This window comes from Gobio gobio (assembly GCF_949357685.1).
Source record: "Gobio gobio genome assembly, chromosome: 20".
NCBI classification, from domain to species: Eukaryota; Metazoa; Chordata; class Actinopteri; order Cypriniformes; family Gobionidae; genus Gobio; species Gobio gobio.
Window position 1 is genome coordinate 21,890,500 of NC_137113.1, and position 144,179 is coordinate 22,034,678.

The 144,179-nt window shown below is 40.5% G+C and overlaps 5 protein-coding genes across 5 annotated transcripts; 3 read left to right on the forward strand and 2 right to left on the reverse strand.

The window, feature by feature from the left end:
• The first annotated feature begins 2,339 nt into the window (after window positions 1-2,339).
• rhoq (ras homolog family member Q) lies at window positions 2,340-30,555 on the forward strand. Its single transcript, XM_079846292.1, has 5 exons — window positions 2,340-2,847; window positions 3,366-3,424; window positions 26,665-26,829; window positions 29,539-29,634; window positions 29,796-30,555. The coding sequence occupies exons 1-5, from the start codon at window positions 2,706-2,708 to the stop codon at window positions 29,949-29,951; spliced, it is 618 nt and encodes a 205-aa protein (XP_079702418.1). The 5' UTR covers window positions 2,340-2,705; the 3' UTR covers window positions 29,952-30,555.
• On the reverse strand, window positions 30,181-38,811 carry pigf (phosphatidylinositol glycan anchor biosynthesis, class F). Its single transcript, XM_079846291.1, has 7 exons — window positions 38,781-38,811; window positions 38,579-38,677; window positions 38,100-38,349; window positions 37,769-37,860; window positions 37,571-37,687; window positions 33,815-33,923; window positions 30,181-30,836 (listed from the first exon to the last, which is right to left on the reverse strand). The coding sequence occupies exons 3-7, from the start codon at window positions 38,325-38,327 to the stop codon at window positions 30,723-30,725; spliced, it is 660 nt and encodes a 219-aa protein (XP_079702417.1). The 5' UTR covers window positions 38,328-38,349; window positions 38,579-38,677; window positions 38,781-38,811; the 3' UTR covers window positions 30,181-30,722.
• A 225-nt stretch (window positions 38,812-39,036) lies between these two features.
• Window positions 39,037-47,402, forward strand: cript (cysteine-rich PDZ-binding protein). Its single transcript, XM_079801435.1, has 5 exons — window positions 39,037-39,142; window positions 39,425-39,490; window positions 39,595-39,649; window positions 45,905-46,008; window positions 46,100-47,402. The coding sequence occupies exons 1-5, from the start codon at window positions 39,127-39,129 to the stop codon at window positions 46,162-46,164; spliced, it is 306 nt and encodes a 101-aa protein (XP_079657561.1). The 5' UTR covers window positions 39,037-39,126; the 3' UTR covers window positions 46,165-47,402.
• Window positions 47,143-51,528, reverse strand: gch2 (GTP cyclohydrolase 2). The gene is made up of 6 exons (XM_079801434.1): window positions 50,981-51,528; window positions 49,752-49,861; window positions 49,466-49,521; window positions 48,873-48,904; window positions 48,258-48,342; window positions 47,143-47,974 (listed from the first exon to the last, which is right to left on the reverse strand). Exons 1-6 carry the CDS (start codon window positions 51,285-51,287, stop codon window positions 47,842-47,844), a joined length of 723 nt encoding a protein of 240 aa, XP_079657560.1. The 5' UTR covers window positions 51,288-51,528; the 3' UTR covers window positions 47,143-47,841.
• Window positions 51,529-91,110: 39,582 nt separating this feature from the next.
• socs5a (suppressor of cytokine signaling 5a) lies at window positions 91,111-109,520 on the forward strand. Its single transcript, XM_079845925.1, has 2 exons — window positions 91,111-91,351; window positions 107,064-109,520. Exon 2 carries the CDS (start codon window positions 107,083-107,085, stop codon window positions 108,667-108,669), a length of 1,587 nt encoding a protein of 528 aa, XP_079702051.1. The 5' UTR covers window positions 91,111-91,351; window positions 107,064-107,082; the 3' UTR covers window positions 108,670-109,520.
• Window positions 109,521-144,179: the final 34,659 nt, after the last annotated feature.

Consider the following 144,179-nt stretch of genomic DNA (forward strand, 5'->3'; position numbering starts at 1 on the left):
TTGAAGTAGGCTCTGTCAGTTTTTAGAAGAGAGGCTAAAAATCACAAACATCAAAGTTCAGTTTTCAGGTCTTAAAAGTACAAAAAGGCTATTCAATGTTGAAGAGATGTTCACGGTTAAGTGAAAATCGTACCCCTAAAATAGACTTTGTATGATAATATATTCAGATTAGAGAAAACAAAACACTGCTATGTGGAACAAAAATCATGGGTCAGGTGTACATGTTTCAACTGTCTCTCTCTGTTACAATTGTACAGTCTACCCTACTGTACTGTTAGATGTATTATTTATTTATTATAATCAAATATTTATTTTACTCATTTATATGTTTCAATAAGTTGTAATGGTTTAATATATATATATATATATATATATATATATATATATATATATATATATATATATATATATATATATATATATATATATATATATATATATATATATATATATATATATATATATATATATATATATATATATATATATATATATATATGTATATGTACAGTTCTTTTTTCTTTCTAAATTTTTTTACACTGTTTTTGTGTAAGCTTTTCATGAACTCCCTAGAACTCCCTTGCGGCCCCCTGGAACCCCAGTTTGGAAAACCCCCGTGAGAATCTGTCATCCGCACGGAAGTACTTGAACTATCCACAAGAGGGCAATATAATACAAGAGTCTCTCGCTCTCATTGTTGTCAATACAGATCATTGTGCATGATATCTATAGTGGAGGATCTCCAAAACCTCCAGATAAAAAGAAAATCAGTTAAATCAATTTTTAGTTATTTTATCCACGGCATATATCTGCAAAAAATATATACTAGATCATTTATGCCCTATTTTAAGTAATCCAAAACCTACAGACTTATTACACACCTAAAATCAGACTTCTGCTCGGGAACAGGTGTTGTGAACCTAAGCTCTGTAATCAATGGTCAGAATCAGGTGAAATATAAGTAGGCCTAAACCTACATATAATTGTAAATAAATGTTTTTTTTAATACTTTTCATTTTAATGTGTAAAACTTTTTTAATGCTGAAAAATAGTGACTAAGGAATGACACATTGACCCAGTCAATTAAAATATAATCATGATAAACATAACAACCTTCTTATTAGTCCATTCGGAAGCTGTAGGGAATTATAGTGGTTCAGAAAGATTGACATTTCTGTATGAAACGCCATTCAGTCATTACAGCACATCGGAATATTTAGCTACAGCTGGGAATATGATTTTTTATCATTAAATCTAAATACCTAAATGTCTTCCTGAAAATGTCGTTTAAAGTATGAACTACTCAATTACTGTGACATGAATCAGTAAACTCTTTGAACGGCGTGCAACAAATAGCTGAATGGAAGAAATCGTATTTTTTTTATCTACATTTTATCTTCATATTTTATCTTCCTTATTCTGACAAGAGACTCAGCACAGACACTGTGATGTCAAAACGAATGGGCGCGTCTGCACCACACCGTTTTATTAGTGCGCGCCCACACAAATCCATACGCACAGAGACGCACACACTCGTCTCTCTCACAAGGTATGAGGTAATTGTTTGGTCACGTGACTCCTGCAGTAGCTGTCAAAAGTGATACAGCAGCGCATCCTTGACCAGCCTGCCCGCTTCCAGCTGATTGGACTGCGATCAGGTGTTAGGGATCATCGAGAAAGTGCAGGAACGAAAAATATGACTTGTGATAGCAACAACTTATAGCTGAACTTATAAACAGGAATTCCAACTGTTAGCAAATAAAACCCGTTTTATCAAGCGAATTATAGGCTAGTCAAGGGCATATTCATGCATTAGCCTATAAATTGCTGTCAGTATGAATCCAGTGTTAGAACATTACACTGCAAAGAGCTGTGATGGTTATTACAGCTGTTAATAAAAGCAGTTTATTTAATCTTTAGCCTAAATCACAATAATTTAACCCTTAAATTATTGGAAATTAACTTTAATTATTGGAATTTAACTGGAATTTAACCCTTAAATTCTTGATCATGAGAAATAACTGAGACTGGGAGGATATGGGGAGTGAGAGTGGCCTACTATTGAATCCCTACAAATACTGTATTAAATGTATTTGAGCCCACATATCTTTGGAAAATAGCAATACATCATCATTTTCTGAGGTATTTTCTGAAGTGGGCCTACTTTTATGTTTCTGAACTTTTAAAGGGAAATTGGTCTCAGTCTGACTGTCTCAGATCACATGATGCAGACTGGGTAGGCTATTTCTATAATCATGGGTGGCTGATTCAGATATAATAACCAATCTTTATAGTTGATCCCTTGATCCAGAGTTATTACCCCGCCTATGTCGCAAGTCAATCCGCGTTGGGCTCAAGAGTCAGAGGAGGTGATACTGGGGTTGGAAAGTAGGGAAAGTGGGACAGCGGAGAGGGCGTACAGTGGTGTGCACGCGCTTTTCAGGTTGATGTCTTTCCAACGCGAAGTTTGTCGCTTGCTTCCATCTCTCGGGAGCGGCACGCGTTTGGCTTGTGCCGGTATTTAGAGGGGGAACACCTCAGTCAATGCCAAATTTGTGAAGCGGGGTGGAGGAAATGGCATTTCAGCTGTTTTTGCAGACCGAGCGCGGCACTGCTGCTGGTGGTGACGCCTGAAGGGAGCTCTAATAAAGCGGGATATATCTCGAGCAGATGAAGATGGTGAATTCAAGCGTTTTGTTATCGTCATGTCAAACGGAACCGGCAGCATCATGTTGAAATGCGTGGTTGTCGGCGACGGCGCCGTTGGAAAAACTTGTCTGCTGATGAGCTATGCCAACGACGCCTTTCCAGAGGAATATGTGCCCACTGTCTTCGATCATTATGCAGGTAAATATACCAGCGTGTTACTGCGACAAAATTAACATTAATCCAAATTTCAGTGTGTATTTGATGTATAAATGTACTTAACATTTATTTAGTGGTATTTACAAGACCTCGAAGTCACGTGCATTGTGTTGCGCTTGTGTTTAATGGAAACCACCTGTGGGCTGAGGATGCAACTGGTGCACATCTGCATCCTTATGGCACGATTCATCGCATTTTCCCTTGATCAGAAATAAAACCAATTTACTTTCCTCTTTAATCTGATCAGAAGGAAATAAAACAAAAATAAATGCCTATTTCACTTGATTATAAATAAATAAAATATTTTAACTTGAATAGATATAAACCAAATTTGCATCCCTCTTTCACCTTAATAGAAATGAACGTTAATTTGTTCAAAAATAACCTAAACATGACAGACAGCCATTTTCTTAATCAAAACGATAGTGTTTTCAAGTGTCATCCTATTTATAATGATAATAAATGATATTTAAAATAATAATTTATGATTTTGTTTTCAGTGAGTGTGACCGTTGGGGGAAAACAGTACCTGATGGGGCTCTATGACACTGCAGGTCAGGTAGGGTTAAACCATTCTTCTCTCTTTGGCCTGAGGCTTTTTCATTAGCAATAGTACCTCGATCAATACAGGCAAAGTACACGGTGGCCTGTTCAGATCCATTCAGAGTCTTTTTGGCATCATATGCTTCTGATTTAAAGGGATCATTCATCCAGAAATGAAAGTTCTGTCATCATTTACTCACCCTCATGTCGTTCCAACCCCGTATGACTTAATTTCTTTTATGGAACAAAAACGATGATGTCAGGCAGGCTGACAGTCTCAGTCGCCGTTCACTTTCATTATATAGGAAAAAGATGCAATGAAAGGCTGTCGGTTCCTAAAATTCTGTCTTCGTCTCCTTTTGTGTTCCACAGAAGAAAGTCATATGGTTTTGGAACAACATGGTTGTGAGGGTTAGATTACAGAATTACATTTTTTGAGTGAACTGTCCCTTTAATCACCAAGCCTCTGCCAAACTCAACAGGTGAGTACACACTGCAACTCTCAAGAGGAAAGACCAACATGTGAAGCAGTGGGAATGCAACAGCAATCTGAAATCTTTACTTCCTCTGTTTTTGTGTTTTAAACAAGATGTTGAAAGTGATCATGAAAGAAAGTCTTAAAGGGATAGTTGAAAATGATCCCATATTCATTTACTCACCCTCAAGCCATCCTAGGTGTATATGACATTCTTCTTTCAGAAGAATACAATCGGAGTTATATTAAAAAATATCCTGACTCTTCCAAGCTTTATAATGGCAGCCCAAAATTTGAAGACCAAAAAAAGTGCATCCATCCATTGTAAAAGTAATCCACATGGCTCTGGGAGGGTTAATAAAGAGCTTCTGAAGCAAATCAATGGGTTTATTGTGAGAAAAATATCCATATTTAACACGTTACAAGTATCTAGCTTCCGGCAGACCGCCTTCCGTATTTTACTTACGAAGAAAGTGTAGTGCCTCTCGCGGTTAAAAACGGTTACACTACGTCCGATGTCATTGTCGCGCCAGTTGCGCTTTTTTCGTGAGTTGAGTACGGAAGGCGGTCTGCAGGTGTGGATTACTTTTATAATGGATGGATACACATTTTTGCTCTTTAAATTTTGGGCTGCCATTGTAATGCTAGGAAGAGCCAGGACATTTTTTTTAAACTCCGATTGTATTCATCTGAAAGAAGAATGTCATATACAACTATGATGACTTGAGGGTGAGTAAATCATGGGGTAATTTTTATTTTTGGGTGAATTATCCTTTTAAGTTGCCATATGGCCTTTTTACATTGTCCTCCAAGGTGGTCTAGTCTGGACAAATAAGTGTCTGGAGATTTAGCAGTATAAATGGCTACTCTCTGTGTAGGTACTTCTTTTGAATAAGCAATAACTTCACAGAAAGTATGTTTTAGATAGTGTGTCTGGACGTATTACATTCATCATGTTGTCATGTGACCTCCTGCATCAGTTGCATCACTTCACTGCAATTCACAAAGCCTCTTCTGTGGCCTCATGGGGTTCTAAAGTTTCCATTGGATGCACACTTCTCGCCAGAAGTAGTAGGCCACCCGGGTACTTTTTCACTACTATTTTATGAATAATTCTGACACGCTACACTTTTCCCATACTGTTTTTTTGCCTACTAGTAGAGAAGTAGCCATATTTGAATGCAGCCAATGTCCACATCTAGATTGTAACCTTTAAGGTTGTTTCCACAACAGTGCACTGTGTGTCGTTTTGCTACCAAGCACATAGCTGTAAATGTACATTGAATACTGAGCCTGATGCCTTTTCGCCCAGGGCCAATAATTCAGAAGTGGTACGGGCTTGAACTGTTAAAAAAGCCTGAAACCTGAATATCTATCAGCGTTCACAGTCTTTGATCTCTGAATGATTTATTTATCCTATGGATTCCATGTCTAGTGAAACGTTCTATGCTTTTCTACAACCAAATACGCTTCAGACTATTTAGTTTGAACAGTTGAAGCTGGCTGATTTCAATTAACATTCCATGTGGTTACAATAAAGAAATCCGAGTGTTTTTGCCATGTACGATTAGTGTGCGTAGTATTAGTATAGTTTCAGTCATCTGTGATATAGAAAACCAAATCCTCTTTTTTTTTTCCTGCTGTTTTAATGGTGAAACAGACAAAATTATTGCCATCACTTCAGGACATACCAAATCCATGAGATAAAATCATCTTTGAAGCTCTTAGTTCTTAAACATAGTGGAGTTGACACAGTTGGATTTTTTTTCCATTGAGAGTCATCCTTTAAAAAGACTAAAAATGTGAGTGGTGGGCCAGATGTGTAGAAATGTCACTGAGGGCCAAGTGGTGGGGCTTAGTTTTGAAGCAGTTCAAACACAGAAAACCCTCCCTCTCTCTCTCCACAGCTGGCACCAGTTAGTACCGTCTAAACCATGACCGATCACTTGATCAAGAGGATTCATTTAGCTGAAGAACAGGAAAGAGGGTTAAATGTAAAGCTGATGTTCAGTGTGGTAGGACGGATTTAAAGAAGCGGTTCAACCAAAAATGAAAATCATTTAATCACTCTCTTGTCTTTTGAGACCTTTCTGTCGAATGCAAAAGAAAATTGAGTTAATAACTTAAATTTCACTCTGTCCCTCACACAAACCTATCATGGATTTGTAGAGCATGAGTCATATGGACTACTGTTTGTACTTTTAAATGGGTCATGAACGGCGTTTTTTTAATTTATTGTTTTATGTTTCCTGGGTGCACTTATAATGTTTGAAGGCTTTTTGCATCAAAAATTGTCATAATTTATATATAAAAGGCATTTTTCCTACCCTGATTTTAGCCTTCTGCTCTGAACGATCCGTTTTAAGGGGCGTGTCTGCTGGTAGACGTCAGTGTAAACACCCACTGCTGTGATTGGCTAACATCTTTGCATTTGAAATAATATTTTTATGCTCGTTTTTACAATTACAGCTCTCATGGTTAACTAATGGTGAAAAGTGTATTATATTTAGATCGTGGCATGAAAGGTTGCAGTGATGATCATTGTGGCCGATCACACACACGCTGAGCGCATGAAAGCAGCGATCTTGTCATTGAAACTCAGTTTCTGTACACTAACGAATGCTTTCATCTTCACTAACAGTGCAAACATATACCTAAGAGATTCGTTGAAAAAAACGGGAGTCACTGATAAACTCTCCTGTTTGATTGACAGCTCAAGCGCGCGCTGCTCAAACGATTGCAAAGGGAGCATTCTTTGAACACTTTCTTTATAGAATTTAATCACTGTTAAATAACAGATTATTTTCATCCTACTAAGAGAAACAACGCAAGTTGATGTTTAGTCACTGGTCTGATTTACTGACAGACACAGAACATCTGACTACATGAATCATCACATTTCAGATCAGGCATTAGAATGAACACTGTTACTTACATGTTGCATTACTGTTGAGCCCAGGCACTGCACAATAATTGTTAAAAAGGCCCATTGGGACTTGTATTTTGAAAGTTGTGTCTGAGAGACTTGCTCTGGCAATCAGCCAATGTCAGAGCGCACTGTCTGAGCAGCAGACACTTTGCTCCGCCCATCTCCAGCAGGTGGCATTGATTAATGTTAGTGAATAGCTCAGCATGGCATGAGTGTTTCAAACAGACTCTGTGCTTGCTTCACCTTTGATGTGTGCGTATATAGTATGAAGTAAGTTGATTTATGTACTTACTATGAAGTCTATGTTAACTGTTTGATGAACTGAGTTTATTATGTTTGGTTGATATCCCTTGTTTAAATGATACTTTCCATTGAAGTAATGATTCATTTGTGTTCATGTATTCACATGATGGTGCTTTAAATGTTTCTGTTACCTCTCAATACATTTATCTAGTTGATTAATTGTTTCTGTTATGTTATATTGATTATGTATTGTATGCTTTGTTTTAGACCACACACATAGACAAACATATGGAACCAGCAATGTGCTGGAAATAAAGAGCAAAGAAATTGAACCCCTATTGCTTCTTCATGTCTCTAACCGGACATCAGTGGTGAACTAGTCCCCAACTGGCAACCCCAAACTGATTGAAATTAACAGTTTACTATATGGTCCTTCGAGCCGGAGCCAGAGTTTTCCACAGTTATGGAGAAGCAACCATCAGCTGAAGTCCTTGAGCGGCCCAGGAGACAATCATCTCTTCCAGCACACTTGCAGGATTATGACTTGACTGGTTATAACCTACCTGAACCCTTAACACCACCCAGCTATTCCCGAAATTCACCTTGTGCTCCATCAGCCGAAGAGGATGCCAGCATGGAGACCCCACAGGCAGCAGCATATCATGGTGATTATCACAGTCCACAACGATGGTTTACCACAGATCGGTGGGACCAGCATGTGGAAGCACTACGTGAGGAAAATGCTGATTTAAGGAAACTCCATAGTGACCTGATTACCACAGTTCAGCAGCTGAAGGAGGAAAGAGATGATTTCAAGCAGGTCAACAGTAAGTTCACGTCACAGATGTCTCAACTACAAGCAGAGGTAAAACAGTTGTTAAGTTGGCAAACTCAGCAGCCACAACTCCCTCAAAGATTAACTTCACTTCCTGTACCCGGTCCATCAAAGACCCTAGACCGCCCTAAACCAGTACCAGCCCCACGGAGGCCAAAAGTAACGGGCCCGGGGTCGAATCCAAGCGATGCACAAGCCTCTCATGATACATCACAATGTAGTAGCTCAGTGGAAAGTTGGGGAAGCTCTGAGGATTCAAGCAGTCAAGAAAGTATTTTCTCTTCTGTCGATGATGGCATGAGAAACCTGCACCTGAGCTCAACCAGGCAACAAAAGGTTAACCCCGGTCCACCAACTGGAAGAACGATTAGTAGGAGGCAGGATGGGGGACATGAAGCCAACATGGTTCCGAGAAGTCATGTCCGATCTCCGCCTCAACAATCTTCCTCCAGAAAACAGCATAAGCTATCATCTAAGAGTAGGAGAAGGCACCACCACTCTCCAAGTTCATTGGTTGACCAAGAAAGAGTATATCGTGGACCTACTCCTACGATTCCCGACCTGATTCACCCAAACCCCAGAGAGTTTGCAAGGCTTAAGATTGCTTTGGAAAACATTCTGCCAGCTGATACCACAGAGCGCTTCAAATTTCATATTCTGCTAGAACATCTGAAGCTTGAGGAAGCACAGCTAATTGCTGAATCATACAGCAGTTCACGTCATCCTTATACCCACACCATGGATGCCCTCAATAAGCAGTATGGCCAGCCACATCAATTGGCGTTACAGCGCATAGTGGAATTGATGGAGGGACCGAGCATCAACACTGGAGACATCAAAACTTTCCGGATGTTTGCTCTGAGGGTGAGATCCTTGGTGGGAATGTTGCGACAATTAGGTAAACCTGGCAAAGTGGAATTAAGATGTGGATCTCATGTGTCCAGACTACTGAGTAAATTGCCACATGATCTGCGAAGCAGTTTCAGAAGATTCATCTATCCCTTGAATGTGAAGATTCCTAACCTCCTTGACTTCTCAGACTGGTTAGAATATGAAATCCAAGTGCAAGAAGATTCCACAAGATATACAAGCCGCTCCCGTAGAGGGTACTCAACCAGATCATCTTGGGACCCACCAAGGAAGGTAAACCCATTCCACAAAGGGACCGAAGTCCTACTCAGCACTGAGAAATACCCTTCTGCACCTCCATCACCTGTCACAGTTAAGACCACAATGGCAAATCCTTACTGTCCTTACTGTGATAACAACAAACACTCTTTGAATAACTGCGCCAATTTCTCTCAACTCTCCAAATCTCAGGGGCAAAATTGGATAAAGGGGCACAACAGATGCTGGCGCTGTGGACGGGGCCATAGATCATCAGAGTGTAACCTCAAGATGCGCTGCAAATCATGTAATGGCCGCCACTTGCTTGTTCTTCATGAGGTTAATGTAAGGAACAAGGACAAAGTAGTGGAAGGAGAGGATTCATCTGCAAACCCTATCATGGGGGAGGCCGCCAACGATGTATTATTCATTGACAAGCCCCTAGGAAGTCAGAAGGTACTGTTGAAAATGTGTAAAGTCATTCTGAGAAATGGAGATCGATCCATAAATGCTTATGCCATTCTTGATGATGGCTCAGAAAGGAGCATCTTGTTGCACGCTGCAGCTAACCAGCTGAAATTGAAAGGGAAGCCAGAGGACCTGCCCCTGCGCACAGTCAGGCAAGAGTTAAAGGTCCTGCATGGGGCGGCTGTTTCCTTCAACCTTTCACCAGCCTGTCAACCAAACAAGGTATATCCAATCAGTGGAGCTTTCACTGCATCAGAGCTGGGGCTTGGAGTACATTGTCATCCTGTTAAGGCTCTACGGGAAAGGTACCGTCACCTTAAAGGACTTCCCCTCCAAAACATTGAAGCAGCTCATCCAGTTTTGCTCATTGGATCAGACTGCCCTCATTTAATTACCCCAGTTGAACCGGTTCGCTTGGGACCACCAGGTGGTCCTGCTGCAATTAGAACTCTCCTTGGATGGACTTTACAAGGACCAGTTCAAGCTTTGCAACATCGCTTCACAGAGCAGCAATGTCTGTTCACAAGTTTGTCACCTTCTGCTACTTTGCATGAACAAGTCGAAAGACTCTGGCAAATGGATGTCCTTCCATGGAGGGATGCGAAGACGAGTACTAGATCAGTACAAGACCAGCAGTCACTAAAATTGCTGGAACAAAAAACGATCAGAGTTGAAGTCGATGGGATTCAGCGATATGCTACCCCACTGCTCAGAGTTAAAAATATGCCCCCTCTTCATGCACCTAAAGCAGCAGTAATGCCTCATCTTAGAAGCCTAGAGCGTCGCCTCAGTAAGTCTGTTGATCAAGCAGCTATCTACCAGGCTGAAATTAAACGACTGGAGCAGGCGGGTTACATTGCTGAACTACAGTCAGGAGCAGAAGACACTCCAGTGAGTTGGTATATCCCACACCATATGGTTGAACATAACGGGAAACATAGGGTGGTTTTCAATTGTTCATTCCAGTTCCAAGGAAACAATCTTAATGAACTGCTACTTCCAGGACCTACTCTGACTTCCTCGTTACTGGCTATGCTACTAAGATTCAGAGAACATTCAATCGCCATCAGCAGCGACATTAAAGGAATGTTCCACCAGATAAGACTCCTTCCCGAAGATCGACCCCTTCTCCGTTTCTTATGGAGAGATCAAGAAAGAGAAGTGCAGCCCAGAGTCTATGAATGGCAAGTCCTTCCCTTTGGGACCACTAGTAGTCCATGTTGCGCTGTCTTTGCTTTGCAAAAGAATGTCCTGGACAACAGTCAGCCTGGTGAAAAGGTACATGATGCTGTACACAAGGCATTTTATGTCGACAATTACCTGCAAAGTCTGCCCTCTGTAGATGAAGCAAGGCACATGGTAGACCAGTTGCAGAGTGTCTTGGCAAAAGGAGGATTCGAACTTAGGCAATGGGCCAGTAATGCACCTTCCACCATCAGTCACTTACCAGTGGCATCCAGATCTGACAGTGCTGAGCAATGGATCGCCATGGGTAATGTTTCAAATCATGAATCAGTGCTTGGACTCCAGTGGAACTGTCAAAATGATACCTTGTCATATAAGCTCCGTGCTATAGAGTGCCATAAAGTTACGATGCGTAACATCTATAAAATGATCGCCAGCCAATATGATCCTCTTGGGTACATCATCCCATACATCACACGTGCCAAGGTAATAGTGCAGCGACTATGGGACAAAAAGAGAGATTGGGATGATCCCATGTTACCTGAGGATTTAGTGAATGCTTGGAACAGATGGGCAGAGGAGCTCGGTAATCTACAAACGATAGTTTTATCCAGATGCTATTGCAGTGCACCAAAGGATGATGTATCCAGCCAACGAGATATCCATATCTTCTGTGACGCGTCAGAGTCAGCTTATGGGTCGGTCGCTTATCTTCGAACAGAAGACCAGCAGGGAGAAGTGGAAGTCACATTCATTGTGGCCAGATCAAGAGTGGCTCCCAAAAAACGTCTGTCAATCCCTCGTCTAGAACTATCCGCAGCCCTAACAGGTGCCCAGTTGGCCAGGATCCTGCAGAATGAACTGACTTTGCCCATTCGACAAGTTTTCCTTTGGACTGATTCCACCACAGTTTTAACTTGGATTAAATCAGAATCCTGTCGTTTCAAGGTTTTCGTTGGTACACGAGTTACTGAGATTCAGGAGCTTACCAGCCACTGTGAATGGCGCTATGTGGACTCCGATAGTAACCCGGCAGATGATATCACCAGAGGTAAAAGGCTGGCAGAACTAGGGCCACAAAGTCGATGGAATACAGGGCCACCATTCATTCATCTCTCACCTGACCAGTGGCCGGTTACACCCACATCCTCTCTTATTGACAGTGATGAACTAAGAAACTCTACATTCTGTGGTCTGATGAATACTGCACGTCGCTTGTCCATACCAGATCCAAGCAAGTTTCTGACCTTTCAAGAGTTACTGACAGCCACTGCAGAATCTCTCAAGGAAAATGGGGCCAATCTCTCAGCTGAAGACTTTCGACGGGCTGAAATAGCTATCTTTCAGCAAGCTCAATGGGAAAGCTTTCCCTCCGATGTGACACAGCTGACAGCGGGAAAACAACTGCATAACCACAGTCGACTCCTTAGCCTCGCTCCTGAACTTGACTCTGCAAATCAACTCCTTAAGATAGGAGGGCGCCTTCGTCGTTGTGAAGAGATTGAGCCTGAGTTTATGCATCCTATTGTGCTTGACCCCCATCATCCTGTCACTTCGCTTCTCATTAAGGACTATGATGCAAAGCTGCTTCACCCAGGACCTGAGAGAGTACTAGCGGAAATGCGTAGAAAATACTGGATCCTTCGGGGTAGGGAAGCAATCCGACGTTATCAACGCAAAGATTGTCCAGAATGTCAGAAATTTCGTAAAAATCCACAGATACCCAGAATGGCCGATCTGCCTCCAGCCAGGCTACGTCTATTCAAACCGGCCTTTTATTCTACTGGCATTGACTGTTTTGGGCCATACTTGGTAAAGATTGGGCGCAGAAGTGAAAAGCGATGGGGTATTCTGTTCAAGTGCATGACTACACGTGCAGTGTACATTGACCTCCTGCCTAGACTTGATACAGACTCCTTCCTTATGGCCCTCAGGCGTTTTATAGCCCGACGTGGGAGACCTATGGAAATTTTATCTGATCAGGGTACCAATTTTAAAGGAGGGGAAAGGGAGCTGCAACAGACATTTGCTGAACTAGTTCCAGAGCTTCGGGAACAGCTTGCCAGCCAGCAGATTATCTTCCGCTTCAACCCACCTCATGCCCCACATTTTGGTGGGTGCTGGGAAAGGGAGATCCGGTCCCTGAAACAAGCTCTACAGGTCACTCTGGGAACTCAGCCGATACCAGAGGAAACTCTTCTCACTACACTCATTGAGATTGAAGGGATCTTAAATTCTAAACCCCTAGGGTATATCTCCTCTAATGCCTCTGATCCAGATCCTATCACTCCTAATTCGCTCCTTATGGGGCGGCCTGATTCGTCCCTTCCTCAAGTGATATACCCTCAAAGTGAACTATTGAGTCGACGTAGGTGGCGTCATAGCCAAGTCCTAGCAGATCACTTTTGGAAGCGGTTTATCAAGTTTTATTTGCCTGGTCTTCAGACTCGTAGCAAGTGGCAGGTAGAGTCACCCGATATAAAGGTGGGAACTACAGTTATGATTGTGGACCCTCAATTCACCAGGGCCCTGTGGCCCATTGGGCAGATCTCTCAAGTATTCCCTGGGGTGGATAACAGAATCAGGACTGTTGAAGTGAGAATTAAGGACAAGTTTTATGTGCGACCTGTGGCTAAGGTGATACAGCTACCTGAGATTCCAGACTAAAATTGGACTTTGACCTTTTTATAATGGGCAGATTTCCTCAGTCTTTAGAAATCTGGGGGCGGCTGTTAAAAAGGCCCATTGGGACTTGTATTTTGAAAGTTGTGTCTGAGAGACTTGCTCTGGCAATCAGCCAATGTCAGAGCGCACTGTCTGAGCAGCAGACACTTTGCTCCGCCCATCTCCAGCAGGTGGCATTGATTAATGTTAGTGAATAGCTCAGCATGGCATGAGTGTTTCAAACAGACTCTGTGCTTGCTTCACCTTTGATGTGTGCGTATATAGTATGAAGTAAGTTGATTTATGTACTTACTATGAAGTCTATGTTAACTGTTTGATGAACTGAGTTTATTATGTTTGGTTGATATCCCTTGTTTAAATGATACTTTCCATTGAAGTAATGATTCATTTGTGTTCATGTATTCACATGATGGTGCTTTAAATGTTTCTGTTACCTCTCAATACATTTATCTAGTTGATTAATTGTTTCTGTTATGTTATATTGATTATGTATTGTATGCTTTGTTTTAGACCACACACATAGACAAACATATGGAACCAGCAATGTGCTGGAAATAAAGAGCAAAGAAATTGAACCCCTATTGCTTCTTCATGTCTCTAACCGGACATCAGTGGTGAACTAGTCCCCAACTGGCAACCCCAAACTGATTGAAATTAACAGTTTACTATAATAATTGTAATCCTCAACGGCATGTTTATTGCTTTGTAGCTTGATGGTTTAACACTAGGCCTATGTTACATGCGCAAATCGGTGGGCGGGGCTAAACAGGCAGTGATGAAGTAGGCGTTGATATTCTTCTGCTGAGGCGGTGCTTGCCTCCCTTTGACGTCATAGATCCCCACTTTGAAAAACCTGTCGTTTGCTGGGCCTGGTGTCTATAAAAGCTTTTCTTTGACTAATGCTGTGTTCACACCAAACGCGAATAGAGCGTCAAAATCCCGTCTTCCGCGTCTAGTTTCACGCGCGAACATTTTGAATGCATTCGCGCGTCGGCAGCGAGTTGGACGCGCGTAGAAATCGAGCACTGGAAGCGAAATTGACGCGCGTTCAAGGCACTCCAGGAGAAATATGTCAAAAAACACCACTGCCTCTTTTCATTTGCATTAAAAATATATATTAAGCATTAATAGCCACACAAATGTGGTCCAGGCAACTCCTACATTATCTTCACTGCATGTATATTTAAATATCCTTAAAATATAAAGTTATGAAACTTCTCTTTGCCTTAAGTCAAAACGATTTGGCAGACAACAAATTATAGATTCATGAGAGCAAAGATCGGCCGTTAGATCCACACAAGATGAACCACTACAGGACATCAGAGCCAGCGGCAGACGGCAGAAGGACTAGCCGAGGAAAGGTTGCCCTCGCCTGGGTTATGAGCGGTGATTGCCCGGTGATCGCCTGGATCTCACAACTCCAAAAACACAAGATAATTTTTTTAAATAGGTGCTCTCTTTATAAATAAACCACAGATTTGAGCTTTAAACAACTACATTCTCACCTGAAAAAGTCTTAAAACTACATTTTGTGACACAATAGTACTATTTTTAAATTATACAGGGTTTCTCATGACGTCACTTTACCACGTGACTGCAGCGAGCAGGCTCCTGATTGGTTAACGCTGCGTGAATTGACGCCAAAGTTCAAATTTTTCAACTCGGGCGTCAGACGCGAATTCGCTTCAAACGCGTGAATGCACAAAAGCACCATTCGCGTGTAACGCGCGTATCGCGCAAGACGCTCAATTTGCGTCATTCGCGCGAACTGGACGCGCGAATGAGGCGGATTCGCGTCCTTCGCACCACGCGAAACATGCGTTCCGCGTCGCGGGACCTCCAGACGCGCGTCAATGCGCCTTTCCATTGACTTAACATTGAAATCACTCGCGCCAGACGCTCTATTCGCGTTTGGTGTGAACGCAGCATAAAGGCCCTTTTACACTGAATGCGAAACGAAAAAGAGAAGAGGAAAAACGAATATTTCGTGTGCGAATAGTTCGCGTCAAAACCATTCACATCAGCCGCGACGCGAGTTTGCGATGTCTGTGACGTTTCAGAGCTCCAACATTCCAAAACAGTTGCGGCGACAGCTGAGAAAACACGGACACTTCCTCATCCAGTGAAGACAAGCTTCTCATTTTTTTTTTTTAGAAGACCGAAAAGAAAGTATTGGGTGCACCCAGTCTTAAAGAGCAGAGAGTTCGAAGGGGAGAATGCTAATCGCTAAAACTTTATCATGGCCGGTTCTGCACTTACTTTCAAATGTCCGTGGGACAATTTGAGGAGCTCTTCCAGAGACAGTGGCACCGTATCTGACGAGAGATAAACCACACACTTCATGTTTCCAGCTATGTTTCCAGTTGAATCACAATGTAAACATTTAAGTGCCACAGTCGTACTGACGGAAACGCATTCACTTTCATAGTCGCGGACACAATTAGATTAGAAAAAAATCAACGAGTTTTAACTCAAAAAGTTACGATATTGTTGTCTGTAGCCTACAGTGGGCAAACACAGCTGCATCTGTACACCTGTAAGCACAACTACAGCTGTAATCTCATGACAAATGTGATACCTGGCAACGGTTGATGTTGATTGAATAGCTAATAACATCAACTGGACATTTCGTGACCTTTTGTTTTCTTGTATGTGATTGGTTTAAGCCTTTTCTGTCGCTGCGAGTGTTAAAAAAATCGACATTGAAACGGAAAAAAATAAACATATTTTTTTCGCCGCAGCACATTCGCGTTCGGTGTGGAAGCACTCATTACACAAACAGCTGACCACAAAATAAAACCATTGTGCGAATTATTTGCGCGTCAAAAAACGCGTCGTGTGAAAGGACCTTAACAAGGAAGTTTTCAGCTCTGAAACTTACAGGATATTCTTATATTACCATGACCTTTTATATATCAAAAGCTCAAGGGAAAGTTGATTTCTCAATTCATGACCCCTTTAAGACCAATTCACACTGCACCAACAGACACCAGCACTTCGTCAGGTTTTGTCAGATCTGCGTGTTACGCCTATCGCCTTTGTTCAGCTCTCGTTTTCGCCAATTAAACATGTTCAATCGCCTTTTGTCGGGTCTTGGAATTTCTGAAAAGTGACGTATATCTGGTGACTGTCGGGGCAGTGTGAATTGGCCTTTAGACATCTCAAATCTATAATTACATTTTTCCATCAGAATTATTGTGCATTTTATTGCAATATTCTAATTTATATATTCCATAAACATTCCCTTCTGCATTGACTAGATAAAAGACCACATCAAAATTCCCTTTGTATGACAAAGGGTGACTTGCCCTTCACAGACGTGTGTTAATGAGTGTGTGCTCCACAGCCTTGTGATTTTTTTTTTTTAAACCTCACTGAGAGGAGAGAGAGTTTTCTGGCACACATTATGCAGTGTATAAATGGTATCAATATTGGAAGAATAGGCAGGTGTTCATTCTATTTTAGCTGTTAAAAATAGTTTCAAGCCTGTGATTGCTAAGAAAGAGGGTGTCTCTTCTTGGCTCATAAGCAGATACATGTCAGTTTGACGTCTTCACAGGCCCTCCGTCTGATTGGTCCTGACATGCTAATTGCCTCAGGAGGAGTCAGAGTAAGATGGCTAGTGTCAGTAAAGGGGCAAACTCTCAGATGTTGACATCTGTCTCACAGCTCCATCTCAACCATCTAATCCTGACCTTTCGTCCTCTACTCTCAGTCCTTAACCTTATTCTTTATTCACTAAGGTGATGTTTTAACAGGGCTTTGAGTTGACAGGTTCCTGATAAGTCTCAGGAAGGGAACTGGGTCCCAGATGTGAAGCACAGCTGCAGTTTGCATTGCTTTTTCAATCCAGGAAATCCTCCTACCCCAGTGTACCCGACTGCCTTTTGCCCTTTCTGGGGCTCAGTCTACCTCATGACCAGCCAGATAACTAGAAGGGATTTTAAACCATAAGACTTGAAATATTTGTGCTCACATAATATGTTCCTTTTATTCGCAACTGCTTTGAATTCTTACTGGAGTCTATTTCTGGAATGAAAGAAGGACATTGAATTTGAGCCACACACAAACACACACATATTTGTCTTTTATTAGTGGAGACAGGATTTAAAAAGCACACAAATCGCAGACTGAGGGTTTTGTTTACACGACAACAATGTACTAAAAACAGACGACAACGTTGTCAAAATGATTCCCATTCCTTGTACCCCCCCCCCCCCCCCTTGTGAAAATGACAAGAAAAGCCTTATTCTGCATGCCAGGCCAGTAGTTGGCGATGTCACTTTGTCAAGAAACATCCCACAAACACGTAATAAGCATGCATGAACATGTAATACGCATGCACATGACGTTGCCATTTTCACAACTTCATGTTTTTGTTGTTTACATGGAAATGGTAAAGGCATGGGTTTTAAAACCTTGCACTTTGAAACCAAGGCCTCCCAAACGCCATTGTCGTGTCAAAACTGTCAATGGCCAAAACTAATAAAGTTTTCAGTTCAAAACAAGTGTTGTATAAACATACCCTAAATTAAATTTTGGCTTATGATAATTACTTTTATGTTGGGACTGATAACTGGCTATCATTCAGTCTATCCACAAGGAAATACACAAGTAGTTTATTATACAGCAATATTAGCAGTACTGTACTATACTGTTATTTTAATATTATTTATATACTATTATAGTATTTATTCATATTTTGAATTGGGTTTTAATTTAGTTTTAAGTGTAATCTTTGTCTTTAAGTTTGAGTTATTCTATGTTCTTGCATTTCATTTCCAAAATATTTCTATTTACCTAATTTATTTTTATTTTAGTTTTAGCACTTGAAGTTAGTACTCCAACTTAGTGATTCCAGCTAGTTGCAAAAGCAACATTTTTCTTTTAAGTTTTTCCATCTAATATTTTTATTTTATTTCAGATTTATTTTAAAGTACATTTTAGTACATGGATTCATTTAGCAGACGCTTTTATATAAAGTGACTTACAATTGAGGAATACAACAAGCGATTCATCTTAAAGAGGCAATAAACACGAGAAGTGCTAGTAATCCAAAGTTTCAGCCATCTTTCAGGATAGTACAAGCTAGAAAACGGAGGGATTAAAGAATCGCAAGATCAGACAAAAGGACAAGTTTGTTCACGGAAGTGCGTTTTTAGCTGTTCCCTGAAAATTGTCATGGATTCGGCTGTCCGGATAAGGTTTGGGAAGATCATTCCACCAGCAAGGAACAGTGAACTAAAACGTTCTAGAGTGATTTTTATGCCTCTCTGTGGTGGTGCCATGTGCCGGCGCTCACTTTCCTGCTGCAGGGTCCTGGAGGGCATGTAGACTCGTGAGAGAGAGTTGCGGTAGGAAGGTGCGGATCCCATGGGTGTCCTGTAGGCAAGCACCAAAGTCTTGATTCGAGTCGTAACCGGAAGCCAGTGCAGAGAGATAAATAGGGGTGTGATGTGGGCTCTCTAGGGTTTGTTGAAGATTGAGTTTGAGAGTCAACACGCTACTCGTTTCCCATGTTTTCATATCAGGCTACTGCTAACCTCAACATTTAAATACCTTTTAAAACAATTTTCAGCTCAACTTCCTTTCAGACACATTTTCATGAGTGTATGAAATAACTTCTGATTGCGATACGATGGGTATTCTGATCACAGTATGATGCATTTATAGTCGATGCTAAAAGCTACTTATGTTAACCAATTTCATAATATAAATAAATATATACGATTATAGAAAATACCTAAGACTGCTTGAAGACAAAGCATATATAAATTAGTAAATTGGCTGCAATTCGGGGGCGGCAATTTCTTGAATAGTGGGTTGATTATTATTCTTAATGAAAACCACAACTACAAATCAGTACAATGACAAACTCACTTATATTAAACGTAGAACTTTTATTAACAAAACTAATAAGCACACATGAAAGTGTGTGTGTGTAAATTAGAAGTGTTACCTCCGGATGCTGCCACCTTCATCAGGCAAAGTTTACAGATTGCTCCATTAATGTTTGCAGGTTCCGTATTAGCATTGGGTTTAAATCCAAAATATTGCTAAATAGGCATTTTTAAACCAAATTTCCAAATCTTCAGCTATTGTCACATGATAAATGAAATCTGACTCTGGCTATGCTGCGACTATCACAGCAAGCCTAGTATGATTATAATCATGTATTTATTTGATTTCATGTTTCCGTCTCTTCACTGTGCCTTTAATACCGGACTTCTGGGTCCCCATATGTCATAAAGTATTAACTCTTTTCTGTCCATGAGCTCCCTCTCTGGCTGAAGGTATAACAGTATAGTGAGACGGGAGAGATCGCTCAAACATCCTCAGATCACATCATTTTTGGAAATTTAAAAGAAATGCTCATTCTTTATAAAGAAATGTGACAAAATGTGATATTGTAATAGTATTTTTCTAAAATGTGTGCCTGGAGTTGTGTAATGGAGTTGTATTGTGCATTGCTGTGATCACAAATAAATGGGAGCAGGCGCAACTGAATAAGTGTGTGTTCTCTTTTTATGTGAAATAATGATATAGCCTATGCAGTTTGATGTGCACTCCCGATCTAGTTTAGCCTAGAAATCTAGACGCACCCTAGCAGCAGAAAATTTATTTTGCCGTGAATGTAGTCTAGCAACTCTCGGTAGACCTGAGAGCTGGAAAAACCAAACTCTGGTCAGGCCAATCACAGCGTGGGTAAAGTCGGTGGGCGGGCTTAACATAATGACGGCAAGTCACGGCAGAGTTGTGGAGGTTCCGCATGCTACTCGTAAACAAAGAAGCTGACGAACAGCGGTCTTTTGAATCGGCTTTGGCCGCGACTCTGGGAGACTTGGAGTTAAGCTTTTCTTTGAGAAAAGAACAAAGAACGGCACTGAAGTCATTCTTAAGAAAAGAAGATGTTCAAAGTTTTGCCGACCGGATACAGCGAAAGTCTATAAAGTAACGTTGGCTCGGCTTCACCTTTGCTCTGGTTGGTTGTGGCGCTCATTGCGCTATCCAATTGCATGCAGAGGGAATTTGAAAGACAACCGTTTATCCCGCCCCTCGGATTGAGCTCTGTCAATGGTGAGTTTCCAGACCCAACATCTTGATGTGGGTCTGGCCTGCCAGGCTAGATCTAGTTAGTTTTCAGTCTGCTTTAGCTTCCTGTGCTGGTGAATTGTTGGGATTGTGACATTGATCAATGGAGGCATTAAGGGCGAGTTTTAGGGTAGCGCTACGGGGCTACTGGTCCAACAGCGGAAAAGCTTGATTTTGGCCTTGTGAAGCTCAGTCCAAGGCTATTGGCCCTACCCGGCACACTGTTAACCCTGGCCTGACTGTGGAAAAGCGGCTATTAATGCCAGATAAGCGCCTTGAATTTGATGTTGGCAGTTACAGGGAGCCAATGGATTTAGACCTAGCTTTCCGCCACATTCTGGATCGTAGCAGCAGACTAATACCAATATAGGTCACTGATATTTTGTGTATCCCCACAGACATTTTCTCCCACCTCAGGTGTCATTTGTTGGGTGTTTGTGCAGGAAGCCACCTCTAAAGCATCTGCCCAGAGTCTTATTCAACTCCTGAAAGGAAAAACCTCACTGAGCTTCATTTGCGCTGCGTAATCCGCCTGTGTGTGTGTGTTTATTCGCTGTGCCGCACAGCAAGCTTCAATTAATCTGCATCGTCTGAGTAAACACAGCCATGAATTATTCTCTTTAGATATCGGCACAGGAGCCTCTTTTTTCATTTCCTTCCCTTCCTCAAGTCCCCTTTCTGCTGAATATATTCTGAATATAAAAATTTCTGTAGAAAATCAACCGACCATTACATTTCCTCTTCTATTCTTCTTCAACTTGCATAAGTGGGCCTTGTGGGTAATTTTAGCTTGCTGACTTTTCATTCTCTCTCTCTCTCTGATTCCTGTTGTCTTATGTAAGGAATGAGATGCTAACAGAAAAGAGACTATCAACTGCAGATTGACCCACTTATTTCACTGAAAGCAAATCCATACAGATAACCATGACACGCATCCACATACTAATTATACAGAAGATTGACAGACAAGGATGAACCTCAGAATGTATGGTTTGTCACTCACACACGTACACGGTTTAAATCTGATCTGAGTACAGGAAGACATGCATACATGCAGTAAATGGAGAGCAGAGGGGGCTCTGGAGATAAATGTTTCATAGGAACAGTAGTTTAAAAACACTACCATATTGGTCTCACACTCAACTCATCTCTGTGACTGTGGGAATCTTACAGCAGCACTGTACACACAGACAAGCAAGACAAGGGCTGAGGGAAGAGAAAAGGGCAAGGACTCTAAGTGATGGATGGAAAGATGCTTGCTTTATTAACCCAGTGTTGTAAATTGTGTTGCAATAAAACCAGACGCAGTCAACACTGTACGGTTGGAACACAGACCAATGTAGAATATATTACTATAGATGCTGATATTAAACAAATATTATACAATATATACAGTATTAATATACAGGGGTGGGGTGGGGGGGCTGATGTCTGTAGCAAGTAAAGGACAGTGACTAGGCATCTAAGTACAGATAGTACCTCCATCCTATATCAGATATTTGCTTTTGTAAGATGCAAAGAATAGAAAAGGGACCTGGAAACACCCTTCTCTGCTGCCTGTGACGTTGTCATATACAGTATGTGTGAAACACAGAGGAGAAGCTGTGCACAATTGACTCTATTGTCACTGTGTTCATACTCCAGGAGAAATGCTTGCATTCAGAGGCTATCTGTTCTGTTGTCAGTGGTATCAGCTGGAGGGAGCGCTTTATGGTAATGACGGCAGCAGGCAGCAGAGAAGGGTGTTTCCAGGTCTACTGCATTAGACTGCTGTCTCGCTTTATTTTCAATCCATTTCCCTCAGCTCTCGAAAGAGCTGGGCGCCCGCAACACACAGGTGTACACACACACACAAACACACACACGGTTTCCCCAGAAATGTCACACATTTCATTATTAACAAGTCACAGGGCATTTTCAAGGGAATGAAGCACTAATATAAAAACCTATTTAATCAACTGGTTTTCGCAGGTAGCAATCAAAATGTATTTTAGCTGCATTACAAGCCAGCAGCTTGTTTCAGCTCAACTGACTTTTGATACTACAGTAGAAACCAATGTAGTGAAAACTACCCACAATTATGCATAGCTTATAGTTTGCAAGCTACAGTTTCAATATAGTTTTACTACAGTCAAACCTGAGCCACTGATAAAGACAGTTGCGACACTGCCACAGATTTCTAGTGGAATAGGAGAATGCGAATGAAACGTGTATCTTGGGGCAACCGATAGTTCCAGGGCTGAACCCTATTCGCTTCTTAGTTGATGAAATTCTTTCATCAACTTGGGGGGAAGTAGGGGGGAAATGAAAGAAACTGCCATTCTGTCAGTTAATTAGGATGAAGAGAATCAGGGGAGCACCTTCTGCCCAACCCAACGAAGCAAAACGCTGTTGTGTACTAGCAAGAAGACCATTGCCTTAGTATTTTTACCATAATGCTGTTTAAAAAGACAAAGTACGATGCAATTTGAAGTGATACTACTCTTACAATAACTGACCTGACTCTGTGGGCAGGGATACAAAAATGCGGAAGTAGCCCTAGAGCTGCAAAAACTCGTCATTCGGCGGACTTTTGCTGACAAATAAACAGTTTACTTGACCCAAGAAACAAAGAGAAAGCGTAAACAATGTTCATTTACATATACTACTGAAATTGTAACCATACAAAACGGGTTTAAAATCTGAGAACTTTAATGTTTATCATTATAAAAGCTAGTTTGATTCTAACTGTAGTAAGATAACGTGAGTTGTCAGTTGGCTTAAATTTACCTCAAATTAATTGCAGATATTGTCGTGAGCTAGCTACACTACTTAGTACAAGACCGCACTGTATTAATACACTGCATTTTAATGGATGGTATGCCATTCTATGACACTGATTTACCAGTACTGTTTTGTAAAAAGTAGTATAATTTAATTGTTGTCATAAGCATTTCAATGCCTGGTGTACCCTGTGCAAATGACAAACTAACATAGTTTCCTCCTTCTTTACTACTCCCAATTCTCTCCAGTAGCAACAGGCTTTGTACTTGTAAAAATAATGAATTTCCATCCATCTGCCATGGTTTAGACAGCAGGTAGTACCACCCCAACCTCACACCATTGTTTGATCTAGTGTTGTCTTCTTCAACCAGATTGAGCCATTTTGAACAAAAAGATTGTGATTCTGTTTGGTGCTGCTAGTGGCTTGGAAATTACACATTTCCCCTTTAAGTTAGTAGCATCTCTACATTTCATTCGCAACTCCCAACACAGACATAAACTTGCGTTAAATGTGAGTTCTCTGGTGGTAGCAGGAGATGTGGGTGGATGATGTGTTGGCTTATTCTACATTCAGTTTTGGCAAAGGCCAGCTGTAAATAACACCATCCCTCCCACCCTGCCCCCTGTAGAATGTTTGAACAGGCCAGAGGATGGGCAGCGAGTGTATTTATAACGCAGTCGGCCCACAGGCAACACACACTCACACAACAGTCTCACTTACACCACAGATGCACCTGCTCAACTTTGTTTTGTCAGGTTATGTTGCAACAAATCTTGATTTGTCATGTGGCAGGGACAGGACGATCTCCCGACAGCAGAAGCAAATCGTTTCGGCTGTAATTCTTAAGGTTATATATCGCAGGTTCATATCTCAGCCACAGAACGGCACATTTGGCCTTGAAACATTGACAGTTGCAAGTAAAAACAGAAGGTTTATATCACTCGCCAATCTTCTTGATGGATGAGCGACTGTCTGGCTGTGTGTACTGAGTGTTTGGGTATGCCACTAGTGGCAAGTTTTTCCCAGTGTCCTACGGCCTACCCTAAAGGTGAGGTCATAATTTACCAGTGAATTTGCTCAGCGAAATTTTGCAGGTAAAATCCAGTAATTCTAATAGGAATCCATGCGATCTGGGGTTTTGTGTTAAACGTTCCGAATTAGTAATGCAGAACTGAATGTACACATTTTTAAATAGTCAATCAAAATGTCTCCATTGACTTTGTATTGCGTGAAGTGGCCTCCTTGTCATTTCTGACTTAACAAAAAACAGAATGTCTAAAAGCTGATATGTGACAAGGTGTACAGCAAACAAGCTAAAAAACCCAAAAAATTTGCGTTTAAGGACACAAAAGTGGATAAAGGCAATTGAGACAGACCGTGACATGTTATATTACACAGAGAACTACACCCAGGGGAACGTAATCAGCGACAGGAAATATGATATATAAAACTGACATTTGGATATTTGACTTAAAGGTCCCGTTTTTCCTGTTTTTTTGAAGCTTTGATTGTGTTTACAGTGTGCAATATAACGTGTTCATGTTTCGCGTGTAAAAAAACAGTATTTTTCACACAATTTACTTATGTATACCGCTGTTTTCACTGTCCTAAAAACGGCTTGAGGATTTCCCTGTTCTATGAAGTCCCTCCTTCAGAAATACGTAACGAGTTCTGATTGTGCCAGCGGTTCCCGTGTTGTGATTCGACAGCAGCTTTGCTCACGTTGCCCGGAAAGGTCACGCCTCTTACCATAACGGGGAGATGCATGTGCTCAAAGTACAGCGTCCCTGAAGGCCAAACAAAGGTGATTTGACTCCGGGATGAAAATAACAGCGTCTCGACGACTAGCGACAAACACACTACAAACGCAACCGAACGCAACACTTCAAAAGACAAAAGTGGATACAGGCAAAAAGACGTCTTATTGCCTGTATCCACTTTTGTCTTTTGTCGATTTTTGGGGTCGACAGCTTATAAAAACGTAGTTCTGTGTTTTTTAGCTTGTTTGCTATACACCCTGTAAGCAGTTTTTAGACATTGTTCTGTTTTTTGTTATAAGTCATAAATGACAAGGAGGCCACTTCACGCAATACAGCCCCCCCCCCCCCCCACCCACCGGTGTGGGCGTGGCCTAAATGCGCTCTGTCTCTATATATCCAGAGGCAGAACAGTCTAGAATAATGACCGCTGACCTAACTCTGTGGTTGAGTGTATTTGTAAAATCCGTCCCTTTCTCACTTTGGTGATGCTTTGCCCTATCGCCCTAATGAAGAAACCACCCTTGGAATTCACCTCATTGACCAACAGAAAGCTGCTTGGTTTGAAAGTGTCTTCTATGTAAGCTCTGCTTTATCTCTACTCTATTGACAATAGCCTGAACTTTTTTTTTTGCCCACAAAATTTTACCGAAATGTCTCTAATGTGATTAGGCCTTAGTTCAATAGGGCATTTAAGTAGCTTTTATAAACGTACCATATGAAAAAAAAAAAAACTTGGTGTGCATCTTGAGACAAAACAATGGCACTGACATATTTTAGGATATGTTAGTGCAAGTTGTTTTCAGTTAAACAACTCAATATACATTTTAGGCTGAAGCCTTGTCTGTGAAACCGTGGGCAAGTTACAGAAATTTGCAGAAGTACTTTTCACTCGCAGTCTTCAGTTGTTAGTAACATCCCTCGCGGTTCAGATGCAACGGTGCTAGCTGAGAGATGTCACGGTAATTTAAACTCTGAAGCTCAGAGACTCCGGCTCCACATTTCTGAGGTTTCATTTCTGGAAGCCCGGGACTGCTCGTGAGTGGTGCCTGTTGCAAATGAAATGTTTGTACTGCAACGCATGGCCAGCGGCACATGCTGTTATAGTTTAGACACACTCTCATTAGAAAGAATAACCATGGATGATTGCCTACCAACACACACACACACACACACACACACACACACACACACTGTGTGTGGAGACACACAAACACACGTTGGAAAAAAACAAGGTCCCAAAAATATCAGTCACATGTCCCCTGTAAATCCAGGCTTATCTGTTGTAGTTTCTGGTTTCCAGAGGATGTTGATGCATCTGTGCTGTTTTAGAGCATGAATGAGGAGGAGGAAATGCTATTGAGTGAAATATGGATTAATGGGTCACGAGTCATAATCTAAATCATATTAATCTCTGCACGATCATTAGGGTCAGCGTAATTTCTGGTTGCTGCTTAAGTGATTGCTGATAATGTTCCATTGCGGAGCATTTGTGGACTCTGATTCAATACAGTGGTGGATTCTATTAGTTAAGATTTGTGGAGAAGGAAATTACACTTTTTGTATTCAAAGTGAATTCATATAAGGGTACTTTACTAAAGTAAATGTTTCTGAACTATTGAGTGCATTCCTGATGGTTTCTTTCAAACCATTGTTGGCTTATGAACAGTAGAAGGCTCTGTACGTGTTTTTACCTAGTGTCTTCTGGTCTGACAGGAGGACTATGATCGCCTGCGACCCCTGTCCTACCCCATGACAGATGTCTTCCTCATTTGCTTCTCTGTGGTGAATCCGGCCAGCTTCCAGAACGTAAGAGAGGAGTGGGTCCCTGAGCTGCAGGAGTATGCGCCCAACGTCCCTTACCTGCTCATCGGCACTCAGGTTCACACACTTTGCTACACATATGGCACAATATTATTCTGCATACTGCCTTTTTGTAATTGTTTGTGAAAACAACAAATTGGTAACAAAAACATTTGGAACACTGAATCTACTTTAATCTACTTTATTTGCATACTTACTGCACATTTATGTAAAGCAATATACTATATGTATAGCAAGTCTTAAGTGCCTTTTTTTTTTATTTTGTCGCAAGTGTTATACTATATTATCACCGACTCTTCATATACATTTGGATACGTCCAACTTTATTCGCATAAACTGATTGATTGCTTGTATCATTGTAAAATGTAAACTATATTATCGCCCATCTTTAATCTGCTAAATCCACAGGCATAAATATATTATAAACATTAACATCATGATTTTCTGTATTGTGAAAAGAGCTATATAAATTTTGACTTGGCTTGGGAAGATATTTTAGAATGCACTGATAATTGAAACTCTTATCTGATACTGATAAGCCTTCTTATTGGAATTCTTTATTTTAAGGTATTTTGTCGAAATACATGAAAAATACAACACTTAAAAACAAAAATCAATCATTTTAAATAAAAATGCATATATTTTGAGATTTGCTGAAGATTACATTTAACAATGTTATTAGATTATTTGTGTTTTCAAAGATTAACTTTAGGTGAGTGTTTAAATGGATGGTAAAAGATAATCTAAACAAGCATGCACAATTAAATGTTCATTATCTATGTTATATTGTGCATCCCAGTGTACTAATCCAAACATAGCACAAACGCATTAATTATCTGGTTTTGCTCATTTTGTGTTGACTGTCAGAATTAATGATGCTACAGATATTTAGGATCTGTGAGAATGCATTGTGGTTTTAACTGATGTGTGGTTATATTTGTGGTAATATTATGGATTAAACATTTTGAATTGTGTGCTATTGTAAAAGGTTCAATTATCGAGTGTTCATGGCATATGGTCAATTAAATTGTTCAAACGGCTTGTGATTATGGTTTGGTAATTACTATAACCCATGTATGTGTGTAAGAGTGAGGGTTTGTCATCAGCACTAGTCCTGTCAGGTGATGTTTATTGCGGTGTGTATGGTTCCTGTCTTAATCAGACCACAGAAGTGAGATGAATACAGATCAAGCGCAATCGATAAGAAACGAGGCCAGAGAGAGTCACGGGAAAAAAGACCCTGAACTAGGGCTACATGAGTAATTGAAATAAACCTGGAATTGCAGTACGATTTAGTGAGATGTATCAAATCGCAAAGGCTGTGATTTGAATAAATAAATACATGTGCTGCATGTTTCAGAGTGGGCACATGGGCAGCTCATTATGCAACATGCACCAACTATCTTCTCAAAATGAGAGGCACTTATTAATAAAAGGGAAGCTTTAAGACTTTTCCGTCAAAAATAAAGTTGGATGGTTTCATGTTTGAAAATGAAGAAATTATAATTTTACAGTTAAAACTCATCTTTGATCACAAATGGCATATTTAATTATATTTTCTTGTGGGGAAAAAATTAATTCATGCTTTAAAATAGCTTGAATGTAACTCTTCACCCTTGCTTCATTTAGTATACGTGGAACCATGAATATGCAAATGTGCCCCGCTGCCACTCACTCATACAGGGTCATCTACAAAGTCGATGTATCAGAATGGTAATACGTTTACGTATCTCTCTCTACAATGTCGGACACATAATGGTAATTAATATGATTAGCCTTTTGCCTGAATACGTAATCAAACTGCTGATAATGTGTTATTAATGTTACACAAACCATGTTCCCATTTCCCATCTCGGAGTCAGAATCAGCATTCTTAGAAATGCTTTAAACAACTTAGAATGACAGTGGAGAAAGGCATATAGTTCATCATAACATCGTAATATTCATCATAATTCACCCGCTATATTGCTAAATGTACCGGATTTTTAATAAACAGAAAAACGGTCTGCCTGGTTAAGGTAGTTTGTGACATTAAGTAACACCGGCGATTTGAAACTGCTTTTTTTTTTCTTCTTCACTGCAGTTTTAAGGAGAAAATACTCAGAAATGGTGCTGACTTATGAATATGCACATGGTTTGTCTTAAAGCGTATTAAAAACACCATATATACAAATAAATATTACAAACTTAATTTTCACCACAGGGGGTCTTTAAATGCTTCTTAAATACTTTTTTTGTGAAATAATATTAAATATTTATGTTTGAAGCTTCACTTCTGCTGATAACCAGCCCATAAACATTGACATATTTAAAGGAAACCTAAATTTAATTTTGTACATTTAATTAACCGAAATCTAAATTAGTGTTCCATGTGTCTATTTGGAATATTTGAATGAAGCACAACTCTGTGTAGGGGTTTTGGTAATAAATTACAAAGAAAAAGTGGATGTATGGAGAGTAGGTTTTTTTCTGTGTGCGTGTGGAGAGTTGCTGGCAAAAACTCAAACTTGGATGAAGTGGAATTTTAATTAGAAACAGGGAAGGCGGAGACCCTCCTAGACAACTGCGGTGGTACTTTTTAGGTGAAAGGGGAGTCTGCAGACGCATGCCACCATCTGGTCTTGGGTTGAATTTCCTGGAGCCTTCTGCTCTAAAAACAAACTCTATCGTATGGAATCTCATCCACCGTCCTTGTACAGTTAACCCCTCACGTTGGGCCTGCTTAACCGTGGCTCTCTCTCTCTCCGTCTCCTTTTTTGGCTGTAGATTGACCTGCGGGACGACCCCAAGACTATTGCCAAACTGAACGACGTGAAGGAGAAGCCCATTGTGACAGAACAGGGCCAGAAGCTAGCAAAGGAGGTGAGGGGAAAAGATACTTCCTATTTCTTAAGTTTAAAATAATACTGAAACTTTCTGTATCGAGAGAACTCAGACATGGGCCAAAGGGAAAGCGAAAAAGAAAAGCATATTGTCGTGTTTTGACCTGTGAATCTCTAAAAAGATTTTCAATGCCTTTCCAGATTGGTGCCTGCTGTTATGTTGAATGCTCAGCACTGACACAGAAAGGTCTGAAAACCGTGTTCGACGAGGCCATTATAGCCATTCTGGCTCCTAAGAAAGGCGCGCTCAAGCGAAGACTGGGCCCACGCTGCATCAACTGCTGCCTCATCACATGATACACCAGCTCAGGGGCGTCCAGGTGAAAGAAAGCAAGGACGGATGGTGGCCAATTGACAACAAACCAGATTACAATCTGACCTCTGAACTAAAGGAAGGAGAACCATTGGACGCAATCACCTTGAAATGAAATGTGAACAATGGTGCTGTCCAAGCTATGGGCTAATGACAAGAACTGACAAAAAGACACATTCTTCAGGGAGAAATGACACAAGAACACTAATCTTTGAGAAGGAATACAAGGAAAACAACGAAATGATTTACTGAACATACAAGCACAGAGAAAAGACATTGAAAGAGATGTAAAGATGTCTGAGACACCCTTTCTAATGACTTAGAACAATCGAACTGTATTTCTGTGTCTGGCTCAGCGAGCACGAGTACGAAACCCAGACAAGCCTAAACAGCACAACCAAACCCATCGGTCATTTACAGAAGTAAGACTTTATTTAACTTGAAAAAGGGAAACTCAGCATCTCTATTTGGGTTGCAAAACAGTGGCTTTTTTACAAAATGTCAGTACTGGCTTTATTTACAAGGAAGAGAGGAATTAGCAAATTAATATACTGCCATTATGAGCATACAACAAATTAAATATCTATTAAAAAAAAAAAAAAAAAAACGAAAATTTAATGTGAATGTGTAAATGTGACCTCAGAGTCATTTCTTTGATTTGGAGCACGCACTGGGATGGACAGTCGTTTTTGACTCTCGCCTGGATGTTTTTCTCTGTCAGTTTCTGGTGGCTTGTGACCGTGTCCTTCATTTCCTCACTTGAGCTTGTAGGTGAGCTGTTTGCGATGCCAGTGGATCCAGACAGGGGCAGCGACAAGGCCAGTCAGAAATCCAGTTGTTGCCCCGAGGGTACAGGAAATGGGCCAAACCTGCACATAGGAGCCACAATATGAAGAGATCAAAAATGTGTCATTATTGCAGGAGCACAAGTGACTGACTGCAAAATCTACAGAATCACTGTGGTGTTTTACCAACCAAATTTTGTATTTGAGACTGCTTTCTTCCTCTTTCTTTTTTTAACATGGTTTTGAGCGTTATGTATTGGTGGCCTTGCCTCTCAGGTCTGTGCCGACTGCTTTGCATTTTGAATTTTTGCTTCATATGATCAAGGTGATTTCAAATGTTATTGGATCTTCTTTTTAATGAATTTCTTGCAGTCCATGCAAATATGTGGAGTGGTCTTTAAAGCTTCCAGGACATTGTGAGCAACAAAAAAAGCCTTTATAAACAGCAGATATATGAAATGCAAATCTAAAAATCAAAAGGCACAATGGTTTTATGAGCGAACCCAATTCAAGATTTAAAAACTTGCTGTTGATGTCCATTGTGCAGTGGATATACAAAATGTAAATTTAATGACTTGCCTCAAAATGCTTACTGACTATAAAAATGTTTTTCTAATATTTTCTTTTTTTTGTCTTGTTTCTTATAGATTTGAATGCCTTATTTCAGTCTTGCACAAAACATATTTTTAAATCATGCAATTAACTACTAGAAAAATAACTATTATACTAATTAAGTGAGAAAAAAGTTATACACTGCCATTCAAATATTTTTAAAAGAAGTCGCTTATACTCACCAATATGGTAAAACCATAATATTGTGAAATATTACCATTTAGTATTTTAAACAACCTGTTTCTATTTTATTACATTTTAAAATGTAATTTATTCCTGTGATGCAAAGCTGAATTTTCAGAATCATTACTCCAGTCTTTAGTCATATGATCCTTCAGAAATCATTATAATATGCTGATTTATTATCAATGTTGGAAACAGATGTGCTTAATTTTTTTTTTATAACCTGTGATACTTTTTTCAGGAATCGTTAATGAATAAAAAGTTTAAATAGTAAAGATTTATATTGTTAGAAAATATTTATATCATTTTTTAATCAATTTTAAATAAACGCTTTTTTTAAAACGTTTTACTCATCAAAGAATCCTGGGAAAAAGTATCACAGGTTATAAAAAAATATTAAGCAGCACAACTTTTTCCAACATTGACAATAAATCAGCAGATTAGAATGATTTCTGAAGGGCCATGTGACAATTAAAATAGAAAACCGTTATTTTAAATTGTAATATTTCATAATATTACTGTTTTTATAGTATTTTTGATCAACTAAACATAGGCTTGATTAGCATAAGAGACTTATTTCAAAAACATTAAAATTAGTAATGTTTCCCAACTTTTGACCAGTACTGTAAAATAGCAACAAAATATTTGATAAACACTATCCATCCTTTTCTTGTCCTCTTCTGTCTTTTTAAAGAGAAATAGATTTCTTCCCTTTATACATGGTCTCTAAATGACTGAAGATATGAAGAGTGGCTCAGAATTAAAAAATGTCAGCAAGATTGATTATTCAATTATCTGACGATATGGGATGCAATATATAGTGCCATAGCAATGAGAAGGAGCGAGCCACACTGCTCATTCTTTCTCTAAAGAAAAAGTATAATTCAACCACCACAGGGTTTCTCATTAGCTCACAATCCCATCATCATGTGTTAAGGAATCATCACTGAGTCTACGCCAACCTCACTCCCCTCCCTACAGCTTCCTCACTCCAATAATGAGTCAGTCTCATCTCTCTGGCCTCGTCTAGACATCTGCGTGTAGGGAGTGTCAGAAAGCACACATGGGAGACTTCAGTGTGACATTTTGAGGGCAAAACGAGGGCAAACACTGGCCTCTGATCAATGTCTATACAACACATGAATAATTGAAGCACCAGCGCAGTCCTTCTATGCTTTGAGAACATTAAATTTTTCATGAAGATTGGTTCATTCCCAACAAAACCAGTCTATGGCTGTCCTGCACGATTGGTTGAGGAATGTCTACGTTGTCGAAAAAAAGGCTCTCGAGTGTTAACACATAATTTGATTTCCATTTGACAGTGATCTCTATTATATAATGCAATACTGAGATAAATGTCCGTAATTGATATAGATGTGATTGTGGTATAAAATAAAGCAAGTTTCAGGTGTCTGAATCAAAGAAATGTAATTATGTTTATATGGTTTTGCCCATTTAATCAAAACGAATGGGGTCCAAGGCAACATTTCATTATATAGACAAAAGATTGTTCATAAAAGTGTCTTCTTTTGTGTTCTGCAGAAGCTTTTTCATCCCACTGCACTACTTTTCCATTGTTTTTCAATGTAAACGCGCTAGATGGTCTTCTGCAGCGTCTCGTGCATGACACAGCATTCTAAAAATGTGTCGCTTAAGTTAATAGAAATTCAACTTTTAAAAAAACGTGTCACTAAAACAGAAAAACACGTTCTGTGTGAAGCACCCCTAAATGATGACACGATTTAAATTTTTGGGTGAACTATCCCTTTAAGGCATGTTGGACAAGAATAGACGATTTTTTGCATAAAGAAAATATATAATTTGAAGAGACTGCATAAACATAAGTAAAGCAAAACCAAAATATTTATACAAAGCAAAACGATTTCCTCCTTTCTGAAATTGGATGCAGCATAAGAGCAGAAGCTTTAAAACAAGGAACCCTGTACTGCGATTCTGCTGCCAGGGCAGAAATCTGTTCTCTTCGCTGAGCACAACTATGTATTATAGCATTCATTAAGCGACAAAGTTCAGTGGCTTTTGCTTTACTAGACATATATAATGGGGAGCCACAGGAAATCATAGGCATAAAGAGCGATGCATTGGGATGCATCTGCAATGTGTTTCAGGTTTGAGTCTGGCCTGCATCACTCACTTGAGCACCATGTCTCAATAAACCAGATGCATGTGCATTAATTGCTAAATGACACATTTCTTTTGAAATGTCTGGAATTTCTGAGACCAGTTGCCATAGTCTCATCACAACTAACCTGCCATGGTCTGTCCCAGTCGAGAGGAATAGGGAAAGCTCCCAGCCAGGCCCCAATCACACTACAGCCAGTAGTAATCTGAAGAGAGGTGTCCCACACTGACATAGCCCTGAAAATGACATTCATAATAATCATTACGTTGCTGCTATTGCTAACAAATTAACATGAATAAAGCACAAATGTTATTTGTGAATACAGAAAACTAACCATATATCAAAAGAAGCAGTGTTCATATGAATATACACTACATCAGTACGTTTTTTAAAGAAATTAATACTTTTATTCAGCAAGCATGCATTAAATTGATCAAAAGTGACAGTAAAGACTTCTACTTCAAATAAACGCTGTTCTTTTGAACTTTCTACTCATCAAAGAATCTTGGGGGGGAAACATATCAGGGTTTCCAGAAAGAATTTAGGTAGTATTACACCGGTTTTCAACATTGTAAGAATAATAATAAGAAATGTTTCTTGAGCACCAAATCAGCATATTAGAAAGATTTCTGAAGGATCATGTGACATTAAAAAACTGAGCTTTGCCTACCTACCTACCTACCTATCTACCTATCTACCTATCTATCTATCTATCTATCTATCTATCTATCTATCTATCTATCTATCTATCTATCTATCTATCTATCTATCTATCTATCTATCTATCTATCTAGGCTTTTTCAAGGCAACTTCAAAGTTTGTCTGCTGAGTTTTTTAATCTAGTTTTAAATTGTCATAGTATTTCAGAATAGTACAGTTTTACTGTATTTTTGATGAAATAAATGCAGCCTTGGTGAGCATAAGAGACTTCAAAAACATTAAATCTTGCCAAACCTAAACTTTTTTTGACTGGCTTTTTGTCTAGTATACAGTGTAGCGATGTTGGATACAAGAGGACTGTGAATGTTCAATGAAAACAGACTGTGCACAACTGTGTATTTACATATGAGAGATAAATTTCCTGCAGTGCTTAAGCAGAGATACTGCAGCTGTATAAACACACACGTCTCTCTGACGTTCATACCATTGGAACCATCACTAAATGATAGCACAAGGATTTTGTGGTCTTGTTACAAAACATTTCAGTCATTGTGAAGCTATAGTTAATTTAAGCTAAAATGTTACATACAAAGATGCTTTAATGGTTTTATTAAAGGGTTAGTTCACCCAAAAAGGAACATTCTGTCATCATTTACTCAGCCTCATGTCGTTCCAAACCTGTAAGGCTTTCGTTCATCTCCGGAATACAAATGAAGCTTTCTGTCCCTCCATTGACAATCTCCGCAACTACCACTTTTAAGCTTCAAAAAGTTTATAAAGAGATCGTAAAACGAATCCATATGGATCAAGCGGTTCAGTCCAAATTTTCTGAAGAGACTCGATCGCTTTATATGATGAACAGAATTGAATTTAGGCTTTTTCTCACATGTAAACATTGATCAGCAAACATAAACAGAAGCTCAACCGAACCTGCCTGACACACAAGAACAAACCTCTTGCGGAAGCTCAAACGCGCTGCTTATCACAAGAATGAACCTCATTGGTTCTCGCACGTCAAGCAAACATGCTTGAGCTTCCATTTGTTCACCACAACTGGTGTGTGAGTTCATGAATGTTTCTGTGAATAATAGCCTAAATTTAATCTGCTCATCACAAAGCGATCAAGACTCGTCAAAGTGGTAGATGCGTCGCTGCCAATGGAGGGACAGAAAGTTCTCAGATTTCATCAAAAAGATCTTCAATTGTGTTCCGAAGATGAACTAAAGTCTTGCGGGTTTGGAACGACATGAGGGTGAGTAATTAATGACAGAAATTTCATTTTTGGGTGAACTATTCCTTTAATTAAACATTAATACAGTGAGGAAAATAAGTATTTGAACACCCTGCTATTTTGCAAGTTCTCCCACTTCATGGAGGAAATCATGGAGGGGTCTGAAATTGTCATCGTAGGTGCATGTCCACTGTGAGAGACATAATGTAAAAAAAAAAATCCAGAAATCACAATGTATGATTTTTTGTTTGCAATTACAGAAGTCAAACGTTTTACACCAGGTTTGCACACACTGCAGGAGGGATTTTGGCCCACTCCTCCACATATCTTCTCTAGATCAGTCTGGTTTCTGGCCTGTCTCTGAGAAACACGGAGTTCGAGCTCCCTCCAAAGATTCTCTATTGAGTTTAGGTCTAGAGACTGGCTAGGCCACACCAGAACCTTGTTATGCTTCTTACAGAGCCACTCCTTGGTTATCCTGGCTGTGTGCTTCGGGTCATTGTCATGTTGGAAGACCCAGCCTCAACCCATTTTCAATGCTCTAACTGAGGGAAGGAGATTGTTCCCCAAAATCTTGCAATACATGGCCCCGGTCATCCTCTCCTTAATACAGTGTAGTCGCCCTGTCCCATGTGCAGGAAAACACCCCCAAAGCATGATGCTACCACCCCCATGCTTCACAGTAGGGATGGTGTTCTTGGGATGGTACTCATCATTCTTCTTTCTCCAAACACGTTTAGTGGAATTATGACCAAAAAGTTCTATTTTGGTCTCATCTGACCACATGACGTTCTCCCATGACTCCTCTGGATCATCCAAATGGTCATTGGCAAACTTAAGACGGGGCTGGACATGTGCTGGTTTAAGCAGGGGAACCTTCCGTGCCATGCATGATTTCAAACCATGACGTCTTAGTGTATTACCAACAGTAACCTTGGAAACGGTGGTCCCGGCTCTTTTCAGGTCATTGACCAGCTCCTCCCGTGTAGTTCTGGGCTGATTTCTCACCTTTCTTAGGATCATTGAGACCCCACGAGGTGAGATCTTGCATGGAGCCCCAGTCCGAGGGAGATTGACAGTCATGTTTAGCTTCTTCCATTTTCTAATGATTGCTCCAACAGTGGACCTTTTTTCACCAAGCTGCTTGGCAATTTCCCCGTAGCCCTTTCCAGCCTTGAGGAGGTGTACAATTTTGTCTCTAGTGTCTTTGGACAGCTCTTTGGTCTTGGCCATGTTAGTAGTTGTATTCTTACTGATTGTATGGGGTGGACAGGTGTCTTTATGCAGCTAACGACCTCAAACAGGTGCATCTAATTTAGGATAATAAATGGAGTGAAGGTGGACATTTTAAAGGCAGACTAACAGGTCTTTGAGGGTCAGAATTCTAGCTGATAGATCGGTGTGTAAATACTTATTTGCAGCTGTATCATACAAATAAATAGTTAAAAAAATCATACATTGTGATTTCTGGATTTTTTTTTTTTAGATTATGTCTCTCACAGTGGACATGCACCTACGATGACAATTTCAGATCCCTCCATGATTTCTAAGTGAGAGAACTTGCAAAATAGCAGGGTGTTCAAATACTTATTTTCCTCACTGTATATACAATTAAAAAATGGGAAAGAACCAGACCCAGCTCATGCCTCACCCTGCAGAAAAGAAAAAAGGATTTCTCTGAGAGAATTAAGCCACACTCAACTCTAGATGCTCATAAATGGGTATTGGGACATTGCGATTGCCATTGCAAAATTGTTTTGTGTCATTTAATTTATATTGAAGGCGTTCATTCTACAATAATCTCTTGTCTGTGAAACTCTATGAGATCTGCTGCACCCATTTGTCAAAGGTGGTCATTGTCTCCATCTAGTGGATTACAGCCACTAAAGGCTGTGTCTGTGAAACAATAACGAAAACTGCTTGGGCTCAGCAAAGCCTCTTCCACAACGTAACCGGAGAAATCCATGATTTATGTAGACATCCTGCATTTACCCATCTCTGCTGAAAACCCGGATCCACGCCTGTACATTAGGGCCCAGTATGCAGAGACATCTCAATGTAGTGAGTGTGGACAGCAGCACGGCCAGAGAAAATGTCTCCAGGGCAGACCTGCAACATGACATGTGACTTATACATCTGGTGTTTCACATTTTCGGACACACAACAAACAAATAAACATGTAATACTTACTCGAGCAGAGGTGCGCCATACATTACCACCACAGTATGAAAAAAGAGGCATGATAGTAGAAAGTACAGACAGGATCTGGACAATCTGTTGATCTGTGAATTAAATCACCATAAAAGTCACCATGAAATCAAAATGGACAACTCTTGTTTTTATGGAATATTGCAGCAATTATTATAAATTATTTGTCCGTACACATCATTTTTTAACTTAAATAACTTCTGCACCACTCTATAGGGAAGAATAGACTATCGTAACTTCTGTTTCATGCTGACTTCTATTTAGTGATTAATTATGTTTGCATATCATTGAAGAATGTTCTGCCCATCTCTACCTTGTAGCTCAGTGTGTTCTTCTTTGTTGGAGGGCTAATGCCAAGAAGCCAAAACACTGCAATGTTGACCACAGCAACAGATCCAGCCACACAATACAGCCAAATCATATGGGTCCCATAAACAGAGAAGTTTTCCATAAACACAGCAGGCATCACAGTTGCCATGAAGATGGAGGAGACAATAATGGCATGAGAGGATGCCATGCCCCTGATCTCAACATCCCACATTATGAAAGTTAAATGGAGGTTCCTGTTAAAGAATAATGAGAGTAAATTAATAATTCCAAAAGAAATGGTAAAGCCAATTGCGTGTCTTTCAAAATATGTCATATAAGGTCAAAGAAAGGACACAAAAGACAGATAAGAGTCCAACGTAAGGCTGGCAATAAAAGCATAATTTCCAGGAAATGTTAGAAAAGCAAGGACACTATTGCACACAACTAAAACGAGGGGTTAATTCAATGATTCATTCAACTTACTTTGAAGTAAAGACTGACCAGTGGAGTGTTGTGCCTGGTTGTAGTTTATATCCAATAAATTAACATCTAAACTAACGGATTACCAGATTCCTCCAGCACCTGAACAATTTAAACAAATTCAAGTTTTACCTTTCTTAACCGAATGCATAAGGCGGCAAATAAATGTAAACAGTGGAACAGTCTATTTACAAAACATGACTACCGTGTAACGTTACTTCCGGGAAAATGAAGTCACCAACAAACAAAAACATACTATTCCAAAACATAATAAAATATTGTATTAATAAAAAGAATTGAACCAATAATAATGTATTAATATTGTTGTTGTTTTAATATTGTTGTTGTTGTTATTATTAGTATTGCTTATCAACATTTAACATTATTTTACTTGCTTCTTGCTACTAAAGCCAACTAGTAGCGTTTGTCGAGACTTTTATTTTGACAATACATCACAAAACGTCACTGGAGGCTAAGCAGTGTGTCTAACTTCATTTTACAACTGAGAAGTATCTTGACGTGATAGCTACGATTTTGTGACACATTTGACGATGGTTTGCGAGAAGTGTAAGTAGTTGCATTGTAAATCAAAAGAACATTTATTTTACACTAATATGTATAAGTCATTAATATTGCCATTCGTATGTATATTCAGTAGCTTTGGGTCGCTAGCAAGAACTCAGTAGCGAGAGAGCTCTCAGAAACAAAACAATCTAACGTTACTGTAATGAACGTCGCCCGTGGTTCGCCTGTTTCTCGACAATGATAACAATTAATATGAGCATACCGACGTCAATTAATTGTGTGGGGTTTAGGACTAAACTATTCATGTTTTGATGTTCCCCGCAGGTGAGAAGAAACTGGGGCGAGTCATCACGCCTGATACCTGGAAAGATGGGGCTAGAAACACAACAGGTAACGTTAAGTTGGATTAAAGCTTGGATAAAGCTACCCATTTGTCTATTTGTATTTATGCCTCATCAACACTGGATACTAACATGATAACTATTATATTACAGAGAGTGGTGGTCGAAAGCTTAATGAAAATAAAATGCTGACATCAAAGAAAGCCAGGTGTGTTGCTTGAAATATATCATGCTTAAACATTATAGTATTGTAATGCATTTAAAGTCACCATGAAAACAAAATAGACTAATCTTATTTTTTTATGGAATATTGCAGTGTTTGTGATTTTTAAATTATACTAACAGTTGACAAGACAATAATAGGTTAAAGGAGTAGTTCATTTTAAAATGAAAATTACCCCGTGATTTACTCACCCTCAAGCCATCCTAGGTGTATATGACATTCTTCTTTCAAACGATTACAATCAAACGATTACAATCGGATGTATTATGAAGCTTGGATTAGCCAGGACATTTATATATATATATATATATAAAATATAAATGTCCTGGCTAATCCAAGCTTTATAATGACAGTGAATGGGAGCCTAAAAATTTAAGTAGGGTTGTGCGATATTTAAGAAAAATGTGATATGCAATACCTTGTTAAATAATGCGATATTCTATATGTGATACGATATTGCTTTAAGTGTGTAAAATCTATCTAAATGATATAAAAAATATATATAAAAAATGGAGAATAATAAAAAATTTTGTGTTTCACATTCTTTCTCTCCTCCATGGACTGCCACCTTAACGTGGTGGAGGGGTTTGAGTACCCGAATGACCCTAGGAGCTATGTTGTCCGGGGCTATATGCCCCTGGTAGGGTCTCCCAAGGCAAACAGGTCCTAGGTGACGGGTCAGACTAAGAGCAGTTCACAAAACCCTTATGATGACAAAAAGAAGGAGGACCGTGACGTCGCCCGGTATGGCGCAGCCGGGGCCCCACCCTGGAGCCAGGCCTGGGGTTGGGGCTCGTATGCGAGCGCCTGGTGGCCGGGCCTTCCCCCACGGGGTCCGGCCGGGCTCAGCCCGAAGGAGCGACGTGGGGACACCTTCCCGTGGGCCCACCACTCACGGGAGGGACCGTAAGGGGCCGGTGCAAAGCGAATCGGGCGGCAGTCGAAGGCGGGGGCCTAGACGACCCGATCCCTGGACACGGAAACTGGCTCTTGGGACATGGAATGTCACCTCGCTGGCGGGGAAAGAGCCTGAGCTTGTGCGTGAGGTTGAGAGGTTCCGACTAGAGATAGTCGGAATCACCTCCACGCATGGCTTGGGCTCTGGAACCACACTCCTCGAGAGGGGATGGACTCTTTACCACTCTGGAGTTGCCCATGGTGAGAGGCGGCGGGCTGGTGTGGGTTTGCTTATAGCCCCCCAGCTCTGCTGCCATGTGTTGGAGTTTACCCCGGTGAACGAGAGGGTCGTTTCCCTGCGGCTTCGGCTCGGGGATAGGTCTCTCACTGTCGTTTGTGCCTATGGGCCGAACGGCAGTGCGGAGTACCCGGCCTTCTTGGTGTCCCTGGGAGGGGTGCTGGAGAGTGCTCCGACTGGGGACTCCCTCGTTCTACTGGGGGACTTCAACGCCCACGTGGGCAATGACAGTGAAACCTGGAGGGGCGTGATTGGGAGGAACGGCCCCCCTGGTCTGAACCCGAGTGGTGTTCAGTTATTGGACTTCTGTGCTAGTTACAGTTTGTCCATAACGAACACCATGTTCAAGCATAAGGGTGTCCATCAGTGCACATGGCACCAGGACACCCTAGGTCGTAGGTCAATGATCGACTTTGTGGTCGTTTCATCTGATCTGCGGCCGTATGTCTTGGACACTCGGGTGAAGAGAGGGGCGGAGCTGTCAACTGATCACCACCTGGTGGTGAGTTGGATCCGATGGCGGGGGAGGAAGCTGGATAGACTCGGTAGACCCAAACGTACTGTGAGGGTCTGCTGGGAACGTTTGGCCGAGTCTCCTGTCAGAGAGATCTTCAACTCCCACCTCCGGCAGAGCTTCGACCGGATCCCGAGGGAGGCTGGAGATATTGAGTCCGAGTGGACCATGTTCTCCACCTCCATTGTCAAAGCGGCTGCTCGGAGCTGTGGACGCAAGGTCTCCGGTGCCTGTCGAGGCGGCAATCCCCGAACCCGGTGGTGGACACCGGAAGTAAGGGATGCCGTCAAGCTGAAGAAGGAGTCCTATCGGGCCTGGCTGGCTTGTGGGACTCCTGAGGCAGCTGACAGGTACCGACAGGCTAAACGGACTGCAGCCCGGGTGGTTGTGGAGGCAAAAACTCGGGCCTGGGAGGAGTTCGGTGAGGCCATGGAAAAAGACTATCGGCTGGCCTCGAAGAGATTCTGGCAAACCGTCCGGCGCCTCAGGAGGGGGAAGCAGTGCCCTACCAACGCTGTTTACAGTGGCGATGGGCGGCTGTTGACCTCGACTGGGGATGTTGTCGGACGGTGGAAGGAATACTTCGAGGATCTCCTCAATCCCGCCGTCACGTCTTCCGTTGAGGAAGCAGAGGCTGGGGGCTCAGAGGAGGACTCGTCCATCACCCAAGCTGAAGTCACCGAGGTGGTCAAGAAACTCCTCGGTGGCAAGGCACCGGGGGTGGATGAGATCCGCCCTGAGTACCTCAAGTCTCTGGATGTTGTGGGGCTGTCTTGGCTGACACGCCTCTGCAGCATCGCGTGGCGGTCGGGGACAGTGCCTCTGGGATGGCAGACCGGGGTGGTGGTCCCTCTTTTCAAGAAGGGGGACCGGAGGGTGTGTTCCAACTATAGGGGGATCACACTTCTCAGCCTCCCCGGGAAAGTCTATGCCAGGGTACTGGAGAGGAGAATCCGGCCGATAGTGGAACCTCGGATTCAGGAGGAACAGTGTGGTTTTCGTCCTGGTCGCGGAACACTGGACCAGCTCTATACCCTCTACAGGGTGCTGGAGGGTTCATGGGAGTTTGCCCAACCAGTCCACATTTGTTTTGTGGATTTGGAGAAGGCATTCGACTGTGTCCCTCGCGGCATCCTGTGGAGGGTGCTGGGGGAATATGGGGTCCGGGGTCCTTTGCTGAGGGCTGTCCGGTCCCTGTATGACCGAAGCAGGAGTTTGGTCCGCATTGCCGGCAGTAAGTCAGACTTGTTCCCGGTGCATGTTGGACTCCGGCAGGGCTGCCCTTTGTCGCCGGTTCTGTTCATAATTTTTATGGACAGAATTTCTAGGCGCAGCCAAGGGCCGGAGGGTGTCAGGTTTGGGGACCACACGGTTTCGTCTCTGCTCTTTGCGGATGACGTTGTCGTGTTGGCCCCTTCTAACCAGGACCTTCAGCATGCATTGGGACGGTTTGCAGCCGAGTGTGAAGCGGCTGGGATGGGGATCAGCACCTCCAAATCCGAGGCCATGGTCCTCAGTCGGAAAAGGGTGGCTTGCCCACTCCAGGTTGGTGGAGAGTTCCTGCCCCAAGTGGAGGAGTTTAAGTATCTAGGGGTCTTGTTCACGAGTGAGGGGAGGATTGAACGGGAGATTGACAGACGGATCGGTGCAGCTTCTGCAGTAATGCGGTCGATGTACCGGTCTGTCGTGGTGAAGAAAGAGCTAAGCCGTAAGGCGAAGCTCTCGATTTACCGGTCAATCTACGTTCCTACTCTCACCTATGGTCATGAGCTTTGGGTCATGACCGAAAGGACAAGATCCCGGATACAGGCGGCCGAAATGAGCTTTCTCCGCAGGGTGGCTGGGCGCTCCCTTAGAGATAGGGTGAGGAGCTCAGTCACTCGGGAGGAACTCGGAGTAGAGCCGCTGCTCCTCCACATCGAGAGGGGTCAGCTGAGGTGGCTCGGGCATCTGTTCCGGATGCCTCCTGAACGCCTTCCCGGGAAGGTGTTTCGGGCATGTCCAACCGGGAGGAGGCCCCGGGGAAGACCGAGGACACGCTGGAGGGACTATGTCTCCCGGCTGGCCTTGGAACGCCTCGGTGTCCCCCCGGAAGAGCTAGAGGAAGTGTCTAGGGAGAGGGAAGTCTGGGCATCTCGGCTTAGACTGCTGCCCCCGCGACCCGGCCCCGGATAAGCGGAAGAAGATGGATGGATGGACATTCTTTCTGGGAAAAGAAAGCATCGCTACAACTTCTGAAAGTGCCCAGCAGTGTTTTAGCAAAAATTGTTACAAATCTGACAATATAATTTTAACATCAATGTAAACAAACCAAAAATGTAATGCCAATATTTAAATACTAAAAACTTTGGTTGACATGGTAATATATAGTTATATCAACCTAAAACTTAACATCAAGAAGCTGTATCAGACAGCAGACAGCGCGAGACTTTAAGGAGTTGTTTTTCGCAAGTTATTGCGTTTAATAACTCTTTTTAACGTAAAGCAAGTCACATAAGTCGTGTGCCAAGTCTATTCTCTGCTATATGCGTCTACGTAAAACGTACACTTTTCACAATGTTGAAGTTAGTCTATTAAAATCATTCAGATATTGCGTGCCGTTGCTATATGCATATTGCGATATGTACATTTGCGATATTTTGATCATTTCGATATATTGTGCAGCCCTAAATTTAAGCCCAAAAAAGTGCAGTCATCCATCATTAAAGTGATCCACGCGGCTCCAGGGGGGTTAATAAATTGCTTCTGAAGGGAAGCAATGCATTTGTGCAGGGCTCGACATTAAGCCTGTTCACACTCTTGTCTGTCATTCACTTGTCCGAGTAAAACATTTGCTTGTCCGGATTTTTTTTGTAAATATAATCTATTTTGAAGCAATATTCTCACCAGTGTTTCTCACCAGCTTTGACATATTTAAATAAGCCTATTTGTCATATTTGTACCTTTTTATAAAAGGCATTTTTCCATAATCTTATTAAATATAGGATATGCTTCAGCTTTCCTTTTATATTCTTAAATTTGATCTATAAATTAAATTAGAATAAGACACTATAGGCTGTTACCAATCAAATTAAATCATTTACACTGAAACATTACAGCTGCATTAAATAATGCTATGAGATTATTTTAAATATTTTTGAATAGCCTATACAAATAAGAAATGTTGGAAAGATGAAACTAAGCCACCAGTAAGTAGCAGCATGTGACCGTCTTAATGAGCGAGTCATTGAGTCGATTCAGTAAAACGGCTGATTCATTCAAGAATTTGGCGGTCGTTTACGAATAGGTCATTGAATCTTTGATTCAACCGATTCATTAAAACGCTGAATCATTCAGTAACACACTGTTGCTGTGAGATGCGTTACGGTTCTGCTGTGATATTTGTTTGGAACTATTTTCGCTGCTGAAATAGAACAAAAACAGTCCATATTGCTTCTAAAATGTAAGTGACAATGTTAAATAATTGTTTATGGAATTGGCGTATGAAATCAGTGTCATGTTCAGTCGTGATGATATTCAGGAAAACACACTCTTGTTAGTGTAATGTTGCTTAACTGTATCATATGTTATAAATATAAAAACTGCACAATTTTAACTGTGTGTTTTAACTGAGTTTCATTTGTTTTCGATTTTCTCCTCGAGAGGCTGCGCGAGCCTCAACAGCACAACCTTGTCTGTTCGTTTTATATTATTATCCACTATCGATCTCCACGTACACTAGTGAATGCAGAATCATTATTGCACTTTGGTGATTCCCTAGTTATTTTTTGTTTTGACGTTTTAACCAGGATACTTGTCCGTCGGGCAAGTACATTTTTTGTTCACTTGCGCCTTCAAAAAATCCACTTGTCCCGGACAAGCGTTAATGTCGAGCCCTGCATTTGTGTAAGTAAAATATCCTTTTTTTTTTTACTTTATGAAGTAATATATATAGACGCCTTTCGTATTCAACTTCGGAAGAAAGTGCAGTGCCTCTCACAGTTTAAAACGCTTACACTACGCTCTACGCCATCGTCGCGCCAGTTAAGTTTTTTTCGTAAGTTGAATACGGAAGGTGGTCTGGCAGAAGCTAGATATTTTACCTTATAAAGTTATAAAAAAGGATATTTTTCTTACACAAGCGCATCGCTTTGCTTTAGAAGGCCTTTACTAACCCCCTGAAGCCGTGTGGATTAATTTTATAATGGATGGATGCACTTTTTTGGGCTGCCATTATAAAGCTTGGAAGAGTCAGGACATTTTTTAATATAACTCCGATTGTAATTGTCTGAAAGAAGAATATCATATACACCTAGGATGGCTTGAGGGTGAGTAAATCATGGGGTATTTTTTTATATAAAACGATCCAATCAATTCTCAATGGTCAAAATCAAGCCCCGCCCTACATTTTTTTTTTCTTGTTCGAGAAGCTGTTCCACTCAGATATACTTTACAATAGGGAAGAAAAGACTATCGCAACTCCCATTCTTCATGTCGACTTTAAATGCGAGTTATGATGAACATAGTAAAAATATGTATGCCATTTTGACAGGTTTGATCCTTATGGGAAAGCTGGATTTGCCACTTGCAGAATATGCAAAAGCTCTGTCCATCAGTCTGGTTCACACTACTGCCAGGGATGTGCTTACAAGAAAGGTGAGATGGTTAGCGGTGAGATGCTTAGATGCTCTTTAGTTTCCGCCACACAGCTATATGTTCTCACCTCCCTTCTCTTTCTACTTTGCAGGAATTTGTGCCATGTGTGGGAAGAAGGTTCTTGACACCAAGAACTACAAACAGACCTCAGTTTGATTTACTGTTGCTGGAGATTTCGTGTTTAGATGAGAATGGGATGTTTGTGGATGATTATGACTCTCCATATGTTAAGGTTGAAGTTCACACAAAAGTTTAATTTGCAGTGTTTTGTGGCAAAGTGCTGCGAAAGGGGTGTGTCGTGGTATTATTCTCTCACTTAACCTTAGAGCAATATATTGGCTTGCACTGTTTGAACAATGTAGATGCCTTCTTTAAGTATATTTGCTGGAGAGTGTGTTTTGTAAATGTCTTTGTTTTTTGTTTTTTTTAGTAAATAATGTATCATTTTTAATATTACCAAAACAAAATCAGTTCTCTTTATGGCCATTTATTGCCTTTTTAGGCTTACTTAGTCATTGGAATTTACCAAACTCTAGACTTTGACTTTTAAATGTCCCCCAATTTTGAAAATATATAGATATCAATTTATTTTTAAGTGCTATTTCTTTTCTACCGTTTCCCAGGCAGTGTCACTACTGCAGAATCTAATGTAAATGTGGAAAAAAACAACAAGTGGACAGTGACACGCCAATATAAGACTGCTACAAGCTCAGTGTACAGTGATGTTTAGCGCCGGTCTCCACTTCTTATTGTCCTGTCATTGGTTAATTTTGTGAACACTGTTGCAGATGTTTTCTGGAAATCTGTTGTTTGTTTCTTTTTTCAGTGATCATTTGATTTTGTATTTCCTTTAGATGTCTCTTGAACCCACACACTTGTATGATAATAGGATTTGTAGACAGTAACTATTGTGGATACTCTTACAGTCTGTTTGTTTTGCCATATTTTAAGTGCAAGAAGGCACAACATAGCAATACTTATAGATACTGTATAATATAATTCCCTTAATAACAATTAAATGAATAATTGACACCTGTATGAGACTGTTTTACCTCTGTAAATACTTGTTACAAAATAAAATTGTGACAACATCTTGCAGAAATCAGGCTTTTGCATAAGAAAGCAGAGACTAATGCATTTCATAATGGTATTTTAATGTTTTAGTTGGCAGAGTTGACATCTGTTTGGTTTTATACAATTCAGACCTATATATTATGTATATAAATAAGGCAATATCCCTGTGGCAATGTTGGTTACTTCTAACCACATACAAATGATTCCCCAGATATATCACACAGAACCTTTCATTGACTTGTATAACTATAAATTATTCATGATGTTGGCTTATGACCCTTTAAATATTATCTAATCAGAGTAAATGACAAAAATGTGACAAGTGTATTTGTTTTTTTTTTTAAGTTATATACAAATTAGTTCTAGTATCTTAATTTTGCAAAAACATTAATAGGTTAGGTATCTGAGGCAATATGTTCATTTAGTAATTGTTAATAACAGAAGTAAGATAATATAAATGACACGTAGTGTTAGTTTTAAGGCAGCTGTGTGAATGATTCAGCGGCAGGTCTTTTTCTCAAAAGAAGTAGTTCATGTAGGAACAGTGATCCTTCAATATTCACATTTTATATTTCAATATATGCAAAAAGTGAGTTTCGGCTGTTGGCAACGCAGCTGTGCGTCAGTAGCGGTTGGACCGATCTACAGTTCTTGCTCCGTGAGATTCTCTTAGCACCATGGAGGGTTTCAAATGTAGAGAATAATCATTGCCCTGTTTGACTGTGAACACACTGATGGAGTTGGCGCAGGTAAGTGTGATCAGTGTCCACTTTTTGTCAGGGCGAGGAACTCCTCTCGGGCCTTCGGGTCCTCTCTGAATACACCCAGCATGGTACTGGTCACAGTACGGCTGTTCATCTTCTGCACTCCACGCATGACCATGCACATGTGACTACAACAACAAACATCCATTCAGGTCACAAATAACATTTGAAATACACATTTTCATGCCCAGTTTATTTTATGAATAATTCATCAACCGTGACAGTCACTGTAAGCAGAAGCTGAATGAAAATACTGTATTCTGAGCTTTGAAGTTACATGAATCTAATTGCATTGAACTTTATTAAGATTTATAAGAAAGAAGGCTAGGAAATATTACAGTATTAGGTATGTGTTGGCATATAGATAATTGTACATAATCTGATCGAATGTTTTGTGTTTCAAATACTTACGCTGCCTCAATGACGACTGCCACGCCAACAGGCTGCAAGGCCTCAGAGATTGCCATTGCTATTTGCTTTGTCAGGCGCTCTTGGACTGCAATAAGCAGAATTAACAGTAAAACACTGAGGAAGCAACACAGATGAGCAGAATGGCTTCAACATTAAAGTCTGAGATTGAGATATTTTTTTATATATTTTTGAAAGTTATTATTACTTTTTTATTTCTTTTTTTGTAAAAATTTAAATTATTCCTGTGATGGCAGCCATTGCTCCAGCCTTTAGTGTCACAGAAGTTCAAAAATCATTCTAATATGCTGCTAATATGTTGGAGATCAATAAACATTTTTTGTTATTATCAATGTTGAAAACAGTTGGGCTGATTTTTGTGGAAACTGTGATGCATTTATTTCAGGATTCTTTGATGAATAGAAAGTTAAAAAGCACAAGAATTATTTGAAGTGGAAATCTTTTGTACCATTACAAATGTCACTAGCTCAATTTCATGCATCCTTGCTGAATAAAAGTATTCATTTCTAAATAGATATCTTACTAAACCAAACCTTTGAATGGTAGTGTAGGTATATCTCCCTTTTGGTAAGTATCTAGATATCTTGTGATAGTTACCTTGAAGTCTGCGACTGTAGATTTCAACGATCCTAAAGAGGGACAAAATTCATAGTCCAGAAGTTAAAACCCCACCAAAAATGTTGCACTTATTATACAGATATTTCCTTAAGAGCAAGAAATGACAATACTGTATGTGTTTTACATATAACTATAGTGTAATTGGTAAATATTCTAGAGAATTTAGTGATAGATATAAATGCAGCTGATGAATAGTGGCTCATGAAGTCTGCGCGTATTATACTCAGGCAAAGGAAGCTGTAAGCTGCACATGATATTTTGTGAGGGCAGCAATGTTAATGGTTCCCACAACCACCGGACAGTGGAGGTGGGAGTTGAGGGGGATTTCCTCAGCGCCAGAGGTCAGCTAGTCTGGCGTTTTTCAGATGGGACAGGATACTGTGCCAGGCTTTGGATTTAAGCTTCAAGTGAATGGGCTGTGATAACAGAAGAACTCAGCCACTTGTAACTAATATGTTCACTTTTTCGCTCCCACTCTGATGTGAGAACAAGGCCCTTTTTCGTCCGTCTGAGACTGGCGCACAGAATGTTGTGAGTGTGTGTGTGTGTGTGTGTGTGTGTTAAATACTCACCTTGCAAGCTTACTGAGGCCAACAACCTTTTTGCTCGGCAGATATCCTATGTGAACCTACAGATTAATTAACATAAAATAGTTTACTCAGTATATTGCTCATGTAATGCAGCTCATTGAAAAGAACCCATTGACCTGCCAGCACTAAACACTCAAATGTATGCATCAGTGATCCCCTCTCAACCCATGAAACCACCTTGTCTAGCACTGCAACATCAAGCATAACTTTAACATGAATAACTGAGTGGCTAAAAGCATTACAGTTACTGAAGGATATTGAGACATACCTTGCCAAAAAATGGTACTAGATGATGTTCACAAAGTGAAAACACGTCAATATCTTTCACAATAACTAGCTCCTCATGGTCCTCATCAAAGATGGCATCATTAAGTATATCTGTAGGATATGAAAAAATTGAAAAGTTAATTGTTTAACACGTAACTTTGATGGAGTTTTGCAACCAGACACACATCATTTCCACATAAAAACCCTCTCATAAATCAGGTCAGTTCAGGAGAGAGGCAAATACTTAGGAACTAAAGTGTGATTAGTTTAAGTAGCCCTTAACACCAGCGGGAAAGCGGGTGCTTTAGCATCTGTTGTTGGCCAATTGAGCAATTCCAGAATGACGTATAAGTAAATTATACAACCCATCATCAAGGTAGTGGAAGTGTCAGACACACCAATGGGTAAAAAGACTGTCCAAACATTGCATACTTAAAAGTAGTTGGATCAGAATGATGAACAATTTTATTTAATTAACGTTATCATAACTTTTGGCTACATTCATATACATAAACAACAAAAACCCTGAGGTAACTGGCATTATGTGGGGCCTAGCACAATCTTAAAGTTGCCATCAAACGGAAGTTGCGATAGTCTTTTCTTCCCTATTGGGACGTATATCTGAGTGAAACAGTTTCTCAAACAAGAAAATTATAAAGCGGGACTTGTTTTTGTCGATTGACTGGATTGTTGTATCGTTGTGGTTGTCTATTGCTGTAATGTCATGTGATTTGCAGGTCCCGCCCCTACACCAGTAAATACATCATCAGAGAAGAGATGTCATTGCAAGAGGGAGGGGAAGTTACTTTGATTAAAGGGCGCATGAAGTGTAAAAAAAGAGAAAGGTTTATAATAATAAATACAAAATTACATAAAAAAACAAGAACTGTCCATTTTGATTTCATGATTACTTCAAAGACATTTTAAACAAGAGGTAGCTATATTAACGTGTAATCTTACATTTGTGATTGCTAAAACGCTATTTGTAATCCCCGTATGCAAAAACGAAATCGTGGAAATCATGTTGTAGCCTATAGGCTAGGGAATTCAGGGTGATTGGGACACTTTTTGCCATTGAGATGACTTGGAAAAAGTGCCTCAATCGTCCTGAATTCACACCTTATGCTATTATTCTCTGAATAAAAATAATACAAAATAATAATAATAATAATAAAGTAAACTAACAGATACAATAGGGGCTACTACTACTACTAATAATAGCCTACTTACCGTAGATGGTCTCGTGGTAGCCTTTGGTTAGGAACTGCATGGCTTTAGCTGCACGCAGTGGGGTTTTGAGGAGCCCCTGCCGGTCAGTGTTCTCTCCCAGTCCTCTCAGTATGGTTGTGTACGCAGCCTCCAGAGCAGGTAACCGCGACTCATCCTCCGCCTCTTTCCGGGATGTCTCGTCTTTGCGCTGGACAGCGACTTTTTTAGTGTCGACCGTCAGCTCGCTAAAGCCATTACGGCAGAGATACTCTGTGACAATTTTGCCATTGCACAAACCGTTCAATTCTGCCGCCTTTTGGTATTCCATTGAATGTACTTTAAATGACTATTTAAAAGAGAATAAATTATTACAATGAATAGGCTATTTAATATAAAATATTTTATAACAGATTTGTTTTCTGATTGTCTTTCAAACAGTAGACGTCGTCGAGTTGAGATGCAGTTGCAGTCTAAAAGTCTCTCCCACTGAGCGTGGCATTTATAGTTGCCCTTCACTATCGCTGTGTCCAATTGAGCACGTCGGTATTTAGTGTGAGCACGCGCTCCATTATGTTTTACACGTCACACCCTTTTTATGGGGCGTAATTGAATAATGCGTTACAGTCATGCAAATGGCGGAAACTGATTCGTGATTTGCTAGTCTGAATGTAAAGACACAAATGAGCGTCAAACATATGAGCATATGACCTCACATGTTCATACATAAGACCCCCATAAGCTGTATTAGACATGTCAAATTCTTTGAGAGGCTACACTGCAGAGCCATTACCTCACTAATTGGATTCTTTGAAAGTTTTAAATAATAGCCTAATAATAATAATAATAATAATAATAATAATAATAGACCTAATATTGTTGTTGGAATAGTGTTGTCTTTGTTGTTGTGAAATAGCTATCATTTTCAATAGCGCACACAAATAGGCCTACACATTATGGGACTTCCAATTGACATCTATTGTGTTTATTACTGAGTTTATTAATGTCCTCTACCCCTAAATCTACCATCACACAAAACTTTTTTGCATATTAAAACATTTCATCATTATTTTGCGTGTTTATTAAGTCATAATTTCCCTCATAGTAGCCTACTATCTAATATAATTTGGTTCCCATAATGCAAAACGTTATCAAAGCGTTCATTCATTGAAGAAGGTTTTAAATGTTGTACTTATTTTTTGATTTGTTGAAATTATATGACTGAAAATATAAAAAAATAGGGTAATTCCTCATAGCAGCATATCCAAGACTAATCTCTGTGACAAAGCTCGTTTTCCCAAAAAAGGTCAGTTTTCTTGGGATTTTTGCTTGAAATTCAATCATGTGAACGTCAGGCGTGGGCTGATAAGGTGCTTTTAAAAAAAAAAGAAAACCTTGGGATAATTTACAGTGGGTTATATAATGACTGAATGCAGCTAGACTTTTTTTATTTCATTAAAACAAATGAAAGAATAAATGAATAAATTATTGAATGCATGAACAATGACTGAATTATATAACTTATGTAATTGTTTTGGAATTATGCAATTATTACTTACAATGTTCCAGTATACTCAAATTAATTTGCTCAGAAAGTACAAAAGAACACAGAATCCAAGATCGTAACCAAAAGGAGATTACTCCTTTATACAATGTACAAATATAACCCAGCAGCTTTATTGCTTTGCATTAATGCAGGGCTCAACATTAAGCCTGTTCACGTGCTTGTCCTTCGGACAAGTAAATCTGTCATTCACTTGTCCGACTAAAAAAATTGCTTGTCCGGAATGTTTTTTTCATGGTTGTAAATATAATTTATTCTAAAGCAATATCCTCACCAGTGTTTAATCAGCTTTGACATATTTAAATCTGCTTAATTGTGATATTTTTACCTTTTATAAAGGACTTTTATTTCCATTAATCTAATAAAATATAGGCTATGCTTCAGCTTTCATTTTATATTCTTAAGTGTTACCAATCAAATTAAATTATTTACACTGAAAAATGACAACTGCATTAAATAATGTTGAGATTGTTTTAAATATTTTTGGAATATACAAATAAGAAATATTGAAAAAGAATATTTAAACATGAATCTAAACTGTAGCGGCAGGTGACCGACCTAATGAGTGAGTTATTGAGTCGTTGAAACGACTGATTCATTCAAGAATCGTTTATGAATAGGTAATTGCATCTTTGATTCAATACTTGTCCGGTCGGTCTAGTAAAAATCTCTTTCACTTGCCCCTTCACAAAATCCACTTGTCCCGGACAAGCGGACAAGCGTTAATGTCAAGCCCTGATTGATATATTGCTTCACCTGATTGCTTGTTTCCCTTTTTTTATCCTTGTGATGATGATGTAGGGCTCTGGTAAGTCTGGCCTTTGAAAGCTGAAACCCAAAAAAGGCCCAGTGTGACATGCACATACAAGACTATTGTAGCAACTAATGTCATAATAAAGCATTATGTAATAACTGCACATAATGTAATAATGTTTTTCATTTTACAGTACATTTAATATTCTCTTTCAACTAAAGCCTAGTGTCTTTAGCTTATATAAATGTATGAAAAAATGTTCAGTAATATAATAATATCAACATTAATAATAGTAGTAGTTGTGGTAATAAAACAATTAAGAATAATAATTACATGGATATTTAAATCTGGTGATTTAAGAGGTGGGTTATGATTTACATTTGAAAAATGTACTGTAAAGGAATACCAATGACTTTAATGTTTAATAATAATAATAGCAAGAATATTTAAATCTGGTGCATTATGTCAGTTGTATGGTAGAATCCAACATGAAGGAGTCAGGAATTCACTCAAATAGACTTTAATCCACAAACAGAATAACAGAGGCAAATCTCAGGAGAATAAACACTTTTACCACACCTAAGCAATAACATTAACCGACAAGGAACAGAACAAAACAGGGAGAACTAATACTGAGTTAACAAGGGTAATATAATGATCAACAGCTGAATGTAAACAGTAACCGAGGAGACAAACTAGGAAACAAACAAGACTAAACTGAAGCACAAGATACAAACACATAGGAATGAAAAGACAACTAAACAAAACATAATTCTGACAGTACTCCCCTACCACAAGGCGCGTGGTGTATGCACAAGTCTATCCGTGGAGGGAGGGGTTTTTAGGGGAGGACGTGGGGAAGCTGGAGAAGGACATGAGGAACCAGCAGTGGGGAATACCACGGCGGAACTGGCGGAGGGAGGAGCCAAGGAAGAACCCTGATGGTCTTCCTGGATAGTTCCTGGGCGTCGATCGCCGGCGAAGCAGAGCGAGGTGGAGATCCAAATGAAACCGTGAGGACGACAGTCCAGGGCGATATCGTAGGCCTGAAGGGCCGAGGTGACGTTGACTGGAGGGAAGGAGGAACCCGGGTGAGCCAAAGGGGTGGAAGACTAAGGTCCAGCCAGAGGTCCAAAAGTCTGCAGCGAAACCTGGAAGATGAGAGGCCAAGGTGAAGCCTGAGGGACGAGGAAGCCTCGTGGAGCCTGAGTGATGGCGGAGCTGAGGGAGCACAGAGCCAAGACGGAGCCAAAGGGGTTGAAGTGGAGCAATGGGCCTGAGGTTTAGCCAGGGGATCCACTTCACAGAGCCATGCCTGTGGTGAGGGAGCCTGAGGTGGAGCCAAAGAGCTTGCAGGAGTCAGGCAAAGGCGAAACCGAGGAGCTGCAAGACACCAGTGGGACAGGCGAGTCCAGAATCATGGCTGGCTTAACCAGATGGATATGGCTCAGCTGTAAAATCAATGAGCCAGTGAACCTCATATGGCCCTAGGGTGGACTGTTTGAATAACACTGTCTCTGTGATGGCTGGTTCTGACTCCATGGTTGGAGGGGGCTCACACTTGTGGTCCATGGCAGGCGTTGACTCAGGCTCTGGTTCTGTGGCTGGTTTGGGCATCGTTATCAGGTCTGTGGCGGAGGTGTTCTCTTGCTGTCCGAGACTCTCTGGGCTGAGATGAGATGAGATGGCTACTGGAGGAGTCGGAGTTGATGCCTTCGTCCTCCACGACTCCCACGGTGAGGGAGGATCTGCAAATCTGGTGCTTGTCCCTCATCAGCAGCATTTGTCCAAGAATGTTGTCCATTCCACTCCAGAAGGACTTTTTAACTCTTTCTCAGCCATTGACGGAAATTTCTGTCTTTCCATGTTTTCATTGTTATACGGTGGGGCTGCAATTAGGCATCTTCTGAAAGAGTACAGAATCTCCTGATAAAAAGACATATGAAGAAGAAGCAGAAACAAGTGATACCATATGTAAGCAGATGCATATGTAAAATAACATCATCAACATTAAACAGCATATAAATCAAAACCGAATGAAATGTCGACCCAGGAAGAGGTATAGGATTGTGCAAGCTTTGGGGCTGTTGATGGACTCGATTTATTGCTGCGTCCCAATTTGCCTACTTATACTACGTCCTAAAAGTATGTACTTTTTTTTGAAGAAAAAGTACTGAAGGTGTACTGGAAAATCCTGAAGGTGTTTTGGCAGAGTGCAGATCAGCTGAGGGGATCTGGATACCCAAAGAAGAGAGTGCAAGCACCATGGAGCAGTTTCGTATAATCTCGCTGCTCTGCGTCGAAGAAAAAATCTTCTTCAAGACTGTGTCGCAACGGCTAATGGAGTTTCTCCTGAAGAACGGGTATATAGACACCTCAGTGCAGAATGGGGGAGTCCCAGGAGTCCTGGTTGCTTAGAACACACAGGAGTGGTGAGCCAGTTGATCCGGGAGGCAAAGGAGACCAGAGGAGACCATGCCGTACTCTGGTTGGATCTTACCAACGCCTACAGGTCCATTCCCCTCAAGCTGGTCAAGGAAGCACTGACAAGACATCACGTGCCAGAGATGATCCGTAACCTCATTCTAGACTACTACAACAGTTTCAGATTGAGAGTTTCATCAAGAATGGTAACATCTGTCTGGCAATGGTTAGAGAAGGGCATCATTACCGGCTGCACAATCTCTGTACCACTCTTCACTCTAGCCATAAACATGATTGTCAAATCAGCAGAGGAGGAATGTAGAGGCCCCGTGTCTAGATATGGTACTCGGCAGCCACCCATAAGAGCCTTTATGGATGACCTAACTGTGACAGCAGCTTCTGTTCCGGGGTGCAGCTGGCTTCTCCAGGGACTCTGTCTCATCCTATGGGCAAGGATAAGTTTTAAGCCAGCCGACCGGTTCCACTTTACTTTGGAGGGGTCACAAATTCCATCAGTAACAGAGAGACCAGTCAAGAGCTCGGGGAAGATCTTTGACAGCTCCCTAAAGGACACAACCGCTTTCCAACAAACCAGGAACAACGTGACGAACTGGCTCACTGCAGTCAACAAGTCGGGGCTTCCAGGAAAGTCCAAAACATGGATGTACCAGCACAGAATCCTGTCAAAGCTTCTCTGGACCCTTCTCGTATATGAGGTACCCATGACAACGGTAGAAGAGAGAACCATCAGTCAGTTCCTCAGGAGGTGGCTAGGGCTCCCACCGTCCCTAAGTAACATCACCTTCTATGGTTTTTCCACCAAGCTGCAGCTTCCCATCAGTGCCCAGGAGGTATTGATGCCAAAGTCTCCTCAGCTGGAATCTGCGTTAATACGGGAAGGAAGCAGTGGACAGAGCGGAGGCACGGCTGAGGCATGGTGTCCTGGTTGGCAACGTGGCGGTAGGACGTGTAGGCCTGTTTTCCTAAGCCACGCTATGATAAAGCAAGAGAAGGGAACGCGAGAAGGGAACTGTGATAAAGCAAGAAAAGCGGCAGTTGGTGCAGGACGAGGTGCGGGCAGAGGGGGAGGAAGATCACCTTACCAAGATGGTTGCAACAGCAAGGTGCCTGGACTAGGTGGGAGAACGGCGAGCAGTGATAGATCAATTGGGCAGAGTTGTGGAACTCTGAACCACTGTGCATTAAGTTCCTCATCAGTTCGGTGTATGGCCTTCTACCTGGCCCATCCAACCTACAGCGCTGGGGCTTGATAGACTTTCCAGCATGCCAACTGTGCCAAAGTAGTGGCACACTGGAGCATATCCTCAGCTGCTCTCCAAAGGCTTTGGGGGATGGGTGGTATTTCGCTGGCACCATGATCAGGTCCTCAGGCCTCTGGCAGATACAATCACCGCAGCAATTCAGAACTGTAAGTGTCAGCATCCCTCCAAGAATAGCATTTCTTTTGACAGACCTGGGGAAAAGGCACAACAGCAGCCACGCTCTCCAGGTGGGCTCCTCTCCAATGCAAAAGACTGGCACTTTCAAGTGGACCTGGGAAGGCAGCTTAAGTTCCCGAAGCACATCACAACAACTTCACTCCGCCCAGACGTGGTAGCCCAGTCGACCAGGCAGGTGGTCATAGTGGCGCTTACTGTCCCCTGGGAAGACAGATTGGAAGAGGCCAATGAGCGCAAGAGATCCAAGTGTGTGGAGCTGGTGGAGGAGTGCAGGAGTGGTGGCTGGAAAGTACGCAGCGAGCCAGTGGAGGTTGGTTGCCTGGGTTTTGCTGGACAGTCGTTGCTCCGAACACTCATATTTCTTTGCAGTTAAAGGACAACTGTGCCTACAAGTCATAAAGAACATCTCCGAGGCTGCCGAAAAAGCCTCACGATGGCTGTGGATCCAGAGGGGGGGTCCATGGAGTAGCATGCCACTTGGACACAGGCTGGGACTGATCACCCCCGGCAGGGTCGCCCGGGCAAGGGTGTCTGTTGATTTAAGACCCGAAACACCTGTTGACCCCGGGTTCATCACTGATGACGTGTCCAAGTAGCACCAGACGGTGTATGTTAGAACCAGAATGATTTCGATTTTAAAAATGTACTGTACAGGAATTAAATTTTTTTTATGTTTAAAAAAGTTATTACAATTATGACAATATGACAAGCTTATGATGTAAAACATTTCACATAATGTAAACATTTTTTTTTTATATTATGAGCTCAAGATTTTTATTACTTTTAGAGAAAATGATAACATTTTATTACATTAATAATGCAATTCTTATTACATTATGCACAGTTATTACATTATGTGCAGTTATTACATTACTATGAAATAAACTGCTAATGCAGCTGTTTTGGATAATTATGTTTTATTTGTTATATGGCACACTTTACTGTGATTTGTTTGCAATGGCATGTGTTTTGGATAGTTACATTTAAATCAAATGTTCAGTAATAATTTATAAATTATGGTATTCTGGAAATTACGTGGTTTAGGACAATTACATTTAAAATTTCTAACCATTTCCAAATTTTTCCAATTTGTAATCAACATTAAGTGCGGATCCATTTGAGTGTCGGCTCTCATAGACGAGCTGAAAAGAAATATCTGTATGGCTCACTAAAAAGAGCAAGGATTCCCATCACAAGTGGCAAGACCTGCTGCGTGCCCTGCTTAATGTAGACCTGCTTTGACATGGTACAAGGGTTACGCTGTTCTGATTTTAACAGGCTTGACGTCATCAGTGTATGACAAGATCAAGATATCAGAGCATGGCATGAATCACAGCATCCATGCAAGTAGATCAAATAAGCCATGTTACTGTGGAGACCAGGTGAACAAAATGCTTGCCCCTCAGGCTGTTCATGACCCATGTGCATGAATAGAGGACAAAAATCATGCATTGGTTGGGTAGATATATGTACAGTAAGTTTTTTGCCAAATTAGTAATTTAATAGATATAATAGATAATATATATAGGTAATAAAACCCTTTTCTTTGTGCATTTTACAAACTGAAATTCTGGTATTTTTAATTCATTCTTAATGAATTTTAATGCTCATATTTAAAAATAAATAAATAAAAGCTCTAATGTGAACACAATAAAACTAGGATATTGTAACGTAACTGATATATTGGTATTATTTTAGTGTTATTGTTTATATATAGTATTTAATTGATTCATATTTTGAATTCGCTTATTTTGTGTGCTATCAAATCGATTAATCACAATTAATCGCATCCGAAATAAAAGTTTGTGTTTACATAATATATGGATGTGTATTGTCATTGTTTATTATTATATATATATATATATATATATATATATATATATATATATATATATATATATATATATATATATATATATATATATATATAAAATTATACACAGTACACACACATATTATGTAAACACAAACTTTTATTTTGGATGCGATTAATCGATTTTACAGCAGCATTTTTTATGTGCTTTTGCCATTTTTAGTAGATTTTTACTATTTATATTTAGCTTTAATATATTTTTATTCCAGTTTTAGTAATTTTAGTACTTCAACTTATTTCAGTTAGTTTCCAAATTCAAGTTTTTCATCCAGTATTTATGTTTTGTTTTATTTCAGCTTTAGCCTACTTTAATTTAAAAAAAGGATTTAGTTTTAGTTAACAATACAAACAATGAATAGGAAAAATTATGGCAAGCCGCAAGGGTCAACTATATATAATAAAGAAACATTCTGAACTTAAACGTTGAAATTATATTTTTCATGAATGTGTCCTCAGTGAGGCCTATCTGTTTTGTAGGCCATAATGGTGGAAATGTTCAAAAGCTAGCCTTATGTAGTGTAACAAGAATGCTAAAGCCTGCAGCGTCTCAGGCTGTAAGCAGGGAAACACCCAGGATGGATAGCAGGTCCATCGCAGGGCAATTATAGATCTTTCTTATACAGTAGGCTATTTACATGTTAGCTCTATGAAACAAACAGGTTTGTGATGTACAAATGAACTGCTATTTACAGACACATGTAAGGCCATACAGGAGATGCTAGAGTGGCAAAAGATATCTGTGCAAATCAGTGTGGAGAATTTCTTCACGCACAGGACTTGTTTCATTTGCTGATGACGAGAGGAACGAAAGCTGTGTCGATCACGCTTGAGATACAGGCCATATGAGAAACCATGTGTTCTGAAACAGACGCTTCCCTTCACAAGAACATGTATTGTATACAGCACCAGTTACGTTCAGCACGTGGTGATACAAGTCAAGAGTAAAACTGTATGAGTTTAATAAGTGAAAAAAATTAATGCAACCATGCCTTTTCAAACCTGCATGACTATTTCTTCTGTGGAACTTAAAAAGGTTCCATGAATACTATCGTTCAAATGTTTGAGGTCAGTTTTTTTAGTCAGTTATACATTTATTGAGCAAGGATATTGATTTGATGAAAAGTGACAGTAAAGACTTTTAATAAGTATTTATTTTGTTAAATACTTTCTATTCATCAAGGAATCCTAAAAGAAAAAGTATCATGGTTCCAACAAAAATGTCAAGCACAACTGTTTTAGCACTGATAATGATAAGAAATCCTTAGCACTAAATCAGCATATTAGAATGATTTCTGAAGGATCACGTGACCCTATAAACTGGAGTAACTTAGTTTTTTCATCAGGAATAAATAACATTTTAAATATACAGTACTGTGCTGAAGTCTTAGGCATGTTGTTTTCACCAAAAAAGGCTTTAAGCCAGTTATTTATTTATTTTGCTGTAGTGTGTCAGTAGGAAAATCCGTAGAGAGAATTAACCCCTTGCTTGTCAGTCCCCATTTTGGCAAATGGGGCATTTTGACATACCCACAGTAAAAAGGCTGCTGCTCACAAGTTATTCTGAATAGACACATAACAAATATATTTCTAGAAAAGCCAACACTTGAGAGTTTACAGCTGAATACCCAGAATTACTCAGACAGTTATTCATATGGAGATATATAGGCTCAAACATAAAAACAAAAATTAACCCTCTATGGCATGACTTTTTATTTTTTGGGGGAAAAAATATTTCACCCCATTTTTTGGGAGCTTGGGGGTCCCTGATAATATATCCATCATAAAAAGTGTCGCCCCCCCACCCCTGAACCAGATTTTGGTTTGTTGCCTCAGGGCAACACTGTGCCATAAGGGTACTAAAACTCCAAGGTTTTCTACATAGATTTTCAATAGGGAAAACAAGCATTATGTGTTATGTGCATTAGATAAAATTATATTTTGAAAAACATCAAACAATACAAAAACACTACTACTAATTACAACTAACACCTCATGTATTATATTCATACACCAATCAGGCATAACATTATGACCATTGACAGGTGAAGTGAATAACACTAATTATCTCTTCATCACGGCTCCTGTTAGTGGGTGGGATATATTGGGCAGCAAGTGAACATTTTGCCCTCAAAGTTAATGTGTTAGAAGCAGGAAAAATGGGCAAGCGTAAGGATTTGAGCGAGTGTGACAAGGGCCAAAATGTGATGGCTAGACGACTGGGTCAGAGTATCTCCAAAATTGCAGCTCTTCTGGGGTGTTCCCGGTCTGCAGTGGTCAGTATCTATCAAAAGTGCTCCAAGGAAGGAACAGTGGTGAACCAGCGACAGGGTCATGAGCGGCTAAGGCTCATTGAGACCAGTCAGGGTGCCCATGCTGACCCCTGTCCACCGCCCAAAGCACCAACAGTGGCACGTGAGCATCAGAACTGGACCACTGAGTAATGGAAGAAGGTGGCCTGGTCTGATGAATCACATGTTCTTTTACATCACGTGGATGGCCGGGTGCATGTGTGTGGCTAACCTGGGGAACACATGGCACCAGGATGCACTATGGGAAGAAGGTGCGGCGGCGGAGGCAGTGATACTTTGGGCAATGTTTTTCTGGGAAACCTTGGGTCCTCCATCCATGTGGATGTAACTTTGATATGCACCACCCACCTAAGCATTGTTGCAGTACATGTGCACCCTTTCATGGAAACAGTGTTCCCTGGTGGCTGTGGCCTCTTTAACTCTTTCACACTTCCACAAAGCACAAATGCTTCAGGAATGGTTTGAGGAGCACAACGAGTTTGAGGTGTTGACTTGGCCTCCAAATTCCCCAGATCTCAATCCAATCGAGCATCTGTGGGATGAGCTGAACAAACAAGTCTAATCCATGGAGGCCCCACCTCACAATTTACAGGATTTAAAGGATCTGCTGCTAACATCTTGGTGCCAGATACCACAGCACACCTTCAGGGGTCTAGTGGAGTCCATGCCTTGATGGCTCAGGGCTGTTTTGGCAGCAAAAGGGGGACCAACACAATATTAGGGAGGTGGTCATAATGTTATGCCTGATCGGTGTTAATAATAATAATAAAAAACATAAATGATACTCATAATGCACATTCTTTGAGTTTTCTGAACGTGTAAAAACAAACTTCCCAGGAAGACTTGAATGCACCATATGGTCCTAACACTATGATATTGCCTGAACAAAAGTGGTCTAACTGCATAGTGTTGCTCTGAGGCAACAAACAAAAAAAACACAGTTTTAGTATATAAATAAAAACAAAATAAATATTTAAACAATCAAACATACTTTTTACATGCTGATCCACATGCATATATTTTTTTAATAAATGTATTTCAATTTAAACATGTTAAAAAGTGATATTTATCCAACCAATTGATGGCACTGTGTCCCATGTGGCTTTGCTTCATGAAAGCACTGCTCCACCCCCAAACAAAAAGTCACACCCACTTCAGCCCCTCATTTTATTGAACAGACATGTCAGGTGATATTATGTATTTAAAAAAAATATTTAAAAAAAGTTAAAGTGTGAGGTCCAAAAAGGTGGTTTGTTGCCTGAGGGCAACACTATGCCATAGAGGGTTAAAAATATTAAGAATATATTTTTAAATGTATAAAAATATTATGTGAATGTAGTATAACAACTTATAACCACAGCTAAAGTGAAGCCACAAGTGTGGTCATGCTTAATTTCAAATCTGAGGCTATGTCCAAAACTATGAATTTTATGAAACATTTTCTAAGACCATGTCAGGATTTTTTTTAGAGAAGATGCTATTGTTGGCCTGCAAACACCCATTTGTAGACTTTTGTCTAATGTCTGGTGAGGAGAACAGCTCAATGCAACAATGTCCTCACTCGACGATCATTTTACACCTCAGTATGAGGTTACAGTATGAGACTTAATCCTCATTCACGAGTTCACACTTACATCAAATTAAATAGTGTAAAGATTATGCGTATTTGGTGTGCTGTCCGGGGGAGGGCTCCGGACTCGGTATTTTGGCCCGAACCCAGGGTATCCACCCGTGATAGAGATAGTCTAGAACTAGACTGTATTTTATTATGGATTGTGTTGACGTCTAATGAGAGTTTAATAAAATCAAAGTGAGGAGATGGGGTGGATGCTAAAATAAAAACGGTCAACGAAAGAAGGTAAATCTGCTGTATATATACACCTCTTATCGTTGATTAAATCGATTAGCTTGATGAGCTCCACACGTGTTTAATTAAGTTTAATTATCTGAGGGTGCTCCACTTGTGTTTAATTAGGTTTAATTATCTGAACGTGCTTCTCCCGAAATTTGTTAATAAAACATCACTTATTGTTTTATCATTATTCTTTTGTTCATATTCAGCAAAAGTTATAGCCTTATGCTGGCACAAATGGCCCATTAATGGCCTATTAAGCACTTTGCAGTAATCCACATATTATCTGAAGTCTTTCTAAAAAAATAATTTAAAAAAATAAAAAATCAAACACATCCTTGGAACCTTATGTGAATTATTGTAACAAAATAGACAAAGCTCCTGGTCCAAAAGGTGCATTAGAGCACTGTAAAAAAATTATAATCTTCCCAACTCAAAATTTTCTAGTGACTGGTCACATCTAAAATTTTCAATTGGCCAAATTGAATTTCTGTGAATTGAATTTTATCCATTGTGGCAACAGCCTGTTAACATGGGCTCAATTAGAAATAATATGTTGAGCCAATGGAAAAATGTAATTTACCAACACTGTAAAAAATGTCAGGCCTCTCCAATTTAAAATTTTCTAGTGACCGATCACATCTAAATTTTTCAATTTGGCCAACTAAAAAATGTAGATGTGATCAGTCACTAGAAAATTTTGACTCGTGGAGGCACACGTCGTGGAGGCACACGCGGAAGGCAATAACAAGTTGGATAAAGGTGTTATTTTGATTTTTTTTTGCGCACAAAAACTATTGTCGTCGCATCGTAAGATTATTGTAGAGTCACTGTGGTGAGATGGACTTTGTAAAAACGTTTTAAGTGCCTTTTATCGGTCTTGGGAGTGAAAATGTACTGAATGCCAATGGAGGCCTATCTGAAGCCTTTCTCAGCCATCAGCTTTCAACAAAAATATCTTCATTTGTGTTCCGAATATGAACGGAGGTCTTACGGGTGTCGAACGACATAAGGGTGAGTAATTAATGACAGAATTTTCATTTTTGGGTGAACTAACCCTTTAAGCCCTGAAAGAGGCCGACGCCAAACGCAATCTCCGGCACCGTGTTCAACAGTCGCATGCCGCACATATCACTGACTTAATTTCCTTATTACCTATTGTTTTAGACATATAAGACATGAGGGAAATAAAACTATTGGCTACAGGGCAGGTTACCATTAGATAATTATGTGGTAAACGAGAACACACGCATGAAACCAATGAATGCATTAACTCGTGATTCTACTAAATGTCTTTCAAACTTCATACCCGGTCATAAAGCAAAACTCTGGAGAATATTTTCAGTGCTAAATACTCACCAACGTCTTTGTGAGATGAATATCTCTATTCTCTTGGGAATGTCTGGTTCGGCTCCGCTCGCGCTGCCGCTCGCGCGCAACCGCTCGCGCGCATCCGCATTTGAAATCTCCACACGAACGGTTTTCTTCAAGTGCATTTTGCGCATGCGTATACCATTTTTCAGACTAGGACTTGTTCAGCCAACATGGATTTTTCACTTCGACTTCATAGATTGACTGAGCACAATTAAATATGTTTGGTGAATATACAATTTTAATTTTGAGTGAAGACCTTAAGCTATGATTAGTACAATGCATCTTATTGCAATTATTTCGAAGTAATTTATTGGGCCAATATGTGATGATCAATTTGCACAATTTTTCCCCCAATTTTTTTTTACAGTGAGCTACAGTTAGCATCATGGTATATAACACAATTTAAAAGATTAAAATTACACTTTCACTCAAAATGTCACTTTAGACCACCATCGAGTGTTTGTATTAGCTTCCTGCCGCGATATAATGGGGATTTCATTCATATGGTGATGTTAAAACATGTACATTTAGCATTTTATATGGAGCTAATCGCTACACCTGCTAGCAGTTATAATGTAAACATCCATTATTGATATAAAATAGCCAAAATCACATGAAAAATCACACAAAAACCGTATGCCATTTGTGCATTTATTAGCTTCTTAGTTCACGTGTAGAAATGTAGGCTATGTCTGAAACCTGGAAAATGCTGCCTTCGGAGGACACATTTCAAGGCAGGAAGGCACCAAGGCACGTCCAAATCTAATGTTAGCTTCACTTCCTGTCTCCAGAGATACCTTCATCTGATCGATTTTTGAAGGCAGCATATTTGTATCCTTCGCTGCCTTTGATATCCCACAATCCTGTTCCTGTGCTTTCCATTCTGTGAGTGTTGAGCTGAAAAAAAAAGATGCCGTCCGAAAGTTGCGTTTGCTGGTCAGTTTGTGTGTAAATGAACATTTTCTACTTCTGATGTCATTTCTAGCGAGAAATTACTAATGTAGTAATTAAATATTTGTTTAGTTCTCACCAAAGCTCTATCTATTTTGCTGTAGATCATTAAACTGTTACACTGCCTAAGAACAAGTCATTGTCTGATAAGGCAGCGAGGCAACGAGTCAGCTGCCTAGGTTTTCGGACGCAGCCCACGAGAGCTGTGTACATTCAGCTTTATGGATATCGGATAATTCAGTAAGAAGTGAATAGAAATATTCTGTAAGACATAATATTTTGCAAACGTGATAATAAATCAATATTTCTCCAAATATGTGCACTTTTGAACTAAGAGCTGAACTAAAATCTGTTATTTGCGAGCTGTGTGGACACAATTTAACCGCGGCAGACGAGAGACAATTCATTTGCGTGTGATATTCCATTCAAAATATTGTTCATTACAGATTGATTATTTTGCACTCCTGACATTAAGAAATTAAGGTCATTGCAACCCAGTTTTATCATAAACAGTGGTCAAATATCGAAGCTGGAGTCTTTAATCTGTCTAATGATACTGAGTTTGTCCATATTAAGTAAGAGTGTGATGTTTTAACGAGCAGTGAAAGTTGAACAACAGTAATCTGGGGCCATCTGGGATCTTTGACTGCAAAGGGGTTAAAGGGCACAATGTGTCAAAATTTGATTGATTGATTACCCTAATAATACCACACCCCTCCTTCCGGACTGAACACCTGTTTTGGAAATCTGTTTGGACACCTGTTTTGGACACCTGTTTGGACACCTGTTTTGGACACCTGTTTTGGACACCTGTTTGGACACCTGTTTTGGACACCTGTTTGGACACCTGTTTTGGACACCTGTTTGGACACCTGTTTTGGACACCTGTTTGGAAACCTGTTTTGGACACCTGTTTGGACACCTGTTTGAACACCTGTTTGGAAACCTGTTTTGGACACCTGTTTGGAAACCTGTTTTGGACACCTGTTTTGGCCATCTGTTTTATTATCCTCCCCTACTATACCCCCTATACTATATATACTATTTATAATATACTATATATTATGACTGTTTTGGTTGTGGGTTTTCGAAAACAATCAAAGAATGTTAAAAACGAATTTGCTTGAAAACGAGACGTTGTGTTGGAATAACAGTGACATGTATAAGATCAAGTTTGTTTTCACATATATTTGAAGTTTTTTTCCTTAAAACATTTAAACATTAAAAACGATGCCATTAAATACAAATCCGTGGCATTCACGCGTTTCAAGACGTCATCAGAAACATGTAAAAACAAGTTTTTTAACATAAAACTTTGTAAAAAGTCAATGTTCAGTCATATAACCCTCAAGAAACCCTTACAAAACAGCCCTTATCCCGCCCTCATGGACACATTTGGGTATGAAGGTCACAAGTGTGATTCCAAATTGAATCGACATCGAAACTAAAAAAATTAAATAAACATTGTTTTTTCGCCGCAGAACATTCGCGTTCGGTGTGGAAGCACTAGTTACACAAACAGCTGGTCAAAAAATAAAACCATTGCGTGAATTTTTCACGCGTCAAAATCGCGTCCCGTGTGAAAGGACCTTTTGGCTGCGTCCGAAAACCTAGGCAGCTGACTCGTTGCCTTGGTGCCTTATCAGACAAGGACTTGTAAGGCAGCGTTTGTGCATGAAGGCACATCATGAAACTAATTTGAACATACTTCTTAGGCAGTGTAACCGTTTAATGATCTACAGCAAAATAGAGATAGCTTTGGTGAGAACTAAACAAATATTTAATTACTACATTAGTAATTTCTCGCTAGAAATGACATCGTAAAAAAACGTACATTTACACACAAACTGACCAGCAAACGCAACTTTCAGACGCCATCTTTTTTTTCTAGCTCAATTGTCTCACTGGGAATGGAAAGCACAGGATTGTAGGATATCAAAGGCAGCGAAGGATACAAATATGCTGCCTTCAAAAATCGATCAGATGAAGGTATCTCTGGAGACAGGAAGTGAAGCCAACATTAGATTTGTACGTGCCTTGGTGCCTTCCTGCCTTGAAATGTGTCCTCCGAAAGCAGCATTTTTCAGGTTTCGGACACAGCCTTAGTCTCCGTGGTTACTCATTAATTAGATCACACCTGTTAGGGTAGAGTGGGGGAACGCCCCCATGGGGTAAAATGTTTGGGCTAAAAGTGTGGTAACGCGAGCGTTACTGAACATGTACAGAGAAAAAAAAAAACTGAAAATTGATTAGTAGTGCCTTACACTACTGCGTTACAGCAAAAAGTAATATGTTACTGTAATGCAGAAAAACTGAGACAGTTTCCAAAATGACAAAACAACCCAATATCACGCAAGGGTTATTAAAGAGTAGACTAGATTTTCATTGCAACATTTGTAAAATACAGACTCTGTTTCCTCTTGGCAGAGAGCATATTGTAAATATTATTATTAAATACTATTACTGTATCCTTACTTTAATGCTGCATTTCATTCTAGTGTCATGCCTTGACTTGGAATTTGTATTTCAGCCAAAGATCTTATGATTTCTAAGTTCATTCACATGAATTCTCAAAGCATATGCAATGACTGTTAACAGCCCTTGATCTAAAATATCCATAGAAAATCTTATTAAAACAACTCAATTACTGTTTTAAAAGTCCTAACTTTGAAAGACTGGTGTAGTCAATGAAAATGAAGGTTTACAAAGCAGCATATAGCAAAACAAACTATTATTTACAGTGCAACTAATCAGATTAAAATGCATTAAAGTACCAATCATTAATCGCACACTAAAACAACAACAAGAAATGTTGCAATGTACAGACACATCATCAATTATTTGTGTTGTGGTCAAAAGGGGGATTTTTTATGTTCTATGATTTTTTTTGTATGTTACATCAGTAGAGGGCAGTATATCACATAAGGAATTATTCCATAAAGGTCAGTTTAAACAACTTTGCATGAAATATGATGGGGGGGGGGGGGGGGGGGGGGGGGGCAAATGCACTAAACTGGAAGCATGAAAAGTGCATGACATTCACATGCATGTTTCTATACCTCCATTCTTAAGGTTTGGATAATAAAGCTTAGTGTGACCTTTAAAGGATATTTTGTCAGTTCCTTTCTAATGTTTCCAAATATCTGGCAATGAACAGAAATACTGAGGACTGTTGTATTACTGCTACAAGTAATAAAGTGGAAAGTGTTTTTTTTTTTGTTTTTGTTTTTTGCCTAATCTTGCTCATGTGAGTATTGCTGACTTGGACTTTCTAAAATCACATGCTTTTGTAAGAGCCATATGACTATCAAAGCTGCACATACTGAGTATACAAGTACTGTAAGGAGATGAAAAGGAGTTTTTTAGAGCCCAAGCACACATGAACTTTACTGTAGTTCTCAAGGCCAGCAGTTGACACTGGCTTACAGAGTAGGGTGACCATATTTTGATTACCAAAAACCAGGACACTCAGCCCGGCAATGAGATACTCAAATGATACTCGAAGTCTAATCACAGATGCCTTACTCATTTCAATACATTTGAAGTATGCCCCCTCTGTATGGATAGAAAATTGTTATATTAGGGCCAGGACAGGACTTGAAAACAGGACATGTCCTGGGAAAACAGGACGTTTGGGCACCCTATTACAGAGGGATTTTAAAGAACAGCCTGCCTTTGTCAAACATGAACCCATGTCACATGACTGCATGAAGGGAACCAGGGATAAAGGGAGATTTACTCACATGATAGTCAAGACAGTTGTCTCTCAGCTACCCTCAGCAGAGCAGTCAAAGACTGTCAACTTTTTTTCACTATTTGTGTATTTTAGAAGTATAAATTCAGTTTTCTATTTAAATCTACAGAGTAGAAAAGCAGATTTCATTAAACCCACAAATCCCTTAGCGCACATATAGGCCTAAGAAAAATGCAATAAATTAAGTGTTTGACAAAGCTTAGTTATTTCACAACATTGAACAATTGCAAAAGTAGGCATAATCTTAGATTAAAGGTGCCCCAGAACAAGTTAAAACAATATTTTAAATTGTTCTCCGATATCTACATAGAGGGTATGTCTTATTTAAGGGCAAAAATTGTCCAGATAGGGTTTAACAGGTCCATTTACAAACCTAAAAATTGTCCCTAGAATGAAATGGTCTGTTTTTGCCTTATTTGGAAGGGTCATGAACTCTGATTTGTCTGAACTTACTCCCGGACTTGTTTTTGGAACCAGGATACCTCGAGTAAGCAAGGTTTGGGTTAATCAACCGAGAGTTCAAGGTATATGTGACGGCAAGTTAACCTTGCTTTCTGAAATACACCCCAGGAAGTTACTATTATTAGTATTATTTCTTATCATATACCTTATAGAAAAGACGAGAGTCACGTTTGTTTCTATAGAGCCTGATTTTGTGTGTGCTCATCCTGGGTACCAGGACAACATAGCGAGTTATAGTAAGCACCTGCTGACTACTAACATGTACTCACAGGAACACTAACGACCAAGCTCAGTATTTTGACTGAATAATATGGTTTCTTTCTCACAAAACCTTACAGTATATCTCCTGAACACTTTCCATACATGGCGTGCATCTCACAGATCATTGTTGTCAGGATCCTGCCCTGACAGTCTTGTCTGTTTTGTCCTTGTTTAGTGTTTCTTTGTTTGTCTTGTGCTTGAGCACATGGCTGTGTCTTTGTTTGTGTGTTCCTCTCGTCCTGCCTCCTTGTTTCCCTTTACCACGCCCCCTTGTTTAGTCATTGTCTAGTCCTTGTTTCACTAATTGTGCTCACCTGATCCTCATGTGCTCTGGTCCCTTTATATTGTGCTACTTTCCCTCATGTCCTTGCTGGTTCGTTGCGTTTGTGTGCATTCGTTGTCTGGCTTATCTTGTCCTTGTGATTGCTGTTACTCTTGCCATAGTTATAGTTATTAGGGCCCAAGCCCTGAAAGGGCGCAGAGCCCTATTGTTCTTCCTCAGATTATTCTTTGTTTTTTTTTTTTTTTATTTTTTTTTTTTTCGACTTCTCGGGTACTTTTGGGGCACTTAACATGCTCGAAAACTCTTGAAACTTCGCACAGGCGTCGGAATGCGCGGCCATCAGAGCCGGGCTGAAGCCGGTACCCGGGCGTGGCAGGGGGGCTCGACAGCGCCCCCTAAAGTGGGGTCTGAAAACTTGGTCCATATATCAAACACACTTGCACGTACATGTTTGAAACTTGGTACACATATAGACCTCATCGGGCCGAACAACTTTCGTGCTCTAAGTTATGCGTCAGCCCTACAGGAAGTGAGCTATTATGGGTTGTTCGGAAAACGCATGCTCTGGAATTTAATATACTCCTCCGAGGCCATTGTTTCGATCATTGCCAAACTCGGTCAGCATTAAGTGAACATATCCAGGATGCTAAATTGCGAGCGGATTTTTGATATCTCGAAAAGTCTGGCCGTGGCGATGCAACGAATTTATGGCGAGAAAAGGGAAACAGGAAGTGTGTTTTAACTTGTGCAAACATTGACTGGTTTGGATGAAACTTCAGCTGTGTGTTCGTTGTAAGAGGCCGATCACATGGATATGACTTTTGTGAGTCAAAGTTATAGCGCCACCAACTGGCAGCAGGAAGTGTGTCACTTTCAAAAATGCTTTGAATCACCATCTTATTTTCACCAGATTTATTTCAAACTTCATCAGTATAATGTGAAAACATGACAGATGGAGACGTATGAAATGGATTCCTGAAATTTCAAATACTGTTGCCATGGCAACGTGTCAAAGTTTAATAATCTTTTGGCTGTTCTGAGGCTCTTAGCATGCTTGAAATTGCTTGAAACTGCTTGAAACTCAACACACACATCAGAGATGTTAGTCAGTACACATGGGCAAAGCCTCAGAAACGGGCGGGGATGAGGGGCTCTCTAGCGCCACCTTTTGACAAAAGTGAAGGGCTTCGTTTCATCTACAATCACCAAACTCAGTATATATATTGACCTCATCGAGCCGGACAACTTTCTAATTTACAGTCATTAGCTCCGACCAACAGGAAGTCAGATATTTTGGTTTGAACGTGAATATTGGTATAATTCAGGCTCTGAGTTTTTACGTTCTCCTCGTAGGCGATTTATTCAATCTCCACCAAACTCGGTCAACATGAAACAAAGATACGGAAGATGCTAAAATGCGAACGGATTTTGGATATCTCAAACGGTGTTGCCATGCCGAGGGATTAAATAAGGACAAAAAAGGGGAATGTGTGCTGCCCTTCCCTCAATGAACACACGATGGCAGCAGTGTCTTAGTTTTGAAGCAGGATAAAAAAAAAACTTGTTTCTCTCTCTCTCTCTCTCTCTCTCTCTCTCTCTCTCTCTCTCTCTCTCTCTCTGTCTCTCTGTCTCTCTGTCTCTCTGTCTCTCTGTCTCTCTGTCTCTGTGTGTGTGTGCTTCTGTGATTTCTGAGGACATACATTTGTAGACATTTCATGTGTCCCCGTACATATATTGTTCTCTTCGAGCCGGACAACTTTCTAATTTAACTAATCTAAATTAACTAATTTAAAACTTTCTAATTTTAAATAAAAACGTCCTGTGCTGTGTTTGCCAAGATCACGTATGATGCATATGCAGGGTATATGCAGGAATCCTGAAGTAAATTTTAATACCTTTTTAAGACTTTTTTAAGACCTTCTCAAAATATTTAAAGACCTCATCGGCGATGAGAACTACTGTTGAGCAATAAAATAAAAATATATAATCATAAGCTATAACAAAAATATATATTAAATTAGGTGAGTGGATAGTTAAAAAAATTTGCAATTACAAAAAGTAATTCTTGAAAAAACATCTCTGGACTAATTTTATAAAATCTAAAAATGTTAATGAAAAGGTACAAATTACTTTGTGTTCTTATTAAATACATTTATAAAAAAAACTATTTATATTTAATTTATATATGAATGTAAATAATTATATGGGCCTACACAAATAATATAACATTTCAAGATTTATAGTTTATTGTAAACGTAATGTGCAGCTCTGTAAAGGGGCAACAAATATATGATAGATACGTGAGAACAAGATTTTTTTTAATCATCTTTAAGTGCACAAAACTATGAAAATATATGAAAGCGCGGCACAATGTGCTTATGCGCATCCCGGGTGCAGAATGATGCGCTTAAAGCACAATTTAATGCACATTAAAAAGTTCACGGCATAAAGAGACGATGAGCGTTGAGCGCACAAATCCTAGTCTACTATGTATATCGGTCGGTTTCTTCACAGTTTTAAATTCCGGTTATTGTGCGTGTGATGCCTTGTGTTGTCACCCGGGTAGGGAGCACAACATCGTTCAGAAACCGCTAGATAAACTCCAGGAAGATAAATTATTTTATCTGCATATCAAGTATTATAACGGGAATATATCATCTTGGAGTGAGCTTTACCGAGCAGCTGACTGACTGTAACCAAACACGACGCGCAGTTTGAATGCTGAACGGAGAATGATGGACAGCTACAGCGGAGGAAAGACATTCAGCTATGGAATGGCTTTAGATGACTTTGTACTAGCAAATCATAAAATACTAATAATGATTGCTGAAAGATCATGTGACAATATATATTTCTGATGATTATTTAATTACCACGACATGCCTAATCTGAGCAAGTGACTGCCTGTCTTGAGTTTTGTCGACAGACGGAGGTGGCACGAAATGTGACGGAGGCGGCTGCTATGCAGGAAAAACCATAGAAAAACCCTGCGGTCATTGTTTAAACTCATCCTACTCCAACCAGGAGTCCGCAAATTTACATTTCCCCATTTCGGAGTCTGTTTCGCAACGTGTGGAGGGCGACACATCACCTAACTGCGCATTTCGCAAAATACGTGACATCACCCATAGACGGTGTGCGCGCCCGAGCTGATCTCACTGACATATCACTATTCAGACAGGACTAGTTTTTGTAAATTATATTTGAGTTACAATTCTCATCAACCAACATCTGTGATTTCAAATATATTCAAAATAATGTTTTCGGAGAGTGAAGTAAAAAAAACTTTCTCCCACCATTTAGATTTTATTTATTTTTGTTGTTAAAATCTTGTGAATCTTGTTCAATGTGCAGATTGCCTCTCTCTCAGTCCTTCCCCTCCCCCCTCACTCTCAGGCTCACCCTGGGTGTGTGTGTGTGTGGGGTCTCTCTCTCACCCTGTGAGTTTGTGTGTGTGCCTTTCTCTCTTGATGATGATAATTTACCCCTTTCATATCATAGACTATCACAAATAACTATCACTTGTGAATAAGTAAAAAAAGAACTATACAAATACCTTGAATTAAATACTGGCCTTCTGGACTTATAACATTTTGAGCAGGAAAAGATAACTTTTCACATATTTGAAAGAGATCTATTTCATCCCATGATATTAAAAATCATCTACATTTAAATGACATCATGGGTGTGGCTTGTGGTGATAGTGGCACCAGCTGCTGCGGTAAATGTGACATATTCGAGCGATTTAAAAAAATTATCCTGTTTAAATGCATATTGCCTGCCGTGCACAGTTATGCTGATGCCACCGGCGTGGCGGTGCCACCGGCTTGGGCCCGTCATCGCTGCTCGCAGCTTTAATTAGCTTTGTTTTCCCCTAGCCTTACTTTTTAGTTTTCTCTAGCTTTGGTTTTGTTTTCTCTCTAGTTTAGTGATCTTATTTTTCTTTCTCTAGTTTCCTGCATAGTTGCTGTTTGGTTTTTTACTTTTCTTTGATTCTAGTTCCAGTCTTTCATTTCTAGTATTTATCTAGCTCCTCTTGTTTGTTATAGTTTATTATATCTCTTTTGTTTTCCTTTTTAGATTTCTGATACTTAGTTGCAGTTTCCCTATTCTTAGGTTTTATTTTTCGCTCTTGTTTATCTTTTGTTGTCTTGTCGTGTGTGTGTGTCTTGTGTTGGTTCCTGCCCTGTGTCCTGAGTCTCCCTTGGCCACTGTCGCTTTATCCCGGGCAGTCAAGACTGGAGCTGATTCTGGGAGAGGACATCAAGTCTCAGGTTCCTGGCGTTCCTGTCCGGGTTTTCCCACCATCGCCCTGCCTGGTGTTGCTTCCAAAGCCATCCGCAAGCTCATGGTCTCCCTGGACTGGTCTCAGTGGTCGTCCTCCCTGCCTGTCATCGTGGTGTCTGTCCCCTGCCCTGCTGTTTGAACTCACATCTTGTCACTTCCTTGTTGTGCCCTGTCTAGAGTCGTGTTAATAAAGTCTTCATTGTTCACCCTGCATCTGGGTCCTAAGTTTCAGAATCCCTGACAATTGTATCATTCTGTTGCAGGCCCTTCTTCCGGAGACCTGTCAGACAGATTACTGTAACCTGTAAAAACAGGATAAAATGAAAAGAACGGGAGAGTCACGTCTGCTCTTTCACAGCTCCTCTGTTCATATATTTATTTAGCAGGTAAAGCTTTGCTTCACATTCAGTTGTGTCTCCCCCATCCCAGTGTAACTTTTATCACAATAAATCACTTTTTACCATTTTTTCTTCCTTCTCAAAAATACTGTGAAAAAGACAATTTCTTCTCACATAGGAGAGTATTTATAATGGAAGAACACAGATTCAGTGCATTTCTACTCTTCCCTCAGAGCTTGGTCACATGACTACCAAGCGCGCCAAACACGATCACAGAATGAGCTTCCAGAGACATTTAACGCTCTATTTTTACTGATTTCTTCTAGTGTTCATTCATGTTTATTTCGTGCTTGTCAATTAACTAGAAGGAAGAGATAATCGGTTCACGAGCAGCTTTAACTGAGGCGCTACAGTGATCACGACACATTAAAGAGCCACAAAACTGTATTTATTGTTTAAATTTCTTTAAAAAATTACAATTTCAAAGTTGAGACTTTGTTTCATATCAAAAGTAACTTGCTCTGTCCTGTCTGTCAGCGTGTTGTCAGTGTCCTCTTTGCTCTTTGCGCTTTGCGATGTATTTTCTCTACGTGAGAACATGTGTGTGGTGTGAGAGTGCCATGGCTTGTCGGACATAGCAACAGTAACTAAAGGGGGCGGGTCTTTGCGAATGGTTAATTGTATACATACTTTGTGTGTATCACAATTGCATGATACTTTTGTATCATTTTTGTAATGTTTTAGCCTGGTCGCTAATATTCACTGCCATTATAGGAAGGAGCATGTGCAGTACTATTTAAAAAATTTCTGCTTTTGAGGTCCGAAAAATATAGAAGGACACAGAGCATTAGAACAACAGCAGGGTAGGGTGACCACCATCAAACAAACCAAATGTGGGACGATTACTAAGTTTGTGTGGGACAATGTGGGACATGTTACCAACACTAAAACATAACCTGAAACTGTTGTATAATCTTAAATTCAACATCACTGAGCCCAAAGGCAGCAGGCATCATGCAGATAACTACTTTTGAAACAGTTCTGACCAAGTGCAACTAAAATCCAACTAAATAAATAATGAAACAAATAAAACAACATTAAATTAGTTAATCTTATATATTAATATATATATATATATATATATATATATATATATATATATATATATATATATATATATATATATATAATTTGTATACAGAACTGCATTTATTTATTTATTTATATATATATATATATAATGCATATATATATTCATTTATATACTGAACTATCCATTCGTTTTCTGACAAGGAACACAGAGAACGAATCACCGCTCCACATTTTGATTGACAGCCGTCACAACCTACTAGTGACCGTGTTTACTCCTTTCTTTTCAACCATTGGATATGGTTTAAAAAATGGCTTTTGTATTTGTGTAAGGCGGGATGTTACTTCTGACGAAGTGCTGTTAAATATAGGTGAAAAACGATGCCGCAAAAATAAATAAAATGCTTTCTTAAAAAGGCAAAAGAACGCATGCATGTTTTCTCAATATGATCATTAAAAATCAATAGACTGGTGAAAATGCGGGACATTTTCTCAATATGCGACATGCGGGACAAGGGGTGAAAATGCTGTGCGGTACAACGCAAAGCGGGACAGGTGGTCACCCTACAGCAGGGTGAGTAAAAGAAGGCTTTATTTTAATTTCAGGGTGAGCTATCCTTTACACGTTAACTCGTAACGTCAGCAGTCACAACTTTGTTTTTAGCATTGTAAAAACATTTTAACGTTTATTATTGTAATGTGTCACCGTATGATTTTACAATGATAGCTTCTTCACTTTGAATAACAAACTCTAAACAGCGAACTGGGTAGCGCGTAAATATGTTGTTTGTACAGTACAGTTTGTGGGCCGAGTAAACAAACAACTTTGAATTAAATTTGTTGCGGTATCCGGTTACAGATGAACATCAACCATGTCTGTTGACAGTTTTGTTCCGTGGGAAGGGTATGAAAATGTCAGTCACGAGATAAGGAAATACAGAGGATCCAATAGCGAGTTAACAGACAGGCTTTATTGAACAGATTATACTCAGAACTGCAGAAAACGAAAGTCAAGTATAGGTGGGTAGCAGGTTGGTGATAGGCTTGGTGATGCAGGGCTGCAATGGGCTCAGAGTCAGAAGGGAGATCCAATCCAAATAACAGGGCATCCACACGACGCGACGGAAGACAGAGTCCAGGAACAGAGCAACCAGGCTAGAGCCACCACCACCCAGGAAGGCCTGCAACGATCTGATAAACACAACATGTTGGCAAACACACATTAAATAGACGCACAAACAAGACACAGCTGGCGCTGATGACAATCAGCCACCAACAAGGTAACGCCCACACTCAGTACACGCACACACCACGTGAGGGCGAGTCCGTGTCCCCTACATCTTGCATCCAAAATGCGACGAAAAGAATAAGCAGGTTCCCCATCTTCGAGACGTGGCGGGGGAGGAACCGGATCCGGCGGATTAATGTGGGAATGAAAAATGTGTTTTATTTTGTAAACGTGGAAGACGGGATGGATTTTCCTGTATGCAGGAGAAAATTTGAGGCGGACTTCCACTTGACTAAGGACTTTAGTGACAGGAAGCTAATGAATTTAGGTGCAAGCTTATTACAAACGGACCGCAGCGGAATGTTCTTAGAAGAAAGCCACACTTTTTGACCGACAACGTATACGGGAGGCTTCAGCCGGTGGCGATCGGCCTGAGCCTTGGTGCGGGCGCCCACCTGAAGAAGAGTCTCACGGGCTCTTCTCCATGTGTGCCGGCACCTCTGGACGAAGGCGTGCGCAGAGGGGACCGCAACTTCGGATTCCAGACTAGAATAAATAGGTGGCTGGTATCCTAAACTACACTCAAAAGGCGAAAGACCTGTAGATGATACCGGTAACGAGTTGTGAGCGTATTCAACCCATGAGAGTTGCTGGCTCCAGGAGGAAGGATTCTGAGCCACCCAACATCGCAACATTCTCTCCAAGTCCTGGTTGGCTCTCTCAGCTTGACCGTTACTCTGGGGTTGAAAACCAGACGATAGACTGACAGTCGCTTCCAGTAACCGACAAAACTCTTTCAAAAGTTTGGAGGTAAATTGGGACCCCCTGTCGGAAACCACGTCCATCGGGAGGCCATGAATACAAAAGACGTGATCAACGACAGTAACCACTGTCTCCTTGGCTGAGGATTATTCGGGCAAGGGGACAAAATGTGCCGCCTTCGAGAACCAGTCCACTACGGTTAAAATGACCTTAGTCCACAGGAACAGTTTCTTCCCTCAGGCAATCCATCTCATGAACACTTCACAATAAACGAGAAACTCACACACGTTTACACACGCACACACACACACGCACACACACACACAGACAGAATTGTACATTCCTTTTATTCACTTATCTTTAACACACTTATTTACATTTCTAATTTAAACCTAAAATACGTGAACCTAGTATGTTGCTTTTATAATTTATTTTTCATTTGTATATTGGGTCTATGCTATTTTGCACATTGTCTGTATGTCTGTATATTTGTATATTGTTATTTTTATTTTTTATTTGTATTATCTGTGTCATTCTGTGCACTGTGGAGCTTCTGTCACTACAACAAATTCCTAGTATGTGTAAACATACCTGGCAATAAAGCTCATTCATTCTGATTACCCTGTGAGGGAGGGAGACCTGTGACGAAATCTAGTGCTATATGGGACCAGGGTCTCGAAGGGACAGACAGCGGTTGAAGAAGCCCATCTGGGGGACGATTGGAAGTCTTACCACCAGCACAGACAGAGCAAGCCAAAACAAAACTTTGAATGTCACGAGCCATATAGGGCCACCAGAATCGTTGCTTAACCAAAAAACTGGTATGACTGACTCCTGGATGACAAGCCACATTGGAACCATGACCCCACCGAATTACGTCTGTCCGTAATCCCTTATAAACGACCAGGTGGGCACCCGGGCGGAGGCGTTACCCCTTCTAAGGCCGTGAGGACCCTCGGTTCGACCTCCTATGTGAGTGAACAGATAAAAGTCTCTCAGGTAAAATGTCTCGGGAGTAGACGGGTGCTCGGAATGATCAAAAATGCGAGATAAAGCATCAAGCTTGATGTTTTTAGATCCCGGATGATACAAAAGGGAAAAATGCGCAAGGGTGCATCTTTTCATCTATGGCAGTGTTTCCCAACCTTTTTTTGGTCATGGCACCCTTTGAAAATGTTCTCCATTTTGTGGCACCCCCTCGCATACGTTTCGCTAGGGGTGTAACTGTACAGATTGCTCACGGTTAGGTTTGTATCACGGTTTTAGGTTCACGGTTTTGCAAAACATTGCATATTTGAGTGTATAAATTAAAGATTAATCCTATTAAACTTAAAAAAGCTATTAAATCTAGAGCAGTGAGTGATGTCCTTGTCTTTTGTTGTTTGACATAAACAGACAGTAAATGCTACTGCCCCTTTAAGACCTAATGCTCGGACATGCGTCGTCTTTCTCGACTCTATAAAGTTTACTTAAGGCATATACAGACTATGTCTGCTAGAATACTCATCAAGATGGACATGTTGACACACTTTTTGTGTGAGTTTGTCCGTTGAAGAACAAGACTTGAAAGATAACTCAATATTTGCGCGCTGTGAGACGTGTGCGCGCTTTCGGATGAGTGCACAGAGACAAATTTTCTCACAGCGCGCACAACTTCTCATTCACGCCTTCTGGCACTACACCCGGGTGATGATGGCGAAAATGACTGGTCATATTCGAACATACGGCAGCACTCGCATGCATTGAACAAAGTTTACAAAGAGAGAATTACTTGAAAAATTTGAAAACATTTCTTTATATTTTTGAAGGACTTTTACACGGCACCCCTGCTATCGTCACACGGCACCCCGGTTGGGAAACACTGGTCTATGGCAATGCGTTGGGAAAGAACTGCCCCTATCCTCACCTCTGACGCATCGACCTCTACCATAAACTGACGTGATGGATCAGGTGCTACAAGAATGGGAGCCGAAACGTAGCGGCTCTTGAGGTTGGAAAATGCAGCTACGGCTGAACGTCATTCCGGTGGAGGTCAAGGCGGTCAGAGGAGCGGCTAGTTGGCTGAAATTGCGAATAGAACGCTGGTAAAAAATTGGCGAATCCCAGAAACCTCTGTAGGGCCTTATGGGAATCTGGGATTGGCCAATCTACCACAGCCTTAACCTTGTCAGGATCCATGTGCACTCCCTCGGACGAGACGATATACCCCAAGAACGGAACTGACTGTGCATGAAATTTCTAATTTTGTGAAAAGAGACGCTCCCTGCAACCGTTCAAAGGCAGAAGACATCAACGGTAAAGGATAAGTATTCGTTACCGTGATGTTGTTCAGTCCTCGATAGTCAATGCACGGTCGCAGAGAGCCATCCTTCTTACTCACGAAAAAAACCCTGCACCAGCGGGTGACGAGGAAGGACGGATGATCCCCGCTACCAAAGAATCAGAAATATATTTCTCCATGACCTCCCTTTCTGGATTAGAAAGTGAATATAACTTGCCTTTGGGCGGAGAAGTCCCTTGTAATAACTCTATTGCACAGTCATAGGGACGATGAGGAGGAAGAGAAGCAGACCGGGACTTACTGAACACTTCCTTCAGGTCGAGGTAGTCCTCCGGCACATTTGACAGGTTAACCGACTCCTCCTGTAACACAGAACGAGACGCAGACGAACATGCAGACACTAAACAAGATGCGTGGCACTGGTTACTCCATTCTGACACCGAGCCCTGGCCCCAATCGATCCTGGGTCTGTGCTTCACCAGCCAAGGGTGACCCAGTACGATGGGCACGAGAGGAGACCTAGAGATAAAAAACACAGTCTGTTCAGAATGATTAGCGGACGTGATGAGTGTAAGAGATCCCGTGGTGTACGCGTGATAGCCGGTAGTGTCTGTCCGTTCAGTTCGTGCACGGAGATGGGCTGATGGAGTGGAAACATAGGAATGTGAAGATGACTGGTCAGTGAATAGTCCAGAATGTTTCCCTCCGCCCCTGAATCCACCAGGGCCTGACAGCTGTGGAAACCCGTTGGCCATTGCAGTCTCACCGGGAGGAGAGTTGTAGACGAGGCTTTCTCCATGGTTACCCCACCCGATAGTAACCTCCTTTCTACTGCCGGGCTTGGTCTTTTACGGGACACTCTCTCAGGAAATGTCCGGCTTTGCCACACCCGTCGCCTCCGGCACCTTCCAAGGTAAGTTTATTTTCATAGCACATTTCAAACACAATGGCAATTCAAAGTACTTTACACAGAAATGGAATTAAAATATTCGTAAGTGAATAAAATAAAAAATATATAAAGTATAACCCCTATCTGGAGTGGAAGAAAATGGAGAGTCAGTTTTACTTTATTTCGATTTATCGCTCTCCCGTCTCTCAACCTCTTCCATCCAGACAGCCTTAACAAAATAAAAAATAATAAAACATTTTAATAAAAAGTATAATTAAAAAGTTATAATAAGAATAAAATAAAATAAAAACGATACAGGTATAAAAGAATGAAAAGAGTAAAACGATGTAAAGATGAAAAAGGGTTAAATTGAAACATAGAATAAAGTGCAAGCAGTTCGGACAAAGCATAGTACTCATTCAGTTAATGCATAGCTAAACAGATGTGTTTTGAGTCTGGATTTGAAACTGGCTAGTGTTGGAGCACATCTGATCTGTTCAGGAAGCTGTTTCCAGCTACGGCTGGCATAATAGCTAAAAGCAGACTCTCCTTGCTTTGAGTGAACCCTTGGTATTTCTAATTGACTTGATCCTGATGATCTGAGTGATCTGTTAGGTTTGTATTCTATCAGCATATCTGCAATGTATTTAGGTCCTAGGCCATTAAGTGATTTATATACCAGTAATAATACTTTAAAATCTATCCTAAATGTAACTGGAAGCCAGTGTAAAGACCTGAGGACTGGTGTGATATGGTCATATTTTCTGGTTCTGCTCAGAATCCTGGCAGCAGCATTCAATATGAGCTGCAGCTGTCTAATGGTCTTTTTTGGAAAGGCCAGTGAGAAGACCATTACAATAGTCCACCCTAATGGTGTGAATGGGTCATGTTTGAGTTTGGTCACATGGTCAAGGAGAGATAAAAAGAAGTTATAACTGTTGCTCTGTCTTTTATTCTCTGGCTCTGGAGGTCTTTGGCCTTCTCTTCTTTGCCTTATTTCTCTCCCTCTCTCTCTCAGGTAACATTCTATTCATGCTGGGCACGATTAATGGTTTATGTTTTTGTGGCGGAGGGGGCGTGGTTTTGCGAGGTCTGCAGCAGGAGAGAGAGGGCGGGACCGAGCGGTGAGTAAGTAGGTCAAGTGCAGATCAAGACCTGTGTCTCATTACAGTAATTGCCGTGGAGAGACCGCATAAAAGCAGCTGCGGGACGAGAGAGAGAGAGAGAGAGAGATCTGGTCTGGGACTGCGCACACCACTGAGAGAGAGAGAAACCAAGTTCGACTGAGAGACACTGTTCCTGTGAGTTTATGTCTGTGAAGTTAAACGCCCACGTGCGTTCATTGTGTTTTGAGTTTGAGAAATAAAAGTCACAAGTCCCAGTATCGCCGACCCCGTCTTCTTCCTTCCCACAACAACATGAACCTTCGTTACACTGGTGCCGAAACCCGGGAAGAGAGAAGATCGCCGCCGCCATGCAGACCCCGCCAAAGACGCCACTTGCAGACCTCGTCCAGTTGCTCGCCGGTCTTCACCAAGAGCATCATCAAGACCTGCTGGCGGTGAGGGAGGAGCAACAGAAGCGTTTTGAAGCCCTCCTTCGGGCCCAGCATGAAGACAGGGAGCTGTTCCGGAGCTGGATGGGCCGGGAGATTCAGGCCGTCCCCCCCACCACCACCGACTCGGCCACCGCCCTTCACCTCTCGAAGATGGGCCTCAAGGACGATCCAGAGGTGTTCATCGACCGCTTCGAGAGGTCCGCCGAGTCCCGGGGATGGCCCAAGGAGGACTGGCCAATACGGCTCCTGCCACTGCTGTCCGGGGAGACCTGAAGCGTGCGATTCTACAGCGGGTTGGCCGGAGCCCGGAACAACATCAGCAGCGGTTCCGCACCCTGACCCTGGATGAGTCCGGCCGACCCTTCGCCTTTGTGCACCAGCTCCGGGACTCCTGACGCAAGGGGCTGATGGCCGGCGAAAGCGACGTCGAGGTCATCATCGATCGCGTGGTACTGGAGCAGTTCGTCACGCGGCTTCCCCGGAAGACCGTGCAGTGGGTCCAGTGCCACCGCCCGACGTCGCTGAGCCAGGCCATCCAGTTGGCGGAGGATCAGTTGGTGGCGTGCCACGGGGTCGGCGAACCCCTTCCATCTGCTTCTCTCTCTTTCTCTCTACCCTCTTCTTCCCCCACCCCCTCTGTCTCCAAGCCTGTTCCCTTTCCCAGGTCCCGCGGTGGAGGACCGCCCAGGCCGGCCCCGCGATGGAGGATGGGCGGAGTCAGTGAGCCACCGGCACCTCCCCGGCCTGCGCAGAAGGGAGGCACCACACCGCCGGATCCCTATCCCTCTTCCTCCGCCCCCGCGCTCTCTCCACGCCAACCTGCAGACTTACTTCCGGCCACTAGGGCAGCGGGAAGGTCTGGGCCGGCTTGTTGGCTCTGCGGGGATCCGGGGCATTTTATTGACCGCTGTCCGGTCATGGAGGTCGGGACGCTCCACAAGCCGCCCCTGATCAAGCTGGATTGTACCTAATACCTGTGAGTATCAAGGGGGGTACTTATCAGGCCTTGGTGGATTCTAGTTGTAACCAGACCTCTATCCACCAAAGCCTGATTCAGCCTAAGGCATTGGGTAACAGCCGTGTGGGTACGGTGCGGTGTGTGCACGGGGAAGGGGTGAACTATCCGTTGGTGCCCGTCACCATTCAATTTAGGGGACAAACGCATAGTGTCGCACCTCCGGCATCCACTGATTCTGGGGACCAATTGGCCGGCGTTTAACAAATTATTGGGACATTTGTGCGCGGATGCTTCTTGGGGAAAACGCTCGGAAAGGAATCTGGCGGTTGCTCAGTTGGGCGAGGCGGAACGGTGACCTCTGGCGGCTGGTTCAGGGGAAACTGGAGACACCGGTGCTCACAGATCGCAATTACTTTCCCCTGGAACAGTCCCAGGATGACACGCTCAAAAATGAGTTCAATCAGGTCCGCTCCATCAACGGCCACCTCTTCCATCCTGATCAGCCGCTCTCCTTTCCGTATTTCGCGATTATAAAAGATAGGTTGTATCGGGTGACCCAAGACGCCCAGTCAAAGCAAAATACAACTCAGTTGTTAATTCCTAAAAGCCGCCGGGAAATGCTTTTCCAGGCGGCTCATTCTAACCTGATGGCTGGGCATTTAGGTCACACGGCTACATTAAACCGTCTCATGGCCCGGTTCTTCTGGCGGGGCATTCACGAGAATGTACGCAAGTGGTGTGCGTCATGTCGTGAATGTCAGTTGGTGAATCCACCGGCCACCCCAAAAGCACCATTGCCTACTTCCTCTGATGCAGGTCCCCTTCGAAAGGAATTGGTATGGACCTCATCGGGCCATTAGAATGGTCAGCACGGGGGCATCGCTTTGCGTTAGTCCTGGTGGATTTTGCAACGCGATACCCAGAAGCAGTTCCACTCCGCACTATTTCGGCGAAGAGTGTCGCGAGTGCACTGTTTTCATTAATCTCCCGGGTGGGAATCCCGAAAGAGATTCTCACCGATCAAGGCACGGCGTTCATGTCACAAACGGACTGTCTGGTGGAACGTTTTAATTGCATATTGAAGACCATGATTCGGAAGTTAATTCACGAAGACGCCAAAAATTGGGATAAGTGGCTAGAACCTCTGTTGTTCGCTATACGCGAGGTCCCCCAAGCCTCCACAGGGTTTTCCCCCTTCAAGCTTCTCTATGGCCACCAGCCCCGACGTTCTTAGAGAGGCTTGGGAGGACGGACCTTCCGCGGGTAAAACGAAATTCAGTATGTCCTGGACCTGAGAACAAAACTCCACACTTTGGGACGGCTATCAATGGAGAATTTGTTACAGGCTCAGGACAGACAAAAACAGCAGTACAACAGAGGGACTAGGCAGAGGGACTAACAGAGGGACTAGGCTACATCAATTTGCACCGGGAGATAAAGTTCTTGTGTTACTCCCTACCTCTAGCTCTAAATTGCTCACAAAGTGGCAAGGGCCCTTCGAGGTCACACGGCGAGTTGGGGACCTCAACTATGAGGTGGTGCGGTCGGATAGGGACGGGGCACGTCAAATTTACAACCACAACCTGTCGAAAAAGTGGTCAGAGGTGGAGTCAGTGATGCTCGCGACGGTGGTGAGCGGAGAGGAGGATCTCGGGCCAGAATCTCGGGCGGTTCAAAAATCCCTCTGGCTCCGGGCCTCTCGGACCATTGCAGCTCACTGATGTGAAATCATTACAGGCAGAGTTTGCCGACATGTTCTCGCCCCTACCTGGTCGCACCGACCTCGTTCAGCACCACGTTGAGACCGAGCCGGGTGTGGTTGTTCGCAGTCGGCCCTACCGTTTACCTGAACACAAGAAAAATGTAGTTCAGACCGAATTAGAGGCCATGCTGGATTTGGGAGTAATAGAATAGTCCAGCAGGGACTGGGCGAGCCCAATAGTTTTGGTTCCAAAACCTGATGGCTCGTCCGTTCTGTGTGGACTACCGAAAGGTAAACGCAATGTCTAAGTTTTATGCGTATCCAATGCCAAGGGTTGACGAACTGCTTGATCGGCTAGGGACCGCTCGCTTTTATTCGACACTGGACTTAACGACGGGATATTGGCAGATCCCCTTGTCTCCAATGTCCAAAGAAAAAACTACTTTCACCACGCCGTTTGGGTTACACCAATTTGTCCCCCTTCCTTTCGGCTTGTTCGGGGCTCCCGCATCTTCCAGCGTCTGATGGACAGAATTCTCCGGCCGCACGCTTATGTGCCTATGCAGCGATTGCGATTGTGAAGTGTGCGATTGGGCGGGTGGAGGTAAGATATCTGGGCTTCCACTTGGGTCATGGACAGGTGCGTCCCCAAATTGATAAGACCGCGGCAGTTGCGACCTGTCCAAGACCTAAGACCAAAAAGGAGGTTAGACAGTTCCTGGGGCTATTACAGGCGGGATATTTTAGAAGGTTTGTACCTAATTATTCGGACCTCGCTAGCCCGCTGACGGATCTAACTCTAACTTAAAAGGTACCAGATACAGTTCAGTGGACGGAGCGGTGCCAGCAGGCCTTCACCCAGATAAAGGCTGCTCTGTGTGGTGGGCCGCTCCTTCAGGCCCCTAACTTTTCTCTCCCTTTTTCTCTGCAGACTGACGCCTCGGACAGGGGGCCTGGGCGTGGTCCTGTCCCAGGAGGTGGAGGGTGAAGAGCGGCCCGTGCTGTACATTAGTCGTAAGCTCTCTAAGAGAGAGACTATGTACAGCACCATAGAGAAGGAGTGTTTGGCCATCAGGTTGGCCGTTCTCACCCTTCGCTACTACCTCCTCGGACGGGAGTTCACCCTCTGTTCGGACCACGCCCCCTTGCAGTGGCTCCACCGCATGAAGGATACCAACGTGCGGATCCCCCGTTGGTATCTAGCTTTACAGCCTTTTAAGTTCAAGGTGATCCACCGGCCAGGTGCTCAGATGGCTGTGGCGGACTTCCTCTCCAGGAGGGGAGGAGGCTGCAGGCCGGATGGCTCCCCTGCCTGAGTCGAGCGGTGGGGGTATGTGGCGTAGGGGGCGTGGTTTTACGAGGTCTGCAGCGGGAGAGAGAGGGCGGGACCGAGCGGTGTGTAAGTAGGTCAAGTGCAGATCATGAACACCTGTGTCTCATTGCAGTAATTGGCGTGGAGAGACCGCATAAAAGCCGCTGCAGGACGAGAGAGAGAGAGAGAGATCTAGTCTGGGACTGCGCACACCACTGAGAGAGAGAGAAATCAAGTTCGACTGAGAGACACTGTTCCTGAGAGTTTATGACTGAAGTTAAACGCCCACGTGCGTCCTTTGTGTTTTGAGTTTGAGAAATAAAAGTCGCAGTATCGCCGACCCCGTCTTCTTCCTTCCCACACCCACACAAACCTTCGTTACAGTTTTTATCATCTAATACATCTATTTTGTAACTATTTTAAGTGTAACCATAACTAGAATTTGTCATTAAATCCCTTCTATTACAAATACTGTGCTAACTAGTTTTGATTTGGTATTGACTTTGAAGTGCTCCCTATTTCAATACAATATAGTCACATTATAGCAATGCTCTCCCACATATTTTGCTATTGTAACTGCACTTATTTCCGTCGTTGGTATAAGTTGCAGTGGGTGGAAATAGACGAGAAATTTACAGTTTTCTTCCATCTTTCTGATAACGTATCTTTAGTTGTTCGGTAACCCTCCAGCCTAAACACCTGGAGGAGTCCGACGAAGCTCCGCAAGTTTACGTGCCGCCTCACGACCCGCAACAGCCCGGTCAAAAACCCTCTTAATTTCTTGGAAGAGTGTAAGGAATGAGGAGCAGCAAGGATGATTGTTTTCCCACTCCGCTGTTCCCCACAGAGCCACGCATCCAGATAGTAGTGTCATGACCAACGCCACCTTTGATTCCTCAGAAGCAAACGTTAGGGGTTGGAGAGAAAAAAATATAGAACACTTTGTCAAAAATGCTCTACACAAATTCGGCTCACCAGCGTACATCTCAGGTGTCGGAATGTGTGGTTCGGGTTGGTTAGTGAAGTTCGGTGATGGGTGGGAAACGGGCGGTGTGGGGGGCGCAGTGGGTGAAGAGAGATGTTGAACCTGGGTAGTAAGCCCGGTCACCTGCACCACCAAAGCCTGAACAGCCCGAGCTGTGGCCAATACCTGTTCGTCCTGCTGGTCCATGCGCTGGGCATTCTTCCTCAGATATTCCTGAAGATCGGTTGGTCTCGCTGGATCCATTTTGGTCAGCTCGTTCTGACAGTCACTAGATAAGGAAATACAGAGGATCCAATAGTGAGTAAATAGACAGGCTTTATTGAACAGATTATACTCAGAACTGCAGAAAACGAAAGTCAAGTAGGTGGGTAGCAGGTTGGTGATAGGCTTGGTGACGCAGGGCTGCAATGGGCACAGAGTCAGAAGGGTAATCCAATCCAGAAAACAGGGCATCCACACGACGCAATGGAAGACAGAGTCCAGGAACAGAGCAACCAGGCAAGAGCCCCCACCACCCAGGAAGGCCTGCAACGATCTGACAAACACAACATGTTGGCACACACATTAAATAGACCGCACAAACAAGACAAAGCTGGCGCTGATGACAATCAGCCGCCAACAAGGTAACGTCCACACTCAGAACATGCACACACCACATGAGGGCGAGTCGGTGAACCCATGAACCGTGACAGAAAAGTCCTCAAGTGCCCTGCACAGCCTGGAACATAACATTTATTTCCTTGATCGGCCATTTTCTCTATCCTAGCTTGACGCTTGTTTCTTCACAATACCTGCAGAACTCCAGATGATTCGGCTGTGCAGTTCCGCCTGGCCTTGAACATGTGCTCGCATTTGCAAATGTTGGGGGTGTACATATTAATGATCCCGACTGTTGCGTAACAGATTCACCTATTTTTACGTGGTGTTTTTCACGCACAAGATTTGTATATGATATATACATATGTGATTTCCATGTACTGAACTCTTGTTATTCAATTATGCCAAGGTTAATTACATTTTTCATTCTAGGACACCTTTAAATTAAATTCTGTTCGGATTATTATTTATGCGCAATTACATATGGTATCACCATGGTTGTTCGTGTCTCTTCTAAACAAGTCACTCTTTTGAACGGGATCCTATTTATAAGCCTTACATTTCTTCAATAGTTCAGCTGTCTCCTCTATTAAACAGACATCACATAAACCTGTGCTATGCTTCCCTATAATTTGTAAAGTATGATTTAGATTTGAATGTCCTGTTCTTAAATGTGTGAAAATAACTTGTTCTCTTCTACTTAAGTTGTGAATTATATTGCCTCTCTTTATGGTTTTTTGGACCTTGTAATAGTGCCGACCTGTATGACGCAAGTCCCAAACTGTCTGCCATTTCTTATTGCACGCTCCTAAAATAAAATGTTTTCCTTCTGATCTACTGAGTGAAATGTTTATATTTGGTTCTTTCATTTTTTATTATTCTTTGGCTATTTTGTCTGCTTCCTCATTACATTGAATTCCCACATGTGCTGGAACCCACATAAATCGAATTATTATTCCCACCTGTTGTAAACTGTATTACCTGATCATTATTTCGGTTAAAATGTCAGTTCTATTTGATTCCAATGATTGTAAACTCCCATGAACTGCCATTGAATCCGAGCATATTTATTACTTTATAAGGTCTTACTTCATAAACCCACTCTAGTGCCATTAGAATAGCTGTCATCTCAGCTGTATACTGATGTGCCATCTGTTATACTTTCAGCCTTCCTCACCATAAACTCTGGAACATAGAATGCAGTCCCTGTCCTTCAAGTCTATACTCTTCGAACCATCTGTATATATTTGACGAAATGAGTAGTGTGAGTTATTTATATACTCATTAATATATTTGTTTATACTAACAACTTCCTCCATTTCCCTTCTGTTCTTGTGTAATTTCATGTCAATTTCAGGTTGACCTGGTATCCAAGTTGGAATTGGGGATACTAGCCTACTATTGCTGCAAATGATTTCAATGATGACCATCTTCATTAACCCACCCCTTTATTTTCCATGCAAAGCCTTTACTTGTTGCATTTAAAATTTCCCAGCAATCTCTTTGTCCCTGTAAATGTCGTCTTATAAATAATGGCATTTCTGATGTTTTTTACTTGCAATGTTGCGATGGGTGTGGTTTTAACTGCTCATAAAATTATTCTTAAAGCCTTAGCTTGCATGACATCTAGTTTCTTTAACAATGTTGACGATGCTGACTCATAAACAATGCACCCATAGTCTAATGTTGATGTCTGAATCATAAACGAGTCACTGTTTTAAATCGGCTCACTTTTATGCATCTGTTGAACCGGTGCACAGCTGTCTCCACGATTCGTTTATCGAATAGATCAGGGGTTTTCAAACTGGGGTCCTCCAGAAAGTTCTAAGGGGTCCCCAGAAAATTTTAGAGAATAAAAAGACGAAACAAAAATGGTTAAAGTCTACTGAATATTCTAACTGTTTCATTTCTGTTTCATGTTTCTCTCCTTTCTTGCAGTATATATTGCAGAATTAAATATGTTTGCTTTGTATCTTAAGTTTGTTTTTCTCACTATAGTCCCCTTTATCTCGCTCACTGGGGTTGTAAGGCAGTACGTGAGCTGCTTACATACATTTATTGTGAAAGTTGCTTATACAAATAATTTTTAATTGAAAATGTTCTTCTTCGGGTTTATACATCCAACATCAATAGCCAATTTAAGTTGGGAAACAATATGTTGTATTTATAATGTCACACTTACTATTTATCTGACAGTTTAAACGTTTGTTCGTACATAAAAATAGATGGATTTTAGGAAGGGGGTCCCTCATAAAGGTTCAGCATATTTGGGGGTCCTTGGCATCATAAAGTTTGAAAACCCCAGGAATAGATCATGATAGACATGATAGACATGCAAAACCTGAAAGAAAAAAAAAAAAAAAAAAAGGTTTTAGTAGTAGGCAGCAGGCCTACATAAAGTACTAAAACTAAAAACTAAAATACAATATTCAAGAGTAAATTAAAAGATAAAAGTAGGCTATTCATTATTTATTGTTTTCTTATGCATTTAATAATAAAACGTAGTCAAGAAACACTATTAAACTAAAAAACGTGCCACGTATTGGCGTAATAAGTACGTAAAGAACGTCTGAATCATTTTGAATCGATTCTTTGAAACCAACTGTTCAAAGGAACCGATTTACGGAATTGAATCGGACATCCCATCACTAGCTGGAATTCAAGCGGGGAAGTGACGCTTTTTTCCAAAGTCTTTCCCCATCCGTATCCGCCGGAACACAGAACTAAGCGCAATTGGAGGCCCTTGATGTCAGTCAACAGCAGCTTTGCCACCACCTCTCCTGATTCTCTTCTCTGCTGCACTTGGCGACCATATCGGCCGTCAGGGAAAGAAATGCCAACAGGATGAGGGGATCGTAGGCCATGTAAATACAGAAAATATAAAATGTTTACGATTACATCGACACATCGATGTGCTGTTTGCTTTTCGAATATCGCAGTTATGGTCCCAGTCGTTCCCCGTCCGTGTGTTTTATCCACCACCGTCTCTAGCCTCGGGAAAATGTACCCGACTATTCTTGATAGCATTTTTTTCGCAAACAAAAGAAGACACCCGAAAAAGCAATAAAAGAGCACGACAGAAGGATCGGTGAGTTCATCTCTCCGTGTGTTGTGAATGCCCATCGATTAGTTTATGTTATCGCGCATGTTCGATGGCTTTTTAACTAGTTTTTTTTTCAGTCGGCCCCCTTTTCTAATGCCCGAAGCCGGTTGAACTAAAGCCACCAGGAGAAATGTATAGAGACTCTTAAAATGACGTAAATCGAGTTATTCAGCACAGACTTAAATTCATAATATACATTTGTTCTAATGTCAGTTAAAGTGTGGAGAGGATCGTGCCTGGATTGACTACTATACCTACTTAGACTCAATGCAATGTTATTGCAAAGGCCTATAATATTTATCACGAAGGTATAATGCATATTAGTGAATAAAATATGGCCTCTAATTATTTGCATGGGCCTAATTTTAAGCACATGGCAAATAAAAGTTTTTTTTTAAATATTTTTTATCTGAGATGTATCCCCATGACATCTCATGAAATTACATGACATGTCAAACAATAGAAATGCTTGGACATTGAGGAAACCAACCTGATTTCAATTCTGTGGTATGAGATCATTTAACACAATTCTTGCATGTAAATTTTATAAATTGGACACCGATACACCAGAATAGATATAGTTGCAATTTGCAAACTATGAATCTTGAGCAGAGAACATGCTTTTTGTTACCATCAAATGACCATTGTCAGAAATTACCTTTGTTTAATGGCAATATATTACCTTTATGGGGGCACAATTTTAATTTGTTTTATTTTTAACAAAAAAAAATTCTTCATTTGTCAAAAACTTCAGTTTAATCTGTTTTAGCCATTAAGTGTGAATTAAGTCATGAAATTAAATATGAAAGAAGATATAAATTATCCATTTAAGACAAGATATCGTTTTTTGTGACAGATATATGACAGCTGCAGATCACTACAGTATCAGCGGAGGAAGAAAACCCATACTGAATGTATTAATAGAAACCCCTATGTATTATAAAAGATGTCTCAAATGTTAGATAACAGATACATTTATTATGACCCAACCCCCCATGCAAAAAAGTGCATTGATCCAAATGTTATCAAGTGAGAAATGTTACTCAATATAGGCTTAATGCCTATCTATCCTAAAAAGGGAGTTGTGGGCCATTGTTGCATAAGATGTACGGTGGTGTAACCTCAGCAGGCTCATAAAACCTCCTTAAAACTACAGCTTTACAAAGGTCTGGGCTTCAGAGGTCTGCTTCCCAAAAAGTGTGGTTTGTGGAAATTGAGGATGCCTGGGAACATTTTCTATTTCTGCAGACTTCCTGGCGCACAGTGCTAAAGATTGTGGGTTCATTCTGAAAACGAGCTTTTGAAATATTATCAGCTAGCTCAGGGTATCATAGATACATTCTCTTGACAGGCAAGCCAATTAGTCGAGAGTGAGAGACTGCAAAGTCCTGCTGGCATATTTCCGTGTGCAGAGGTTAAGGCCTGCCCAGATATTTTAGTTGTCTTGAGCGGGGCTTAGACATTGCAACAGACGTTTCCTAGAAAGCCGCTTCACTACACTAAGTACATCAGTGGCTGTAGTCCTACAATTAAGGTCTCATTTTTAATGTTTATGCATTAGCTAACATGAACTAACAATGAGCAATATATATATTTTTACACCTCTTAATTAAAAATACATTTGTTCATAGTGAATTATCTTTTGATTTTAGAAATATTTTGGTAAATGTTGAAATGAACATAAGATTAAAAAAAATGCTGTAATGTAGTTAACTAGCAAATTAATTGTAAAGTTTAAGTAAGGTAACTTCCAGATGGCTAAGTTATATGCATCATACTACTCTCAAATATCAATGCCAATATATTTGTTTTATTATTATTGTTTTAAAGAAATTATGATTTTAAATGTATATTAACTGTTAAAAAGTCTGTAAGATTAAAAAACATTTTAAAGTCTGCATTTATTTGATAAAAAAATGTATATTGTGAAATATAATTACAATACATTTTATTTTAAAATATATTCTAAAATGTAATTTATTCCTGTGATGGCAACACAAAATATTCAGAAGCCATAACAGTCTTGAGTGTCACACGGTTTTTGAGAATCCATGCTGATTTGAGGCTCAAGAAACATTTCTTATTACTATTTTCAGTCTTGAAAACAGTTGTTGTGATGAATATTTTTGTGGAAACCATGCCACATTTTTTCAGGGTTGTTTGATGAATAGAACGTTTAAAAGAACAGCTTTTATTTTTAGTCTTTTGTAACATTAAAATGTCCTTGCTGAATAAAAGTATTAAGGAATTTCCAAAAATGAATATCCCCAAACTTCTACACAGTTGTGTACATAATGCTGTTAATTTTGATATTGATACAAAATATCAATGGGGGTTTTGATCTCCCGAAACTTCTGGTGTCGTGGAGCGGGCGTGTTAAGGATACGTGGTGTTGTCATAGATGCGACTAGTTCAGGGCTCAATGGCAGTTTGGCCAGTGGTTACATTTTTCACCACAAAAAGGTAATAAATAAAATAAAATAGGCCTAGTTATTGTTAAGGTTATGACTCTGAAAACTATTAGCCTAACCCATATCAATTTTAAATATTGTTAGAGACAGTCAGTAACAAAAGTTTAAATTACAAAATAAAAATCATGTTGCGAGCAACAGCACAAATACAGCAGAACAAACATACAAGAAAAGTAAACAGTTATTTTCAGTTTTGTTGTGTAGGTGTCAAGTACAAAAATGGTAATAAAATGTAAAATATCACTGCAAAATTATAAATCACTGCATAGAAATAGATCAACCCTAGAGTGTTTTTCTTTTCTTATGTCTTATCTCGATATTTATATAGCCATTGACGATATTTTCTAGACTAGGTAAACCCAGCCTGATCTGCGGGCGATTTGATTTCCCCCTGCAGCTCAGGTGGGAAACCTGTACATTAATTTATCCTGCTTCTGTTACACATTTGCAGGAACTGGCTTATCCACCTGGCGAACTATTGGCAGGTTTAACACAATGACGGATAGAGAAGCGATGGATCGATGCCCGTTCATCACGCCTCTTGTGGTCTGATTGGTTGGAGGACTATCCAATTGCGTACAGAGTCATTTGAATTATGCTCGTTGATCACGCCTCATGTGCAGTAGAAAATACATAGCAGACTCCCCAGACCAATGTTCAATCTTAAAAGATTGAGCTTGGTCTGGTGATATCTAGACAAGATATTTTCCGCTTTCCATGTTTTCACAGTTATACGGTAGGGGGCGCTATTATGCCTCTCCTGAACGAGTACAGAATCTCCTGATCAAAAGACGAAGATGACACAGAAACAAACAATCTCAAATGCAAGCAGATTCATTTGTAAAATAACGTGATCCTCAACATTAAGCAGAATATAAATCAAAACTGCCTAATGTTACTGAATGAAATGTCGACCCAGGACGAGCTATAGGACTGTCAAGCTTTGAGGGTGTTGACTCGATCTATCCATCTGTGTTTTGATATGAATCACATCCGGACGTAACGTTAGTCTTTTACAAAAACGTGATTTTTCTCAGCTTTATGCTTTACATTTTTGCTTTATCATGAAACTTGCAACTTAGGATGTGTGTTGCTGTGCTTTGTGAGTACTAAACAGAGAGACACTTTCTTGTCTATGTGCGTTTGATTATTTAAATGGGAAAGGCTTAAAAAATGCGTAAACTATCAACTTCCGTGAGCATGCAGGGCTGGCCCAAGCGGGCAAGTGGCAGTTCCATCAACTAGGCGGCACCATGCCATCGGGCAGTCCTTACACTGCAAAACTCCTTGAATCCAGTCAATTTTTTCAAGTATGACAAAAGTCCTAGGGTCTTGGACCACTCCAATGAACACTCCATATGAACACTTTTAAATGAGTTTCGGGTCAAAATGACCCGAGGAAAGGATGAGGTACTGGTGTAGAGTTGAACCTGTTTCTGTCTTATCTATTGTTCATAAGGAATAATCCACTCTGGGCGTGGATGTTATCATAAACTCAGTAGGACTTCACCATTTAGTGTACTCGTATTTTACTCCACATAACATAAATGCATTTTCATGTGTTTCCTTATATCATCAGAGAAGGGCATACTTTACATCAAGTAGTTTCCGCAGTTACTGGAAGGTGTATGTGGTTGATAGGGGCTCTTTCTAAATCTCATGTGGTGCTCAGACTTTTATCAGAAGAGCTCAGGCATGTATACAGGCAAGATCTGTCTTTGAACAGAAACTGAATTTTAGTGTGGATATTTTCTTCAAGGGACTGTCTAGAGTATCTGTCCAGCATGAGCATGAAGCGGGCTGCTCTGGACTGCTTCCTCTTCGGCTCTTGGGTGCTAGAGATGTCTGGTGTAGAATTTGGCTGCAGTATCAGGTGAAGGGGGGCGAGACCTGAAGGGGACAGAGGGGGCTGGGCCCACGCTACCAGGAAGCAGAAGCTCTGGGCAAGGCTTGTTAGCGTTCTTGGTAGCAGAAACCCTAGCTGAGCAGAGAATAGCATAGTATTTAACGGGCTGGTGTTTTGTGATCTGGTGCCAGGATTCGTCTGCAGACGGTCCTGTTGTATCTAGTCAATGGTAGAACAAGGGGAGCAGATCCACTAATCCACTAATACGATCTAACTGGTCAAAGCAAAAACTTTAGTTGCGAGGTGTCCTGTAAGCTGCAGAGTAATGAGGATTTAAACGGGGACAGAGGTACTAAGAAATGTTAATGAATTTATGCTGTTTTACATAACATTTTAAAGTTGAATGCATAATTCTGGTGGCTTATGAGTTCAAAATGAGGAGGTTCAACCAATGTTCAGTGTCCACTTGAACAGAAAAAAGTCTGCATTGACTTGTACTTGGACTTTAAAATGTACTAAACTTTTTTTAGTTGTGATAAAGTGCTTTAGTCTATATTAGGGCTGTCAAAAGGTTAATCGCGATTAATCGCAACCAAAATAAAAGTTTGTGTTTACATAATGTGTGTACTCTGTTAATTATTATTTATATATAAATACACACACAAGCATGTATATATTTAAGAAAAAAATATTATTTTTATATATAAAACATTTATAGTTATATATATATTAGAGATTATATAAATGTATATACAGTATATACATGCAAATATTTCTTAAATATATACATGAATGTGTGTGTATTTATATATAAATAATAATTAACAGAGTACACACATTATATTATGTAAACACAAACTTTTATTTTGGATGCGATTAATCTTTTGACAGCCCTAGTCTATATACATTACATTCATTCTGGTGTTTTAGGAAGCCAAATAATTAGTATATAATTAATTATAATAATACTTTTTTATTATTATTATTCCTAATACAGTCATCTATATTGTAAAACAAATGCACTGTAAAATAAATGTAAATGAAAATTTTACTTTGCAGTAGGGAAATGTCCTCATTTTTTCTCAGCCTTCAGCTTTTATTTTGGCGGAAAACTGCAGTCTCTGTGAAAACGCATGGTTTGCAAACGCATCTTTCACAAATCTCCACAAATATGTTGGTTGTGATTATAATGGTGGCCAGTATGCTCCAAAATGCATGTTAAACTCAATGGCGCAAAACACAAGGTTAGAGAACTTTTATTTTATGAGAAGTGTAAAACTATTTTTGGTGCATTATGAAACTGTGGACAGATTTGACTGTGGCGGCCCTCCAGAGTCTAGGTAATTAATGGGGAACGCTTGTATATAATTCTACTTGTTCATATGCAGTTTGAATTGAAAATCCAGCATTTGAAAAAGTAGAATTGAGGAGCTAAATGTAAACTTTTAAAAAGCAATTCTTAGTATTTCTGTACTTTCTCAAAAACGTCCATGTCATTGCTCTGCATTACTGCATTAGTGTGTGTAAAAGCGAAATTTTAAAATGTACCATGGGCGTCGGAAGCAAAAAAAAATGTGGGTGGGTCCTCTCCCAGAAAAATTTTAAGTGCGCAGCTGAGTTCGGAACACCGTGTTCACATCATTCAAACATACCGAACTCTGACGTCAATCGAACCCTGGTGCGCACCAAAACTGCTAGTGTGAAAGCACCCTAAGCGACATATAAGAGGCTGACAATTAGCTGAACATGTATTAGTTTAATTTTAATTAAGTACAAATATATTGCCTTGTTCACTAAACGTCTGCTTGGGCCAGACAAAATTGGGGAAAACACAAAGTCCTTTACAGCTGTTATAGTTTAGGGGTAAGATGCATGGCATCAAGTTTTGACGCAAATCGACCCGAGGTTCGAATCCGCCTTTTGCCGAACTCACTCTACTCCCTTTTCCCATCACATATCAGATCGGAAAGGCATTTATTTTCAATAAAAACTAAGAATATAATTGAAAATAAAGTGGCTAACGTGTTTAATATGAATTGTTTATCAGGTAGGGGTCGGTAAACAGACGTGCTGAATTAGAGACGATAAAAGTGAGTGGGTCCAACATCATTGGTCGTAAAAAGTACATACAATGGTTCCGACGCCCATGAAATGTACTGTGTAAATGTATAGGCAAAATTGCTAAAACTGAAGGTGGTGATGGCTTAATTGTTTGCTGAATATTGTAATTAATAGTTAAGATCTGTTTTTATTCTCTAATCATTAGTTCAGTTTATGGTTAGGAAGTCAATTGTTAGTGTATTTTGTTTTTGATGGCTGTCCATTTTTTTTGCTTGTAATTTAATTAAATACAAGAAATGGAAAATACAGAAAACTAATTAAGGGCATTAACTTATAAAATGTCCTAAAAAGCTAGACTTCCATTAAGAACATTACTACATTTATATCACTTCAGAGATTTTTAGATGGAAATATAGAAAGTTACATGTCATGAAAAATTGTAAGAGAATTTTATATTTTATTTACAGTGGGATCCAAAAGTTGTCCTATTTAGACCTGGAAACAAAGTTTCAGGATAGGCTACATAAAGGGAAATATTTCTATTCTAGTTCTAGACTAGAGTAATACTTATGTAATCAAATTTATGACAGATTGATAATGTGAAGAGTTGTGTAGAGATGGTCAGATGTTCTTCCACTGAAGCACAAGATACTCTTTGGCTCATTCTAAAATCATGCTGGGGAATGTGATCATCAGGTTTGACGCAGACTTGTGGAGTTCATCCAGCTTGAGTACTGCTCTCATTTAAGTAAAAGGGGTACAAACCAAATACTGAGACATTTTTAAATGCTCTAATTATTAAGCAGTAAATTCAATAAGTATGGAAAACATTTGTTTTCGGTTAGAAGCATTTCCAGTATAGACTCTCCTGTATCTCCTTTATAATCTGGGAATCTCTTCTGAACTTTTGCTCTCTGATTGGTCCATCTCATTCCAAATATTATTAATTAGTTATGTAATATAAATGTAAAATGTGCACAATAATATATTTATATTCATTCTCGGCATTCAATGCTGAGATTTGTAGTGTCTAAACATCTGGGGCCGTATTCACAAAACATCTTTAGGGTAAAAGTAGCTCCTAACTTGCCGGTTTAGGAGAAACTCTTAAAAATAATGGGCGTGTCAGTCCTAATTTTAGGACTCCAAAATTTTAGCTCTAAGAGTATTTCACAAAGCATTTTAACACTAAAACTAGCTCCTAAATCCATGAAACGCTAGGAGTAGTCAAGCCTAAACCACTAAGACCAAATCACTAAACAATCCTACTGGCTGTTGCTGCAATCCGCCCAAAAACACTATACATCATTGAGGCAATAGTGATAATAAATCTATCTTTAATAAAAAAAAAAAAATTCCGATTACCTGTGGCAGTTGTTTTTACGCGTTCACGCTTATAAATGATCGAATGGATAAAAAGAAATATAAGCATATATTAGGCGCACTGTCCAAGGGGATCGAGGGCTCCGAGCTTGGAATTTAGCCCAAACCCAGAGTCTTGCCCCGCATTGCAGATCATGAGTGAGGGACAGGGTGGCGGAGGGATGCAGAAAACTGTCGGGGTAACTTGGTGAGTCGGCTCTCTGCTGTGTATATACCTCATCTCGCCCTGATTATATAGACCATTTGACCGTGCTCCGCACGAACTTTGTTTATAAAACATAATTTTCGCTTGAATTCATGTAAGGGTGCTTTCACACTTGGTTTGATTGCCTGGACCGAACCAGAGTTCGATTGCTCCCCCTGCCCCCGCTGGACTGTATTCATATTATATTATTTGGGTCCGAACAGGGGTGTGTTTGCGTCATTAAAGCAGCAGCTGTTTACCCGGTTGCTTAGTAACGACAGCGAGCGTGAAGGTGGCAAAATGCAGAGCCATAGGCTGCGTCCCAATTCGCCTACTTATACTACGTCCTAAAAGTATGTACTCTTTTTGTGAAGAAAAAGTACATACTTTTGAGTGTGTAGCAGAAGAGTATGAAAGCTTTGGGGCATACTACTTTGTCTTTAACGGACTCTGTTAGGTGCGTCCCGTCACCGTTTAAACTGCCCTGTCAATCATCGTCACAGTTCAAATCCCCCACTTTCAATTTAATTTCCTACCGTATCGGAGAGAAATGTAGTCGCTCGTTGATCTGCCTTTCGTGGGTCTTTAATGCAGAGACTCCTCTCATGTGTTTGCAAAGTTAATGGCCAAACGTATCATTACAAAAATTCTCAATGCTGCTGAAGGAGAAATATAATGTGGATAATATTGAATAATAAATATCTTTTCGTCAGGTTAAATACTGATAATTGCTCACTCAAACCACTTTATCTAATCCTCACCGTCAGACTCGCGTAACCATCATGTTTGTAGTTTTTTTAAACACTTTTTATCCCCGTTTGTAGTTCTAATCGAATCCTCGTCCATCTCGCAATGGGTTGTGGGCAATATCAGCCGTTAGAGTGTGCATCGATCGGATTCTGACCGGAAATAGTAAACCATCCGGGAATCTTTGGAATACTTTTTTCAACATACTAAGATTTGGGACATACTAATTCTTTTTTCGAATACTATTTAGTACGGATAGTATGCGAATTGGGACGCAGCAATAGAGAGAGAGAGAGTCGTGACAACGGAAGTTCAAAACGCTTGATAGTCACGTGATTCATGTAGACCTCGAATAGTTCCAGGAAGTGCTTTGACGGGCAATTCAAATTGATAGTCACAGTGACAGAACTGCGATTTTTGGTAATTAATAGTCAATAAATGCGTTGATTTTTCAATCATTTTATTACACATCGACATGTGTATGTAGCATGAGTATGTAGTTACAGCGATGTTGTAATCTAATTTAATGATGAATAATCTACACAAGCAGGCTTTAATGTACAAGTTATTTTGATTAAGATGTGCTGATAATTTAAAATCTTACTGATTAAACGTCTTACCTTTTAAAAGTGCATCACAAACGGTCTGTTCTGCTGTAACTCTATGGCGCGGCTGCTACTTCCGGGAACTATTGAGTCTCCACGAGCCGCCATTGCTGTAAAAAAAAAACGTTCCATTGGAGTCTATGGAGTTGTCGCGACTCTCTCTCTCTATGGCTCTGGCAAAATGCATAGCATTGCTCACCTCACTTTTATATTTTTGTTTTTGAAAAAAACGTTGGTTTTGTTTCCAAAGCTTCAGTACGTAATGGCACTTACGTCTATCTGCCGCGAATGCACTGCAAGTGTTCTAAAGAAAGCTGGAGACGAGCAGAAATGAGATCTACAGCTCTCTGCTTGCAGTACATCAGTCATGCTCGCCAGGAAAATGAGTGAAACGCACACATTTATATAAAATTATACGTCATTAATAGTGGTTCAATTCCAGGATTTAGTACGATTACATTCACATCAGCAGCGAACCGTACCGGAGTTCACATGAACCGTACCCCAGACCACACTTTTTAAGCGGACTCGGTTCGCGGGTGCGCACCTGAGTTCGGAACACCGTGTTCACATCATTCAAACATACCGAACTCTGACGTCAATCGAACCCTGGTGCGCACCAAAACTGCTAGTGTGAAAGCACCCTAAGCGACATATAAGAGGCTGACAATTAGCTGAACATGTATTAGTTTAATTAGTGACACTTGGCCTACTTTTTAAAATCTTTATTTGAATATAGCAACATTTTTCTTTTAAAATCTTTATTTGAATATGGCAATATTCTTATTTCAAACATTTTATTTGAATATAGCAACATGAAACCTTGTTCGACAAAATATTTCTATAATTAAATCACTGACAGTGACCCCTCCCCTATCAGCCAATCACTGTGGTCATACTTAGTTAGCGTATTGACATCGTCCATAGCAACAAGGTCAACCCCGCCCTTACTCTTAGCTTAAGACTTCTCTCTATTCCTTAGTAAAAGTTGCTCTCAGCAGCTTTGTGAATAGGTTTTCAGAGAAAACTCGTAACTAAGAACTTTTACTGCCATTTAGGAGAACTCTTAGTGGGAAGAAAATGTTTTGTGGTAACTTTAGGTATGACTTCCAATTAGCTGAGGAGGAAGGGTCACTTCCTTTGCCAATATGCTGTCTCAACCTGTTTTTGAGCCAAATATTTTTAAATAGTTTTGTTTGTTTGCTCTTGGGGTGCAGTTCTGTCTCTTAGCCTCCCCTGTGTCACATGTAGAGTGAAAGAAAACATTATGGATGGAAAAGTATATGAACATGGCATGGTTGAGAGTTGTAGCTCTGGCAACTGGTCTTTTGCCTGATGGGATTTAGAAGGTGGTATGTTGAAGGTCTCCACAGCTGGTGTGTTTTGGTAAGTGCTTGACTTATGGTGATAGATTTGGCCTTTGAGACCAATTAATCTACATTCACTCTGGTGTGCCTCCCAACCTGGTAGAACCACAGTTCTAATCACTTAACTAGTGCTAATGTTGGTCACATAACACTTTTTGTGCAATCATGTTGTTTCAGTGTTGTTTAAGTGTCAACTTAAATCTAGTAAAAAGACCCTTGACTTCATATTAACACCGTTTCACAGAATAATCTGAAGGAACCCTGTGACCCCTTTTCATGAACTCTTCTGACCACCCTGCGCCACAATTTTACAAATGCTGTTTATGCAGTGCAAGTTCATTCTGGAAGTGGAGCAAGGTTCCTGAGTTTGGGGGAAAGGTCAGGCTTGTTGGCCTCTGTATATTGTCGCCATAGCTGCGCTGACAGATCTGAACTTTGATTTATGGTCATCCTTAATGCTCTTAGACTGGTTTTGAAATGGACAAAGACAGGGAAATAAGAGGAAAGAGGGGCAGAAAAGATGCCGAGAGTTAATAGGCTTTTGCTGTACGTTGCATTAATTTGCGGTACTGAAATCCGAGAGCTTTCTGACCTCCCATAGACTGCAATTTAATTACCACTTTCAAGGTCCAGAAGGTAGTAAAAATATTGTTAAAATAGTCCATGTGACTCCAGTGGTTCAAACTTCATTTTATGAAGTGTCGAGAATACTTTTTGGCCGCAAAAACAAACAAAAATAACAACTTTATTCAACAATTTCTAGACGTAGTAAATACAGTGCAGCGCTTCCGAGTTACGCCAGAACGCCGGCTTACCATTGGCCGATGCTGTTCACGTGAGCACCACCACGTATGCATGTGATGCTGACGCAGGAGCTGGCCAACGTAAACTGTGTAGGAGACTGAAACTTATTGAATAATCAACACTCAAATAGCTAAAACTGGCAGTTTTTATATCAACTTTTTAATAACACTATTGTTTCTACTCTAGTTTGTGAATTATAAACATTTGAAAGACAATGAACTAAACTTTTTCGATGACAATTTTATTCAAACATGCATAAAATAATGAAGACATCACTCAGTTGGTTAAGTAAAATGAAATGAATAATCAATACAGTACATGTATTTAGAAAAATGCTAGATATTTTTTCAAGCTGACTAGTGAGTTTATGGACATTTGAATAGCTTTCTTGAGTAACATTGTATAGCCTACAAGCTGTTTTATTGAATCTTCCTCTGACTGGGTTTCATAAAGGGAATTTTCTGCAGGTTGTGGCTTTTGTGTGTACACACACTTTTAGGATGAAATCGACGTAAAGTTTTATGCATGATGAGGCCCCTGGTCTTGACTGGTCATAAAAAATGTAGTCTCTGACTGGGTCTTGAGATGGACTTGAGTCCAAGTCGGATACAGACTATTATGTGCAATTTAAAGACTAAAGACTGTATTTTAAGTAGAATTTGACTTATGCTCGGACTCCAGTGTGAGTCTACAAAACTGAAAACAAACCTTTGTAAATTTAAATAAATTCTTAAAGGTCCCGTTCTTCGTGTTTTTTGGAAGCTTTGATTGTGTTTACAGTGTGCAATATAACATGTGTTCATGTTTCGCGTGTAAAAAAACACAGTATTTTTCACACAATTTACTTATCTGTATACCGCTGTTCTCACCGTCCTAAAAACGGCTGGTGATTTCCTTGTGCTATGAAGTCCCTCCTTCAGAAATACGTAACGAGTTCTGATTGTGCAAGCGGTTCCCGTGCTGTGATTCGACCACAGCTTAGCGCACGTGAAAGCGGTTCCTGTGTTGTAATTTGACAGCAGCTTAGCGCACGTTGGAAAGGTCACGCCTCTTAACGGGGAGATGTATGCGTTCAATAATCTCTACAGCGTCCCTGGGAAAGCCAAACAAAGGTGATTTGACTCCTGGATGAAAATAACAGCGTCTCGATGACATGGCGATAAACACACTCAACGCAACAGTTCCTTTTCTCCACGCGACCGTCCGCTTCTCCACGTGGGACAGCAACAAGACCGCGCCCCCTTTTTCTCGTTTCTTTGTGGGCGGAGGTTAGTCTGTTCTACTGCTCTACTGACGTAATTAAAGAAGGAAGTACCAGGATGTAGTCCAAGCCAGCCGTTCGCTGTAGGCTTTGAAAGGGAACTTCTGTTAAATAAAATATCTCGCTTGGCATTGAACTTTGAGCTTTATAATTTTACAGGTATTATTTATGCTCTAACAGCAACATTACACACTAACTAAAGTTTGAACAATGTAATCGCGAAGAAGGGGACCTTTAATATATTACTGAATTTATTTCAATTTCAAGCATTTAACTCTGCCAGCATTCTGCTTCCTCAATTCAATTCAAAATGTTGCACTTCCCACCTCTGATCAATATCAGAATCCATAATGACAGAAAATCAATTACTGGTGTCAGCAATCAGCATCACAAGTCATAATTTGCTCCAACTCAAATTTGTAATGTATTTACACCCAGCAGCCTCTAAAAATTGACACCCCTCTTCTCCACCATTTGAGAGAAGGTGAATAATACACTTTAGCTTTCTCCCACATGACCTACATTCTGTTCTTTTTATCAGGAGACTTGATGAACTATCATGAATTAATCATGGACGTTTTTTCTCTCTCGTTCAGTATTCTCTTGTGACATTTTGCGTTAAATAATTTAGTCTTTTTTTATTGTGCGCAAAATTGATGCAATAACATGCTTTTTTTATTGTTTTATTTTTCTTAGATTTTTTTTTCAATAGAAAGGAGCTTGCTTTGTGTTCATTGGTGGAAAGATCATCCTGTGAAAGATGGGTTAGCCAGAGTACATGTGCTCAGAAAAAACTAGCTTCTCTATTGAGCACAAGCAGTCCTTGAGCTTTTAATTCACCTGGAAGCGATTCACTACTGACTTTTTGCTGACTCACATTTGGCCTGTTCTTACATTTGGTCTGGTCTAACGTGTTATTTAATTTTTTTTTTTACAATTGCTAATATTGGATGCTTATGTTGGGAAATATTTTATAAGTTTTTTTTAAAGCCAAATCAAAAGTTCTTTAGTGGCTACATAATGATTAAGGAAGATAGGATTTACACCGCTCATGCAAAACCTCTCAGTTCATTAACTGGTAAGAGCTCTGCTATGGCGGGTCAGAAAAAGACAGGCCCAGACCGGCATTGTAACTCAGCCCACGGCAGCATGTTGACTGGGAGCAGTTCCATGAGTTCATTTTTAGCGCTGGCCTTGAGTCTTAGTGACTCTGCCTGGCAACACTTTAATCACTTAGGCCCTGTTTACACCTGGTATTATCATCCGTCTCGGGTGATCTGATTCCAAGTGGTCATTTAACTAAGAAAAATTGCTGTATACACCTGGGCCCGTATTCATAAAGAATCTTAATGCAAAGAGTAGCTCCTAGTGACAAAATTCTAAGAAAATTCTTAGAAATGTGGGCGTTTACTCTTAAAATTAACTAAAAATTCCTAGTAAAGAAAAAAGTAATTCGGAAAGCATCTTAACCCTTAAAAGAGGTCTTAAGGACAAATTTGTTAGGAGCACGGACGAGGACTTTTAAGAGGCTTAAGAGTTTCGTTAGCAGCGGAGAAAATGGCAGAAAGACGAAGAGGGAGAAGAAATGTGATGCAGACAATGGATGACAGTGACTTAATAAGACTCTATAGATTAGATTGTGCAGGGATCATGTTTGTTGCATTAAACCCAACTTTCAGCCCCGTCTCTTCACTAAGATAAAAGCTTTTGTATTTTCCTTGCTCAGAGTTGCTCTCAGATCGGTCCCGAATAGCTCTTAAGCTAAGACTCCTACGTAAAAGTTTTTAAGCTAAATTAGGAGTTTTCTGAGAGGACTCTTAGAATCTTTATGAATACGGGCCCTGGAATTTACATGTGTCTGCTGTGGCCAGTTGTGATTTAATCTCTTATTCAGTGAATGTCACTGCATATTGATAAAGCACATCAAATATAAACATTTTAGTTGAAATAAGTAAAAGTTTCACATAATTACTGCTTGTTGCTATTTGAGTATACTAATAGCTTATTTCTATATTAACTGATATTCTATTATGCATCATATGATCTCCATAACTGCTTGAAATAGGAAAGAAGATATTGTGTGATGTCTTGTGATTGTATATGCATGGGCTTTTCCAAGTTTTGTTGATAAAACAGATTTTTAATTCTATCGAAGAAAAGACCAAAAAGAGACATCATTGCCATCCTTGTGTATATTTACATATGTATATGTGCGTTCACGTTAATTAACGAGCAGTGTAGACATTATATACTATTATTTTAGGAAGGACATTCGTTTTTTATAATTTGGACACATTTAAATGCATGCAGTCATGGTCAAAGGTTTACATACACCTTGCAGAATCTGCAAAATCTTTATTTTAACAAAATAAGAGGATCATACAAAATGCATACAGTCAAGATTCAAGATTCAAGAGTTTTATTTGTCACATACACAGTTATATACACAATATACAACTGGCAGTGAAATGTAAACAGGTCCGCTCCATGGACAGTGCAAATAACAGTTACAAGAAATTAAATAGAAATAGAATAAAATTAGAATAAAAAGTATTAACATAAGTAGAATTATAAATAAATCAAGTAAAAGATAAAAAATAGAGAGTAAAAGAGAGTAGAATAATAAATAAAAGCAAAGTCTTAGCGGAGCGACCTGAACGGCGACCGAGCAGTCCATATAGTTACATAGTCCACAAGACAAAATAAGTTGAATTTATAAAAAATAACTGGTTCCAAAGGTCACATACTTATGTTTTTTGTTTTGTGATGGTTGATCATGAGTCCCTTGTTTGTCCTGAGCAGTTAAACTGCCCAATGTTCTTCAGAGAAATCCTCCAGGTCCCACAAATTATTTAGTTTCCCAGCACGTTTTGCATATTTGAACCCTTTCCAGCTCTTGTCAACTCTTGTGTCTGCTTTTTTTTTTTCTTCTGATATATGCTAATGGAAATCTGACTTTTTGTTCCAGGTCTAGGTGCCCCCACCTCATGGAGAAGGTTGGCAAGGTGTGGAGCAACCTGAAGAGGGGATGTCAATCTCTGCTCCACACAGATGGGGGTTCTCACGTTGAAACAACACCACAGCTTCAACAGCAAACAGACATGGTATGCCAAGTTGTGGATAAGGCCCAGGGAGACAGCACACTTGAGGCCGCCAGTCCCTCTAGCAGTGTGGCAGCACTCCCACTAGTGGCATGGAGGACCAGTGGGAGTGTGTCACGACGAGGCCATAACTGTGTAGCGGATGTACCCCAGATACTAGAGATCACAGTCGAGCAGGATACTGATGATGCTCGTGCTCCCTTGGGTGCCCGCAGAGACTCTTATTCACGTCATGCACCTTGGAGCGGAAAGAAGAGACACTCGTGTTCCACTAAGGCTCAGAGTTCTCTGGAGACCACAGATCGGCGATCGGGCCGCTCTCGGCGCAGACATGGGACTGGTAGTAGCCATGAGGAGCTGGAGTCGGGAGCAGGACGCTCACTACGCCAACAGATCCATGATACAGTGGGCCTGTGCCTCCCATTGCGCTCGTCCTCTCGAAACGCTCACCTTCCACCACCCAAACGAAAGATACAAATTACAGAGCTGATGCTTGAGACGTGCCCCTTCGCACCAGGATCAGACCTGGCCCGAAAATGGCACCTCATTAAACAGCACACGGCACCGGTCACAGTGACAGCAGTGGATTCTTCCTCGGATGCCAGTGGGGCTGCCTGTGCATCACCGGAAGATGAGGAGGAGCGCTTGCGAGAAAGAAGGCGACTCAGCATCGAGGAGGGTGTGGACCCACCTCCAGATGCCCAGATCCACACAGTGGAGGCCGTCCCAGCCCCCCTAGCTTCCCTTTATAAGCTGGGACCTAAGCTGACCCCTGGAATGGGTGAGACCCTCGGCGACAGCCAGGGGGCAACAGCAGCTAACTGTGACTCGGAGGACGACGACACCACCACTCTTTGCTTGCAAGCTCGCAGGCCCAAGCAGCGGCACACTTCAGCTGAGGGCCACCTGAGCAGCAAGCAACCAGGGCCCTGGAAAGTGCACACCCAGATCGACTACATCCACTGCTTGGTTCCAGATCTGCTGCACATCACAGCACTTCCCTGCTACTGGGGTGTGATGGACCGCTATGAGGCTGAAGCGCTGCTGGATGGTCGGCCCGAGGGCACCTTTCTGCTGCGAGACTCAGCTCAAGAAGACTATCTGTTCTCCGTTAGCTTCCGCCGCTACGGCCGTTCGCTGCACGCACGCATCGAGCAGTGGAATCACAACTTCAGCTTTGACGCGCACGACCCCTGCGTGTTCCACGCAGCCACCGTCACAGCACTCTTGGAGCACTACAAGGACCCTAGTGCTTGCATGTTCTTTGAGCCGTTACTCACTGTGCCTCTGCACCGGACCTTCCCATTTGGCCTGCAAAGCCTGGCTCGAGCTGCCATTTGCCATGGGATCACCTACGATGGCATCGGGGCACTGACGCTGCCCCCTGCTCTGCAGGACTACCTCAGGGAGTATCACTATAAGCAGAGGGTGCGTGTGCGCTGGCTTGAGAGGGAGCCAGTCAAGGCCAAGTGAGGCAGGGCAAATACTTCTCAGCTCACCAACAGGAGAAGTCCATTCAGCACTTTGCAGAAGTGGAGGAATTACAATATTTTTTTTTTGTGGGGGTGGGGGTATGAAAGGAGGGACCTGGAACTGAACACAATATAATAAGCTTCTATCATTTTTTTGTTATCACTCTAACAAACAAAGAAATTACAAATACAGTGGCTCCCCAGTGTGCACATTTCACTACAGCTTAAGGACTAGGATGACACAGCAGAGGTCTTAGTCACATTTTCCCTTCTCTCTCAGTTTCCATGGCCTTGCTCTAAGGGGGATCTGCAGATTTCCGTGCCCCTTCACTCTTTCACTATAACAACTTGACTGTGTGGTTTATAGCCATTTCCAATCACCTTCCCTGCCTGCCCTTGATTCCCTTGCATTAAAATTGCATTTTGAATAAACATTAACAGTAATATTGTGGACGCATTCTGAGGGGAGGGGAAGTGAAAGGTGATATTCAAATATTGCTTTTTCCAGCTTCTTTCTTCATCTTTAGCTTCCATGGTGCTCTGTCAGTGGTTCCCATGGTAACATTCTGTGCTCATTCCGTGGTTAGAGGAGGCATTCTGGAGCGGGAAATAGAAAGGCTTTCACCCTGCTCATGAAAAATGAGGCAGAGAGATCCATGAATGATGGATTGCCCGTAAACTATGTATCGAAACGGCTTTTGGGAATGCTTTGCAGTGGGGAGAAGGGCTCTGTTCTGCTTCCTTACGCTTCCGGGAAGTGATAAGGACGACGGTGCACAACAGGATGCGGTGTGATGTGAGAGCGCTTGGTTTTCAAAAAACATTGTTACTCACACTCTGCGTTCTGTTGCTGTCAATATGTTTTGTAATCATTAATTCCTACCACTAATTGCACAGGGGAGGGGGGGTTGGGGGACTAATTCTGTATCGTCTTTTTATGTATTGTTGTGAATGGTCTATTAGTGTCCTTGAAGTTGGGCACTGATTAAGAGCACTTTAACTTAACTGTGCTTATGTTAGTGGGTGCAGCAGAGGCGATAAATAAACCTGCTACACTGGGACCATTGTTAGGCATAAACGCCCTCCTATATACAGGAATAAAGACTCTACACTCACTTTGTCTAACCCACATTGCTCTAGACAGGACAGTAAGTTTTGAGTTGACCCTATCAGTGCCATTGGATTTGGGTCAAGCTGGCTTGTTTTGTGAGACCTGCTTAATTTAATTATTGATGAATAATCTTTAGTACGTTTAGGTTAAGCAGATTCTTTTTTTTTTTTTTTTACCGACTAGGAGGGACGTTCGGAATTTACATAAATTGAGTATAATCACATTGTTGGCCCCCTAGGCCAAGACCAGCTTATTGATCACTTTAGAATCAGTCAGATCCACACTTGAATTTCTTTTAATACAATGAGGGATTTCAAATAGTAAGTAAAGATAAAAGGATGCATTTAGAACTCTTGTGCTGTTGGCCCCGTTTGAAAAAAGATTAGATCCGTTAAGCCAGTGATTCCCAATCTGAATCTTAGATTGGGATCCACTGATTTAAGCAGTGTGCTTGCATCTAAAGCGTTCATATGGTGCATTCAGTGGATTTGTTACTAATAGTGGTCCAATTGGAAAATACATGTTTTCCAATGGCCGTTCCTGCACTGGGTATCAGTGGCACCGTGAGACATCCTCTTCATGGGCCTGGTGCTGATGTATTTTGAATACTGCTAGGGTTATGACTATTGATTCCCACATTTTTCGGACTTGTTTTCAATTGATGAGATCAGGTAGAACTGCCAAATGCTAAGCTCAGGCTCGCAACACCTAAACAGCAGGGTAGTACAGTGCAACTATAACCAGCTTTGTGTGCTTGTGTGTGTATGTGTGTTGCACTGACCCTGACCTCAGTCGACCATAAGAGACTTCTGCTGACATGAAAAGTTTTGTTATACGCTCCTCCCAGGCAACACTAATCCACAGTCTATCCTGATGCATTTAAAGTCGTCTTCCTGCACGTTATCCTGTTGTCTTTTTTTTTTTTTTTTTTTTCTTGCACAAGAAAGGATGTCGGGATCATCCTGGGAAGAATTCAAAGACTTGAGGAGAGAACTTTGGGGTGACATCACTGCAACCACTGCGTGGTTTGATCTCCCTCACCACACCTGCTTTCTCTGTAGGGTGTGGGTGACGTTAGTGCAATTTAGACAGAGCCTCGGCTTGTATGATGGTCGTGAAGCAGGTTTCAGGTTGACATGGCATTTGAAGGGGCCAGCTGTCCTGCTTACTGCTCACCTGTAAAAGTGTCATGCTTGGCTTTGCTCCAGACACTCCTCACTGCACTAACCCATGAAACTTGACGTGTACCTACCTATACCAGTGTGTACCAATTTTCATCAGGGGTGGAGCATTTGCTCAGTCAGATGGGGGCAGAGAAAGAGGATCATGGTGCCTCTTCTCTCCCCCCTAGTTTTCCCTAGTTTTACTAAAGGCATACTGGATTAAAATAGATTTCTATCTTATATATATATATATATATATATATAAGACAGATTTTTAAATGAAATATTTTTTAATAATAGTAACTCTAAAGAAATGCAATAATGTTCTTGGGCTTAGCTATAATGGTGAATTGTCTGAGAAATAGGTCTCCTTTGAAATTGTCTTCAGGTTAAAATCATTCTATTCACATCACGATGTTTGTGCATAAAGGTGTGTGAGAGAAACTAGATAAATGTGACCAAAGGTTTAAGTTTGATGAAAAATTGTCAATGTGATAGCTTTCTCACATTATTGCTCAAATGTTCCAAGATTAAGATTTCGAAGTAAAAAAGGCCTAGTTTTAGACCCTAAAGGTGCTAATTGGCTCACTGTATGGATTTACTAACTTTCAGAAGTGCCTTTTCTTAAATACTTCACCCTTTTCTCAAGTAACCCAACTTTAGTGGTCCCCAGTCTGCTTAGTTTGCATCTTGCAGCAAATTAAAGCAAAATGCGACATAAACGTATGCATTAGTTTTGAGTTTTTATACAAGTGTGTTGTTGTGTGCTGAAAGTAAGTTCAAAATATCACAAAGAATTTATGAACAAAAAGCTTTTATTCCCCTTTTATTTTAGTATCCAAGTTGTTAGGGTCTGGATTTGCTGTTTATCTGTTCACCAGAACAGTATCGTTCAATGTGATTATGGAATATTTATAGACCATCAGGTGTATGATTGACTTAAGCGATCGGTCGGCACATGAAAATGTGCATAGATGGAGACTTTATCACACATCGCCATAAAGCAAGATGAAAGGTCATGATTTTAAGGCTCAGATCGGCAGTGTGTGGCCTCACACGATGCACGCCTGTCAGTAGCCTTGCTGCAGAATTTCTAGAAAATAATACCATGTTAAAATGTTGGAGAGAATGTTGTAAGCCATTTTGTGTGCAGAGCCTTGCACGTTACCGACAGGAGACGTTTTCTGTTTAATATTATTTGAAATGTTTCTGTACACAAACTACAGGGAGGTTGTGTTCGGCCATGTTTAGACGGAAATAAAAGACTTGTATTCAATTCTGTTGGATCCATTTCTGATTCAATAAGTCACAGGCATCACCATGGTGGTAACTGTGTTACCTTAAAGTTCGAATGGGCTGAAAGGTGAGGTTTTGGACTGGGTGCCAGGATGACAACACTTGACAATGATTACACTTAAAGATGACTCTTGCGCCACCCATGACCTGCCTCCTTATTTCTGATTGGACCCTTGAGACAAGCCCCCTCAAAACACTTGCTGAAACATGCGCCATGGGTTCTCTTGAGTGACATGGATATCACAGTCTGTCACCAGCCTATGTTTTAATTTTTTTTATTTTTTTATACACTGCCCAAGGTTTGTACTGTACAATGCAATTACTCGCACTCAATGTCCTCTCTCTCATCTTTCCTTCATTCTCTCTTATGTACAGTTAATGGTCCCTACTCCCAGGCTGTTACTAAGTTGCTCTGTTGTATAATTTTGTTTGACTTTGGGTTACAGTTTGCTGTTTTTGGGGGTTTCACATGCCCCTCTTTCACCAGTAGCTGTCACTCTTGGTGCTCTTGGCTTATGCTTCATTGTCTTAATATTCAAAAATAAAAGTGTTGTATGTGTAATCTGTTTGAATTTCTTTTTCATTTTGCACAGACACCAGATTCAATTTCTTAAATTTAAAGGTCACCTCCATTAAATCTGTGTTTTGAGATTATTTTTCAAGGAGTGGATTTGCTAAACTAATTATAAAAATGTTCTTAGACATTTTGTGTTATTAGATGCACTTTGCTTCGCAGGCTATAACCTTAGCTTACTAGCTTAGCATCGTGCTAACAGGTTAAAAAGGCACATTTGATTGGCTAGAACAATTAAGATACCATGATAATGTGCTACATTTATGATCAGATATTGAGAACATGGATCTTACGGAAGGAAGAGTCAGGTTGTCATTCGTCTCTGCAGTGTGTTCTGTTGAAGTCAGGTAAAAAATAGTAATGGGTACAGTTTATCTGCAGCAGACCTCTGCAGTCTTTTAGTTGTTCATTGATTGAGGAAGAGATGGAAGATGGGATGTAGGTGTGTGGGAAAAAATGATGTAATCTCCTGAATCTAATGCACCAGTCACTTCAAACCAGTATTATGTAATGCACTTCTTTCCGATTCGGCATTAAATCTATGTTCGATGTGTTTTCAGCCCTCTGTTCGGGACACTTAAGGTCAGTGGGTAAATGTGTAGGGACCTGCAGGAGTTCAGTATGGTTGGAGCCTTCCTTAAAGACACTGCACTGAACTATAAATATACTTAGACATCTGGGCTTCACAACAGTTTGAAGTACACAGTAAGGTCCTTGTGGTTTTGCGTTAGCCACAAATTATTAACTGTTCAAGTGACATCTGGTCTTGCCATCCAGCTAAAACCAGGTAAGAAAAAAAAATTCAACTTTTAGCAGCCAAGTCACCCAAACATTTAGTTATATTAAATATTATTTCTGTCCTCTGCTACAGGCTTTTGATTTGGAAAGAAAAAAAAAATCCTAGCATTTGAGATGCCTTGAAGGTAAAATAAGTTTTACCCCCCCTTGTGTAACTTTCATTCAGTCTGTTCTGCAAGTTCATTGGAAAGGTTCTAAGTCACTCGCCTCTTATTGCTGCGCCCAATGTTGAGATTCCCTCCACGGCTGTGATGCTATAATATGTTGTCAGTTCATCATTCAGGCTCCGTCTCTTTTACAGAAACAGGGTGGGCAAGGGTCGGGTTGCATTCTCTCTGCAGTGCACGCCATGTCTGTCTGGATTTTGTGAGACATCCATCTAGTGGGCAGTGAACTATTGAACCAGACACGCAGTAACAACACGTAGTAGACCAATTCATCAAACATTCAACATCAAAGTTGTCCTCTAGAAATATAAGTAGGCTGTGTTTTCTAAATATCTCATAGACAGCTGGACTGAGCTTGATATAGTTACCTCCAAGAACTTTATGATTTAATATTTATTAAGAGTTCTAGGAATTCAATCATGCCAACACAAAGATGTAGTGCAACTGTTCACACACACACAAGCACTGACTGGAGCAGTTCACTTTTGAAGGTCATACTGAGTTTTTATGTACACTAAATGGTAAAGAGGGCTTTTGTGCCATCTGAAATGAATGAATGAGGCATTTATATAGCACTTTCATATGTACTGTACACCCAAAGCGCTTTACGATCATATCAGGGGGTCTCTCGTAACCACCATCAGTGTGCAGATGATGCGAGGGCAGCCACAGTACAACGGTGCCAGTGCGCTCACCACACACCAGCTATAGGTGGAGAGGAGAGGGAGCCAATTCAATGGATGGGGATTATTAGGAGGCCATGATTGGTAAGGACCAATGGAGGAAATTTGGCCTTGACACCGGGGTTACACCCCTACTCTTTTACGAGAAGTGCCATAGTGCAAAATGCTGCACTGTAGTCTTAAATGTAATTGTTAAAATACTAAATTATAAAGAGCCTAATTTTCTTGGGTGTATATGAAGATTTTCGAAAAAAAGATATTGACACTCATTACTAAGTTACAGTTAACCAAAAAAATGTATATTCTGTCTGTTTATGTAAGCAGTAAGGTGCGAAATGATGTACTGTATCGCGAAGCAGAGTGCCTGCAACCCCTACTTCAGCCGTGACATATTCATGATACAGCGCTAGCCTCGAGTACCTTATGGCTTTTATAAAACAGTTACCACACAATACAAATATTAAAGCCAAAAAATATGCATCCATGCAACTTTCATGAAGTAAAATCACTAAAAGAACTTCCTTCCACTGGAAAAATATTGTCCCTGGCCGTGAACTGCAACCGAAGTTACATTAGTACGCCATTAGATGGCAGCAAAGACTAGAGTGAGTCACTCAGTAGCAAAGACTTTTATATTGAAAGGACTGAAAATTGTTGTGAACACGGAGCAAGAGCAACTGACAAATGCTTTGACTAGCACTGTCAGTGTCTGGACCTATTTTTTTACGGCCTATGGTCAGGACACAGGGAAACCCCTTAACTGTTAAAAGGACAATATATCAGCAGACATTCAAACTGATTTTTATAATGAACATTGGACTGACCTGAAGGAAAATGCTATATGTAGAAAATGCTATATTTTGCACAAAGGCACAGTTCTACTGGGGGGTATTCAGTCCCGCCACTGGCTGTTTTGATGCCCTAAGCGCAAGCAATTTATGATTATCTCGGATGACCTCAACTTTCGGTTCCAAAAGTGGAGGTACATTTCAGGGTATGTAAGTAGCCATAACAACTCACTCTCTGAACATAACCTGCTCTGGAGCCACAAAAGGTTAGTTTGCTTAAGAGGTATTCAGTGTTATATAATTAATATAGTAATATTAATATAACTAAATGTGTTATATAGTTACAGTTAATGTACAGTATTATATATGAATTCTAAATCACTCCAATAACAAGCTTATGTTAAAATGTTAATTAAATTAAAAAATATGTATCATTTTTGTCACCTCACACATGGATCTGAATTTAATTAATTATTATTAAACAAACAATATAATCCTTATTCTCAGTGAGTAAGGATTACTTATTAAACAAAAGATTGAAAAAATTATTGCTCAATCACCAAATTGGTGGTGATGTGCGCTAATAGGTTATGTAAATCGACATTAAACAAAAGGGGTAAGCGCTTTTTCTTAGCATTTGTTTCCATGGTGAATCGTTGATTTGTTGCAATTTTTGGAACCAGCATACCTTGAGTAAGCAAGGTTTGGGTTAATCATCCGGGAGTTCAGGGTATATGTGACGGTTAGCAAGTTAACCTTGCTTTCTGGAATACCCCCCTGGTCTATTATTATCCATAGAATTACAATGGACTGATTTCACGCTTCAAAAATGACTGAAAAGCACATTAGTGTCACCGATCAGACATAACATGACAGGTGAAGTGAATAACACTGATTATCTCATCATCACGGCACCTGTTAATGGGTGGGATATAGTGCCAGCGGAGGCAGTGTGTTGCTTTGGGCAATGCTCTGCTGGGAAACCTTGGGTCCTGCCATCCATGTGGATGTTACTTTGACAAGTACCACCTACCTAAGCATTGTTGCAGACATTGTGTACATCCATGTACTATTCCCTGGGGGCTGTCGCCTCTTTCAGCAGGATAATGCGCCCTGCCACAAAGCAAAAAAAAATGGTCCAGGAAGGGTTTTAGGAGCACAACAACGAGTTTGAGGTGTTGACTTGGCCTCCAAATTCTGTGGGATGTGCTGAACAAACAAGTCCGATCCATGGAGGCCCCACCTCGCAACTTACAGGACTTAAAGGATCTGCTGCTATCATCTTGGTGCCAGATACCACAGTACACCTTCAGGGGTCTAGTGGAGTCCATGCCTCGACAGGTCAGGGCTGTTTTGGCAGCAAAAGGGGGACCAACACAATATTAGGAAGGTGGTCATTATCAGTCTGAAAGTATTCAATATCTTTCCGAAATGTATGTTGTTAGTATAACAAACAAATCATTATTTTGATCCAGATCATTTTATTGAACTGTTTGTCCAGTTACATCAATTCATTTAAATGAAATTTTTATTTGAATAATAGCTTCAATTTCCGTCTGTTCTTCACGCAAAATGATCAAAGGAATATAGTGCACGAGGTGCCATATTATACATAATGCCATATAAACCACTTTCATGATACATTTAATGTGTTTTTGAGTCCATTTCGAAGCCTTTCGAGTCGTACGGGTTTGTAACGACATGAGTTAGTTTAGTCCCGCGAGAAGGAGCTTCGCAGAAGCTCCACCCTTTTAAATGTAATTTGGGCCTTGACCAAGCCTGCAGCACTCGTGTTAAAAACTGAAGCCTCCGGGTGGTTGGTCCCAGTATAGGTCATAAACCCCGCCCCTCAGTGTATTCTAATGGACGTAAGATATAGCCTACTAAACAATCAAATTACACTTCATATAATTTTTTTTCCCAAAGTTGGTTTCTGTCATTTTAGGCAGTTTTCATCACGCTGGTTTAATTTCAAGTGTTCATTTTTTAAATAAATTTGGTTTTAGTTAGTTATTTGATGCTATAAAAACGGGTACAATATAAAAATTGACAGCTGAGAGGGGGTGAGAGGTCAGGTGCAATGAAATGAAAATTGACAGCTGAGCTTGACGGCTTCTCTGAGTAAAGTTGTCACTGAGGCACCAACTGACTTTTTTCGGGAGGAGATTGGAGCTTTAGCTTTAATTTCTACATTTCCATAACTGTTTATTTCACACCGACATAATGAATTGTTCTGCATCTACGAGAGTGTGGGCGGGCTTTTGATATTGTGGCTCTACTTCCTGCTCTCTACTGCGCAGACTCGGTCCGAAATCTGCGCAAGATGTCAGCGATATATTCGGACCTCCGGAGGCTTCACTTTTCTTCAGCGGAAGAGAATGAAGTCACGTCGTCCATATTTTTTTACAGTCTATGGCCCTAACCCTACTAATGCTGTCTTCACGTGCTGTCGGAATGATTGTAAATACTAGTTTCCTAGGTTAAAAAAAATTGTACATGAACGCGCTTCTCAAGTCAAAATTTGCTCTTAATCACGACTTCGGAAGTGGGAAATGTCCGAGAGCAAGTGAAGGCAGCATTACCCTACCCATCTATCCCTCTGCCCCATTAGACATCTAGAGAGGTGGAGCTGGACTTCATTTGACTCTGCAGTGAGCACCACTTGTGTTTCGAAGTCTTCATTATTTGTGTGTTTCCTTTTGTGTCCAGCAGGTGTCGGTACAGTAATAGGAAAAGACAGAGACACCACTTCTCAGTCGCAACGAGAAGATAAGGGCTGCATGTTGCTCTGATGCCATATCGTTACTATTCAGGTAAACTCTTTGACCCTTGTCTCATCTTCTGTCTTACCTTCTGTTGGTTGTGACAGGTTGATGTGGACCAAACCATTTGGAGTGTTAGTATGCTGGAATCTTCTTGGATGAAAAGCTTACACAATAGCCTATTTAAAAAAAATGACTAGGATCTTTCACTCTGTCTCTCCTGCCCTGGTTATATCATTCCCACCCTCTCCTCTACGTTATCCTGTCTCCCTCTCTCACACACACTCCTCCATATATGATTAGTTTAACTCTTTCCTCATTGGCACAGTGTGACTCAGCACAACAGCTCATACTCGTACTAGTCCATGATCTTGTATGTGTGTGCCAGAGTCAGTTGTTTTGCATAATTATGGCAGGAATGCAATATTTTGTATGCCTTTTCTAAGACCTGGTATCAGTTCAGAGACACGGCTTTGTAGAAAGCATGTCAAATGGTGAGAGAGTGGTCCACTATAGACTAAGTGTTCTCAACTCAATGTCGCAATGCAGCTGCTGCACGGATGCTGTTGCTTAGCAACCAGCTCATCACCAGAAGCTGTTCATGGTTATGCAAGTCCCTTCTCTCTTTCTGTCTGTCTCTCTTGATTCATCTTCATTTGTCTCACCTCTGGGCTTTCTTCATTAGGGTCTTTTTTTCCATATCTGCCCTAGAGTATGTTTTAACAGTTGTCAGTCCGACATAAAGATTGCCCAGGTACATCACACACTCATGGACTTTGTGATGGGTCGATTGGATGCGAATTGTGGGAGTAATTGTCTGAATAGGGGATATTTCATTTTTAATTCTATTGTGGGTGTCTGTTTGAGCCTCCAAATGTTGGCTATGGACTTTAGGCCTCTTTATCAGATCAGACTACAGGTGTCCCGATTGACTCCTATAGTTGCTGAGCAACCATTCATGATGGATTCATGTCTGTCTCTTGTAAAACTGAACAAACAATCAGATAAAGAGATGTCATATAGACAGTTAAATAGTAATAACTAGATTTTCACATAGTAATATAGAGGGGATGCGGTATTCCACCTAGGTTGAAATTGTGTTTGTGTGTCGACGACACTGTTCTGGGTGGTTGCTAGGTCATTGCTATGTTGTCGCTAGGGTGTTTATATATATATATATATATATATATATATATATATATATATATATATATATATATATATATATATATATATATATATATATATATATATATATATATATATATATATATATATATATATATATATATATATATATATATATATATATATATATATATATATATATATATATATATATATATATATATATATATATATATATATATATATATATTTATATATATATATATATATATATATATATATATATATATATATTTATATATATATATATATATTTATATATATATATTTATGTATAGGCCTACTCTAAAACATGCTGGTTTCTAGCCCATGTTTGGGTCAAATATGGATAAACCCAACCATTTGGTTTAAAATGTTATTTTAATATTTAAACCAACAGATGGGTTTGTCCATATTTTATCCAAACATGGATTGAGACAACCTCACATATTTTAGAATGTGACTACATAGATGCCTCATTAGTGGATGTTTCTATGCGCTGCTATACGTAAGCCGTCGCCGGTCCGCGGAATTTACTGTGTGTCTGCAACCAGAGTGGTACGCATGGGTGACAGTCCCGAAATTGGGAGCTTTGTCCCACGTCCCGCAAGACGTGAGCAGCATCCAACATTTCAATTATGTCTGTATTCCTTTTTTTTTCTTCCCTGAAATTACAATACCACAATAAGAAATATAATGGGAGACCAGGGATGGTTGTAACATATTTGTCTGTATCTTTGAGTTCTTTTAATCCAGTGTGTTGTGACTTTTTAACATAATTGGTTTGTGTGCATGTGTGTAACAAAAAATATAAAATGAGCAAATGTGCACCAACTGAACACTTTGTGTGTTCAAACACTGCACATTTTGGAGTCTCATGTGTGTGTGTGTGTGTGTGTGTGTGTGTGTGTGTGTGTGTGTGTGTGTGTGTGTGTGTGTGTGTGTGTGTGTGTGTGTGTGTGTGTGTGTGTGTGTGTGTGTGTGTGTGTAAGCATGTTTGTTACTGTCAGACATAGTAATTCTCCATAGTAAAATGCCATACAATTTTGCCACAGATCTTAGAGACTTTCCCAGCTCTTATACATCATCTGATGCTCTCTTCAAAATGCTGAGAGACACCCCTCAGTTTGTCTTTCTTTTCCAAGACCTAGACCAGTCCTGCTCCTGGAGTGCCACCGTCCTGCAGAGTTCACCGTCCTGCACCGTCCTCTGATTTTCCCTGACCTAGGCATACTGAAATTCAAAGAAAACATATCTGATAATTATTGATTATCAGTCATTCATGTTAGTGCTCGTCTATAGTATTCACTGTTATTGATACAGTTCCCTCATGTGCACCGCAATAAATTAGAAATATATGCATCGTTTTGTTGATGGACGTACACTTGTTAATGCAGATAGTGAGGAATTACAGTTGCATCATCTCATAATGTACCTCATACCGAATAGATTATCACTGAGAAACGTCCTGCTCAAGTCGTCCTTGCGATGGAGGTTCGGGTTAAATAACTAGTTCTTCCAATGTTTCATCATCGGACTCGCCCTCGGATTGATATGGTAAAATCAACGTCATCATTACTGTCTTTACAATGTTTACAATCACTGACCTTTAGGAAGCCTCCGAACGGAACTGAAGTATAGTTATGGTAATGACCGTTTAGCTTCCAAAACAAGCGCTGTACACGGTAGACTAAACATAAAAGACTGGGCCATCTAGCCATCAGAGCAGAGTAGCTCACGGAAAGGAAGGATTTAGAGAGACTGATTCATCCGTAGAGTCGTTTGAGAATCATTGAAAATGTGGTGATGTGCAATGTACACTATATTTCCAAAAGTTTTGGGACGCCTGCTATTACATGCGCATGAACTTTAATGACATCCCATTCTTAATCCCTAGGGTTTATATAATATGTATATAATATGGAGTTGGCCCACCATTTGCAGCTATAACAGCATCAGCTCTTCTGGGAAGGCTTTCTACAAGGTTTAGGGCAATTTTTGACCATTCTTCTAGAAGCGCATTTGTGAGGTCAGGCACTGATGTTGGATGAGAAGGCCTGGCTCGCAATCTCCCAAAGGAGTTCTATCGGGTTGAGGTCAGGACTCTGTGCAGGCAAGTCAAGTTCCTCAACAATCTCGCTCATCCATGTCTATAAGGACCTTGCTTTGTGCACTGGTGCGTGAAGTTGGGTGCATGAAATTGTCCAAAATTTGTTAGTATGCTGAAGCATAGGGCTGGGCGATATATCGCATGACATTGTTAGGCGCATCTCGTCAGTAAAGCCGGTTCCTTGATTAGTAGTAAATCGCCATCACCTGCTTTCAGATAGAGCGGCATTTACTACACAGAGCCGTAGTTCACTGACAAGCTGAGCCATATCGCATTAATTATCACAGGCGATACGTCCGTGATACTAAAAAATTTTGGACAATTTCATGCACCCAACTTCACGCACCAGTGCACAAAGCAAGGTCCTTATAGACATGGATGAGCGAGTTTGTTGAGGAACTTGACTTGCCTGCACAGAGTCCTGGCGATATGGCTCAGCTTGTCAGTGAACTACGGCTCTGTGTAGTAAATGCCGCTCTATCTGAAAGCAGGTGATGGCGATTTACTACTAATCAAGGAACCGGCTTTACTGACGAGATGCGCCTAACAATGTCATGCGATATATCGCCCAGCCCTACTGAAGCATTAAGAGTTCCTTTCACTGGAACTAAGGGGTCAAGCCCAACCCCTGAAAAACAACCCCCCACCAAACTTTACACTTGGCACGATGCAGTCAGGCAAGTACTTTTCTCCTGGCAACCGCCAAACCCAGACTCATCCATCGGATTGCCAGACAGAGAAGCATGATTGGTCACAGAGAACACGTCTCCACTGCTCTGGAGTCCACTGCAGTACACCACTTTATCCGACGCTTTGCATTGCATTTGGTGATAAGGCTTGAATGCAGCTGCTCTGCCATGGAAACCCATATCATGAAGCTCTCAGCACACTGTTCTTGAGGTAATCTGAAGGCCACACAAAGTTTGGAGGTCTGTAGCTATTGACTGCAAAAAGTTGGCGACTTCTGCACACTGTGGGCCTCAGCATGCGCTGACCCCGCTCTGTGATTTTACGTGGCCTACCACTTCGTGGCTGAGTTGCTGTTGTTCACAATTGCTTCCCCTTTGTTATAATACCACTAACAGTTGACCGTGGAATATTTAGTAGTGAGGAAATTTCACAAATGGGCTTATTGCACAGGTGGCATCCTACCATGGTACCACACTTGAATTCGCTGAGCTCCTGAGACCGACCTATTCTTTCGCAAATGTTTGTAGAAGCGTCTGCATGCCTAGGAGCTTGCTTTTATACACCTGTGGCCATGGAAGTGATTGGAACACCTGAATTCAATTATTTAGAAGGGCGTCCCAATACTTTTGGCAATATAGTGTATATTATGAGAATTATTGATTTGTAGGAGCTGTTGTAGGAGACCTCAAAAACAAAATTAGGAGCATTTTAAATAGGGGCATAGGGACACTTTAAGCTGCCATTGTTACAGTATAATTATATATATATTTATTTGCATGTAATTGTGCACAATTTACTGTTATTACTATGGTAAGTACATGTAACATATAAGGACGCTGTAAAATAAAGTGTTGCCGAAATTTGTACAAACCCCTTATTTTTATGAAACATAAAAATAAAAATGTCAGCCTTAGTCAATGTCAGCGTTTTTTCCAGAATGGCTATACAGCTGAATAAAATTATGCTGCATTATTTTCCTGTTTAGCACTGTAAAGCTGCTTTGAAACAATCTACATTGTTAAAAGCGCTATATAAATAAAGTTGACTTGATTTGACTTGACTTAGCGAACACCAGTGATAAATGCTGTTAAACACTAAACTGCAGTAAACACAAACAAATAGTCTGTAAATAATTTTATGTATTCTACTTTGAGATGAATGTCTCTTGGTTCTCCATCTTTCAGAAGATCACTGCAGTGAGTAGACAGAACAGCTTCCAGCATGTCCTGCTGCTCTGTGGGCAGCCTGCAGGACCAAGCTCATCATTTCCCTTGTCACATTATGCCGTGAGCTCTCCCTTTCTCTCTCTCATCCCCTCCCATCCTCTCCATGCCCAGTGATGGTGAATCAGGCCACCCACTTGGGTGCTCTGAACTAGAACAGCAGCCTACTTCTCAGTATAATTAGAGCTAAAACCAGAGAGAGGTGTATGTGTGTATGTGTGAGTAAGTGAGTGTTGAGGGAGAAAAGGTGGCCTTGGACGTGTCACTTTGTCTTGAACTTTGGGAAGGGCGAGAGATCCGAGGCTGCTCATTTCGCCGTGAACAGCAGAATGACAGTGAATTACATCACCATCTCTCCTTCTGCAGGAGGTTGCGGTGGATGGGTGTGATTAAGAAGATTATGACCCCTCCGAGTGGGCCTACAGAGCCAAGGATTGCGTGCACAGCTGGTGATCGGGAGAAGGAAGCTGTGGAAGGAAATTGAGATAAAACTGGATGGACAAGAAGCTTAGAGAAGACTGGCCTCCTTTGAAAGAAGCACTTCTCTTCACACATTTTTAGTCATAATGGGGGGGTCAGTGAGTGCAGTAGAGGTGGATTACATTAGCGCAGTATTGTGGACCAAGCTTTTTCAGCACACATGCACATTACATGCGAGCAATACAATTTAAAATAGGTGAACAGCAAATTGCTTTCAGATAATAAAATGGTTCAACTTATGATTATGAGGTCACAGGGGAGCAAAACATTTGGGCACATCTGATGTTCCTCTTGAGTATTAGTGTTCATTTTAATACAATAGCGTGTTGAGGGGAGGGGGGGAGAGCTCAGGTGCTGTGAAATGAAAAAGCATGTTTCCGTACTTTACACCAAAGATATTCGAAATATGGGATGTTCATGTCGGGGCTTGTAAAAGTAGACTTGTAAAACCAGAATACCTATGTTTTGAATGATTGTCAGTGCTTTTTCCAGCCAAATGACATGTATCAGCAGGGGCTAACAGGGCCATGCTAACTAACTAAACTGTATATACGAGTCTGAAATGAGTTTGTAGGCCTTGATTTTGTCCATTGTGAATTCATTGGATCATTAGATAGTTGTCGTTGTGAGAGGGAGGGGACCATTTAATAATAAACACTGCAATGTTCCATAAAAAATAAGAATGGTCAGTCTTGAGTTCATAATGACTTTAAAAGGATAGCTAGTCCAACCAAAAATGAAAGTTATCATAATTTACTCACTTCCATTGTATGGACAAGAATACAATGGAGGTCTGGGAGCATTCCTCAAAATAAGAGTTTCGTTTCCTATTGACTTCCCGTTGACTTCTATAGACAAAAAATACAATCAGTGTGATGTTCCATTAAAAATAAAGAAAGTCATACAGGTTTGTAACAACATTAGGGTGAGAAAATGATGACCATTTTTAATTTTGGGGTGGACTATCCCTTTAAAACAAACAAACAATTTCCCTCACCTTACTACTACTATAGCTACATATAGCCTACAACTCTCTGCTTCACATCAGGCTTTATTAGCTGAGCGGTTTTGGTGTCGTTTCATGAAGTCTGATGTTTACCAGTCTCTCAGTAATGGCAGGTTTAGAGTACTGGTGCTTGCGTCTCAAACAGCAGAGGGAACTAAAGAGCTCTCTGACGGAGTCAGAACTCTTGAGGGAAGTAGTGTGATCTGTTCCTGTGATGAGTGTGTGCATGTGTTCGCATACTTCCTCTGTCAGCAGGTTTGTTGTTCAAAGTGCCTCCTTATTATCTTCAACCTCCTTAATAATAACTTTAATCTTTTTTTTTTTTTTGCCTTCCTCCTCCACTCAATGTGTAAGCAATGCCTCCCAACCCCCCTGCAGCCCAGCTCCGCAGTCAGGGAAAGACATAAAGTGAGAGAGGGAATGAGAGGAGGAATTATGATCCGCATACAGCACATCTAAGACACGGTTGGAACAAAGCGAGAGGGAAAGGGAAGCAAGGATTTTATAGCAGAATAATGAGAATATATTAAGATGTGTGTTTAAAAGTTATTTTGAACTACATCATTTTGTTTAAGAGACCAGAAACTGCACAAGCTGAAAACTTGGTTTCGCTTAAGTAACCAGTTTTTACATTAGTGACGCAGCACAGAGCGTAACCCATATTTAATGTAGCATGAGACGTTTTCTCTCACCTTGCATTGTTTCATTCATGGTTTTTGAGGATAAAAGCAAGCCAGGCAAACATCTGCCTAATTTGTAGTTTTTGTGACAGATGAACTTAAAATGCGTTCTCCCAGTTGATATATGCTTAGTTGCAGTCTGTTATTTGCATTTAACTGTTCAGAACACAACTGCAGCCCATTTTTGAGTCACGGCCCACCAAAACTGATCTGTTAATTGCAGTCTGTATTCATGCTTTTTTTTTTTTTTTTTTGATACCATAGTGCCAAAATGCAGCCTGTGTTCAACATATCTTGAACATCATCTGAATCTCTTTCTATCTAATCTCTCTCAGTGTGCATTTCAAATCACAGGACGGAGCGTTCTTCTTCACCCTCTCTTTTCTTTCCCTCTGACCTATTTTTGATCTTCTGTGCTGTTTTCCACTCCATGCCAGATTAACATTTCACCAAGGCAAGACGAGTGGAGACAAGGAGAGAGCAAAATCTAAGATGAAATGACAGCTCTATACGCCCCCACTCTCCTCGCTTTTCAACTCCGCTGCCCTGCTCTCCACCGCTCTTCTGCTTTCTTCCTCTCTCCTTTCATCTACTCTCCTTCCATAATCCAGTCCTCCTTTATTCAACTTGGTCGCCCGGCTTCAGATGGCCAGAGACCACAAGAAACGCGCAAGGACTGTTTTTGCAATTCATTTGTTGCCGTCGTCATTAACATTTCAGCTTGAGCGAGTGCTTTTCTTCGTGGGAGAGAGATGGGAGTTTAAAACATGGATGAGAGCGAATTCTCACAGTGAATAATAATAGGTCACGCTGGAGGAGAGAATGGAGGAGTTTCATCACCTTGCTTTGCTTTTCTCCTCTCTACTCTGATGTGTTCAGGCTGCAGTTATCACTCACGTAACACGACGGAAAAGTTTGATCATAAGCATAGCAGAGCCGCTAATGAATCTGGCCTTTTGAAAAATCTGCTGCCCTGATTTCTGTCATCAATAGAGATGGATTGGCTTTGCGATGTTAGATGCAGTGTGGAACAGGCAGGGAAATATTCCTTTTCAAAGCACATCTGCCTCAATAGATTTCTGTCTCCCTCTGTTCCTTCCTGTATGCCTGTGCTAATGAATGCATGCATGCATCAAACACTTGCGCAGCAGCTGTACTGTCAAGGGAGAGAAACTGCATTTTACAACCTTACGACCAAGCCTACCCCCCCCCCCCCCCCCTCCTCCTCTATTTCAGTGACCTCACAGTTGCTAGGGTAACGGGGATTCCTAGTTCATGGATGGATCTGATAGGTTCAGAGATTGAGAAGATCCTCTAATTGGGCCAAAAGCACAACTAACAGAATACACAAGATGTAACCAAATTTGCATGTGGCAATTTATGTTTGTGTGGATGCACTGTAACCCCTGACTCATGATGAATTCTTTTATTCTGCTGCCGTGTTACTATTGGTGTTCTTTCCGCTCAAGCCTTCACCAGAACATTGGTACAAATGTGCTGGTAAGCTAGGCTGCATGATTATAAAGCAAGTAAACAGCCAACAGCACATGATCGTGGGCCACAGCTGTTTTGTGTTTGCTCCATGAGTTTCTACAGCATCATTTCAGGCAGATTCTCCCTGTTCCTCCCAGAATCCTCAAGTGGGTCATGAAGCAAATATGCAAATGAGATAAAGGGCAATAAGTGATATAAAGATACACGGGACACTATTGACAGAGAACACACTTTAATGACATATTGCTGTATAGACTGTCCATTGTGAGCACCGTACTGAAGCCTAAAATGTCACGGATACAAGCATGTGATGGCCATCCGAAATTGACAATCGTTTTATTTATTTTTTTCTGATCAGATTTTCACTGCCCAAACTTTTTATGAATTTAAATTTATATAGACACTTATAATATTGCATTATTAATTACATTTTTTACAATTAATATCTATTGTTAGATTATTTAGAAACAATTCAATACTGTTCAAAAGTTTGCAAGATTTTTGAAGTCTCTTATGCAGGCATTTATTTTGATAAAAACAATACAATAAAACCGGATAATTGTGAAAGATTATTACAATGTAAAACAGCTGTTTTATATTTTAATATGTTTTAAAAGGTTTACTCTTGTGATGTCAAAGCTGAATTTTCAGCATCATTACTTCAGTCTTCAGTGTCGCATGATCCTTCAAACACTCCCGCCCTCAAGAAACATTTCTCATAAACCCTAATAATAATTGGTTTGAGTAGGGTAAAGCAAAATTAAACAAATTAGTTCAATCAAATGACCTTTTCTGAGTACAAAACTGACATTTTAAGTAATCTGAATTGTTTTGAGTTATATGAACTTGTTTCTTTTCATTTAGACAAACTTAAATTTAACTGAAGCTGGGCTGGGATTTCTATTTCCCAACATGCTTTGCCATGACATTTGAAAGGGAGTGTAAATGCTAAAATGAGGTGTTATGTAATGATTTTTCTACAAGATTAATGTTAAGTGGGAGATTTAGTAGTGTTTAATGTTTTTATATGCTAATTTAAAAGAGTTTCTGTTATGTGTTTTTTATTTTTTACCATAGTAGTCTCGCGTAGCCAGGCCTTCAGACAGATGGCAGAAGGTCTGGACTCCATCGCAGCTTTCATTGGTCAAGGACCGCCCAAGAGGACATTTGACTGACATTTAACGCAACCAATCACTGTTTGTTTTGTTCTGCGTCATGTTTAGGGGCATGAAAAATGTAAAGTAGATGTCCCTGGCCTGAGAACAGATATAATGCTATTTGAAGGCATTGTGTTACCAATTAGCAAGTTAGCATTGACTGAATTAGCTCGTTTAAGCTAACCAAGTTTCCACTACTAAAAATATTGAAGTTGAGATTATGTGATCATTTTAAAATGTGTGAATTAGCTTACTCGAATATTTCAAATCAAGAGCATTTCAAATGTATGAGTGTATTCTGATCACTTAAAGCTGCACTATGTAACTTTCTTGTGCTCAAAATGTACTAGATTTATATAATGAGCGAGTACATCATGAATCCATTTTACAAACCGTTTTTGTCTTATCCTGAATCACTACACATGTAATACGTGTTTATTTTCGGACTATTTTAGTTCGGTTTGGGTCGCACCGCTGCGGAGGAGCACAGTCCCTGCGTGACTCGTCAGAGACGTAAACAGAGAGAAGTAGCTCCAGCTACTATGTTCTTCCGTAAGACACGTGTTTTGTTTATTAACCGCAAGAGCACAAAAAGTTACATAGTGTTGCTTTACACTTTGAATTCCTTAACTTACTTTTTTTTTTTTTTTTGGGTTTACACTGTACACTCTAAAAAAAAAGTCTCGTAATCATAAGGGAACCTTTTTTAGTGCTATATAGCACCAATTTTGGTGCTTCAGTGGTTATTCAGAGGTGCTATATAGCACCTTAGTCAAAGAACCGGTGAAGAACCTCTGAAGAACCGGTGAAGAACCTCTGAAGAACCGCTGAAAAACCACTGAAGCACCAAAAATGGTGCTATATAGCACTAAAAAAGGTTCCCCTATGATTACGAGCCAAGAACTATTTTTGGTGCCATATAGAACCTTTTTTTTTTAGTGTGTATCAATGATGAAAAAGTTGTGCTGCTTATGTGGAAACTGTGATATGTATTTTTCCTTTGCTGAATAGAAAGATTAAAAGAACAGAATTTAGGCTATTTAAAATATACATATATTATAAAAATATATATAATATATTTTGTAACAATGTTAATCTCTTTACTGTCACTTTGATGACTTTATATGTTGAATAAAAGAATGTATGTCTTTTAAGATTCATTCAAAAACTTTTGAATGGTAGTGTAAATTTTACATGTACATTCTTCCAATTTCAGCAAAACCATAATTAAAATTATTAGCCAATAGTTTTAGCTAGATGACAATTTTGATGAGCAAAATGTACAACCAAATCTCTCAGAAAACCAAGCAGGTCTACCGAGTCGTCCTTATTGTTGAGCCCTGCAAGTGTGTTGTAAATCATGTAAAGGTGGAGCAGTGCTTAAGTAAAGCACAGTCATGCATCCAAAATGAAGTACTGCCAAGCACTGAATAACTAGTTATGTAACTCCCTAGCTGTGTGTAAAAAGTAGTGAAAATCTTGCCATGGAAATGAGACATTGTTCCTGTTGGTTAAGCAATGTTCTCTGCATCTGACACAACGGCTTGTGTCCAGCTGCATGCACTAAACGAGAGTCGCTGTTAGGTTGTCTTTAAATAACAAGACACATGATTGGATGGCAACTGTATGCCTGTCTCTGAATCTCCATGTGACATTCTAACTTTTATGTCTGTTATTATGTATGAAGAAGTGTAATGACAATACAGATGATGCCGTAAGCGTTAATTATGGCAGACTGAGACACATCATCTGGTCTTCTCATGATATCTGTTGAGCTGTGTGTGTGTGTGTATGCATGAGAGAGATTGGCAACTCGTGATGCCATTTGCACTCCTTATTGGAGCTCTGAAATGAGTTTGAACTGTCTGTTAATGCAGAAAGTATATTTATAAACTCTCCTTGGTGAGGTGGTTTGAGGGGAAGAAACGCCCACCCTCGTGCTGGTCACGCTGGACTATTCCTGGTTACTGGGTCACTGGGGCAGGTGAGGCCTGTACTGCTGAGCGGAGAAGAGCAGCTGCTGTTCTTCACCCATCCATGGGAGTGGTTTGATTGCTCCATGAAACCATTGCCAATATAGTTGCTGCTTCATATTACAATTTACCAGAACATTTTCAGGTAAAAGTGCATATTTTAGTTATTTATATAATGTCTACTGCACAGCATCACATATACACAGCATAACAGCTTACTCTCTCTACATCTAAGGGTTGTAGCCCTTATATTTATTTGAATATATAATAAAAAATATAATACATTATAACTATACGCCAATAAAACATTATAATAATAATTACAATTTCAGTTTAAAATATTAATAATAATTATTAACAGTTATTAACTGTTATGCTTATTGTTTTTATTATTATTATTATATTAAAGGGTACATAACACACACATTTCTGCCAGTCTCATGTTAATCTTGAACCTTCATATCTCTGAAGAGTCTTTAGTTTTATCTTATTTATAAAACGCTGTACCGATTCTTTCCGAAAACAGCCGAACTTGTGGAGGCGTGCACTGGGCGGAGCTAAAGAGTCACGATCGCACGTGCGCACACACGCACACAAAATACATCAATATACATAAAAATACATCAATACAACATTCGGTTCACTATACATTTGTGTTGTTTACATTATATGCACTTACGCGCCAATTGCCAACAAAACAGACATTTGACGCAGTTTTACTCACCGCCTGCGGCTTCGACTCATGACTAGGTACAAACAAACACACTTGCAGAACTCCGTTGCTGCTCTGGAAAAACAAACACTCCACTGTTTCCTTAACGCTGTTTTTTTGGGGGGGGGAGCTGAACAAAGTTATCTTTCCCTCACAACCAAAAACACACTCCTTTAGTGACATTGTTGATTTTATGGTCTAAAAACAAAATGACAGTGCTACCGACAGCTACCATAACCTGAACGAAGCTCGTTGATGTGCGCACGCACTCATCTGGGAGAAGTGCCCATACAAGCAATTCCGCCATTTTATGATGTCATACAGGGCAATCGGAAAAAAATCCTGAAGGAGTGTATTTGGCACAGAAATACTCTGTCATACGTCCAACTCTTTTTTTCTTTTTTTTTTGGCTATGTTTAGAATGAGAATCCAACTCTTTAATTGTAAATAAGTCAGAATACATGAAATAGCATTAGTTAACATAGTTTAACAAAATAAATTTGTCAAGGAGCCAACATTATTCATATAATACAATTGCAGGTTAGGGTGGGGGAGGCATCATTGCATTGTTTAAGGTTGTGCTTGCGGAAGTGGTCTGCTTCGTTTATTTTTATTCATATTAATTTATTTTTAAAATAGATAGAGATATTAAAATAGATAAAGGTAGGGATATAGCTGTATCTGATTTGTGTTAGAGTGATATATAGCCATCTTTACATAATTATAATATATATTATATTTAGTAAAAAAAAATGTTTTTTTTTGGTTTGTCCATATTTAACCCAACCCAACCAAAGGAACTGGGTGTGTGGTAGAGATGATCTGGAAAGTTTTGGAGATCGTTTGATTCTTGCGAGGTCTCTGGACACACACTCTTTCTCTGTTCAAAACCTAATTTTAATTATGCTGCCTCCTTTTAGATACCTTCTTCTGACCAAATTCTACAGCAGCTTTTCTGAATTCTAAAAAATTGTGCCAAGCTCAATAGGGGAAAAATAAATCCAAGATGGCAGGCGAGGTGAGAGAGTTGTAATGTATGTTTAATGTACCGATAAAATGTTGTAATGATGAATGAAGAAATTTTATAAATTTTCCTGAGTCACTATTGAGTGTCAGGTCTCTTGAGGTGGTGCTATTTGTTTGAGATACAGTCAAACCAAAATTATTCAGACACCAGATATATGTTTTTACTATGGGTGCAGGACACTTGTTCATTTATGTAAGTGAGAATAGCAAAATAAAGTAAACTGTGACATATTAAACCCAAACATTCTTCGTACGGTGGACTGTAGTAAAATTTATAAAAGTTTGGGACCAAAATTATTCAGACACTGACCTAACCATTTTTTGCTTAAGTGTTTTGTCTTTAATTGCTAATTTGATCTTTTTACACCACAGACTGAACAAAATTAAGCATTGCTTGGTAATTGATTGACCTAAATTGAAATGATCTAATTGTGTACTTAAATTGAACAGCTGATTGGGTCATTGTAATCCCTTGCATACCTTTCTATCAAAGTTATCTGACATTATCAAGATGAATTTGTTCTGAAACAGTTTAACTCTGAGTTCTTGTTAAATTTTATTACTATTTTCTAAACTATAGCAAATAAACTGTGAAAATGGGAGAAATTGTTGAAGGTGTCTGAATACATTTTGGTTTGACTGTATGTTCCAAATGGTAAATTATGGGTAGTGTGTCGCTTTAGAAGGCAGCAGCCTATGTAGTGCACTAAGTTTTGGAACAGGGCTTCTGTGCTCACTCTGTATACTCTCAAGGAGATTCTTCACCAACGCAACAGGCAAAGAGAGGTCATGTGAGGAAAGTCTGCAGCATTGGAGTGAGGAAGGAGAGGGTTAGTGCAGAAGGATTCATATTTAGGACTAAGGGTTAAACCTGGCCCTCTTCCCTGCTTAGATTGTAGTAGAGAGGAACTGTGTGTGTGGTGCGTTTCGCTATGCCAGAGCTTACTGCTTGATGTTAGTCTTTGATAAATGTTTGACTGTGAGATCTACAAGCAGAGTGAGTCATATTCACACTTGTCTGTGCATCACTCGGAATGAAGCTGATGAGTCAGCCGAGAGTTCTTTAAGTAGCACATCAAGGCCCTGTTCTCTGTGGGTACAAACCAGAGAGAACATACTGCTCTTCAAAGACACAGCGATTCCATAATCGGCTCTCATCTTATGTAAATAATGCTGTTTTGATTCATAATGACAAAAGTCTTTTACAAGATCACTGCATATACTTTTGTACTTTAGCATAGCTTTGTTTCTCTACCACCAATCAAGACCTGCTCTACAGGTTTAAGTATAGATGATTTATATTTATATTATTTATGAAGGCTATTATATTTAAATGTATATTATTTATATAGGCTATGTTTATTTTAGCCTCTAAAGCATTAAGTATTATTTATTTGTTTATTTATAAAACATGCCTTGATATGTTATTTATTTGTTTATTTATTAAATAGTTCTTGGTTGATGTTAAATATAGCCATATTCAATAATAATACAAGTTATTATTGTAAATTTTTATGTGATTGTAGTATTCATGGCCATTATTATTATTATTATTATTATTATTATTATTATTATTATTATTATTATTATTATTATTATTATTATTATTATTATTATTATTTAAGCTTGTGCTAGAGAGATATAGCCATTGATTAATAATAATAATAATAATAATAACAACAACAACAACAACAACAGTAATGCATGTTACTATTTATTATTATTTTTATTATTATTTAGCCACTAAAGCATTATTTCGATTCACATTTATAGCGTTTTTCACAATACGTATCGTTTCAAAGCAGCTTTACAGAAAATGCATGCGTCTACATTACAATTTAAAGTGATTTGTTATCAGAGACTGTGTCCAAGTTATGGATTTCAGAAAAGTACATATACAAATCATAGCTAACAATCTATTAATAAACAATGTAATAATTTAAGGCACAAACAATGGGCTCAATTGGGTAATTGAAGTAAACAATACAGGTTGTTAACAATGATTAGGTATATAGAAAAAAAAATTGCATTGGTGCATTGGTGCATTAGTGCGTTATTAAAATGTATTAATGCTTTATATTTATTTATTGATTGATTGATTTAAATATTTATTAATTTATTTAAGCCTGTAAAGCAGGTCTTGATTAGTGTTAGAGATAGTTAGAATACTGCACATATTCAATAATAATAATAATAATAATTCTGGGTTACACTTTATTTTAAGGTGTCATTAATTTTTTACAGTGTAATTATAAATTTAAGTGCTGGGTAATATTAATTAACTACATGTACGTACTATAGGGTTAGGGTAGGATTAGGATTTGGTTGAAGGTTAGTTGCATGTAATAATGCGTAATTTACTGTTATTACTATGATACATGTAACGTGTAACAAGGACACTGTAAAATAAAGTGTTACCTAATTCTGTTAATAATTTCTGTCTGTTTACTGTCCATTGGAGATCAAGCAAAGTTTGTGTTTTTACCCTGTGTGTGATTTATGAGGACACAAATTTGTATAATGACACTGGTATTACACTGATATTACGACGTAAACATGAAATAGGAGGACATTTCACATGTCCTCATATTTAAAATAGCTTTAAAAACATACTAAACAATGTTTTATAAAAAATTTAAAAATGCTGAATGTTTTCTGTCATGGGTTTTATTCTAAGTATAAAAACCATTACGCCTATGGTATGTCCTCACTTAGAGAGCAAAACAAGCCTTTATGTGTGTGTGTGTGTGTGTGTGTGTGTGTGTGTGTGTGTGTGTGTGTGTGTGTGTGTGTGTGTGTGTGTGTGTGTGTGTGTGTGTGTGTGTGTGTGTGTGTGTGTGTGTGTGTGTGTGTGTGTGTGTGTGTGTGTGTGTGTGTGTGTTGTATATGGACACAAATATTCATAATGACATGGGTATTACAACGTAAACACTTCCATTGTCCTGATAAACCAAATGGCTTAAAAAAAAACATACTAAACTGTTGAAATTCAGAAAATGCCAAGTTTTCTGTGATGGGTATACAGGTTAGCATAAGGGGGATAGAATATACGGATTGTACAGTATAAAAACCATTACACCTCATCGTAAACCACATATACAAATGTGTGTGTGTGTGTGTGTGTGTGTGTGTGTGTGTGTGTGTGTGTGTGTGTGTGTGTGTGTGTGTGTGTGTGTGTGTGTGTGTGTGTGTGTGTGTGTGTGTGTGTGTGTGTGTGTGTGTGTGTGTGTGTGTGTGTGTGTGTGTGTGTGTGTGTGTGTGTGTGTGTGTTTGAGCTCCATAAGGAGATGGTCAGCTGTAGGCTGGGTGTGGGTGTAGAACACGGGAAGGACACGGTGACTGTACGTGAATTCAGAGGTGATTACTAGTGGGTGGTGATTCACTCTCCCAGTGCACAAATACAGGCCGATGCACAAGCTGTGCTCAAATCTGGGCAGAATCAATCCAACTAAACACAGGCTTAGGTGATTTCCATGTTGTAAATCCAAATGGAGGATTTGCATCCTGCCCAACATGAGAAGTGAGACATGGTAGACATCCTGACAGGTGTGTTAAAATGTGCCCAGCTGATTTGCATGAGGCGCTCGCTTTCTTTTGGTAAACAAGCGCCTGCTGTTATACGTGCATCCATGTGTCTGTTCGGTACAGCAGCTGAGAGCGGAGTACTGGAGCTCATGGCTGGGCTGAGTGAAATCAGAGTGAGGGGGTAGAGTGACTCACTGATCTGCCTGCTGGTGGGGGCTGGGAGTCAGCAATACTTACACAATTCATTCCCAGCTCTTCTCTGTAATTCTTCTGGTGGAATCACATCAAATTAAGTTATCCCGCTTCTCTCTGCATCTAAACAGCTCTTTGTGAAGATGCTTTTCGATGCCCACTTTTAGGAGCTTGTATGTGCATTAAATGTATTTGTGCACGCCATGTAATATATGTTTGTGGGTGTACGCATTATCAAGCTAAGAGCCATGTCCAGTCTCATTGTGCTTGTGGTTGAGGTGAGGACAGACATGGCTCATTAATGGATGTGTGTCCAAAAACCACTAACTGGCTGAGTGCAAATCATCAGTAATGCACTAGAGCATCGATCATGGCTTCCTCTCATTATCCGTTCCTGTATCTCTCTCTCTCTCTCTCTCTCTCTCTCTCTCTCTCTCTCTCTCTCTCTCTCTCTCTCTCTCTCTCTCTCTCTCTCTCTCTCTCTCTCTCTCTCTCTCTCTCTCTCTCTCTCTCTCTCTCTCTCTCTATGTCTCTCTGACACACATTGCTCTATTTTGCCATGCTCTTTCCCAATCCCTCCATCCACTCCAGGAAGCTGAAGTGGATCTATGACATGATACAGTGGCAGCATTAAAGTCATGAAATGAAACGTCACCCTATCTATTCTCTAAATGCATGTTATAGACCTTATTGTGAACAATTCATCCATCCATATGTTTGAATCTAAATAACTCGGCTTCAGGTGAAAACAACAGAAGCTCTGGAGATGTATGCAGGACTTTTCCAATCATTTAGTCAGAAATGGTCTTATTATTGAGTGATACCAACTTCCGCGGCTCTACCATTGGAGAAAGCATTACGGCCATGGATCACGTATGCATTGATAACCAATCCCTGTTTGCATATACACCTTGCATTCTCTTCCAGTTATTTTGCCTGTAAAAAACAGTCTGTTATGCTGCTGTTCTACTGTTTACTGCACTTTGTTATTCTTCTAGTTATTTACCTAGTGACTAATGAACCGTAAAGGCCCGTTCACACCAACAACACTATTAAGATATCTATATCGTTCTTCTTATTCTAAGCTTGTCTGCCATTTTAAAAGCTCGAGCTTATTACAGCTGGATGGATTCTGATCGGCTGTCAATGTTTTATCGTTCATCGGCTGGATAAAATCGTTCTGAAAGAGATTACAATGATATTGTTTCTCTGTGCTGTTATCGTTATAACTGTTATAGGTGTAAACTCTGCTATTCTTTAATATTGAGAACGATTTTTAGAACTATATCTTTATTGTTATCGTCATAGTTATCGTCCTTGTTGTGAACGGGCCTTAAAGGGATAGTTCACCCAAAAAGGAAAATTGGCCCATGATTTACTCACCCTCAAGTCATCCTAGATGTACAGTGGGGAGAACAAGTATTTGAGACACTGCCGATTTTTCAGGTTTTCCTACTTCCAAAGCATGTAGAGGTCTGTAATTTTTATCATTACGTACACTTCAACTGTGAGAGACGGAATCTAAAACACAAATCCAGAAAATCACATTGTATGATTTTTTAATAATTAATTAGCATTTTATTGCATGACATAAGTATTTGATCATCTACCAACCAGTAAGAATTCGGGCTCTCACAGACCTGTTTTTCTTTAAGAAGTCCTCCTGTTCTCTACTCATTACCTGTATTAACTGCACCTGTTTGAACTCGTTACCTGTAAAAAAGACACCTGTCCACACACTCAATCAAAACAGACTCCAACCTCTCCACAATGTCCAAGACCAGAGAGCTGTGTAAGGACATCAGGGATACAATTCTAGACCTGAACAAGGCTGGGATGGGCTACAGGACAATAGGCAAGCGGCTTGGTGAGAAGGCAACAACTGTTGGCGCAATTATTCGAAAATGGAAGAAGATCAAGTTGATGGTCACTCTCCCTCGGTCTGGGGCACCATCCAAGATCTCACCTCGTGGGGCATTAATGATCATGAGGAAGGTGAGGGATCAGCCCAGAACTACACGGCAGAACCTGGTCAATGACCTGAAGAGAGCTGGGACCACAGTCTCAAAGAAAACCATTAGTAACACACTATGCCGTCATGGATTAAAATCCTGCAGCGCACGCAAGGTCCCCCTGCTCAAGCCAGCGCATGTCCAGGCCAGTCTGAAGTTTGCCAATGACCATCTGGATGATCCAGAGGTGGAATGGGAGAAGGTCATGTGGTCTGATGAAACAAAAATAGAGCTTTTTGGTCTAAACTCCACTCGCTCTGTTTGGAGGAAGAAGAAGGATGAGTACAACCCCAAGAACACCATCCCAACTGTGAAGCATGGAGAAAAATATCCATATTTAAAACTTTACAAACTGTCATCTCTAATTTCCGCTAACTGTCGTACGCGTGTTCTGTTGGTGAACATGGTGAATTAATGTGACCAACCTGAAGACGAGCGAAATCTGCGTGGGGAACGTTTTTGGCATCATGTGAAACTCCTGATCGCATGGATGCCCGTCGGAACCCCGTGTGTAAACGTCCTTTATCCATGTGAACGGGAATCGTTTTGATTGTTGTCGTTGTCGTCTGCACATAAAAAATGCAAAGGAAAAACTTCACAGAGCATTGGTAAATGTGATCGCACCTTTACACTTGTTTGTACAACACAATACCGAAGAAAAGATCTATCGATACTTTTGTTTACGCGACTTTGAAGTGTGCTTGATCTTTAGCATGTTGCATGAGTAGTGCATGAGTGTTTAGTATGAGTAGTCTTTAATATGTTGCTATGCAGTTGAAATGGTTGTTGAGTTGAAAGTCTGATGCTTCGAAAAAGCAATAGCACATTTTTTCTCAACAAGCTGCATGATTTGAAGTGTGTCCTTAGTACAAACAGTGCAGGATGAAATATGCTGAATTTTAATACTTAGGTTAAGGGTTTATTGAAATCCCTTAGCAAAAAAAAGAGCAATAGATTGCCTTAGCAAGCACCAATAATAACTGTATTTTATCTGTTCTTCTCTGTGAAAGAGTACTGAAAATATGAGAGCACATTAAAGGTCTGTTTCAATGAGCAAACTGCGGTGAATCTCGCTAATCCACATTCTGTCTCTTTCTCTTCCATCAGAGCACTTCAGCCCATTTCATCCAACACACCATCTCCCAACACACTTATTTCCATCACAGGGAAGAGATAGTAACAGAGGTAAAATGAGGATTCTCTGGAGACCCATATAATCCCCTGAATGTTTTAGTCTGAAGAGATCCTTATAAGAGTGTGCAATAAAACGTTGAGCACTGGCTTCTCTGTCTTTAAAATAAATGTTGGGATTATTGCTAATTTTGTTGTTGTTTTGTTGGTTTTGGTTAAGACAGAAGAGACAGTGAGGTGTGAGCTCTCTTTACACTCCCATGAATCATGAATATTGCGTTTTTCCTATGTGTTTTCTCTTTCCTGTTGTGTTTTTGGGTACCTGATTAGAAGGTGCAAATATGCTTTTTATAAATACCCAGAACCTGTGCCATGGGCCTTCAGTCCTCTAACAACCAAACTAATTAATTCCAGTGAGAGAGAGGGAGTGTAAAAAAAGAGAGGCGGATAATGAGAGAGAGAGAGAAGTTAGACTATTTGAAAAAATAAGCGATATTTGTAATGGACAAAATAGCTGCCTAGTAGGATATGTATCACTGTGCATAGAGAGAATGTTTCAGGCTGAGTCAATGCTTCACGGGGAAGATGCGTAAAAATGCTGAGGCCTGCTGACCCAAATTATTCAATGAGACAATTTTTGGCAAAGGGAGCTCTCAGTGCCCTTTCCATGCTGCCAAGTGATTTTGACACTGGCATTTGTTGATCCAACCAAACTCCCAGTGGCTTCCTGGAGACTGACGGGTATGAGAGACACCCAAAGAACGCCCATGTGGTTTCTGCACTAATTAGGGCATCAGGGCTCACATGTTATTGTTATTTATTATCATTAAAGGCACAATATGTACGATTTTTGGATCCAAATATTTAAAAAAACACTAGAACAATGTTATACATTTTGTTGACTTTTGTACTTACATCCAATACTGTTTAAATCCAGAGAAATAAGCAATTTTAACCAGGATGTGGATTTATTTTGTAGAAACCATATATACACTCACCTAAAGGATTATTAGGAACACCATACTAATACTGTGTTTGACCCCCTTTCACCTTCAGAACTGACTTAATTCTACGTGGCATTGATTCAACAAGGTGCTGAAAGCATTGTTTAGAAATGTTGGCCCATATTGATAGGATAGCATCTTGCAGTTGATGGAGATTTGTGGGATGCACATCCAGGGCACAAAGCTCCCGTTCCACCACATCCCAAAGATGCTCTATTGGCTTGAGATCTGGTGACTGTGGGGGCTATTTTAGTACAGTTAACTCATTGTCATGTTCAAGAAACCAATTTGAAATGATTCGAGCTTTGTGACATGGTGCATTATCCTGCTGGAAGTAGCCATCAGAGGATGGGTACATGGTGGTCATAAAGAGATGGACATGGTCAGAAACAATGCTCAGGTAGGCCGTGGCATATAAACGATGCCCAATTGGCACTAAGGGGCCTAAAGTGTGCCAAGAAAACATCCCCCACACCTTTACACCACCACCACCAGCCTGCACAGTGGTAACAAGGCATGATGGATCCATGTTCTCATTCTGTTTACGCCAAATTCTGACTCTACCATCTGAATGTCTCAACAGAAATCGAGACTCATCAGACCAGGCAACATTTTTCCAGTCTTCAACTGTCCAATTTTGGTGAGCTTGTGCAAATTGTAGCCTCTTTTTCCTAGATGAGTGGTACCCGGTGGGGTCTTCTGCTGTTGTAGTCCATCCTCCTCAAGGTTGTGCGTGTTGTGGCATACCTCGGTTGTAACAAGTGGTTATTTCAGTCAAAGTTTCTCTTCTATCAGCTTGAATCAGTCGGCCCATTCTCCTCTGACCTCTAGCATCAACAAGGCATTTTCACCCACAGGACTGCCGCATACTGGATGTTTTTCCCTTTTCACACCATTCTTTGTAAACCCTAGGAGTGGTTGTGCGTGAAAATCCCAGTAACTGAGCAGATTGTGAAATACTCAGACCGGCCCGTCTGGCACCAACAACCATGCCACGCTCAAAATTGCTTAAATCACCTTTCTTTCCCATTCTGACATTCAGTTTGGAGTTCAGGAGATTGTCTTGACCAGGACCACACCCCTAAATGCATTGAAGCAACTGCCATGTGATTGGTTGATTAGATAATTGCATTAATGAGAAATTGAACAGGTGTTCCTAACAATCCTTTAGGTGAGTGTATATATATGGTTACATTTTGGACACATTCATCAACAGAAAACAAATCATTGTTTTATAGCTCAACACAGTTAGTCTTATTGTATAAATCTCATGTTCATGATTTACCATGACTACCATGTTTTACCATGCCTAATATCGATCTAGCTTACTGTAGTGTGCAACAAGTGTCTCATAGTATCCTCCGAGCGAACGAACAAATAAAAGCGGTATAACATAACTTTCAACACAATCAAATGTAGCCTTAGCCTAGAAATCTAGACGCACACTAGCGGCAGCAAATGTAATTTGCAGCCAGGGTAGTCTAGCAACTCTCCGTTGGCTTGCGAGCTGGGAAAAAAACCAAACTCTGGTCATGCCAATCTCATCGTGTATAGAGGTGGTGGGCGGCCTTAACATAATGTCGGCAGAGTTGTGGTGGTTCCGTTTTCGAATCGGCTTTGGCCGCGACTCTGGAAAACTTGGAGTTAAGCTTTTCTTTGAGAAAAGAACAAAGAACGGCACTGAAGTCATTCTTAAGAAAGGAAGATTTGTTCGGAGTTTTGCCGACCGGTTACGGCGAAAGTTTAATCTATCAATTAGCTCCGTTTCACCATCTTCGTTGCTCTGGTTTGTTGTAGCGCTATCAGTGTTGGGGGTGACGAGTTACAAAATAACGGATTACAGTAACGATTTTACTTTTTTGCGTAACAAAGTAAAGTACGCATTACACTTAAAATATCTGTAACTACACTACTTTACTGGACTATAGGAACGCGCTTTCCAGCGTTACCCAAGCCGTGTTTGCCTGTGTGTAAAGTTCTGATCTGTTTAAGTGCTGCCTGTGTGTGCTTGCCTGGGCACCGTTGCCATAGGGATCGGAGAGAGGGGACGGAGACTGAGACAGGGGGTTTCGGCCAGTGGCGATATTCACATTACTTTCAGTTTATTGCTTGAAAGGACAAAAATATTCGTGTGAAATGCACTCTATGCCCAGGCGACAAGTGTCTTTCGACTCCTGCCAACTCAATGAGCAACCTGTCTAAGCATTTGTCAGCCCAGCATGACAATTCAAAACTTGTGGCGAAAGATCCTGCTCGCCGGTCATTTGAAGGAGTCACTCAGCAGCCGACCCCGCTAAACAAGCTAAGCTTTTCTCAAGTCTTGGAGCGCAGCAGGTAACACGAACAGAAATGAACAGGCTAGTTGCAGGGTTCATTGTAGAAGACATGCTTCCCCTATTGACCATTGAATCGCCCAGGTTTAGAAAAATACTAGATAAAATACCCGCGACTCGCAAGCCAACGTCCGACATTGGGATGAGGTGGATTTTCTATTTATTTAATTAACTGCATTTTCTGTTTACTTTTTATGGGCTTTTCTGGTTGAATTTTTTGGAATAAAGTGACTTTTATGTTTATATTTTACATTGACCACTTAATTTTTTTTTTTTTTTGCCATGAATCTATTAAAAAGCTGGTTTTGTTCTCATGTTTCCCAAAGCCTGTGTTTTGAAACTTGTGTGTTGACCCCATTTTAAAATGACCCCACAATAGCCTCCTTTATCCTGTTGTTTGTGCATTTTACAGTGAGGCATATTTCTTTGTGCAGACATGGATATTGTTCTTTCATAATGGGGCGGCAGTGGCTCAGTGGTTCATGTAGGTTGTCTACAAACCGGAAGGTTGGTGGTTCGATCCCCGGTTCCACCTGACCAAGTGTCGAGGTGTCCATGAGCAAGACACCTAACCCCAGCTGCTCCCGACGAGCTGGATGGCGCCTTGCATGGCTGACACCGCCGTCGGTGTATGAATGAGTGTGTGAATGGGTGAATGTGAGGCAAAATGTAAAGAGCTTTGGATGGCCGTAGGTCTGTTAAAAGCGCTATATAAATGCAGTCCATTTACCATTTACCATTTACCATATGGTTTTACATGCCATTTTGTATACAGTGATAATAGGGCTGATGTTTGTCCATGTATCTACACGGTAACTTAAGAAACGGGAAAGTAAAGTATTAAGTAGTGAAGTTACTTTTCAAATGCAGTAACTAGAAAAGTAATCTCATTACAATTTACAGAAGTAACTAGTAACTAATTACTTTTTTGAGTAACTACTCCAACACTGAGCACTATCCTATTGCGTTTAGAGGGAATTTGAAAGACAACCGTTTATCCCGCCCCTCGGTTGAGCCCTGCCAATGGTGTGTTCCTTGTCAGGCTAATGTAGCCTTTCTAATATGATAAAATAGCGCTGCGTTACCCCACATACGCATGACCGGAAAAAGTGGAATCGTTCGTCTGCGGCATAATAAAAGTTCTGCGAAATACAGGCGTCATCAAGCTACGCCTTTGTTTTGAATAAGCGATCTCTATAGCTGCTAGTACTTATTAAGTCCATAGATTCTTAGATTGTTTTTCTTTGATGTCTTTATCAACTACCTGTTTGTTCTCAGCTTTGCTCCTCGCGTTTTAAAAAAAACAAAACGAATTCCTTCTCAAATTCAAACTCTGTGTTTTGTCCTATTGGGAGTGTCTTACATTGTTTTTGTTCCCTGTCTTGTTATGTATATTCAGCAATAAAAAGTCCATATATTCTATGGTATATGGTGCTTAATTTGGGTTGTAAAAATGTAAAACTATAAAAATGTCTCAAAATCTGTTTTGTTAGCCAGTTAGGGATAACCCTGTTAGGTTTAGCCAGTTATACCAATCCAGCAGTTTACTTTAGACGTAGTAGCTAAACACTGTAGTTTGTAATCACTGTCTCTCTTGCTCCGCCTCTCTCTCCATGATGAGGTTGTGACCCCCAGGGTTTTTGGTTAGTGTGAGTGTCATCTCTTGTCCAATTAAGTGAGAGCTGGAGTGTGATGAGATAAGGGACAGATGGATGTAGGTGTAGATGAGGTCAAAGCACTTCTGACCTGCTTTTGTTCTTGCATGCACACGGGTGTCGACACTTTCTCCTAATACAGACGAAGCAAGTTTAATGTCTGATACTATTTTGAGTTCAGTTTAAGGTCAGACAGGGTTGACATTGCAATAGGACAGATCTAATGAAAAACAAATTGGTAATTGATTGGTTGGATGCAGATACAGATATTTTTTGCAGACTGCAATTTACATTCACAAAATAAAATTATGTAATAATTTAAGTTAAGTAATTAAGTAATTCATAGATATCAAGCAAAAAGACACATGTAAATCTCAAAATGGCTGTTGCTTCGCAGCTCAAATGTTGCAAGAAAAATCAAATGTTGTTCTCATTATTTCAGGTGGTTGCATCACCCAGATACTTTCGTATTCCTGTGTGTGTGTGTGTGTGTGTGTGTATGTGTGTGTGTGTGTGTGTGTGTGTGTGTGTGTGTGTGTGTGTGTGTGTGTGTGTGTGTGTGTGTGTGTGTGTGTGTGTGTGTGTGTGTGTGTGTGTGT

What these genes read in the sequence shown, in the direction of transcription:
- rhoq (XM_079846292.1), top strand. Translation starts at nt 2,706, where the DNA reads ATGTCAAACGGAACCGGCAGCATCATGTTGAAATGCGTGGTTGTCGGC. An exon ending in TGTCTTCGATCATTATGCAG is followed by an intron (nt 2,848 to 3,365) that starts GTAAATATACCA and finishes TTTTGTTTTCAG; the next exon opens with TGAGTGTGACCGTTGGGGGA. An exon ending in ACCTGCTCATCGGCACTCAG is followed by an intron (nt 26,830 to 29,538) that starts GTTCACACACTT and finishes TTTTGGCTGTAG; the next exon opens with ATTGACCTGCGGGACGACCC.
- pigf (XM_079846291.1), bottom strand. Translation starts at nt 38,327, where the DNA reads ATGTGGGATGTTGAGATCAGGGGCATGGCATCCTCTCATGCCATTATT. An exon ending in AGAACACACTGAGCTACAAG is followed by an intron (nt 37,861 to 38,099) that starts GTAGAGATGGGC and finishes TTTAATTCACAG; the next exon opens with ATCAACAGATTGTCCAGATC. An exon ending in TATGGCGCACCTCTGCTCGA is followed by an intron (nt 37,688 to 37,768) that starts GTAAGTATTACA and finishes GTCATGTTGCAG; the next exon opens with GTCTGCCCTGGAGACATTTT.
- cript (XM_079801435.1), top strand. An exon ending in CTGACATCAAAGAAAGCCAG is followed by an intron (nt 39,650 to 45,904) that starts GTGTGTTGCTTG and finishes CCATTTTGACAG; the next exon opens with GTTTGATCCTTATGGGAAAG. An exon ending in GGGATGTGCTTACAAGAAAG is followed by an intron (nt 46,009 to 46,099) that starts GTGAGATGGTTA and finishes TCTACTTTGCAG; the next exon opens with GAATTTGTGCCATGTGTGGG.
- gch2 (XM_079801434.1), bottom strand. Translation starts at nt 51,287, where the DNA reads ATGGAATACCAAAAGGCGGCAGAATTGAACGGTTTGTGCAATGGCAAA. An exon ending in TAGTACCATTTTTTGGCAAG is followed by an intron (nt 49,522 to 49,751) that starts GTATGTCTCAAT and finishes ATTAATCTGTAG; the next exon opens with GTTCACATAGGATATCTGCC. An exon ending in GCAGTCGTCATTGAGGCAGC is followed by an intron (nt 47,975 to 48,257) that starts GTAAGTATTTGA and finishes TTGTTGTTGTAG; the next exon opens with TCACATGTGCATGGTCATGC.
- socs5a (XM_079845925.1), top strand. Translation starts at nt 107,083, where the DNA reads ATGGAGAAGGTTGGCAAGGTGTGGAGCAACCTGAAGAGGGGATGTCAA.